The 144179-nt window shown below is 38.9% G+C and overlaps 1 long non-coding RNA gene across 1 annotated transcript; it reads right to left on the reverse strand.

Annotated features, from left to right (window-relative positions):
- Positions 1-22498: 22498 nt before the first annotated feature.
- LOC126960928 (uncharacterized) lies at positions 22499-109720 on the reverse strand. Its single transcript, XR_007728155.1, has 3 exons — positions 109640-109720; positions 87387-87483; positions 22499-23056 (listed from the first exon to the last, which is right to left on the reverse strand). It is a non-coding gene; the product is annotated as an uncharacterized LOC126960928 (long non-coding RNA).
- Positions 109721-144179: the final 34459 nt, after the last annotated feature.

A 144179-nucleotide genomic window follows, 5' to 3' on the forward strand; every position in this document is an offset into this window, starting at 1 on the left:
TTGTAGTAATTTAAAAAAATAATAATTTTTATGGGTATATAGTAGATGTGTATATTTATGAGGTATGTGAGATATTTTGATACAGGCATACAATGTATAATAATCATATGATGTATTCATCACCACAAGCATTTATCATTTCCTTGTGTAAACATTCCAATTATACTTTTAGTTATTTTAAAATGTATGATAAATTATTGCCAACTGTAGTCACCCTGTTGTGCTATGAAATACTAGATCTTATTCATTCTATCTAACTGTATCCTTGCACCTGTTAACCATGTCCACTCCCCCCACTTCTTCCTCACTACCCTTCCTAGTCTCTGGTAACCATCCTTCTGCTCTTTACCTCCATGGCTCCATGGGTTCAATTATTTACATTTTTAGCTCCCACAAATGAGTGAAAGGATGCAAAGTTTTTCTTTCAGTGCCTCACTTATTTCACTTAATTTACTGTCCTCCAGTCTCATCCAGGTTGTTGCAAAGGACAGGATCTCATTCTTTTTTATGGCTGAATAGTACGCCATTGTGAATATGTGCCACGTTTTCTTTATCCATTCATCTGTTAACGAATACTTAGGTTGCTTCCAAATCTTGGCTACTGTGAATAGTGCCACAATAAACATGGGAGTGCAGATTTATCTTTGATAAACAGATTTACTTTCTTTTGGGTATATGCCTAGCAGTGGGATTGCTGAATCCTGTGGTAGTTCTACTTCCAGTTTTTAAAGGACCCTCCACACTGCTCTCCATAATGGTTGTATTTAACACTAATTTACATTCCCACCAACAGAATACGAGTGTTGCCTTTTTTTCTCATATCCTTGCCAGCGTTCATTATTGCCTGTCTTCTGGACAAAAGCCATTTTAACCGATGGGGTGAAATGATACCTCATTGTAGTTTTGATTTGCATTTTTCTGATAATCAGTGATGTTGAGCATCTTTTCATAATCCTGTTTGCCATTTGTATGTGTTCTTTTGAGAAATTTCTATTTAGATATTTTGCCTATTTTGTAGTAAGATTATCATATATTTTTTCTGATTATTTTAGCTCCTTACATATTCTGGTTATTAATCTTTAGTTGGAATGGATAATTTGCAAATATTTTCCCCCATTCTGTAGGTTGTCTCTTGACTTTGTTGAGCATTTTGTTCGCTGTGCAGAAGCTTTTTAACTTGATATGATCTCATTTGTCCATCTTTGCTTTGGTTAATTGTACTTTTAGGGTATTTTTCAAGAAATCTTTGCTCATACCAATGTCCTAGAGAGTTTCCCCAATATTTTCTTTTAGTAGTTCCATAGTTTGAGGTTTTAGATTTAAGTCTTTAATCCATTTTGATTTGATTTTTGTGTATGGAGAGAGAGGGATAGGGGTCTAGTTTCATTATTCTACATATGGAGAGCCAGTTTTCACACACCATTTATTGAAGAGACTGTCTTTTTCCCAGTGGATATTCTTCGCACTTTTGTCAAAAATGAGTTCACTGTAGATGTATGAATTTATTTGTGGATTGTCTATTCTGTTCCATTGGTCTATGTGGCTGCTTTTATGCCAGTACCATGCTGTTTTGATTACTATAGTTCTAGTTTAATTTGAAATCAGGTAGTGTGTTTCTTCTGTTCTTTTTGCTCAGCATGACTTTAGCTATTCTGGTTCTTTTGTGGTTCCATATAAGTTTTAGGATTTTTTTTTCTATTCTGTAAAGAGTGTCATTATTACTTTGTTAGAGATTACATTGGATCTATAGATTGCTTTGAGTAGTATGGACATTTTAATAATATTGATTCTTAAAATACATGAACATGGAATATATTTCCCTTTTTTTGGTGTCCTCTCCAATTGCTTGCATCATTGTTTTGCAGCTTTCATTGTAGAGGTCTTTCACTTGTTTGGTTAAGTTTATTCTTAGGTTTAATTTTATTTGTAGCTATTGTAATGGGATTACTTTCCTCATTTTTCATTTTTTTTGCTGTTGACATATAAAAATGCTACTAATTTTTGCGTGTTGATTTTGTATCCTGCCACTTTGCTGAATTTGTTTATAAGTTCTAATAGTTTTTTAGATCTTTAGGTGTAGCCTTTATGTATTTTTCAAATACAAGATCATATCATCTGCAAACAAGGATAATTTGACTTCTTCCTTTCCAATTTTTTTTTTAATTTCTTTCTCTTGTCTGATGGCTCTAGCTAGAACTTCCAGTACTATGTTGAATAACAGTGGTGAAAGTGGGCATCGTTGTCTTGCTCCAGATCTTAGAGGAAAGGCTTTCAGTTTTTCCCTATTCAGTGTGACACTAGCTGGGGTCTGTTGTATAAGGCTTTTCTTGTGTCTAGGTATTTTCCTTCTCTACCCAGTTTCTTGAGCGATTTATCATGAAAGAATGTTGAATTTTATAAAATGCTCTTTAAGTATCAATTGAAATCATCATATGTTTTTTGTCCTTTTATTCTATTGATATGATATATCACATTGATTGATTTGCATATGTTGAATCGTCATTGCATCCCTGGGATGAGTCTCATGGGGAGGTGTTAATTTTAATCAAAGCTTCTTAAATGGTTCGAATTTACTCTTCAATGCCCAGTTCAGAATTTCGGTATATCATTTGTTCAAACTTGGGTCCCTAGAGCCAGAACATATCTGCAATATATACTTAGTAAAGAAATAAATGTTTTCCAAATCCTGAAGAAAAATGAAGACATAGAGAGGGGGTCTGGTTGGTAGAGGTAAGATTAATGAAAAGCCATAGATTGATCATTGACACAGAAAGGCTATTACATTAGTCAACTTCATGCTCCTCTTTGGTATTCCCCAAACATTCTGTATAGATTCATGACTCTGGATCCATTTCCTTTTTTTTTCTATTTTTTCTTTTGTCCATCTTTATTTCATTCCCTGGCTCTACATGGAAATGAAACATTAGTACCTTATGCAGCTTCTTATGTGTAAGAGCTAATCTTATGAATTTAGAGGTTATTTTCAATTAATTGCTTGTATTAGATTGTACTAGGTATTGCAGTGAAAAACACAAAAATGAGTAAGATGTGGGTCCTTCCTTCTGAATATTCATAGTGTTGCTGGGGAGTGCACAGATAGGTACCTCTGTGTCAGGCAAGCACAATGCTAGAGATCTGGGAAATAATGAAAAGAAAAATTAGATATGGTCCTTTCTTTAATGGAACATTAGGGAGAAGATGGCCAGTTGGAAAATTACAACTATGGTAGGCACCTGGAGGGGTAGACATGTGGTGATATGGAAATGAGTAATGGGATTTGATCCAGAATTCAGGAGTCAATGGAAACAGTCCCTGAATAAATCATGATTAAATTGAGATCAAGAGAATGAGTAGTTGGTGAGTAGGTATCCAAGTATTTGAGACAAAGGTAAAACTATTGGTAAATTCTTTTTTTTTTTTTTGAGACGGAGTCTTGCTCTGTCACCCAGGCTGGAGTGCAGTGGCCGGATCTCAGCTCACTGCAAGCTCCGCCTCCCGGGTTTACGCCATTCTTCTGCCTCAGCCTCCCAAGTAGCTGGGACGACGGACTGCCACCTCGCCCGGGTAGTTTTTTGTATTTTTTTAGTAGAGACGGGGTTTCACCGTGTGAGCCAAGATGGTCTCGATCTCCTGACCTCGTGATCCACCCGTCTCGGCCTCCCAAAGTGCTGGGATTACAGGCTTGAGCCACTGCGCCCGGCCGGTAAATTCTTTATGTTGGGGTAGGGAGCCTGGCACAGCCCAGGAAGTAGAGAAAAGAGACTGAGGACAATTTCTGGGTGGAATGAGGCTGGGAACTTAGATAAGGGGTGATTTATGTAGGGCCATGGTATTAAGGATTGTGGTCTTTATTTGAAGAAAAACGGGAAACATTTACAATGGAGGGAGTAGTGTATGCGTCATAATAACATTTGTGGTTTATTAAGTTCATGCTACCTGCCAGGTGCAAACTGGGTTGGAAGGTGGTACCAGCAAGGATGCAGTAGAACATTTGGGCTGCTTTACAAGTAGTCTTTGTAAAATTACTACTATTTATAGATAGTATAATTATATACCTAGAAAATATGAGAATCAATGGAAAAGGTAGTACAAACAGCAAATTCAATTAAGGATGAAATTAATACAGAGACATCATATTTTTTCACATATACAAAATGACAAGTTAGTTCATTGAATCGAGGAAACAATATCATTTACAATAGGAACATGAAAGATAAAATGCCTAGAAACAATCAAGTAATTTGAAAGAGATCTGTGAAGAAAACTAAAAATACTTCCATAGAAATATCTGATATGTTCTTGAATAGGAAGATTCAATATTATAAATATATCTCTTCTCTCTTGTAAAAATTATGCATTTAATATTATTTCATCAACCTAAGTGCCTATCAGCAGTGGACTGGATAAAGAAAATGTACATATACAGCATGGAATAATACACAGTTACAAAAAGAATGAAATCATGTCCTTTGCAGCAACATAGATTTAGTTGGAGGCCATCCTAAGTGAATTAACACAGAAAGAGAAAATCAAATATCATATATTCTCACTTATAAGTAGGAGCTACACGTGGGCATAAAGACAGAAACAACAGAAACTAGAGACTCTGAAAGAGAGGAGGGAGGGAAGGGGGAAGGTTTGAAAAAACTACCAATTGGATACTGTGTTCACTGTTTGGGTGGTGGGTTAATAGAAGCCCAAACCCTAGCACTATGCAATACGCCCACGTAATGTGCACATGTTCCCTCTGAATCTAAAATGTTATTCCAATGACATTACAAAGAGTCATTTTCCTATAGTTTTAGACAGGCTGATTGTGAGCATCATGCAGAAAAAATACACAGGTAAGAATACCCAGGAAAATTATGAAATAGAATACTAAGGATCAACTACCCTTATCAGATATTAAATACATTAATTAAAAGCCCCAATAATGAAAATCTTATGGTACTGTCACATAAATTAACATATAGTTCCAGAGAATAAAACAAAAAGTCTAGGAATAGACCTGAAGGCACACAGAAATTCGACAAATCAGTTAAACTTCATGTGGGCAGGAGTTGTTTCTGTTTTGTTCTGCTGTGTTTCTACACACTAGATCCATGCCTGGTGCATAGCAATGTCCAAACGTTTGCTGAATGCATGAGTAAGTGAAAAATTGGGTTATTCATTTAATTCTGTTAGGACAACTGGATAACAATCTCAATTAAAGTGGGATCCTTACCTTCTACTTTACAAAGGATGAATTTTAAAAAGATGAATGGTTTAAAATAAATCCATTAAAGTTGAATAAGAAACTACAGTATAATAATTTTATACGGAATTGAGGAGGCCTTTTTAACTATGACACAACTCTACAGATTTGTAGACAACTATACCTAGGCTACGCTGGCTTGGATATTCAGTTTTTGTCTTCCTTCCTTCCTGGCCTCCTTCCATTCCTCCTTCCCTTTCCCCCTCCCTTCTCCCTTCCACCTCTGTTCTTGTTCTTCCATCCCCTTCCCTTCCGCTTCCCCATTCCTTCCCCTTTCCTTCCCCTCCCCTTCCCCATCCCTTCCTCTCTTTCTTTTCTTTTCTTTTCCTTTCTTTTCTTTTTTCTTTTCTTTTCTCTTTTCTTTTCTCTTTTCTTTTCTCCTTCCTTCCTTCCTTCCTTCCTTCCTTCCTTCCTTCCTTCCTTCCTTCCTTCCTTCCTTCTTCCTTCTTTCTTTCTTTTTTTCTTTCTTTCTTTCTTTCTTTCTTTCTTTCTTTCTTTTCTTTCTTTCTTTCCTTCCTTCCTTCCTTCCTTCCTTCCTTCCTTCCTTCCTTCCTTCCTTCCTTCCTTCCTTCCTTCTTTCTCTCTCTCTTTCTCTTTCTCTTTCTCTCTTTCTTTCTTTCTTTCTTTCTTTCTTTCTTTCTTTCTTTCTTTCTTTCTTTCTTTCTTTCTTTCTTTCTTTCTTTCTTTCTTTCTTTCTTTCTTTTTTCTTCTCCTCCTCCTCCTCCTCTTGTTCTTCTTCCTCTTCTTCTTATTTTTAATATGGAGCAAGACCTTGAAAACAATGAGAATGTAAATTTCTTATAGTTTGCAAATCCTCTAAGCTTTTATGTTATTACATCCACATTAAATTGATTTTGTGTGTGTGTGTGACCTGCTATCACTTTTCCAAGCACTCTATTATTATTATTATTATTATTTCATTATAAATAATCCATGAAAGCAGAGACCTTGTCTCTTACTTCCTGGTATACCCTAGTGGCTAGAACTGAGGTTGATATATGGTTGGGACTTGGTAATTATGGTTTAATTAATACGTGATTGAAAAACAAAAAAACAAGGAGGGAGGGGACATAATTAAATCTAGTCAAATACTTATTGGAGAGAACTTGGGACCTTTTCATGAATGAGTTCAACTTTTCCAGTGGGATGCAAATGTCTGAGAATGAGGGAGAAGGCACAGATGGCAGAAAATGAGGCAGATAAAAAGTTTAGGCTATTACTGTCCTTATCTAAGCTGGGCTGCTAAAATGCTCTATGATCTGAGCTGGGTGATTTAACTTCTTTGCCACAATCTCTCCCACCGCCATGCCTCACATGCCCCACCATCCTTTTATGTGAAGGCCCTGTTTCTCTGAGAAGCAAAATGTATTTGATGAATTGACATTTCTATTTCCTTTATAGGGCCATAAATGCATAATGTATATTGACTTGCCTCTAATATGTCAATAGTAGAAAGAAATGTGTGCAACATAAGATTTATAATAAATTTGAGAAGAGAGGACAAGGAATAAATCTGACCGAGAAATTCCAACAGTACGACTGAAGGACATCTTAAAGCATTTTGTGATGGGTACCATAGAGACTAGAAAGATAGCTCTAAATTTCAGCATCTAAACAGAGGACTACGAATTCTTTGTATTCCATAACTTGAGGGGTGGCATCTAATTCCTCTCTGCTTGAGTTAAGGTTGGCCCTAGTGACTTGCTTGACCAATAGAAGCTTCTGGTATTCTGAGGCCAGATGACAGTAGGACATGGCAACTTACATCCAGGCTTTTTGTAATGCTTACTCTGGGAAAAGAGAGCCATAGTGTAAAACAGTTGACTATGCTGACACCACCATGCTGTGAGGAAGCCCAAGCTAGCCATATGGAGAGGCTATGTGGAAAGAGATAGATGCCTAGGTAGCTTCCAGATATTCCAGATAACCCAGTCATAACCCCAGACATAACGGTGAAGAAGGAGTCACTCCAGTCCCTCCAGACACAATGGGTAAAGAACCAGGGCACGCAGTTGGAAGCAAGAATTGAAGCTCCAGACGTAAGACCCGATTGAGCCATTGCAGCCATCTACAGTCATTTGCGTCACCCCAGATGAGGCCCACTCATTGTGGAATAGAGATAAACCACCTCTACTATGTCTGTCCAAATTCTGATCCACAAAACTGTGAGCACAATAAAATGGTAGTTGTTTTACTAAATGTTGAGATGGTTTGTTACACAGTAATTGGAGCACTCCATGAGGAAGCTGTTGCTTCATTTCTTCAGATACATTTGCTGAGCACCTACTAGTGCCAAACACTTTAAGTGATGTTTTATAAATACTATATTTTCTAATCTTCCACGTAATTCTAGACATTCTTATATCCAACTTATACATAAAGAAACAAATGATCAATGAATTTTGGAGACTCGTCCAAGATCATACTGATCGTCTGTGCTGGGACTCAAACTCACGTTCTGCCAAAACCAATGAAAAGGCATGGCAAAGTCAAGTCACTCCCTTGAAAAGTGTGAGTTTACAGTTGAGTTGGAAAAGAAAAGTGCTTGGTGATGCCAGCTATTGTGGATTCCCCCCAGGGACTTTGAGAGGAGCAGATGAATTTCAACTGGGCTAATGATTCTGAAAGGGATTAAGTGGCAGATTGCACCACAGATGCCACTCTTAAGAGGTTCTTTTGTAAGATTTGCTTTTGGACAAGCAGGAAAGAAAGGAAGTGGAAAGTGATTTCATAGAGAATGTTAGTAGTGATTACCTCTGAGGAAAAAATCTCTTTAATTCAAAATTTATTAGACCCACGTCTAGTTCTTGTTCTGTGAACAGGAAGTACAAGGTGACAGTGTGCCTAGCAAACACAGCCCTTAAGCAGATGGGGTTTCCCTTCCATGGTATCATCTCAGATGCCCATGATGTCATATTTTCTCCCAGTTGTTAAGCCCTCCTCAGGAGCCACTTGACTCCACTAGCTCCAACATGCTATATTTTCCTGACTGGGAAAGCTAACAGCTTGCACTGAATTCTCCATCCCCATGGTCTTCCCATCTTACAAGTATCCACCCTCCTGGTAACTTAGCTTTAGACCTTCATCGCAGACTGAATTTCCTGCTTTACATATAAGACCTCAGTAATTTCAAACAGCGTGAAGTTCCCTGTGCAAGCTGTGATGTCTTATAATGCCATGTGATTTTCCCTGAGGAGGATGTGTGGCTCACTTTTACTAATCTTTCAACACAGCTTAAGTGTCTTTAGGGCCCTCAGAAGTGCCAATCACATCTTTTCCCCTAATCGTTTGGAGAAAAAAAAAAAAAAGTAAAGCCAGAATTCAGAGAGGGAGTAACACATCAGCTGTTACTGTAGATCATCCTCTTCTTAGAGGTCTTAATTCTTGTCAGGTGTGAAGCAGTTGGAGCTTCTCCAGGTGTGTGGTCTTCTCTTGAGATCTGATTCTCTCCTGTTCATTCCAAGGTTCAGAGTGATTTTGACTACAGATTCAAGTGGAGTTACACAATATAGTGTTACCAAAACAAGCAACCACTTCTTTTGCTTCTATCCTAGTGTAATATCCATGTCTATTTCTCAATTAGTTAAAATTTGAGGGTAAATGTGTATGAATCTTGCCTTGGAGATCACATCAAGAAATAGCCTGAACTTTAAGATGATGTCAAGCATCGCTTTCCCAAAGTCCCATCTTTCCCCAAAGATTCCTCTAACTTGGCACTTGCAGTCACATTGGTTTATCTGGGCTAATCTGTTTCCCATGAGGCTGGGAGAGTCCTTGGAGAGCTGGGACTCTGCCTCATACATCTTTGTTTTCTCCAGGGTCTCATACAATGCCTTTGCATAAGGCAGGTAATCAATGAGCATTTGCTTAATGGAACAGAACAGTACTATTGATTTTTATGGCTTTGCCTCTGGAGTTAACTGTGCTCCTTCTACCTTATAAAGCATCTTTTGCTAAGGCTATTGCCATGGAATCTATCATGCCCTGGTTCCAAATCACTGCCTCTCCTGGTCATGCCTAAACTTCTATAAGAAACTGAGTTATGCCCAGGAAATGCCAGAGCAATAACCCACTTAAGAAACATCTGCACACTTTTTCCTGCTTCATCCTTCAGCAATCAAAACTTACCTGTTCTGTTTTCTACACCTATGGGTCAATGTTCCTCGAGCCAACTCACATACCCAAATAAGATTAAAGTATTCATAATTAATCAGTGACTTCCAGTCCTGCATTACATATTGAATGCACATGGATTTGGAAGCCAGACAGATCTGGGTATTATATTGAATGGTGACAAACTTTATGAGAACAGTATCTTACCTTTTAATTTAAAAATGAGGAATCTAAAATTTAAAGTAATTACCCAGGACCTCAAGTCTTATAAGAAATAAATTTGTGTAACCACAACCACAATAATGACAGAAAACTTCTATCACCACAAAGATCTTCCTCATGCAACTTCTTTATAATCACACTGACTCTCACTTCCTACAATCCCTGACCCCTGGTAACCACTAATCTGTTTTCCATCTTTACATTTTATTCTTTCAAAAATTGTTATATAAATGAAATCATACTGTATATGATCTTTTGGGATTTTTTTTTCCACTCAGCATAATGCTCTTAAGATCCACCCAAGTTGTTGTGTGTATTAATGGTTCATTGATGGGTAGAATTCCATATAATTCTATTATATGGATGTACCATAGTTTGTTTAGGCCTTTACTTATTGAGGGACGTTTTGAGTGTTTCCAGGTGGAGGTTTATTTATTTATTGTTTTGACTTTGGTTACCCAAGTCTTCCAGATCATTTTTTGAAAACACTGTCTTTCTTCCATAGAATTACTTTTGCAGCTTTGTCAAAAATCAATTGACCATGCTTATGTGTGCCTATCTCTGGGTTATCACTTCTGTTCCGTTGGCTATTAAAAGTAAAGCTGCTAAAAACAGCTAAAAATAGGAATTGTATTAAACACGCATATCATCTTGAAGGGAATTGATGCATTTACTACATGGAATCTTCCAATCCATGAATATGGTATGTATCTCCATAAATTTACTTCATTTTTAAATTTCTTTTATCAGTGTGCTGTAGTTTTCAACATAAATATTCTATACATGTTCTGTTAAATTGACACCAAAGAATTTTATTTTCTGAGCAACTGTAAATGGTATTGTATTTTTAATTATGGTGTCCACATTTCATTGCTAGTATATAGAAATACTGTTGACTTTTGTATATTGATCTTGCATTCTGTGAACTTAAAGAATTCATTATTTGTTCCAGCAGACTGTAGATTCCTCAGCATAATTATAATATAGAGGCAATTATGTCATTGGCAAATAGAAACAATTTATTTTCTGATCTGTATGCTTGCTTTTCATTTTGTTTTATGACTTTATTGCACCAGCTGAAACTTTCAGCACTATGTTGAATAGATTGGTGTGAGTAAATGTTCTTGCCTTATTCCCAGTCTTAAAGGAAAAACATTCATTCTTAAGCCATTAAGTATGGAGTTAGTTGTACATTTTTGTAGGTATCCTTTATTAAGCTGAGAAAGTTCATTCTTATTGATAATTTTTAAAATATGAATGGGTATTGGATTATGTGGAATCTTTTCTGCATCAATTGATATGATCATTTAATTCTTCTATAGCCTGTTAATATGATGACTTGCATCAATTTATTTATTTATGTATGTATTTATTTATTTATTTGAGATGGAGTCTTGCTCTGTCGCCCAGGCTCGAGTGCAGTGGCACGATCTCGGCTCACTGCAAGCTCCGCCTCCTGGGTTCACGCCATTCTCCTGCCTCAGCCTCCCGACTAGCTGGGACTACAGGCGCCTGCTACCACACCGGCTAATTTTTTGTATTTCTTTCAGTAGAGATGGGGCTTCACCGTGTTAGCCAGGATGGTCTTGATCTCCTGACCTCGTGATCCGCCCGCCTCGGCCTCCCAGCATGCTGGGATTACAGGCCTGAGCCACTGCGCCTGGCCACATCAATTTATTTTTATGTATTGGACTATCCTTCCATCCTTGAAATAAACTTCACTTGGTCATAGTATATAATTTCTTTTATATATTGCTAGATTCAATGACTAGCATTATATTAAGAATTTTTGTATCTGTATTCATACAGTGTATTGGTTTGTGGTTTTCTATTCCTATGATATTTTTGTTTGATTTTGGTATGAATGTAATAATATAATACTGACTTTACAGAACAAGTTGTGACATTCTCTTTTCCTCCATTCTTCTGGAAGAGACTGTGTATAATTCATGTTAATTCTTCTTGTAATATCTGGTAGAATTCTCTGGTTAAACCGTCTAAATCTGAAGATTTATTTTCAGTAGTTCTTGATTACAAATTAAATTCCTTTAAGAGGCATAGGACTCTTCAAATTATCTACTTCATACCAAATAAGCTTTGTTGGCTTGTTTCCATGGAATTGGTTCATTTCACCTAAGTTGTCAAATCTTTTGGATAGGCTTTTTCATAATATTCCCTTATTATCCTTTTGTTGTTTTCAGGGTATGCAGTGATATCCTTGTTTTGGTAAATTGTGTCCTCTCTCTCTTTTTTTTTTTCTTTGTTAATCTTGCTAAAATTTTGCCAATCGTATTGATCTTTTTTTAAAACCCATCTTGTTTTCTTGATTTTTTAATTTTTTGTTTTCAATTTTTTTCTGCTCTTTATTATTTCCTTCCTTCTGCTAACTTTGATTTTGTTCTTGTTTTTCTAATTTCTTGGGTTGGGAGATTATATTATAGATCTAAGACTTTTCCCCCTCTAATATGTAGTGCTATAAGTTCCTCTCTCAGTACTGCTCTGGGATCCATATAGTTTAACATGTTGTATTTTCACTCTTATTCAGGCCAATGTACTTTTTATTCCCTTGAGACTTTCTTTTTGATCCATGGATAATTTAGAAGTGTATTGTTTAGATACCAAGTATTCGAAACATTTTCTGTTATTTTTCTTTTCTTGATTTCTAATTTGATTCTATTTTGGTTACAGAGCATATTTTACATGATTTCAATTCTTTTAAGTTTGTTGAGGTTTGTTTTGTGGGCATGATATCATCTATCTTAGTATATGTTCTGTGAGCACATGAGAAGATAATGTATTCTGCTGTTGTTGGGTGGAATGTTTTACAAGTGTGTTTATATCCTGTTAGCATTGTTGACTTTTTCTATTTTCTTGGTAATTTCTCTAGTTGTTCTTTCGATTGTTGTGAGAGAAATGTTGAAGTGTTCAACTATGATTTTAGATTTGTGTATTTCTCTGTTCATTTCTATCAGTTTTTGCTTTACATTGTTTTTAAATTCTATGGTTTTGTGCATATACATTTAGGGTTGCTCTGTCTTCTTAGCTAATTGGTTCTTTTATCATTGCATAAGCATGCCTCTCTGTCTCTGGTAATTTACTTCTAAAGGCTACTTTATGCAATATTAATATAGCTACTTCTGCTTTTTTGATTAATATTTGATATTATTTGGTTCTGTGTCCCTACCCAAATCTCACTTTGAATTGGTATAATCCCCATGTGTCAAGGGCAGGACCAGGTGGAGATAATTTTATCATGGGGGTAGTTCCTCCATACTGTTCTTGTGAGAGTGAGTTATCATGAGATCTGATGGTTTTATAAGGAGCTTTCCACATTCACTCAGCACTCATTCTCTCCCCTGACACTGCATGAAGAAGTGCCTTCCGCCATGATTGTAAGTTTTCTGAGGCCTCCCCAGCCATGTGGAACTGTGAGTCAATTAAACCTCTTTTCTTATAAATTAACCAGTCTCAGGTATTTTTTAAATAGCAGCATGAGAATGGACTAACACTTAAATTGGTACCGGGAGTAAGCCGCTTCTATAAAGATACCCAAAAATATGGAAGTTACTTTGAAACTGGGTAACAGGCAGAGGTTGGAACAGCTTGGAAGGCTCAGAGGAAGACAGGAAAATGTGGGAAAGTTTTGAACTTCCTAGAGACTTATTGAATGGCTTTGACCAAAATGCTGATAGTCATATGGACAATGAAGTCCAGGCTGAGGTGGTCTCAGATGAAGAGGTGAAACTTTTTGGAAACTGGAGTAAAGGCCACTTTTGCTGTGCAAAGAGACTGGCAGCATTTTGCTCCTGCCCAAGAGATCTGTGGAACTCTGAACTTGAGAGAGATGATTTAGGGTATCTAGTGGAAGAAATTTTTAAGCAGCAAAGCATTCAAGAGGAAGCAGAGAATAAAAGTTCAGAAAATTCCCAAGCTGATGATGTGATAGAAAATAAAATCCCATTTTCTAGGGAAAAAAAAAAATCAAGCCTGCTGCAGAAATCTGAATAAGTAATGAGCTGAATGTTAATCACCAAGACAATCAGGAAAATGTCTCCAGGTATGTCAGAGACCTTCACAGCAGCCCCTTTCATCACATGCCTGGAGGCCTAGGAGGGAAAAATGATTTCATGGACTGGGCCCAGGGCCCCCCTGCTCTATGTAATCTCAGGACATGGTGCCCTGCATCCCAGCTGCTTCAGCTCCAGCCATGGCTAAAAGGGGTCAAAGTATGGCTCAGGTCATTGCTTCAGAGGGTACAAGCCCCAAGCCTTGACAGCTTCTATGTGGTGTTCGGCCTGGGGATGCACAGAAGACAAGAACTGAGTTTTGGGAGCCTCCACCTACATTTCAGAGGATGTATGGCAATGCCTGGATGTCCAGACAGAAGTCTGCTGCAGGGGTGGAGTCCTTATGGAGAACCTCTGCTAGAGCAGTGTGGAAAGGAAATGTGGGGTTGGAGCCCCCATACAGAGTCCCCAGGGGGGCACTGCTTAGTGGCACTATGAGAAGAGGGCCATCATTCTCCAGACCCCAGAATTGTAGATCTACTGACAGCTTGCACTATGCACCTGGAAAAGCCACAGATACTCAATGCCAGCCCATGAAAGCAGCCCAGAGGGAAGCTGCAACCTTCAGAGCCACAGGGACAGAGCTGCCCAAAGCCCTGGGGGCACACCTCTTGCATTAGTGTGCTCTGGATGTGAGACATGGAGTCAAAGAAAATTATTTTGGAACTTTACGGTTTAAATGACTGCCCTATTGAATTTCAGGCTTGCATGGGGCCTGTATCCCCTTTGTTTTGGCCAATTTCTCCCATTTGGAATGGGTGTATTTACTCAATGACTATACCCCCAATGTATCTAGAAAGTGACTAACTTGGTTTCAATTTTATAGGTTTATAGGCAGAAGCAACGTTGAACTGTTGACTTCTGGGTTAATGCTGAAATGAGTTAAGACTTTGTGGGGGCTGTTGGAAGGGGATGATTGTGTTTTGAAATGTGAGGACATGAGATATGGGAGAGGCCGGGGTGGAATTATATGGTTTGGCTCTGTGTCCCCACCCGAATCTCACCTTTGATTGTAATAATCCCCACATGTCAAGGGCAGGACTCAGTGGAGATAATTAAATCATGGGGGTGGTTTCCCTATGCTGTTCTCATGATAGTGCGTGAGTTCTCATGAGATCTGATGGTTTTATAAGGGACTTCTCTCTACACTCTGCACTCATTCTTTCTCCTGCCGCCTTGTGAAGAGGTGCTTTCCATCATGATTGTAAGTTTTCTGAGGCTTCCCCAGCCATGTGGAACTGTGAGTCACTTAAACCTCTTTTCTTATAAATCACCCTGTCTCAGGTATTTCTTCATAGAAGTGTGAGAACACACTAATATAGTTTCTGTATTACACCTTTTTCCATTTTTTACTTTCAACCTATCTATATCATTATATTTGAAATGATTTATTGTAGACAGCATAAGTTTGGTCATATTTTTTCTTATCTACTCTTTCAGTTTTTATGTATTAATTGGTGTAATTCAACATTTTACATTTTATGTAATCATTAATATGTTAAGGCTTAAGTCTGCTCCCCATGCCCCATTTGTTCTGTTTTTCGCTTCTCTGTTTTCTTTTTTATACCTATCTGTGAGTTACTTGAATGCTTTTTGTAAATCCATTTTTTTATCTATTTTTTAACTGAAATAGATTTACGTATTTATTTTTAACTTTTATTTTAAGCTCAGGGGTACAAGCTCAGGTTTGTTACATAGGTAAACTTGTTTCATGGGCTTTGTTGAACAGATTGCTTCCTCACCCAGGTATTACTAGTACCATTAGTAGTTTTTTTCTGATCCTCTCCTTTCTCCCACCCTCCCCCCTCCAAAAGGCCCCAGTGTATCCCCCCCATATATCCATATGTTCTCATCATTTAGCTCTCACTTTTAAGTGAGAACATGCAGTATTTGGTTTTCTGTTCTTGTTTTAGTTTCCTAAGCATAATAGCCACCAGCTCCATCCATGTCCCTGCTAAGGACAAGATCTCATTTTTATGGCTGCATAATATTCCATGGTATATATGTATCACATTTTCTTTATCCAGTCTACCATCAGTGGGCATGTAGGCTGATTCCATGTCTTCGCTATTGTAAATATCTATATATTTTATTAGCTGTTTTTAGTGGTTATTCTAGGTATAACACTGCATATTTACAATTTGTCACAACCTACTGGTATGAACACTTCACTAGTTTAAATGAAGTGCAGAAAGATATTACCTCCCTGTATGTCTCTTTACCTTCCTTCACTTATGCTATAATCCATATACACTGAGAACCACATCAGACAATGTTATAATTTTTGCTTAAATCATCAAACATAATTGAGACAACTCAAGAAGAGAAAGATAGTCTATTGTATTTGCTCGTATTTTTCCTGTTTGTTCTTTCTTCCTGATCTTCCAAGTTTCCTTCTTTTATTTCTGCTTAGAGAACTTCCTTTATCCATTTTTTTATTTATCAGTTTTAATATTTCTGTTTGGTTCCTCTTTATGTCTTCTGTTTGTGTGCTGAAGCTTTTTATTATATGCTAAAGCTTTCCATTTTAGCATTTGTTTCGAGTGTGTTCATAATTGCTCATTTTAATGGTTCTTGTCAGATAATCCTAACATCATTGTCATCTCAGTGTTCATCTCTATTTTTCTGCCCAGTTTGAGATCTTTTTCATTTTTGACATGAAGAGTCATTTTCAGTTGAAACCAGGACATTTTGGGTATTATGTTGTGACTCTTCTAAGGATGTTATTTATTCCTTCTATTTTAGCAGGCACATCCTGAAACTAGTCTGATGGGTTAAGTGTGGAACCACCTAATTACTTCCAGGTGGGGTTGAATTACAACTTCTCCGTTCGGCCTCCATTGACATTTGTGGGTGGAAAGTGCTCTTTGTAACTGCTGGGTGGGTGTGGGAGTTCTGTCTCCCATCAGGGAACTTTCTTACCACTCCCCACATGGCCTCCCCTGACTCTGTCAGTAGAGTGCCTGCCTCAGCACTCATGAGTAGTATTTAAAGTTCTCCCATCTCACGAGACCTTCTCTGACACCATGATGGTAGACAGGGAGAGAAGCTTCTTGTTACTATCTAGTGGGGGTGGAAGTCCAGCCTCCCCATGTGGACCCCACTGATACCTCAGAGGAGGTGAGGGAGAATGGAGAGAGGCCTCCTTATTGCTGAGTAGTGATGAAAGGCTTGATTCCTGACTCAACCATCTCTGAATGCACCCCAGCAAGGGAGCTGGGCATCTTGTTATAGCCCAGCAAGAGTGAGGTCTACGTTCTCCACTTTACCTTTCTTTATTGGTGGGGTTACCAGCAAAGTGGTGTTTGGCTAGAGTGGAGAAATCATTTTCTGAAAGCCTTCTACCTTGCCAGGCTGCCCATTTTTTGGATCATTTGGCTAGAAAGAGCAAGCTTTCCGTGTGGCATTTTTTTTTTTTTTTTTCCTGAGTCAGTGGTATTTCTGAGTTGCTGGCTTCTCCAGTATACAGTCTGAGATACATGAAGCAAAACCAACCAACCAAACAAATAAACAAAAAATAGAGAACTCATCATGGCATCATTCTCAGGTCCTGAGGCTCCTAGCTTATCTGTCTTCCTCTCTCCACCCTTTTGTCCTTTTTTTAAAAAATATATATATGCCATGTCCAAGATTTCTGTTTGTACTTAGGGAAGAATGGGATAGAATATATCTACTTCATCTTTCTGAAAGCAGAAGTTCTGTTCTTGATATGGTTTGGCTGTGTCACCACCCAAATCTCACCTTGAATTGTAATAATCCCCTCATGTCAAGGGTCGGGCCAGGTGGAGATAAATGAATCATGGGGACAGTTTCCCCCATACTGTTCTCATGGTAATGAATAAGTCCCATGAGATCTGATGGTTTTATAAAGAGCAGTTCCCCACACACGCTCTCTTTCCTGCCACCATGTAAATCGGTCTTTTCTTCTCCTTTGTCTTCTGCCATAATTATGAGGCCTCCCCAGCCATGTGGAACTGTGAGTCAATTAAACTTCTTTCCTTTATAAATTACCCAGTCTTGGGTATGTCTTTATTAGCAGTGCAAGAACAGACTAATACATCCCCCTTTTAATTTTTAAAAGTGTGCTCCAGGTTAAAGCTTTAATCCAAAGTATATTTTTAAACTTCGTATTGAGTGACCTGAAATGGGAAGAGATGTGTGATCATGAGATCTGCAGTTTCATTTCTCCTCCACTTTGGAGTTGAGAGAGAGAGGTGTGAGATGATCATAATCTGTTTTGTCCCCAAATGAGACACACACACATCTCCTTCCTTCTCCTCATCTTCATTCAGCTTCTCTGGAGCTAGAGAAGGCAGGGACTCTATTTTGCAATGACCATGTGATAACAGTGAAGAAACATTCCTTGTTACTCTCTGGTTTGGTGTGGTTTGACCTGTTCTTGGCAATTTTATCAAAGGTGGTGGCCTCTGAAGAGTGCGGGTGGTGTCCTCTGAGGGGTGCTCAGCGTTATTCTGGCCATCTCAGAGGGGACAGAGTTCACTCTTATCAGAAACACTGCTCTTCCTACTAAGGTTGCCAGATTTAGCAAATAAAAATACAGGACAACCAGGTAAATGGAAATTTCCAATAAACAAGTAATAAGTTTTTAGTATAATTATGTCCTATGCAATATTTGGAACATACTTATAGTAAGAAAAGTTATTCCTGTTGATCTGAAACTTAAATTTAACTGTGTGCCTTGTATTTTATCTAGTAACTGCATCTGCAAGGCCAATTATTCCTGCCCTTTCTTTCTTCCTCTCTTTTATACCATGATAAGAAGGGTGGGATGCTTGAAGGCTTTTACAGGGAAGATTCTTATACTTCTTAGTAATCCCTGGGAGAGAAGTACAGGCCTAATTGCTTACAGCCCTCCTTAGAATGTGGGGGTAATTAGGGCTTCCTTGTTCTCAGCTCTAAGCTTTAATTCTTAGGAAAACTCTTATTCATCATGCTATTTTAGAGAAAAGGATTAGACACTCTATAATCAAATGCTAAACCAAATGCAATCATTTTCCAGAATATATATTTTGGGTAATGAATGTTGTGGACACTGAGAAGGGGAAACACCATTCAGGGTTGGATTTATTTCCCAGTGCCTCTGGGTCTCTGTTTCCTCATTGGAAGATGAGCTGATTGAACTGGGGGACATCTGGGTGAAACATGGCATTTGATTGGTTATTTCCTGTGGCTTCAGAGTTTTGGCTGAGGATCCATAGCCGGGAACAATAAGAAAAATGATAGCTAACATTTATAATTATGGATGAGAAACTGCTGTTAGAGCTTTGCATATATTTCCTCACTTAATCCTTAAAACACCCTCTGTGATGGGTACTGTTATTATCGTGCCCATTTCATCAACAAAGAAACTAGGAGACTGAGAGGCAACTTGGCCAAGATCACCATGGATGACAGGTGCCCCATGCAGTCTGAGACTTGTCTCCACAGTTTCACCATGAATGCCCATGCAGATCCAGTGAACATCAACCCTGCTTTGCAGAAATGGCTGGAGAGCCATTGCGAAGGCATCTTTGAAGGCAATTATGAGAAACACAGGACATGGCAATTGGGATTTTTTGTGCCAAAGAGAGGAGGGAGGTGTGGTCCCACAGTCTAACTTGACGATGAGGAACCCTAAGTAGGAACTGACTCAGTGCCTGGTGAACTTACTCTGTGCTGTAGGCTGAGGATGTTCAGTGCCCCACAAAGACCCCCAGAGGAAAGAGCTAGCCTTGCATGCCTGCCATCACAGAGCATTTGATAGTCCAGAGAGGGCTTCAAATACTTAAGCTAAGTAAAAACACTTTTTGTGTATTTCCTCTTATCTTTCACTCTTTTCTTGTCTGGACACTGGAGGAACCCAAAGGAGCAGGTGTAGTGGAGGGAGATATGGAGCAAGGAAGGAGGTGGAACCAGGCATGTCCCTCACCCCTGCTCCCCGCTGGTTCCAGAGCTGAGAAATAGGAGAGGGGGAGCTTCCAAAGAACATTGAGATGAAAGGGTTGATATAGCAAGATTAGATTTTCTGATACCTGAACATGGAACTGTTCTTTTTGGTTGAAAATGACTAAACATCTTTAGTATCTGCTTGAGATGCTGTTAAGGGGAAAACCAGGGAGATGCAACAGAACAGATTGAGGTAGTGCCAAAACAGTAAAAACGACAACACACAAAGATACGAAACCTTGTTACTGTTCCTTATCAAATGTACCTGGTTCAATAAGCCAACGGTAATGAATTGGTTGCCAGGTTGCCCAGTGCCTCTGGGTCTTTCTCCATTTCTTCATTGCCAGATTGAGGTCGTTGCATCTGGTGATTTCTGTGCTTCCTCCCTATTTCATGTTTGAAAAGTAATGGAAATCAATTCAGTGTAGCTCAGGAATCCACCTCCCAGAGGCATACGTTATATTCTGGGAATATTTTTAAGATTTAAATACAATTATCTGAGTCCCCATGTAGTGTGTCCGTTCCCCAAGATTTCTGAGGTTCTGGAGTTGGGAGTGTTCGGGGGATTCCAGATCCACGCTCCCCTCTCACTTCGTTTTTGCACAGGAGTGATGAGAATCACTGTCTTCCAATCCAAGAGGTAGATTCCACCCCTCCCTGCCATGTTGTTTTGGTCTCTGATTCTATCACACTCTCCACTTTTCTTTGTCTCTTTCTCATTTTTTCCCCTTCTTCTCTCCCAAATGCCTTTCATTTCCCTCCATTTCTTAATTTATGAGGTTCCAAACTCTTTTTCTCTGCTTTTGCCCCTTTGTAACTCAAAATTTATTTTCTCTTAGGATTTTGAGCAATTCCTCTCTCTCTTTGCCTCCCCTTTCTCATCTGGGTTCAGCCCAGGGGTCTCACTTTTTCTCCTACAAAAGGACACATCAAGATGATTCATATACAATTGTGCCTTATATTCCCTTGAATTACGCCACTCCCTTGGAGGGAAGCAGCAGCTTCTGTCAGTTTATGTTTTAAAAATTGTCTACCTTCCCTCTGCTCTAGCATAATATATGAGTCTGGTGATGATGATAATGATAATAATAATAGCAAAAATATCCCAGGAGTCATGAAATCCATAAATGGAAGCACTTAAAACTTCTGATGTCTTGTAAATTGACTCCATCAGAAGACAGTTTGTTGTGTATTTCACAACAGGCACAGATGACATCCATTCCCTTGAGATTTGTGTTCTTTTTAACTAGTTTGCCCACAAACAGATGGTGCTTCTCGTTAACCTAGATTCACCCTTAACATAATATTCTTATATGCAGAGACCTTTTATAGTGCATTCTTGTTTTCGAAGCACTTTCATGTGTATTCTCTTGCTTGCTTCTCAGTGCAATGCTATGCGATGCATCTCATTATTAACACCCATTTTATATATAAACCAACTGAGACATTAAATGACATATTCTGTAAGTGACAAATCCAGTTTGGAAGGCTGGATCTTCTGTCTTCAAATCTCATGCCATTTCTGGGGTAAATACTCAAATAAATCTCTCTTATATATGGGGTAAGATGGGAGCAGACAGGTTCTACAGGTTCTATAGGACTTTGGGTAATCTACAAAAGTCTTTATGGAGGAGAGAACATTTGGTGAGGGCCTTGAGGGAGGGTTATATAGCACATCAATTATCTTGCATGGGAACACATGTTATATACAATTTGGGAAACCCATTCTGTAGTAGAGGATTTGTAAAACATTGTTTTATTGTTTGTTGCTGTGCCATGGAACAGTCAAAATGCTCTTCTAATACATTTCAACTGGAATTGGGGAGGGGCACTGTTTATTGAGTGCCAATCCACGTGCCAAGTAACCTATATGCATTTTCTTATTTAAGCCATACAATTATTAATGACATTTGTACAACAAGAAAACTTAGAGAATAGGAGTTTACATCATTTGTAGAAGTGAATTATCCATTAATAATTGTAATAACAAACATTTATTGAGCATGTAATATGTTTCAGACACTTTACACCTTTATTATCTCAGTCATCATCACCAAGATTTTATATGGGAAGCATCATTATTGCTGGAGTTTGAGGGGACTAATGAGTACAAAAAGCAGCGAGGCAGACAGAAGTAAATGGATCAGCTAAGATATTGATGAAAACTGAATTAGAGAACAAGGCTTAGACAAGTGGTAATGTTGCACTTTCTAATGCTCTTGTATGCAAATTAGACCTTGGAAAAGCCCATTCAATTGATATTGGGGTCTGCGGAGCAGACATATGCATGATGATGCCCTTTCACTTATCCAGGTGAGGTAGCGTCCAAAGAGAGATAGAAACTTCTGTGCTTCGGACTTTGATAAATAAGCTCCACCCACACACAAAAAATGTGTATCAACAGCTGCCATTCACCAACTAGGTAAATCAATCCATCTCTGATTGGGGGAGATGATGGGACCAAGCACCCAGGAGTGTTTAGGGACAATCTCTTTCTTGGAAACCAAAGGTGAAGAGAAAGGATCTCCTTTGTACCCCTAACCATTTTCACCATTTTGTTGAGTAAGAATTGGAGGGAAAGAACAGCTAAGTAAATTGCCCAGGTTACATAACTCTTCTGTGGCAGAGCCTGGGAGTCTGACTCTAGAGTTAGTCAACCATGCTGGGCTGCTGAGCTCAAACCCAGAGGTGCCTGGCTTGGGTTCTTCTACCATAGCATTGTTAAAACCTTAGACACACTCAATTTAACAGAGTTTAATTGAGCAAAGAATGATTTGTGAATCGGGCAGCCCCCAAACCAGAATAGGTTCAGAGAGGTTCCAGTGCTACTGTATGGTTGAAGATATATGGGTAGAAAAAGGAAAATGGCATACAGAAAATAGAAATAAGGTACAGAAACAGCCAGATTGGTTACAGCTGAATGTTTATTTTATTTGAACCTGGGTTGAACAGTTGGCTGCCTTTGTTTGGCTAAATCTCAATGACTGGTACAAAAGTAGGTTACAATCTGTTTACACATCCAGTTAGGCTACAATTCACTAAGTACTGAGAAATCTTTAGGCCAAACTTAAAATATGTAAGGAGGTAGCTTAAGGCTAAACTTAATTTAATAGCATATTATTTGGCATGGAGAGATATGACCATGAAGATGGAAATTCATTAGCTGTTCAGTTTTCAAAAAGATTCTGGTGCAACTCTGGGTCCAGGCAACTAGGTATATAACTCTCGCTGTAACTCTCGCTCGCCTGCTTAACTTGTATGCTTGTATGTTCTTCGATTTTCACTGGCTGTGACTGCAACTGTCGGCAATGACCCAAGACATACTTCACATTTCTTTGCTACTACCTTCACTCACTTCCTCCATCTCAGCTACTCAGGGCTTTCCAAACTTCCTGTCAGTCCAGTGTTTCACAATATCCTTCTAGGTGCCATTGTCAGCTCAGGGCCGTCCTACCTGTAGACAATACCCAGAAAACAAAAAGTAAAGATTTTTGGTTCAAGTTCAATTTGATAACACTCTCCATATCTAGATATAATAATAATGCCAATCTGTTAAGTGCTAACTACATCAATGTTTTGCAGGAATCAGCTCACTAATGCAACAGCCCTATGGTCTTATTACACCACTCTTTTTCTCTGCACTGGGATGAGATTTCAATCTGTTAACTGATGTGGTTCTTTTCTTTGGATTTTCTGCTACACTGAAATTCTTCCTCCTTGCTACAGGGACACCATGCCCATCTCTTACCTCAGGGAAGGGGTGATTCTGGAGGAACAGCAAAAATACACTGAGATGTCTGATGTGTCTAATCCTGAGACTCTGAAAGATTTCTCAAGAGTTAGGGAGGATATTAAAGGGAAGAAGAGAGTAAGTATTGGGGTTCCCTTGGAAAAAAGTAGTCTTTTGCTCTATACTGCTCTACTCTGCATAGACCAAGCAAGAAGGATGATGGTGGATAAACCCTCTTTGCTTTGTGAGATCCAAGGGAAGAGGTGACTTTTCCCAGTTGTACCTGGAGAGGTGACAGTATGTCAGAGAAGGTGTAGCTTTGTGGTGGGTCTAGGAAGAGACGGCCTTTGAGGGCCTCAGGGAATCCTCCACTCAGTGGTGTGGGGCAGAACTGTGGCCACAGGGCTGTAAATGGTCTTTTGTACTCAGAGGCATGGGTGTAACTGAGAAAAGGTCCAGGCTCAAGAGGCCTTGATGCTGGAGATAAGGAAATAGAGCAGCATCCTTTGTGGGCCAGTAGCTGAGAACCAGGCAGGGCAGGGATTGTTCTGCAGAGATCAGATGTATAGGCAGCAACGGAGAGCACCTCCCACCATCTCACAAAATGCGAGCCATGTATCCCAACCTAATCTAAGTGTTATAGAGAACCCCAGGTAAACAGAATGGGAAGAGCTCCGAAGATGGGTTGAGGTGACGTTTCTGATACTACATGGAATGGGAGTTTGAAGAAATTAGGTCAAGTTAAAAATAACAAATTAAATAATTAACCTATGAGACAGAAAACAAAATAATTTCCTGGAGGGGTGGGAACTGGCTGGGATGGGGTTCAAAGAACTTTCTGGGCATGACAAATACATACTATATCTTGAAGGGGTGTACATTACATGGGTGCCAGTATTGATCAAAAGTTATCAAACTGCACACTTAAGATCTGAGTATTTAACCGTCTATAAATTATGCTCCCATTAAAAAATTAAAGAGACAAAAAAATTAAGGTTACATTTCTTGCATGCCTGAGTTTGCGATATTCAAGACTTATAAAGGTTACACAGCACCCATTTTGTCTGACCCTAGAGTCTGTGTTCTCCTGATTGAGACACAGCGGGGCCTTATAAATGGAACCTCCTCCTGCCATTTGCAGCTGTGCAGCCTTGGGGGAGCCGTGAAAAAAGTCAAGGCCTCAGTTTCCCTGTCAGCCCTATGTGGATAGTTAACAGCTCTTACTTCAGAGGGTGGCTGTGTTTCATTGCATGTAAAGTCTTGAAAACAGTGCTGACATCGGTCTGAGCAGATAGCTGTTCCTTGACAGTAAGCAAAAAAACCTCAAATTGCAGCAGGTAGGGGGAAAGCAGAGGCCCCAAATTAATGTGCTCAGTCAGCCACAGGTCCCAGGCAAGCTAGGGTTAACACACGAACTTTTGGCCACTCAGCTCAATGGAAACTCCAACTACAAATGTTTTGAAGACTGTTTACCAGGCAGGAGAATTTGATGGGAGAATTTTCTCCCAACAAATCTGCAATGATATTATGAAACTTCTAGAAAGATATGTGACACTAGAAGAAGCATATAAGCTTTAAAAGCCTGAATAAAGCCCACACAAGAAGTTATAAAAGTTTCTCAGGGAAAATGGAAAAGAAATGCTACAGTGATTTCAGGGTTTTCTAAGTTAGCTCAGTAATTCTGAGAGGCTTTCAGGGGCCTTTTCTTTCAGCTTTCTCTCAAGAGATAAACTATGAAGATGGCAGATATGAATTCCCTTGTGGAGAATAAATGCAGATAGCATTTAAGTAATGTTAAATTAATATTCCTTCAACACAATTATTGAGGACTTATTGTTTCCCAGACATAGCTGTGGGAGCTGAGGAGGACGTATATAGAATAAAAATTTTATGGAGAATTTCAAGTATGAAAGTGGAGGCAGACATGCACAAATCAGTGGAACATTGGGGAATAAAATGTAGGCTGTACTGGAGGTGTGAGCAAAGTGCTGTGGGAGGCCAGCTGGGAGCAGGGAATTCTGAATAGGGGTTGAGTGAGGGTTCATGGGGTTGGCATTTGAGTGCAGCCTGGAAGGGTCGCACTGGAGGTAAAGGTTGAGGGTGATGGTGTTACAGACACAGGGACCAGGAGTGACTGAATCCCACCCTGTCAATCATCCCACTCTGTCAATCATCCCAGTAGTTTCCTTTGCATCTCTGAGAGAGGAACATACAAAGAACAAGAATAGAACCGTTTTATTAAGAGCTATGCAGCGTGCAATACCTTAACATGGAGCTTGCTTCTAAAGGTTGAGATAGAGCATGAAACTAAGGCTCAAAGCAATTGCGGCGCTTCTCATTCTGCCGTCCTCTCCATCCTCACTGCCCTTACCACCACATTTGATTCTTGGCACGCTTAGGTTATTTGTGGAGAATGAGAGACTGATCTTATTCAAGTGGACTCTTGGGTTTAATTACCCACCTAACCACATGAAAGCTGGAAGAGGGAGGAAAGAAGGCAGCTGTCTGCCCTGAGATACTAGGGCCTGCCAAGGTCTGCTTACCACATTTAGGTAGAAATTGTAAGAGAGAGAATGCATGAATAGGACTGTCTTTAATGATTATGCCTCCTAGTGAACACAGCCTAGTAAACATCTCCAGTTTTGACCAATTAGATTAAGTCCTGTAATAGCTGGAAAAGATTGAGTGGAGACTCTTTCTACTCATAAGGAGCAGGAAAGAAATATTCTCTTCTCTCCAGTGAACAGTAGGGAATAAAGGCATCCCAACGTAGAAGAGAAGCTGTGTTTCATCCTGAATTTGTGAAAGAGTAGATGATGTTTGAAGACAAATATGGGTCCTTTATCGAAGGATAGGAAATGCACAGAGTTGGTGATGGGAGATGAGACTGGGAATACATGTTGAGCTGGAAAAGCAAGATCTCTTCTGCTCCATCAAAGCTTCCCTGCAGGTGAAAGCCTCCTTTAAACACATTGTCTTTTTCACTCATATTTCACACAAATTATGAGTATTTTAAAAAATACGTTTCTTTATAAGAACACTGAAGCTCAGAAAGGTTTAGGAAGTTGTTCCAAGTCATACAGTTTGTAAATAGTTGGAACTAGCATCAGATCATCTTTCTCCTACTGCAGTACTCTTTCACTCATACATACTGCCTCAAAATTGGAACATGGCAGTCCATTAATTCTTAGAGGCTTAAATATAAAATGTAAAAATGTAAAAAACGTATACACACACACACTCGTTTTGACTAGGGGTAATGGAGCTTGATCTACTACCTTGGCCTCCCAAAGTGTTGGGATTACAGGTGTGAGCCACTGCACCCGGCTGGTCTGTAGTCCTCTTTTTCTGTTACCTTTTTTCCTGGCTTTGATATTAGGGTGATACTGGCTTAATAGAATGAATTAGAGAGGATTCCCCTTTTCTCAATTTTTTGGAATCATTTCGGTAGGATAGGTATCAATTCTTCTTTGAATGTATGTTAGAATTTGGTTGTGAGTCTGTCTGATTCACCTGGGTTTTTCTTGTTGGCAATTTGTTTTTTATTACTGATTCAATCTCATTCCTTGTTACTGGTCTGTTCAGGATTTCTATTTCTTCCTGATTCAAGCTAGGAGGACTGTATGTTTCTAGGAATTTATCCATTTCATCTAGGTTTCCATTTCCTCTAGATTTTCTAGTTTGTTTGCATAGAAGTGTTCACAGCCACCTCGATGTTCTTTTGTATTTCTGTAGTGGCAATTGAAATATCTCTATTTTCATTTTTAATTGAGTTTAATCTTCTCTTCTTCTCTTGGTTAATCTACTTAATGGTCTATCATTTTAAAAACATCTTTTCAAAGAGCTAACTTCTCATTTCATTGACCTTTTGTATTTTTTTGTTTCAATTTCATTTAGTTCTGCTCTGATCTTTGTTATTTATTATTTTTTTTTAGAGATAGACTCTTGCTCTGTCACCCAGGCTGGAGTACAGTGGCATGATCTCGGCTCACTGCAAGCTCCGCTTCCTGGGTTCACAACATTCTTCTGCCTCAGCCTCCCAAGTAGCTGGGACTACAGGCACCCACCACCACGCCCAGCTAATTTTTTGTATTTTTGGTAGAGACGGGGTTTCACCGTGTTAGCCAGGATGGTCTCAATCTCCTGACCTCATGATCTGCCTGCCTCGGCCTCTGGAAGTGCTAGGATTATAGGCATGAGCCACCACACCTGGCCCTGTTATTTTTTTTTTTCTTCTGCTAGCTTTGGGTTTGGTTTCTTCTTGTTTCTCTAGTTTCTTGAGGTGTGATGTTAGGTTGTCAATTTGTAATCTTTTATACCTTGTGATGTAGAAATTTAGCACTATAAACTTTCCTCTTGGCACTACTTTTGCTGTATCTCAGAGGTTTTGATAACTTGTGTCACCTCTTGGCACTACTTTTGCTGTATCTCAGAGGTTTTGATAACTTGTGTCACTATTATTCATTTTGAAAAAAATTGAAATTTCCATCTTGATTTCATTGTTAACCCAAAAAATTGTTCAGGAGCAGGTTGTTTAATTTCCATGTATTTGTATAGTTTTGAAGCTTCCTTTAGGAGTTGATTTCTAGTTTTATTCCACTGTGGTCTGAGAAGATACTTGAGATTATTTTAAATTTTGAAAATTTATTGAGATTTATTTTGTGGTCCATCTTGGAGAATATTCCATGTGCTGCTGAGAAAAATGTTTGTTTATACTGCAGTTCTGTGGTAGAATGTTTTATAAATATCTACTAGCACCATTTGTTCTAAAGTGGTTTAAAACCAGTGTTTCTTTGTTGACCTTCTGTCTTGATCATCTGTCTAGTGCTGTCAGTGGAGTGTTGAAGTCCCCCACTATTATTATATTGCTGTCTGTCTCTTTTCTTTGGTCTAAGTAGTTCTTTTTTATGAATCTGGGAGCTCCAGAGTTAGGTGCATATATATTTAGGATTGTAATATATTCTTGTTGGATCAATCCTTTTATCATTACATAATGGCTTTTTTTCATCTTTTTTTTTTTTTTTTTTACTGTTATTGCTTTGAAGTCTGTTTTTCTGACATTAAGAATAGCTACCCAAACTTCTCTGTATCATTTTAATGTTAGTATTATGTTGCCAAAGTGAGAACATGTGCTGCCAAATCGAGCACCCAAGTTCTCTCTTAACATGTTGTCAAATCTGAAAGACAACCAGCTATAATCTGTTCTTCCTGTCTTGACTCTTTGCTCATGCAACTTAATTAACACAAGCAATTAGGGTCTTGCTCCTGTGATTCCTTCTGGTCATGGGTGATAGGGGGAACAAATATTTGAACCTGTTGTACCTTCCAGCTATGTAATGTGCTAGCCAGTTGTACTGTGGGCAACGGCCTGTGAAATGCACAAAGCTGTCAGTTTGTCAGGGGGCAGATCAGTGGGGAGCATGGAGAAATAATAGTGAGGAATACAAAAGATATTTGTGTAGAGAAGAGGTTGCACAGTCCTTCCATAGAGAACATGAGGAATGAGCTGGATGCCTTGGATCCACTGGTTCTGTCATTTATTGTATGGTGTACAACTACCATAATTTTATTGTTTTATGTTTGATTAAGCTTTGTTATTTATTTTGTAAAAAACATTTAATTCCAGAAATTATTCCCCAAACTAAAGGGTACATTCAAGGAAATTTAAATTTAATCCTGCCTTCTATTTTTCCCCAAAAAGTCTTAATGAGAAACATGTTCCTTACAAAAAAATGTCAGTTTGCCGTCCACCACAAGGCTGATAATGAAATCACTGACAACCACTTAAGTCCAGAAAATACAGATCTGCCGAAGAAACTTCAGTATCTACTTCAAAGTTAGTGATTATACTTTAATACCATGCCTGAAAATTGGCAGCACATATAACAGACACACATGCAGCTTCAGAGAGCATCTTTACTCTGTAAAGCATGACTTTTCATTTAGATCAAATGATTTTTAGAAATTATTTTCACTCATATTTGATGTCATGTTTTCTTGTGAATGTTTGAAAAGGGACAAAATGATGGCTAATATGCTACCACCATCAAAAGAGCAACTTTGCAAACACTTAGATGATAAAATTATACAGAAAGTCAGTTAATTTCAATGATATTTAATATTTTTATACAAACATGGAATCAAAGGAGGGCTTTGCAAACTCATTTCTTCAAAGGTGAAACATATATTATTGTGAATACCATTATAAATTCGGTGAAAATTTAACATGGAAGATATAAATTTTCTGTTAATATTATGAATACAAGTTTTTGTAAAACAGTTCTGTGGTACAAATAATGTTAATAAATTTAAGAAAAACAACCATGAGGCAGAAATATACTTGATCTTGGTCACAGAGCTACATAATTAAAAATGCTATTTAAACAAGTGAGGGAGATCATCTATCATCTACCTACCTACCAACCATCTATCTGCTTTCCTTCACTGCTGCTTAAAATTGATCCAATTTAAAAACCTGTCAAAATTGGAACTACTTTGTAAATAAACCTAAGTGTCTTAGAGCACTTTAGAACTTGACTTAGAAATCTTTATTCAAGACACTTTAAAAAGTAAGCAATTTGAGACTTAAAAGCAAATTGCTATTACCAAAAACAAAACTTGCAAACAGGAAGATACTAAAATGTATCCTTACAAAGGCAGGGGAAGAAATAAAATATTTAAGTGATAAGAGCTCAAAGGGCTATATTTCACTTTGAAATGTGAAAATTGTTCAATTTAGGGAAAAATCCTTTTATTTAACTTTTAATTAATTTTTTTATTATACTTTAAGTTCTAGGGTGAATGTGCACAATGTGCAGGTTTGTTACATATGTATACATGTGCCATGTTGCTGTGCTGCACCCATTAACTCATCATTTACATTAAGTATATCTCCTAATGCTAGATAATTGATATATTGTACTAAACTGGAATTAGATTGAAAAAGCCTATAATTTTGCAGCTTCTACATTTAGCAAAATGTTCAAACAAAATCAAAATACATACAATTTACTTGACATATTTTGTCTTATAAAAATATATATTGTATAAAAGCACTCTGCACAGAGGCAAAATGGCTGTACTGGTAAAAACATATATGCCAATGTTTTTATGTATTTCAGTATAAAACAGAATGAAGAATAATCTTCATTTAGTAGAATCTACTCTGAGCTTACAAGAGGACTTTTTTCCCTAGAGCAAGAAAGTTTTCTCAATTAAAATTATTATGATCTCTACGTTAATTATTAGGTATTAACAATTGCAAATTTTTTATCTGTATAATGCATATTTGGAAAAGGTTTCAGTCACTTTTATGTAAAAAAACCAGATTTGTCAGAAAATATCAGTGATACTGTATTAAAATCAGATGTGGCTATGCATTGTATTAAAGTTGTGAAAATGTACTAAGATAAGTTTTTCTGCTAGTGTTAATGTTGAGATAAAAATATAAAAAGATGTGTAAATATAAAAAGATGTGTAATATTTCTCTTAAAATGTATGAATCTATGCTACTTAAAATTGTTAGAAAAAAATTTTGTTTTAGAAAATAGTTTTGGTCTAGAACTCTTTCATAGGTCTACCAATATGATACTGTTTCTTTTTTCATATGTATATTTAGATGTGTGCATACATATATGTGATATATACACACACATATATGTAAGCTTATCCAAACATGGATATATATATGTACAAACATACAGACTTTTAGAATGCACTTTTACTCTTAAAAGTGTTGTGGTTTGGATGATAAAGTATGTGAATCTTAAAATATCCTAAAAATATTTTTCTTTTGAGAATACTTCCAAGACTGAAACATATGAAGCATTATCTCTCCAGGTCACCTTGCGTTATTGTAAAAAAAAAAAAAAAAAAAAAAGAAAAGAAAAGGAACTCTGAAGTCAGGCAAACTTGGGTTTAAATGAAGGCTCCACCTGTAAGTAGTAGTGTCTTGATTTAAGAGACAACTGTTCTGTATTAATTACTCATCTTCATAATATTTCTCCTTTTGGAGTACTGACTATATAACAAAGTTTATTATAAGAGTATTAGTTGAAAGGTAACCAGCAGAACAAAATTCAATTTTTGCTAAATAACCAAAAATATGAGTATAAGAGCAAGAGAGAGACAGCAAATAAGATAGTCTACATGATGAATTACTATGGCTTGATATCCAGAAAATGAATCATAAATATTTGTGGTATGTTGTTATTACTCTAAGACTGTGGTCTGCATAGTACATGAAACAAATGAGTAATTATGTGATATTCCCAATACCATCTTTTCCAGTGCCATTGAATATCTAGATTTTTAGTATGTAAGAAAAGAGATAATTATTTATGTTAAGAAACTTAAGTAAAAACCCTGAAGCTTGGCATTTGAAATGAAACCATCAGTGTGTATTTACAATGTGTTTTATTTTGAGAACTATTTCCTAGCCTTGTTCTCTGAAAGGCATTGAAGCAGTCACCTCTCCATTGGCAGGGTGCATATCCTTAGTTCCCAGATTGTGGTTTGGAAATACCATTCCTTCCTGAAAGGAAAGAAATTTTTGGAAATGTTCAAGATGAGTCTTGAGCATATTTCAAATGAGAGAACAAGGAAGTAATCCAATTACTAGGGTGATGTCTAAAGGATGTAGGATCCACTTGCAGTGGCTCCCACTGGCCAAAGATGGCATGATTTGAGCAAAAATAAGAAACATCAGTGGAAGGAGAAATGCAATATGTTTAAATCCTTTAGTTTACAGTGACACAAAACAAAAACCTAAATTGACTACATGGTGATAGATTCCAGTGAATCAATGTATCACTTGAAAACGATAAAGAAAATGAATCAAGCAATTATTCTGGCTTTCCTCCATGACTGTATATTGAGTACCAAATAGTTGATGACAGCAAGTTTTTCTGTATAAAACTATTCCAGCTAATAGGTGAAGAACAAATGATAGAATAGGATTATCACAATTTTTCAAACCCTAGTGGATCTAAGCACTGAGCCTTGGTGGCTGCAAATATCATAAAAGAGGCCCCCAGGAATTATGTGCCTAGTCATATCAGGACACAATGCCACTTGTGAAGTAGCCTTGCCAAAACCATGAAATTTGAATCTGATCAAGCTTTCAGATTCAGCAGTTTACAGAAAATACAGAGGACAGAGGAAAAAGTTAATGGACATCAGGGAGTGTAGTCATCAAAATCCAAACTATGAGAACCTTGGCAGCATAAATGACCTGGTTCCTTCAATAGTAGATTGCCAAAGTGATGGTGGGGGTGGGAGTGGAGTTGGGGGACAAACTCAGAAGACTTGAGAGCTATTTCAACCAATTGAAATGTGTGGATATTATTTATATCCTGTTATAAATTAGAACATCTATCTATCTATATCTACATATATATGTGTGTGTGTGTGTGTGTGTGTATAAGGTTGGTGCCAAAGTAATTGCGCTTTTTTTTTTGGCCATTAAAAGTAATTGCAAAAAACACAATTAATTTTGCACCAAACTAATATCTAAAAAATTATCTTTGATGATATTAAGGAATGCTGCTAGTTTTTAGGCATAATAATGTTGTTAAAATTAAAAAAATAAATCTAGTCAGATACTTAAGCCATCATTTTTGAAAATAACAAAAATTAAACCAGAATAGTCATGGAATAATCAAGCTTCTGAATTTCTCAGATAGGTTAGGATTTCTAGACAAATTCGGGCACTTGATTGTTTTTTGATACTGGGTCAACCCTTATAGAAAAGATAAGGTATATGAAAGTTTCTATAATTCAGTGAAAGTCACTTGAACTGAATTTTTGAGCCTCAATTTGTCTGATTAACTCGAAATGGTTTCCTACATTGACTTTCCCTGGCTCCAGGTCAAAGAGTTGCCAACCAATAGATGTTAGTTGTAAAATATCATGTGTGCATAGTGTGTTCAGTTTTCTCAAGCAAAACAAAACATACTTGTCAATTTTCTTGATTCTCAAGAATTGCATATATAGTCTCTTTTCATGGATGTAGAAACTGAGCATATGGTTCAGACTTGCCCAAAAATACATAACTGGACTCCTCTCTCCTGTGCCTCTGTCTGGCAAATTACCTTGATGTTGAAATGGTCACGATGAGCCATCACAGACACTGCTAATCTCCCTTCTTACCCTTGATCTCGAACTGTACATCTAACAGAGGAGGCAACTCACTAAGACCTTTCATGACTGATTCCAATCTTGCTTTTGCCCTAAAAGGATCCCTGAAGAAGGATACTGATATGGTTTGGCTGCATCCCCACCCAGATACCATCTTGAATTATAACTCCCACAATTCCCATGTGCCCTGGGAGGAACCCAGTGGGAGGTGATTGAATTATGAGGGGAGGTCTTTCCTGCACTGTTCTCGTGGTAATGAATAAGTCTCACGAGAGCTGATGGTTTGATAAGGGGAAACCCATTTCGCTTGCCTCTCATTTTCTCTCTTGGCAGCGTCATGTGAGATGGGCCTTTCACTTTCCACCATGATTGTGAGGCCTCCCCAGCCACGTGGAAGTAAGTCCAATAAACCTCTTTCATTTTGTATATTGTCCAGTCTTGGGTATGTCTTTATCAGCAGCATGAAAACGAACTAATACAGATATAGTCGAAGAAGGAACAAGATTGGAAGAAAGGAATAACAAAGGAAGGGAGGAAACATGCTCTGGGCATTGAGAAAGACACACATGTAAATATTGTTCTTTTTCAAATATTGGCAAAGACCTGTGACTTGGGTATTATTTTCTCAATTTGATAGATGGGAGAATTGAAGCTCACGAATAAACAAGTTGTCTTTGCCAAGATTCCACTCAGGTAAGTCAGAATTTGAACCCAAATCTTCCTTCAAATTCAGATCTCTTCTTCTACCACTGGTTTTCTCTGGAACTCTCAAATCAGCCTGTCCTCAATCCCCGCAGCTGGCACACCAGGAGATCTTCTGAGTGCGATCTTCACACCCCTCTGGAATTGGCATTCTTCTTCTAGTGTCCCTTCCACTGCTCCTTGGAAACAGCAAGTTCTGTTTTTAGAAAAAGATCTGTCAAAGGCATCATGTTGCTGAGCTGACAGCAGAGAGAACTTCTGTTGGCTTCCATCTGGGAACCAACAGTTACAGATGGGAAGACTTACTGCAACCTTGAAGATTAAAATAAGAAGTCTCCTGCTTGCAAGGTTAATGATTAAAAAGACAGAAAAAGCGAGGGCTGCAAGGCAGTGCCATACATCATGGCTTTTTAAGATGTGGGCTGAGCCCAGTTAATGGGCTCCACACCTGCTCCCACCTCACTGCTCCACTCTTCCCTCTCCATGTCCACAAGACAGAGTGACTTCCCTTTATAAGGCACCTTATCAGGTTATTAAAGCTGGAGATTTGAGGAGAACACAGCTGACCTACCTTATAACAAGCCATTCCTTTCACAATGAGAGAGGTCTTGTGGGGATATAAAAACTATTTAGGCACAATATTATAAAGTTTGTTAAAAGTTTTAAATATTTCACAGATGCAAAAGCCAAGATCCAAAGAAATCAGATGACTTGCATAGTGTCACACAACAGGTAGATGCCAAGCAGCTAGTTTCAGTACAAAGAACCCTGAATTGGAAGCCAAAAACCTGATTTTCCATTCTATCTTGGATAACAATGATCGGTGTTACTATTGGCCAGCAAGTTAGTCTCTCTCAACTCTGTTTTCAAATTTATAAATAGGATATAATGTAAGCAGCTTTCGCTGACTTGCAGAGTTATTTAAATTATAAACAGGTAAGACTATACAAACTTTTGATTCCAAGTCTAGCATGTAAGGAGCTTGGAAGTCATCTCTTAGGTTCACATAAGAAGGCATAACCGAACAAACTGAAAATCAACAACTCTTCTTAGATCCATCACAGAACCAAGGTGATAGGGAAACCCACTGCCTTGAAAATTGCAGAGGCTGACAATTAGATACAAAGAATCCCAGGGGCAGAAAACTCGATGGGAACCAATAAGGAAACCTAATCTGTATTTGAGGAATTATTGTAGATTTAGTTTGAACACAAAAACCCAGAGGGGGGTCCAGAAAATGAGAAGATAAACCACAGACTGGGAGAAAATTTTTGCAAAAGGCATATATGATAAAGAACTGTTATCCAAAATATGCAAAGAACTCTTAAAACTCAACAAAAAATAGAACAACCTGATTAAAAAATGACCAATATGAACAGGCATTTCACCAAAGAAGATATACAGATGACAAATAAATGCATGCTCAACATTATATGTCATAACAGAAATGCAAATTAAAACAATGAGATAACACTACACACCTATTGGAATAGCCAAAATCTGCAACACTGACACCATATGCTGGTGAGAACCTGAAGCAATAGGAACTCTCATGCACTGCTGGTGAGGATGGAAATGACACAGGCACTTTGGAAGACAGCTGGGTAGTTTCTTGTAAAACTGAACATGCTCTTAACATATGATCCAACAGTCCATCCCCTCCCACCTCCCTTATCCCTGATAACCACGGATCCTTCTACTATCACCATAGTTTTCCCTTTATCAGGATGTCATGTAATGGGAATCATACACAGCGTTTTCAGATTCCTTCTTTCACCTGCACATGATGTTTATAGCAGCTTTATTCACCTTTACCAAAACTTGGGGAAACCACTAAGATGCCCTTCAGTAGGTGAATGGATAAACTATGGGACATCCAAGCAGTGGAACGTTATTCAGTGCTAAAAAGAGATGGTCTGTCTAGCAATGAAAATACATGGAGGAATCTTAAATTCATTTTGCTAGGTGAAAGAAGGAATCTGAAAAGGCTGTATAATTCGCATTATATGACATCCTGAAAAGGTAAAACGATGGTGACAGTAGAAGGATCCGTGGTTATCAGGGGTTAGGGAGGTGAGAGGGATGAACTGATAGAGCACAGAGTATTTTTCAGCCAGTGAAACTACTCCATATGATACTGTAATGCTGGATACATTTGTCAATACCCATACAATGCACAACATCAAGAGTGAACCATCATGTGAACTATGGAGACTTTGGGTAATAATGACATGTCAATCTAGGTTCATTGATTGTAACTGATGTTGCACTCAGGTGGGGGACTTTGGTAGTGGGGCAGGCTGCACCTGTGTGGGGCAGGAGTAGGTGAGAGTTCTCTGCTTTCTGCTCAGAAAAAACCTTCATGGGGCCCCAATCTTTGGGTGCCGCCACACTTTCATGAATTTTACCTCTTACGGTTCTAATAGGTTCTCACAGTGAAGAAAGGAGAAAAGTTCCCTTGTCCTTCTGGCAGGAAGAAGGAAAGAGCAGCCATGTTAAAATACATGCAGAGCCTCTGATCTTAACAAGGCCTGCCCACAAGAAAAACTAACTTTTCAGAGCCTAACCTGCCTGGGTTTTATCAGAGCCTAACTAGCCCGGAGGAAGAGAAATATCAAACTCTTAGGACAGGATGTTACATGAGTTAACCCTAAGTTCACAATGCACTCTGCACAAAGAAACCATTCCCGATTCTGTTTTCCATCTCAAAATATGCCAGGTACATTGAATGACAGAGATGGCCAGTAGGTATGGAATGGAAACAATGGTGGCAAAATATTCCAAATAATACAAGGTCAGCAAAATAAAATATACCCAATTTAAGCTATATGAACTTCTATTATTACATTTTTTAATGAAGAATTAAAACTCCCCAAATCAAATTTTCTTCCACTTAAAGTTTAATAAAACTGAAAGGCCAAAATTATCCCATCTTAATTTCATATTTTGTTTTGTCTCTAACTGAATACACAAGGTAAAGACAATTATTATACTTATCTCATGGGACTATTGTGAGAATTAAAATTTAGCTGAGCTTGTGAAATGTTCAGCTGTATCTCTTGAGAGCATGCTCAGTGAATGGTAGGAATCATGATAGCATTCAGGAAGAAAGTTGGACTCGCATCAAGGTGGTCTCCTGACAGGTAGGGGACTCTGTGAACTAAGGTCTAGTTCAGTGATGGGACTCTAGATCCCAAGAGTGGAATTCTATACACCAAGCATTGAGTGTTGCTCTGATGTTGTTACTTAAATAGGGACTGAGACCAAAACAGCAAGACTTAGGTCTGGATACCAGAGCCAGGCATGAAGTCTCAACAATGAGCTATGCTGAGTGCTGGCATTGAAAACCAGTATCTTAAATGCATCCTGTCTCTGGCTCTAGGACTGGCCTAGGGACCAGTGTGGAGCTGACCTGGCCATGTGCAAGTCACGTCTCCAGCCCTGAGAAAAGGAAACAACAGGAAGCAGGAACCAGGTGGGTCCTTACTCTTGTTTTCCCTCTGGAGAATGAGACGCTTGTTTCTCATTGCAAAGTGGCAAAGCTTTACTCTGAAACTCTCTTAGACTTCAGGGAGTCTGTGTGTCTTAATCTTCCATGAACAAATAGCATTCGTACAGTTCAGTTTATGGTCCCTAAGGATGAAGAATCTCCACATCACAGAAGGAGCGGCCAAAGAGACCTGCTGAGCTGTAAAATCAGGTCAGAGCTGCAGGAGAGGATGGCTGTCCAGGGACCATTTGAGTCTCTGAAGATAGAATTGGCTGAGCTGCTGTAGAAATGTTTCACATTTCCATGGGATCTGGCCTTTTCCAGGGAAAAAGTGGAAAGGCGGCAAAGTGTGACTTTGGTGCCCCCAAACCCTTTTTGCCTTTTTAGATAATGTCTGCTCTTTCTCATTTCATGTTTACAACATGCCCCAAACCTGGAGTGCTTTTCTCCTTATGCCAAAGTATTAACTGTTTATTTGCTCATGTGTTTACTTACTTACATACCTCAGACCAGATGTCAGGTTCTTCTTGTCAACTTTCCTCTCTGCCATCCATTAGAAAATAACTTCTTCCATTTTTGAACCCCAAATGGTAATATTTACCCCTCCTTTTAACATGCAATCATAGTCATAGACAGTGCAGTTTTAGGGATATAATCTCCATGCATATCAACCTGCCTCACTGACCTGCGCATCCAAACCCATTTATGTAAAATCTCTATTAAGACCACTCTTGGGGTCAGGTGCCATTACATTGGAGAAATGTGGGTGACTTTGTGTGTACAGCAGGTAGGACAGCCAGGCAGTGAGGAAAATCCACCTGGAGATGAGGATCTCAGTGGTTATAGGATGAAGGCATTTCTCAAGCCTTCCCTCCCCAGCTACATCACATCCTGTGTGCTGGGGAAAGGAAAAGGAGTCTAACATATGAGTTACCCTTGAGGGCAGAGGTATGCTCCATTCTGCACAATGCTATGTGCCTGACATAGTATGTGCTTCACTACATGTGCTTAGAAAGTTAATCAATGGATGGCTGTCCACACTTCAAATTCCCAGAGCATATATGCTGCTTAAGATAACCCAGCAGCCAATATTAAGCTGAAAAACTTGCATTTACCTTCAGGCAGATCCAAATAGATCTTTTCCTTCTTTCCTATGTCTCTTTAAAGACATGGCCATCATAGTTTTTCTTGGAAGAAATAAAGAAAGAGGGAAGCAAAGAACATAAGAAGCAAACAAGATGAGAGGGCTACTCAGAGAGGGAGGGGAGCGTGCCTTTCATGGGTCATTTATGTATTAAAATTCTATCTTGCCTCAGGCACCCTGCTGATTTTCCAACTAATAGCTTTGTACTTGGGAAGCTTCTTTTACTCGTCATGACTTTCTGGACTCAGTTTTCTCCCCTGAACAAATGTAAATAAAAATCACTACCTAATAGTTGTAATAGTGAACTAAGACAATCCTAGTAAAATACTTAGGAAATTGCATTGGTTCAGTCAATGGTAGCCATGATAATGCTTAAAATGATGTGATGGTGATGCCACCTTCAGAAGGTCCATGAGAAACCATCCTCCTCCTCCCCCAAATACAACATATCAGGTTGGTGCAAACGTAACTGCAGTTTTTGAATTCCTGAAATGTCCTGTTTGATATTGGAATATATTTTAAAATAAATGTGGTTATGTTATACATCATTTTAATGAACACTTCTTTGTTTTTTTGCCAATGATTTATTACTTGCGATGCATTTTGTATTTATTTTAGACTATGGAAATGATGTTAGAAAGCAAATTTGAACAAGTTTCTTATTCAAGTTCAAAGTGGGTCATAAAGCAGCAGAGACAACTTGCAGCATCGACAACACATTTGTCCCAGAAACTGCTAATGAGCAAACAGTGCAGTGGTGGTTCAAGAAGTTTTGTAAAGGAGACAAGAGCCTTGAAGATGAGGACCATAGTAACCAGTCATCAGAAGTTGACAATGACCAATTGAGAGCAATCACCAAAGCTGATCCTCTTACAGCTACACGAGAAGTTGCCAAATAACTCAATGTCGACCATTCTGTGGTCATTCGGCATTGGAAGCAAATTGGAAAGGTAAAAAAGCTGGATAAGTGGGTGTCTTGTGAGCTGAGCAAAATTTTTAAAAAATTGTTTTGAAGTGTTATCTTCTCTTATTCTACACAACAACAGTGAAACATTTCTTTACCGAATTGTGACATGCAATGACAAGTGGATTTTATACAACAACCGGCAATGACCAGTTCAGTGGTTGGACCCAGAAGAAGCTCCAAAACACTTCTCAAAGCCAAACTTGCACCCAAAAAAGGTCATGGTCACTGGTGGTCTGCTGCCTGTCTGATCCACTATAGCTTTCTGAATCTTGGCAAAACCATTACATCTGAGGAGTATGCTCAGCAAATTGATGAGCTGCACTGAAAACTGCAAATACCTGCAGCTGGCATTGGTCAACAGAAAGGGCCCAGTTCTCCACCACAATGCCCGACTGCATGTCACACAACCAACACTTTAAAGTTGAACAAATTGGATTACGAAGATTTGCCTCATCCACCATATTCACTTGACTTCTTGCCAATGGATTACCAATTCTTCAAGCATCTCAACAACTTTTTTGCAGGGCAAATGCTTCCACAACCAGCAGGATGCAGAAAATGGTTTCCAAGAATTCATTGAATCCAGAAGCACGGATTTTTATGCTGCAGGAATAAAAACACTTATTTCTCATTGGCAAAAATGTGTTGATTGTAATGGTTCCTATTTTGATTAATAAAGATATGTTTGAGCCTAGTTTAAATGATTTAAAATTCAGTCTAAAACCGCAGTTACTTTTACAACAACCTAATACATTTTTGACTTTCCTTTCTCTTCTTCCCTCTTTCCTTTCAAATGTCAGTTAAGTCCCTTGAAACATTTAAAAAATGTATTTTTTCTTTCTTTTATCCTTGGTCCAGACCCTACTGACTCATTCATGCCTTTCTGGAAATAATCCACACTCTCACCTTCATTTGCTCCCTGTCTTCAGTGGAAGTGGTCTTAAACTATGTCCAAGGAGCCCTCATGTTAAAAGGGACATTCAGGCACCACCTCTTACATTCTATTCAAACAGAACAATTCTGATTGAGTTTACTTTTCACAATAGACTTCACGTAAAACCTAATTTTTGGGGAAAAATTTAAAAAAGATATAAAAATCAGGTTTCTATGTACAGCCATAACTTACTGTTTTATCTTAAACAACTATGCAAGTAGATGAAATGTATGAAGTTACCAATAAACGGAACAGTATTCTTGGGACAAAAGATCCTTGAGAGAAGCCCAGTGTTCATTCTGGCTTCCTGCGTGGGGCATGTTTATTACCACACAGCATGAGGATGGAGCTCAAGTGGAAAGAGGCACGTGTGCTGACCCAATGAGGCAGAGATTGAAGATTCCAAGCTGGTGAAGCAGGTGGAGTTGTGGGGCCTAGTACCTATGCACAAGGCCACAGTCAGTTCAGAACCTTGCCATTTGTAGTGGATACAGAACAGTCTCTGACTGTGCTCTGTGGACTTTCCCATTCTATAAATGACCATCACAGTAATATGTCCCAAACTAAAAATGGTTATAGGAGAAGAGACCTAAGACTTGACCTTATTACCTAAGTGATGGATTGATGGGTACAGCAAACCACTATGGCACATGTTTACCTACGTAACAAACATGCACGTCCTGCACATGTACCCTAGAACTTAAAAAATAAAAATAAAAACAAGAGAAAAAACCAAAATAATAAAACAATACACATTTTCTTTGGCATAAGGCAGCCCAGGAAGTTGATTAGAATGTTTGTTAACAAAAAAGTTAATAATCATGTAGTAAAAAGAAAACCTACAGATCAATAAGAAAATGAGAAAGAGCTCAATAGGAAAATGAGCATAGGGAAAGAAGAACTATGCACTTAACACTAGATACAATTTCCTAATAAATTAGAAAAAAAACACATAACCTTGCTAATCTATTAATAACCAAACATGAGCAAAACCAAACATATTTATATAACCCAATTCTGGCATGGGTGAGGTGAGGTGAGCAAAATAGGCATTGTTGGTGAGAATATAAACCTTTTGAAGCAGCAACATGCCAATATCTGTTAACATTAATAACGACTGACCCAGTAATTCTACCCAGCTCATAAATTCATTCTTTTGTTTAGTCAAAAATTATTTTTGACTGCTATGTGCCAAGAGCATATTAGATGTTAGTGGCACAGATGTTAATAAAATAAAGTCTCTGCCTCTGTTTAGCCTTCTGTACTAGTCAGGGAGGCATTCAGTAAACAAAAATATATATAATGTAATGTTAGTAAGAAGTGCTCTGGTTAAAACACAGCAGGTGAAGGGGTAGATGGAGATGGAGACATATTACTGCAGACAATGAGGCCAGGAAAGACTTGTTTGAGGTCTCAGTGAGGGTGAGTCATATAATTTTCTGGGAGAACTTTCCAAGAATAGGGGAAAGAAACTGAAAAGGTTGAGATAGGAATGCAATTGATGTGTTTGTGAAATAGCACTGGGCCTTGCATAAATGTCAAAATATATGTTACGGAAATTTTCATTTGGTTGTAATTTTAAATTGTAAATGCCCATCAATAAAAAGTGGAAGGAGGCTGGGCATGGTGGCACACACCTTAATCCAGGTACTTTGGGAGGCTGAGATGGGTGGATCACCTAATGTCAGGAGTTTGAGACCAGTCTGACCAACTTAGATAAAATCTGTCTCTACTAAAAATACAAAATTAACTGGGTATGGTGGTACATGCCTGTATTCCCAGCTACTCAGGAGGCTGAGGCAGGAGAATCGCTTCAACCCGGGAGGTGGAGGTTGCACAGTGAGTCGAGATCATGCCATTGCACTCCAGCCTGTGCAACAGGAGTGAAACTCCATCTCAAAAAAAAGTGGAAGGAAATGGGTTAAATAAATTACTGTGTATGCATCAGTGAAAGACCATGTGGCTTTTAAAAAGAATGAAGTAGAGCAATGAGCATTAACATGCAAAGATGCTCATGGTACATTGCCAAATGGGGAAAAGGAGGAGGCTACAGGATCATATCTATAAAATCAGGCCATTTATATCAAAAGATAAATGTACATAATACATAATTAAATGTGTTTTTATACCATAGAAATAAAAATTATAAACTTAAACTAATAATAAACTTAGTCCTTGGTTATAATTATGAGGGGCTGAATATTCCAAACTATTTAATTGAAAAACTATAAAGAGGAGTGGACTGATTGACATTAATCTTTCAAGAATGCAAAGTGCAGGGGACGCCCAAGATGGCTGAATAGGAACAGCTCCAGCCTCCAGCTCCCAATGTGAGCAACACAGAAGACAGGTGATTTCTGCATTTTCAACTGAGGTATGCGGTTCATCTCACTGGGGCATGTTGGACAGTCAATACTGGTCCGTGGGTGCAGCCCGACCAGCAAGAGCTGAAGCACGGTGAGGCATTGCCTCATCTGGGAAGCACAAGGGGGAAGGGAATTCCTTTTCCTAGCCAAGGGAAATTGAGACACACAACACCTGGAAAATCAGGTAACTCCCACCCAATACTGCACTTTACCAAGGGTCTTAGCAAACAGCACACCAGGAGATTATATCCCACACCTGGCCCAGAGGGTCCCATGCCCACAGAGCCTCCCTCATTACTAGCACAGCAGTCTGAGATCTAACTTCAAGGCAGCAGTGAGGCTGGGGAAGGGGTGCCCGTCATTGCTGAGGCTTAAGTAGGTAAACAAAGCCACCAAGAAGCTTGAATTGGGTGGAGTCCACCACAACTCAAGGAGGCCTGCCTGCCTCTGTAGACTCCACCTTTAGGGACAGGGCATAGCTAAACAAAAAGCAGCAGAAACCTCTGCAGATGTAAAAGTCCCTGTCTGACAGCTTTGAAGAGAGCAATGGTTCTCCCAGCATGGAGGTTGAGATCTGAGAAAGGACAGACTGCCTGCTCAAGTGGGTCCCTGACCCCTGAGTAGCCTAACTGGGAGACATCCCCCACTAGGTGCAGACCAACACCTCACACGGCGGGGTACACCCCTGAGACAAAGCTTCCAGAGCAAGAATCAGACAGCAACACTCGCTGTTCAGCAATATTCTATCTTCTGCAGCCTCCGCTGCTGATACACAGGCAAACAGGGTCTGGAGTGGACTTCAAGCAAACTCAACAGACCTGCAGCTGAGGGTCCTGACTGTTAGAAGGAAAACTAACAACAGAAAGTACACCCACACCAAAACACCATCAGTACGTCACCATCATCAAAGACCAAAGGCAGATAAAACCACAAAGATGGGGAAAAAGCAGTGCAGAAAAGCTGGAAATTCAAAAAATCAGAGCACATCTCCCCCTCCATAGGAATGTAGCTCATTGCCAGCAATGCAACAAAGCTGGACAGAGAATGACTTTGACAAGTTGAGAGAAGAAGGCTTCAGTCCATCAAACTTCTGAGAGCTAAAGGAGGAACTACGTAACCAGTGCAAAGAAACTAAAAATCTTGAAAAAAGAATGGATGAATGGATAACTAGAATAATCAATGCAGAGAAGACCTTAAAAGAACTGATAGAGATGAAAACCATGACACAAGAACTATGTGACAAATGCACAAGCTTCAGTAACCAACTCAATCAACTGGAAGAAAGAGTATCAGTGATTGAAGACCAAATGAATGAAATGAAGCAAGAAGAGAAATGTAGAGAAAAACGAGTAAAAAGAAATGAACAAAGCTTCCCAGAAATATGGGATTATGTGAAAAGACCAAATCTATGTCTGATTGGTGTGCCTGAAAGTGACAGGGAAAAGGGAACCAAGTTGGAAAACACTCTGCAGGATGTCATCCAGGAGAACTTCCCCAACCTAGTAAGGCAGGCCAACATTCAAATTCAGGAAATACAGAGAATGCCACAAAGATACTCCTCGAGAAGAGCAACTCCAAGACACATAATTGTCAGATTCACCAAAGTTGAAATGAAGGAAAAAATGTTAAGGGCAGCCAGAGAGAAAGGTCAGGTTACACACAAAGGGAAGCCCATCAGACTAACAGCAGATCTCTCGGCAGAAACTCTCCAAGCCAGAAGAGAGTGGGGGCCAATATTCAACATTCTTAAAGAAAAGAATTTTCAACCCAGAATTTCATATCTAGCCAAATTAAGTTTCATAAGTGAAGGAGAAATAAAATCCTTTACAGAGAAGCAAATGCTGAGAGATTTTGTCATTCCAATGAGATCCTGCCCTACAAGAGATCCTGAAGGAAGCACTGAACACAGAAAAGAAAAACTGGTACCAGCCATTGCAAAAACATGCCAAAATATAAAGTCCATTGATGCTTGGAAGAAACTGCATCAACTAATGAGCAAAATAACGAGCTAATATCAAAATGACAGGATCAAGTTCACACATAACAATATTAACCTTAAATATAATGGACTAAATGGTCCAATTAAAAGACATAGACTGGCAAATTGGATAAAGAGTCAAGACTCATCAGTTTGCTGTATTCAGGAGACCCATCTCACATGCAGAGACACACATAGGCTCAAAATAAAGGGATGGAAGAAGATCTACCAAGCAAATGGAAAACAAAAAAAGCAGGGGTTGCAATCCTAGTCTCTGATAAAACAGACTTTAAACCATCAAAGATCAAAAGAGACAAAGAAGGCCATTACATAATGGTAAAAGGATCAATTCATCAGGAAGAGCTAACTATCCTAAATATATATGCACCCAATACAGGAGCACCCAGATTCATAAAGCAAGTCCTTAGAGACTTACAAAGAGACTTAGACTCCCATACAATAATATTGGGAGACTTTAACACCCCACTGTCCATATGAGACAGATCAACAAGACAGAAAGTTAGCAAGGATATCCAGGAATTGAACTCAACTCTGCACCAAGCGGACCTAATAGACATCTACAGAACTCTCCACACCAAGTCAATAGAATATACATTCTTCTCAGCACTTATTCCAAAATTGACCACATAGTTGGAAGTAAAGCACTCCTCAGCAAATGTACAAGAGCAGAAATTATAACAAATTGTCTCTCAGACCACAGTGCAATCAAACTGGACTCAGGACTAAGAAACTCAATCAAAACCGCTCAACTACATGGAAACTGAGCAACCTACTCCTGAATGACTACTGGGTACGTAAAGAAATGAAGGCAGAAATAAAGATGTTCTTTGAAACCAGTGAGAGCAAAGACACAACATACCAGAATCTCTGGGACAAATTTAAAGCAGTGTGTAGAGGGAAATTTATAGCACTAAATGCCCACAAGAGAAAGCACGAAAGATCTAAAATTGACACACTAACATCACAATTAAAAGAACTAGAGAAGCAAGAGCAAACACATTCAAAAGCTAGCAGAAGGCAAGAAATAACTAAGATGAGAGCAGAACTGAAGGAGATAGAGACACAAAAAACCCTCCAAAAAATCAGTGAATCCAGGAGCTGTTTTTTTGAAAAGATCAACAAAATTGATAGACTGCTAGCAAGACGAATAAAGAAGAAAAGAGAGAAGAATCAAATAGACGCAATAAAAAAATGATCAAGGGGACATCACCACCAACCCCACAGAAATACAAACTACCATCAGAGAATACTATAAACACCTCTCTGCAAATAAACTAGAAAACCTAGAAGAAATGGATAATTTCCTGTACACTTACACTCTCCCAAGACTAAACCAGGAAGAAGTTGAATCCCTAAATAGACCAATAGCAGGCTCTGAAATTGAGGCAATAATTAATAGCCTGCCAACCAAAAAAGTCCAGGACCAGATGGATTCACAGCCGAATTCTACCAGAGGTACAAGGAGGAGCTGGTACCACTCCTTCTGAAACTATTCCAATCAATAGAAAAAGAGGGAATCCTCCCTAACTCATTTTATGAGGCCAACATCATCCTGATACCAAAGCCTGGTAGAGACACAACAAAAAAGAATTTTAGACCAATATCCCTGATGAACATCGATGCAAAAATCCTCAATAAAGTACTGGCAAACCGAATCCAGCAGCACATCAAAAAGCTTATCCATCATGATCAACTGGGCTTCATCCCTGGGATGCAAGGCTGGTTCAACATATGCAAATCAATAAACGTAATCCAGCATATAAACAGAACCAAAGACAAAAACGACATGATTATCTCAATAGATGCAGAAAAGGCCTTTGACAAAATTCAACAGCCTTTCATGCTAAAAACGCTCAATAAATTCAGTATTGATGGAACGTATCTCAAAATAAAAAGAGCTATTTATGACAAACCCACAGCCAATATCATACTGAATGGGAAAAAACTGGAAAAATTCCCGTTGAAAACTGGCACAAGACAGGGATGCCCTCTCTCACCACTCCTATTCAACATAGTGTTGGAAGTTCTGGCTAGGGCAATCAGGCAAGAGAAAGAAATCAAAGGTATTCAGTTAGGAAAAGGAGAAGTCAAATTGTCCCTCTTTGCAGAAGACATGATTGTATATTTAGAAAACCCCATTGTTTCCACCCAAAATCTCCTTAAGCTGATAAGCAACTTCAGCAGTCTCAGAATACAAAATCAATGTGCAAAAATCACAAGCATTCTTATACACCAGTAACAGACAAACAGAGAGCCAAATCATGAATGAACTCCCATTCACAATAGCTTCAAAGAGAATAAAATACCCAGGAATCCAACTGACAAGGGATGTAAAGGACCCCTTTAAGGAGAACTACAAACCACTGCCCAGTGAAATCAAAGAGGACACAAACAAATGGAAGAACATACCATGCTCCTGGATAGGAAGAATCAATATTGTGAAATTGGCCATATTGCCCAAGGCAATTTATAGATTCAATGCCATCCCCATTAAGCTACCAATGACTTTCCTCACAGAATTGGAAAAAACTGCTTTAAAGTTCATATGGAACCAAAAAAGAGCCCGCATTGCCAAGACAATCCTACGCCAAAAGAACAAAGTTGGAGGCATCACACTACCTGACTTCAAACTATACTACAAGGCTGCAGTAACCAAAACAGCATGGTACTGGTACCAAAACAGAGATATAGACCAATGGAACAGAACAGATCCCTCAGAAATAATACCACACATCTACAGCCATCTGATGTTTGACAAACCTGACAAAAACAAGAAATGGGGAAAGGATTCCCTATTTAATAAATGGTGCTGGGAAAATTGGCTAGCCATAAACAGAAAGCTGAAACTGGATCCTTTCCTTACTCCTTATACGAAAATTAATTCAATATGGATTAGAGACTTAAATGTTAGACCTAAAACCATAAAAACCCTAGAAGAAAACCTAGGTAATACCATTCAGGACATAGGCATGGGCAAGGACTTCATGTCTAAAACACCAAAAGCAATGGCAACAAAAGCCAAAATTAACAAATGGGATCTAGTTAAACTAAAGAGCTTCTGCACAGCAAAAGAAACTACCATCAGAGTGAACAGGCAACCTACAGAATGGGAGAAAATTTTTGCAATCTACTCATCTGACAAATGGCTAATATCCAGAACCTACAAAGAACTCAAACAAATTTGCAAGAAAAAAACAACCCCATCAAAAAGTGGGCAAAGGATATGAACAGACATTTCTCAAAAGACATGCATACAGCCAACAGACACATGAAAAAATGCTCATCATCACTGGCCATCAGAGAAATGCAAATCAAAACCACAATGAGATACCATCTCACACCAGTTAGAATGGCGATCATTAAAAAGTCAGGAAACAACAGGTGCTGGAGAGGGTGTGGAGAAATAGGAACACTTTTACACTGTTGGTGGGATTGTAAACTAGTTCAACCATTATGGAAAACAGTATGGCGATTCCTCAAGGATCTAGAACTAGATGTACCATATGACCCAGCCATCCCATTACTGGGTATGTACCCAAAGGATTATAAATCGTGCTACCATAAAGACACGTGCACAAGTATGTTTATTGCAGCACTATTCACAATAGCAAAGACTTGGAATCAACCCAAATGTCCGTCAGTGACAGACTTGATTAAGAAAATGTGGCACATATACACCATGGAATACTATGCAGCCATAAAAAAGGATGAGTTTGTGTCCTTTGTAGGGACATGGATGCAGCTGGAAACCATCATTCTCAGCAAACTATCGCAAAAACAGAAAACCAAACACTGCATGTTCTCACTCATAGGTGGGAATTGAACAATGAGATCACTTGGACACAAGAAGGGGAACATCACACACTGGGTCCTATTGTGGGCAGTAGGGAGGGGAGAGGGATAGCATTAGGAGATATACCTAATGTAAATGACGAGTTAATGGGTGCAGCACACCAACATGGTACATGTATACATATGTAAAAAACCTGCACATTGTGTATATGTACCCTAGAACTTAAGTATAATAATAATTTTAAAAAAGAATGCAAAGTGCTGGGTTAGTCAAGATCATTTCAATGTCTTTGTTTCTACCTTCAAATGCATCCTCCCCTTTCCCTTCCTGGTGAACTTATCCTACATGATGCTTTTTAAATCCCTTCCCAACATTTAAGGCAGACTTCTCTTTTCTGAGCATCCCCTTTCTCTGTTTTTCACCATTCTCTCCTTGCATGGTTTTCATGGTATTTTATAAGCCTATTTTCCCTATTAGACCAAAAGCTCCTGTAGACTTTGCAGTCTTTGGGTCATGACATGTAGCACAGGTGCTGATTGCCTTGTCACAGGATTTCAAAATGGTGCAATGAATGCATAAATGAATAAGAACATGGGTACTGAAGTGGGTCTTGGAGTTGGCACTTAGGTAATGGTCATATCAACAGCTGTTTGAATGAGATGGCACATACTTATTCCTATTTCACAGGTAACAAAACTGAGGGTAGTAGCAATTCCATTACTTTAATCTGATCATCTTCTGAGATGTGCTTTGGAAAAGCTCTGCTTTCATAACATTTCTGTTCATGTTTGAATCCTTGAGAACAAGTTCAAGTTTCAGAATCACCCTCTAATGAACCTTTTTATTTATCATGTTTACCTTTCTTAAGTGTTATGACAATAAAATAAGCTAATAGATAAGAAATGTTCTATAATATAAAAAGCATAGTAAGTTGAAGGTTTTGCTAAAAATGTTTATTTCATCAACCTTGGAAGGCTGTCAATTGCAGCAGAAAGAACACTGGATTTGGAATCAAGTGACTTGGGTGGAATTCTTATTTTTTGGATTAATCAGCTATGGAATTTATCCTTTCATTTTATCAGTCCTTATCTTGATTGGTGGGAATTCAAGTAAGATTCTATCCAGAAAATTTATGCCAACATTCATTTCCACTCCCAGATCAGAGTTCGTGTTTACTTTCATCATTGTTGATTGTTGCTATTTCCAAGCTTTTTGAGTATTGACAAGACCTGGGTATAAAACAATATCTCACCCTATTTTCATTTCCATTTCCCTGATTGCTATTGCAGTACAATTATAACACTAACTACCTGGAGTTAGGCCAGACGTCACAGGTGAGGAGCACAGTCCTCCCCAAAATTGCCCTCATTCACACACCAGCTGCAAGCTCAAGGACCTCAGGCTAGCCATACTTCTGATCAACTCATTACATTTTTGGGGTTCCCCTTACTCCTTCAGATTCAATAATTTATTAGAATGACTTATAGCACTCAAGAAAGTACTATATGTATGGTTACAGTTTTATTATAGCAAAATAAAAGGGTACAAATTAAGACCAGTGAAAAGGTACATAGGAAAAGATCTGGAAGAGTCTTGAATTAGTAGCTTATACATCTCCTCACCATGAAGTCAGGATGTGGCACTTAATGTGTAAGAACATGCCCAGAGTTACTTTAACCAGGGAAGCTCATATGTGCTTCAGTGTTCAGAGTTTTTATTGGGGTTTCATTATGTAGGCATGATTGATTGAATCATTGGATGAAACAGTGAACTCAAATCTCTATCCATTTTTCATGTTGGGCTAGATGTCAGACTGATATCACATGGCTCAAAGCCTTAACTCTCTAATTACAAATATTATTGAAGAAAAGTTAATTTCTTCCTTTTATGTCCCTTGTCTGAAAAATGATTTCCTAATCCAAGATCACAAAGATCTTTTTCTGTACCTTCTAATATTTTTGAAGTCTTATATTTTAGTTGTTGATTCTGTTGAAATTAATTTTTCCCATTGCTTTGCTTGGCCTCAGCATTCTATTCTGTGAAATTAGTGGGCTGGATTAGTTTAAGATTCTATCCAGCTTTAAATTCAGTGATAAAAATATCTACCATCTACATCTTACTTTCTATATGCTAGGAGTTGTTCTAACAACTTTACACTTATTGCCTTATTTAAGCCCATTTATCACTTTTTTCACAGGCAAATCAAAGTAGAGCAACTTGGGTAATGTTAAACTATTAATATATGATGGAGGTGGATTTGAAGCCAGAAATCTAGTTCCAAGATTTGCTCTTAAGTGCCTCATTATATACCTCTCTAAACAATAGTATCATACACTACAGCCATTATCATGATTTTTATTCTCCAATTCTCAAGGGCTTAGCATATATTCAGGGTATAGAAGACTAATACAGTTTTGTTTAATTTAATTGAAATTAAATTTCTCAGCTATTTTTCATGTTTATAATAATCTTCAGCTGTTGAATCTAGTATTAGATCTCTTCAATTCAGAAATAAACATTAGGGTTTTGCAGCTGTAGAGTATACATCAAAGATCCCATAGCCTGCAGGTGATGTACCTTTTCTTATGTCTCAGTTCATTTCACAGAGGGACCAGGACTCTAAGTGTGTCTTCCTGGCACCTGCCTGGCTAACATGTAGATGATGAATGTTCTTATCATCACCTTCCCTTTAAACCATGTGTCCTATCTGGAAAACAGAGAGGCAATGCAGTTTTCAGAAGCCCCAGGTACTAGGAAGATGAGCAATGCCTGTCTAGGGAATGGATTTAGAGTTTTCTTCAATCATCTCTAATTTTCCACCCAAAACTGCAAAATGGCTAGAACACTCAGCACCAGAGATTTGTCTCCTTTTCTTGCATTATGTTTTCCCACCCTGGGCACATGTTTTGTATTATGATCTTTCCCTGTCTCTCCCTGATAAGGTCTGCACCAGGGTATAGCTTGGGAGGAAGTTGGGAGGGTGTGAGAAAGGCAATCAACAATCATTATGTCCTCACTCATCTACCAAGTGCTTTCAGGGTGCCCAACATTTTGCTCTGAGTTCACATTCACGATTTCATTTAATCCCACAACTCCCTGAGCGAGGGTGATCATTCCCATTTCAGTGATAACTCTGAGATTGAGATAATGTAACTGACCCAGAGCTAATCAGTTGCAGCTGCTCAGTAGTGAAGCTGGGATTTCTTCATAGCCATGTCTATCTGACTTTAGAATTTCTTTCTTTCTCAGTAATGCTGACTCATGGTCAACTCTTTATAGAAGGGGTACATGACTCAAGCTAGAAAACAAGACAAAACAAAACAAAATGCTGTACGTAGTTCAGAGTTAGTGGTAGACAACATTTGGTGGTAAGATGCAATTTCTTCATTGCCATTGCCCTTTCTGATCAGCACTTCACTAGTCTCTGCTAAGGAAAGAACTCAGGCTTTGAGAGAAACAAACACTCCAAACCTTCTGAGCCTCAGTTTCCTCATCTTAAAAAGAGAATAGTGGTACACAGCTCACAGTGTCTGTGGGGACTGAAAATGGAGACTTACATGCAGAAACAAATAGATTAGAAAGGAGGCAAGAGAGTACAGTGGCTAAGCATGGGTAATCCTGCACTAGATGACCTGGGACTGAGTTCCAGATCTGCTAACAGCCATGTAAGGACACTGGGCAATTACTTAAGCTCTTGATGCCTCAGTCTCCTGTTCTGTAAATTGGGGGAAATTTCAGCACTAACTTCACAGGGTCATTAGGGATAGAGAACAGTGTCAGGCAGAGAGTAACTACTATACAAGTGTGTGCCATTAGTACAGTCAACATTCAGAAATGGTAGCTTCCCTTCTTTCTTCTTTAGGGAGGTCCCAGAAGGAGGTAGAGCTGACCCCCGATTGGTCCTCATGATACTCTCGGCATAAGGGAAATCCTTCCTGGACTCAGCAGTTGCTCCCACTGTGCTAGAGTTTACTCCAACCCCATCTCCTTCTGGGGCTCCTCTCCTCCTACTGTCTGAAAGTCTGCACAATTAACTCTTCCCTGCCTGCTTTTAATGTGAGCTTTAACCAGCTCCTGAATGGTTGTTAGCCATTTAATGTGTTCGTAGGAATGTCTCTTCACCTTACATCTCATTGGAATGAATGATTTTAGAAGGCAATAAACCAACTTTGCCTCTAATGGAACCAGATTTTAGCAACTTTTTTTTTTTTTTTTTTTTTTTTTTTGGAGCCTTACAAAGAAAGCGATTACAGGTTTGGAAAGATTGATTTTATTTAAAACCGAATATGTATGAAAGCAGGCAGAGTGGCTCTGACATAAATTACTTTGATGTATTGAGTGCAAAGGCAAATGCAATTTCTTTCTCCCTTTTAGCTTTCTGTGTTCAGCAGTGGGGTGGTGATTTATCTTTTTATCCATTTCAATCTGACGTAGGTTGCTTTTAACTCTTGGGAAGAAGGGACAGATGGCCTGTGTTGGAGGGACTTGCAGGGGTAGGAAAGAAAAGAAATAAGAAAAGAAGGAAGAAAAAAAAAAGAAGACCCCCTCCTCTAATTTCTGGGTCCTCAATTGACACCCCCCAGTCTGCCCAGTACCACCTAATCCAGCCTGGCCTACTGTGGAAGAAAATAAGAAACAAATGGAAGAGGCATCTCAAATGGAAATCAATAAGCAGTTTACTAGGTAGTTATCTTAAACTCAGTTTTGTATAATAAACTATAATATATAATATAAAACCCTCCTCATTTAGAAATAAAGGATGTATTTTATTATAATCAAATTTTCATTTCTCTTTTTCAGGTTCTCTGGATCTTCTTTTGGATGCTTCCAGTTCCACAAAATAGGCACTAAAAAATTCATTTTCTTATATCAGAGTCCCAGTTATCATTTTTATGGTTCTGAGAAAGCTGTGAACCTTTGCTTATATAAATACCAAACATTTTTCTTAAGGTTCTGCCTCTAGTACCATGTTGCTGAAGAGACTCTGCCCTGGCTGGTATACTCTGCAAACTTCTGACTTCCTAATTTGACCCCCTAAAAATGAAAACTTGGAATCCTGAATTTTAAAAAAGCTGAAAAGGTTTTACATTGCAGGACTTCTCAGAGCTTATATTATGCTACTGTGCTTTGAAGATCTCTAAGAGCGTTAAAAGACACCCCACTTTCCAAGATTTTGACGAGGAACAATATATCTACAGAGCATCTTGCAGCAGTCACATTCAGTGCAGATGCTTGGGGGAAATGCTCCTCTCCTTTACATGGTTTTACAAGGCCTTTCTCAACCCAACCTCCTCTCACCCGTCGGACCACATCTCTGTGTTCCGCATTCTATTCTGGGTTACAATCACACAGAATTCCTTGTCATCCTTGAATATATTCTGCTTTTTTTTTTCTTTCTTATCATGCTCTCCCACACAGTCTTCTTTGAAAACTATTTCTCCTCTGACTTCTTCTGGCAAATTCTGTCATCTTTCAGAACCTAGTTTTGTAGCCACTTCTTCTGTGTAGCCTTCCTCAGACAGAGTTATCATGGCTTCCTGGGATGCCAATAGCACCCTCAGGGCCAGATTAATACAGGCACCATGTGTGACAGTCTAGGTGGGTATTAAATATTACTGCAGTAGTAAGGGCTACTATGGTATTAAAAGTTTGACAGAATAGTATACTTAAAAAAAAAAAAAAACAGCATACAAAAAACTATCAGTGAGAATGCCTTCTAAGTTTGGAAAATATTTTGGTCTATCACGGAAGAAACAGGCATTTTTTGAGAGAGTAATTCATGACCAGTAAGTTTTCTACAAAGAAGTTTTGAGTGTATTTATTTGCTATGGGACTTCCTTGGGCTGGAGGGACTATGCGGGTTTGGGATGAGAGCTGGATTGCTGAAGGCAGGTGAAGCTTCCAGATCAACCCTCCCTAGTTACCAGTCATTCCTCCAAATGAAAGTTAAACTCTACCAACATATGACAATATTGAATTGACTATTATGTATTATGTGCAACCTTCAAGGAGTCAGTCAGATACCTCAACCTTTCTAAAACCTCCCATCTGCTGAAGCCAACCAGAAACCAACAGGCAAAGAAGTCTACAGAGATTAGCTTCTTAGGACGCCAAACAGTACACAAAAGACAACAGAGAATGTGTAAAGGGAGGGTGGATAGAAAAATGGACAAGGATCAACCTGCCTTCCCTAGAGATTCTATCAATTTACATTCCTATAACAATGTAGAAATATGTTTATTAATCAATTTTCTCTTCGATACGGTATGTTATCAAACTATTGGATCTTTGTCTATCTGGTACCTAAAAAATGATATTCCACCATACTTTCAGTTGCTTTTTTTTATAGGCAGTTAATATTTTTCAGTGTTTTAAGAGCTATTTATATTTTTATTATTTGAACAGCAATTTTATATTCTTTGCCTATGTTTTACAGTAGAGGGCTTTTTTCCTTATTGATTTACCATGATTTTTATATATTAAGGAAATTGACCTTTGTTTCTCCTTTTGATATTACAGATTTTTCATTTATCTATTTTTGCATTCTTTATATTTTTTCCCCCTGCGCAGGCTTCTGTGTTGCTAAATTCATCAAACTTACAGAGAATCTGGATTTTATGCCATACTTAGGCCTTATACACATTGTGATTTTATGTGTATATATATTTTTCTCTAGTAGTTGTAGCTTTTTAGAAATTTATTTTGGTGTAAGGTTCAAGATATCCTACTCCAAATCACAACTTTTCTTAACATAGTTTACTAAATAATCACTTTTTCTCCACTGATTTATAATTTCATTTTTATCAAATGCAAAATTCTAATATATATTTTGGTTTAATTCTGGACTTTTTACTCCATCCTATGTCCTGCTTATCTGTTTATGAACCAGCACTACTCTGCCTTAATGATACACTCAATTATGAGGTCGGGTGGGTCCTACCTGACCCATAATTTATATTTATTTATTTTTCTGCTATTATATTGCATAAACTTGTATTCTGTAATTCAAATTAAATGTGAAATTGGTAGGGTATTTGCAGTTAAAAAAATAATAATAATAACAAAGAGGCTGGGCACGGTGGCTCATGCCTGTAATCTTAGCACTTTGGGAGGCCCAGACAGGCAGATTGCTTGAGCTCAGGAGTTTGAGACCAGCCTGGGCAACATGGCTAAACCCTGTCTCTACAAAAAATACAAAAATTAGCTGGGCATGGTGGCATGCACCTACAGTCCCAGCTACTCGAGAGGCTGAGGTAGGCGGATCGCTTAAGACCTGGAGGTGTAGGTTGTAGGTTGCAGTGAGTCAAGACTCTTACACTGCACTCCAGCCTGGGTGACAGAGTGAGACCATGTCTCAAAAAAAAAAAAAAAAAAAAGAAAAGAAAAGAAAAGAAATTCAAGGCCTTAGAACTCTGGTCCTAGAATAGGATCTTATTCTCCATCCTGAACATTACACAGGATTCCATAAGGTTTGAGTTATTACATGTTGTTCAGAAGCCATAGTGCACAATCATTCATTCTTTAGACTCAGACTGAGTTGGGATTCAGATATTAGTTTTGTACTTAGTAGTTGGATAATCTTGGGTAGGATTTTTCTTTTTTACTCCATGTCCTTTGTTATAAGATGGAGATAATATACATAATTAAGATGATTATTATGTGTTGTAAAATCAGGTTTAAGTTTCACTTTAGCCTTTAGTTGTTTGCAGTCTTGGCCAAGCCCCTTAAACTCTCTCAATCAATAAAATTGTAGGTAAAAATTTAGAATAATAATTTCCCTCTTATAAATTGGCACTAAAGGATTTATATGTGTAGGTGCTCTAATAAACCAGACAAAATATAATTTAGGAAAGTATTAATAGACCTGGTTACTGAAAAGGGGAGAAGAATGGAAGAAAGGAGGGAGGGAAAAGAGGTGGGGGGAAGTATTTGTTTTTGCATCCATCAAAGAAAGCAATGTGTTTGGATGCTGCGTTGAATACTTGCTCCCTTACTTCCAGCCACCTAATATTGCAGACCAATTTTGCCCTGATACACAAGTAATATCCTGCTTGATTTGACCCAGTCACATCTTTAATCTTGTTAAACTACATAGCACAACAAATCCAACTCCAAGAAAGGTTAACGCAGGCCTTTGGATTGATTGAAGGTCCTTGTCAATGATGTTGTCCCTCACCACGTACAATGGATTTTCATTAGAATTTTGTTGTTTGCCTTGGAGTGGTTGAAAACATTCACATGATGGATTAATCAATTTCCAAGCTAATGCATTCACATGTGGTAATGACTTGCTCAAATGCTGCTCTGGCTGTCTGAATAGGCTTTAAGGAATTAAGTAGGACCATGGAGAAACCAAACTTTCAATTAAGAAAGAAAGTTGCAAAATACCCTTTCCTAACCTAGAAAATGAACCAAAGCTGATAATTTCCTTTATTTTACCCCATGACATATACAAGGTTAGGGAAAAAAAAATCTAAACCCATTAAAATATCACATCATTTACATCTTCCAAATTGTAGTGCTACTGGATGCATCATTAAGTATAAATGGGTTGCAATAAAACACACAATTCGTATAAAATCAGCAGAAAAGCAAAATTTCAAGTTCATTGTGACTGTCCTCAGAAGGCTCAAAAGAAATATATTTATATATTTACATATAACTAGAAATAGCTAAATCATTTTTCTGTGAAGGATGCAAAAGGAGGGTATATAGAGAGAACCAAACTTTCATTTCCATAAACTGCATCTCAGTCACGGGCAATCCTTCTCCTTGTTATTATACTCATAAAATGCCTATAAAAACGATTTCATGCGGTTCCATATTTATTGACTGTCAATGTTCTACGGATCAAATTGTTTGAGATTACAAGGCAAGAGAGGATACTTCCCCCATTTTAACCACTAGCCTTGTCTATGTCCTCTGGACTATGAACACTGATTTGCTCTACAGGCATATTTTACAGACTGAGGTACAATGACAAGTCTGTAATTAAAGCTTGGATAGTGGTAGAGCTCACTGAAGCCCAAACCTCAACTTGTCCTGCTGTCACATCCATTTTATAGTTGTGAGTCCAATTACCAGCTGGGCTAGAGCTGGGGGCAAAGCAGTCTGCAATAGAAAGTGGTGTTTAAGGAATGTTGTTGTTTGCAGTTGTCAGTGGCCATCAAGGGCTTAGTAGAAAAGGGTCTGCCACTGGTGGAAACAAAAACCCATAGGCTCAGTGTGCTGTGTCTTTGGAATTCTACAGGTATTGAAAATGAAAACTTATTTCTAAGTCAAATTCTCCATTTCTGGGCTCTACCCCCACTTTGAGGAATAAGAAGGTTTCCTTCTTTTCTGTTTATGGAAGACGTATATTTGGCTGAGCAACAATATGGTTTTAAGACAAAGAACTTGAGGAGGAGAGAACTTTACAAGGAGAGTCCTTTCCTATGCTGAAACTGTCCATATCACACGTGTCAGTTCTTAAAAAATGGTGAAGTCTTCCTATCTACCATTTTCCTGCTACTGATGTGCTCATTTCCTCCCTCACTCATTTGATGCTGAGACCAAGACAGGAGGCCAAATCCACCAAGATTTGTGTCAAAGGCCTGCCATCACAGATTCAGATGTGCTGGTCCCTTGGAAACCATTGTCCCTGAGAACCATGCTGGTTTCTGGAAACGGGAGCAAGCATTTCAATTTGTGAGATGTCAAGATGCAGGAACGACATATGAGAGATAAAACAGCTTGGTGTGGGACATGAGGTGGGGAAGAGAAGGTTTGAAAGAACTTAGGTCAAAAGTGGCAGAGGTAAACCCAAGCCAAAGTAGTTGATTGGACGTTTTCTTCCTTGTGCCATCCATGTTGCATAGGTTTCCATCCTGGTGCTTTTTAGAATTGGTAACACTTATAAAATAGAAGCCACCTTGACTTTAAGACTTTGAGGAAGGAGAATGTTATTTTTTCCTCCCAAATGTTCTATACAGTGCTTGGCTTAATAGTAGATCATATAATTGTAGTCAACTAATTGTTAAGAGCATGTATTGTAGAATCAAATAGACCTGGGTTTGAGTCCTGGTCTCCTACCTACCTACCTACCTCCCTCCCTCCTGGGACCTTGCTTAAGCTACTTAATTGTCTGGCCACCATAATATTGATAATACAATAATAGAAAATAATTAATAATTATTGAGTGCCAACTATGTGCCAGGTATTAATAAGCTTTTTCCATGTATTATCTTATTAAATCTTCATTAAAACTTTATATTGCTGGTATAAGTTTATATAATTTGATAAATAAGTAGTTATGCATACATAATATAACTTATTTAAGTGACATCTGACACATAGTTATACAAAATTCATTGACAAATAGACAAAGTGCCTATGTTATTATTTGTTTGCTTTCCATTTTTAGTTTGAATAAGAAAGCTAAGGTTGAAGCTAAATAATCTAAAATGTTTCCATGCATTTGCTATTTGCTTTTGTGTAACTATCTTAAAACTTAGTGGCTAAAACCAACTATAAACATTTCTTATTTTACTTAGCTCTATGGGTCAGGAATCCATGAGCAGCTTGCCTGGGTATTTCTGGCTCAGGATCACTTATAAAACTGTGGTCAAAATTTTGGCTGGAACTGTAGTCATTTGAAGGCTTGCCTGGGACTAGCGAGTCCACTTCCAAGATGGCTCACTCACATGCTTGACAAGCTATTGCTGGTTGTTGGCAGGAGGCTTCAGTTCCTTGCCATATGGATCTCACCATAGGGCTGCTTGAGTGTCCTCACAACATGGCAGCTGGCATCTCCCGGACTGAGTGATCCTAGAGGGCAACTCAAAAGCCACATTGACTTTTATGACCTGATATGGTTTAACTCTTTCTCCACCCAAAATTTCATCTTGAATTGTAATCCCCGTGATCCTCATGTGTCAGGGGCAGAACCAGGTAGAGGTAATTGGATCATGGGGTGGTTTCCCTCATGCTACTCTTGTGATTGTGAGTGAGTCTCAGGAGAGCTGATGGTTTTATAAGCATCAGGCATTTGCCCTGCTTGTACTTACTCTGTCCTGCCGCCCTGTGAAGAAGGTGCCTGCATCTTTTTTGCCTTCTGTCATGACTGTAAGTTTCCTGAGCCCTCCTCTGCCATGCGGAACTGTGAGTCAATTAAACCTCTTTCCCTTATAAATTTCCCAGTCTCGGTTATTCATAGCAGTGTGAGAATGAACGAATACATGACCTATCCTGGAAAGCCACACTGTCATTCTTGCAATATCTCTTTTCTTATAGCCCTACTCAAGAGCATGAAAATCAGGAGGTGAGAATCACTGGAGGACATCTTGGAGATTGGCTACCATAGTCTGAATTAAGATAATGAAAAAAACAGAAAGATCATAGGGACAAACCTACACAAAAATTAATTGGCATGGCTCAGGATGGGTGGGAGTGAGTGGTTCAGGACCAAGGATATGAACAACATAATGGAGATAGATCATACTCTATGTGGCTATGACTGTGTGGTTAAAGGTAGGGATATATGACATGAGGTATCTCTCTGTATGGACAAAGTTTCTTTGGAAACTTGAATTCTCAGCATGAAAGACTAGATGAATGTAGAGAGCATGGATAACATTCAGCTTAGATATACAGATGGGGGAAATGTATAAATGAAGCAAATTCTTCAGAATAAAGTTTAAAAGTTAACAATCTGGTCAGCCAAAGATACAAAAGACAATGTATTTCAGATAATGCCAACAACTGGACTAAGAGATGATGTCACTAAATGGAATCTGCAATTCAAGTAGAAATAAAAGATAATGTGGTACAGACCTACATGATTCCTGAGCAGAAAAATAATGAATAAGGGAGAAAAAATGAGAAAGGTTTTGAGCAAGAAATGTAGCTCCTGCGAAGGTTAGGAGGTTTATTTTCCAACTCTAGTGGTTGACCTATACTTATAGCCAAATGAGTCTGTTTAGAGATGAGTTTTGCAGTGACTCATCAAATTATATCTTGTAGTCCAAAGTCATGTGTGGGTTTTTCCTCTTCCTGACACCTTTTTTCCCCATCAGGCTGAAGGACAAATCTTGTTCGTATTTCAGCATAATTTATTCTTCATTAGTCTAAGCTATGACTTGTTCATGATTAGGTTCAATTTCAATGTTTACAGATTCATTTTCATAATATTTCCTGAGGGTTTATTATTTCCATTTGAAAAATGCATTAAGTCCTCTAAGAGTAAGCTGATGCAGTTTTCCAGGGAGGCTTGCTCTGCCTCACTCTAGGCCAGGAGCTTTGCAACAGCAGGTAGATGATGCTTTTATAGGACTTGTGAGGAGCCCTCCACCTTCTTAAGGGACTTCATTGCTTGTCTGAGTCTTGTGTGGTATTGGATGTAGGACAGGGTTGGGAAGCAAAAGTGGGCTTTGGAAAAACAGTGCATCCTAGGTGTGGTTTTGGTGGATCATAGATACCTATGTTTTGGTCTTCTCAATGACCTCTTTGCCAGGGCACTGCCCCTCCTTAAGACCATCCATGTGGTTACCATGGGAACTGTCATGTACATACCACATGAAACTCTCATGATAGTCATGGATGAGATATTTTATTCATGTTTCTGTCCTTGAATATGTATTAGTTCCAAAGACCTAGGTTTGGAAAAATGGAAAAACTAGGATAAATTATCCATTTGTTCATTTAACACAAATTTTCTATAAGCATATTATGTGTTGGGTTCCCAGGTATGCTCTAAGGGTACAGCAGTTTCATTGTCCAGGTCTTGAGGGTCAGCCCACTGTTGCCTCCATGTGTATCTTCAAAATCAACAAAGGAGTAGCAGGATTAATTTCTGTAATTCATATATCTGTATTAATGTTTTAGAAGTGTCCTTGAAGGCATCTTTGGAGAAGCCACGTGGATTTCCTCTGATAATGGACATGAAGGTATTCATTTTATTGATGGCTGAACAGGCCCAGAAAATTGCCTATAAACTTGCATCAGAACCAATACAAAGAATCTTTAAGATTTTTCTCAAGTTCTTGACTGTACTATAATCTTTTATTAATTAGTATTCTTTCAGTGTAAATTGTTTTTAAAAAACAGATTGAAATTGACTTGACTACAAAAGGGAATGTACTGCTGTATGCGACTCATGCACCATACCCGGGAATCCATCTGACTTCAAATATGCTTGCTCCACTGCTTTAGCAATACCACCAGGTTGTGGTTTATCTTCTCTCTGTATCTTGACTCTGCTTCCTCTATGCTGACTCCGTTTTCCAGTAGGTCTCAGAGTCACCGATTGGCTCAATATGGCATTTAGGCTGCATCTTTTCTAAGCTTAAATCCAGCATAAAAATGGCCACCTGAAATACACCCAATGAAAATTATGCAGTTCACTCTGATCTCACTGACTTAAGTCAAGAGTCCACTGTCGAGCCAAACACTGTGACCTGCTGACTGGTGCAGGCATGTCCCTGCTCCTTCTGTAGGACTGGAGCAGACCTGACTCAACCAACATGGAATGAGAGTTGGGGAGCAGGCATTTCCAAACAACAATTGGGCCCATTGCCTCACAATGGGAATGATTGTTGGAAAAGGAAAGAATATATGTTTACTGCAGATACACTGATTGACTTTTACCCAGGTTCGATATTGAAAACATTACCTGAGGCCAGGCGTGGTGGCTCATGCCTGTAATGCCCGCACTTTGGGAGGCCGAGAGCGGGCGAATCACAAGGTCAAGAGATCGAGACCATCCTGGCTAACACGGTGAAACCCCGTCTCTACTAAAAATATAAAAAAATAGCTGGGCGTGGTGGCGGGTGCCTATAGTCCCAGGTACTTGGGAGGCTGAGGCAGGAGAATGGCATGAACCCGGGAGGCAGAGCTTACAGTGAGCCCAGATTGCACCACTGCACTCAAGCCTGGGCAACAGAGCAAGACTCCATCAGAAAAAAATAAAACAAAATTAGGAAGGTAAAAATGATAAAGGACTAGCAGCTGTATTTTGTTAATGTGATGTCAGAACCCACTTGGCTTATGAACTTTTTAACTGAGATCCATTTTGGATAAAGTGACCCATATAGTGTGAGGTGGAGAACAACCTAAAACATGTCATATAAGAACAGTTGGAAGTGGGAATGTTCAGTCTGAGGGAGATTTTAAATACTTTATTCCATAGTTGGAGAGAGATAGCATTACATCATTTCTTTGAAAGATCTTCAAGCCAAAGTAAAGACAGACTTGCTCTATGGGATTCAGGAGGCTGAGATTTATAGTGATAAATAGCTGCCCAGTGAGGGAACATGAAGACTTAGTTAGAAATGTGTTTCCTATCACTGTAGCTGTCCAAGTACAGTTTTATCAGACAATCTGTTAAGGATGGTGCAGTCAAATGCCAATCACTGGGTGAGTGATTGTGCAAGGTAAACTTTTAATGCCCCTTTGATGCCTGAGATCCAATAGTTAACTGAGTTTAACATGAAGAACTCACATTGGTAAGAAGCAATTGTTTAGACTATAGATTACTTAGCAAAAGAAAATAAGCAGGTTGCTTTAAGAAAGAATATGGGAGATGGAGCAGGTTAAGAAAGCTTGGAGTTAGTTAGAATTTTGACTTTGACATAACAAAGGAAAATAAATGAGACAAAATGATAAACATGAGAAAGGAAAACTGAGTTAACTCTATTTTTGCAATGACCTTTGAACATGCTGTTTATTGGCTTTCTTGTCCCACCCTGGATAATCATGAGAGTCTAAAAACCTAGAGATTTCAGTGGTCCTTCTGCTTTTGTCTTGGAGCAATGCTGGAAAATGGCTATCTAAAAATTGTCTTAAGAGGGCATTCTTCCATTTTCCCCCTTAATGCTGTTTAGGGCATCACAACTGAGGTTGAGGACTACCTTGCTGATATTTTAGTTCATTTTCCCTTAGGATTTGTCTTTTATATGAAGTAAACCTAAAACCTGGGCTTTTGTTTTGATCTAAAGCCCAGGACTCACTGTTCTTTTTTTTTTTTTTTTTTTTTGAGACGGAGTCTCGCTCTGTCGCCCAGGCTGGAGTGCAGTGGCCGGATCTCAGCTCACTGCAAGCTCCGCCTCCCGGGTTTACTCCATTCTCCTGCCTCAGCCTCCCGAGTAGCTGGGACTACAGGCGCCCGCCACCTCGCCCGGCTAGTTTTTTATGTATTTTTAGTAGAGACGGGGTTTCACCGTGTTCGCCAGGATGGTCTCGATCTCCTGACCTTGTGATCCGCCTGTCTCGGCCTCCCAAAGTGCTGGGATTACAGGCTTGAGCCACCGCGCCCGGCCGACTCACTGTTCTTTAAAGGTAGCTTCATTTGAATTTTGACAGCTGCTCCTCTCCAGCATACCATGCACTATCTTTTAAATTGCTAAGTTCAACCATATCCAAAAATTCAGGGTGCGCCACCATTTCACTAGCTGTCCCGGACCCTTCTGCTGACTTCTGGATTGTGTTTTCACATGGCCCTCGTGGATGTAGGGTTGCTGGGCTATGCAGTCCTCATCTGTGAAGCAGGTATAACACTACATATCCCCCAGGGAGAGGGAGGGGATAATACTTTTAAATTCTTTGTAAATTGTGACATGGGTCGCAGTTTTAAAAAGAACTTCTAGTATTAGGAAGCCATTATCAAATGGAATGACTAAGGTCTGGCTTATTTCACCTAAAACCAAGCAGTTTCTGGGTTAACGTGGCACGGCCTATCCTGTGGATGAGCCCCTCCCAGCACCGGAGTGTGTCCATCTGTGACTGATGTCAGGAACTAGAAACAGCTGGGCATTGTGCACTTCACGGGTGGCTCCTGAATAAGATCATCATGTTTTGGAGAATGTTTCATTTGCCATTCTCCGTATAAATCTCTGCTTTCAAAAGTCTAGGACTTAACTTACCTCCTGAGGCTGGGATGCTCTTCCTTTCCACAAGTTTCTTCCAAAATCTTATTCCCATGCCTTTCAGAAACCTCTATAGATCCTTCCTCCCCCCACCTACTTGTACAGAAACCTGCAGGTCTTCTGACATCAAAGGCAAGTTTTTTGGTCGTTTTACAGCACTCAGCATTATTTGTCTCTATGTTAAGATCACTTGCCCCTGATTTAAGATCTTGGAAGCCTTCCTTGCTAGATATTGTACATGTGAAGGGCGAGGACAGCTTTTCTTTGCCTCTGTATTTTCAGCACCTGACATGAGTTATGACTCTGAAAACATAGGGAGAAAGAGAGAGAAAGAGAAAAAGAAAGAGAGAAAAGAGAGAGAGGGAGAGAAAGGAAGAAAAGAAAGAAAAGAAAGGAAGAAAAAAAAGGAAAAAAAGAAAAGAAAAGAAAGAAGTTAGTTTTAAGAAAGGACATGGGTGGAAAGCCTGGAGATGGAATTTTGATCTTGACAAAGTGGAATAGATGAGACAAAATGGAGAACATAAGATAGGAAAATTGAGAAAGAAAAGCAAGCAAGCAAGCAGATTCATATGAGCACCTCTTTCTTGGCCATCCTAGACAATCCTGCAACTAAGAGAATTATTTATGCCAGGTCATGAAGCAGCCTTGCATTAAACATGTCCAGCCATACATATGACAGCTTACACCCGGAACACATTTTGGAAACAACAGTGATAGAACCCACAATCATCTCCTTCTACCTGGAGCTTCACCCGAATCCCACCCATTGTTAAAATGCTGTTTCACTCTGAGTTGAGGATCCTCTATCTGGTGGGCTGCATCATGTCCTTACATCTAGTAAAGCAATTATATTGCACTATGACTTTTTTTCCCCATTCTGTGTTCCCAACTGAATCATGAGCTCTGCTCAAGGAGGGGGTCACACTGCATACATTTATTTTCAGTGACATCAGCTGGTAACCTTGGTAAGATGTTAAGTGAACAGACTGAGACAGCAAGAGGGAGTACTGATGGATGTTCCAAGAGATATACAATAGCAGAGCAGAGAGAAAGAGGCAGAAAGATCTCCCTGGGGTAGGATCTGACTATGTCTTGTCCTTACTGACTGCCACCTTCATATGATTGTATGGGTATGTGCAGGTACATGTGCATGTATGTGTATGTGTATGCATAGATGTGATATTTATTGAATGCCTACCAGGTACAATGTTAAGCTTTTTGTATCAAAATTTCTAATCTTCACAATCTTATAAGACATGATTTATCTTCCACATTTCATGGGGGACATAAAAGTCCATCAGAAGAGAGAACCTTTTTATTTGCCCAAGTTCACAAGCAAAGTTAAGCAAGAATTTAAACCCAAGCTTGTTGGACTCAAAATCCATGTTCTTTTTACTAAGTAACCTTGACTTTGTATCCTGCATGCAACTTCGTCTTGAAATATCTTTTATTTCTCCTGGTTTCATTTGCAACAGGGTACTCTTTTACTTCCTTTCCTCCACAATCCTATTTCATCAAACTTAGAGTTATCCTGAAAATATCACCGTCTTGGCCCAGACAGCTTCATTACATGTGCTGCTACCGAAGACATCATGTTAGAAAATTATACATTCTGGCAAGAAAATGCCCAATATATCATTTTCAGATCAAATTCACTGAAAGCTTTGCACATTAACAGATCAAAGGAAAACCCACAGAATGTAAGTGAGCTGTCAGTCCTATATTATGAAACCTTCTCTCACCTCTGCTGATGCCCAAATATATTTGTAAGCAAACAATTACTTCATCAAATACACTCTTCAGATTCTACACTGCCCAATTTGTCTAAGAAAACTGAAATCTGTGTCAGAAGAGAAACCAAAGCATGATTGTTCTGGTTTATCTCAATTAAGAGTTTGCTAGCCTGTGGTTATGGAAACATCTCCTGTTTCATAGGAACCCCATTCCCAGGAGGAGAGTGCAAAAGTCAATAAGGAGTTTCTATGCACTTTTATTTCCACAAAGGTCTCCCTTCACGTCATCAAAATTCATGGTGCAGCCTCTTAAAATTAAACTAGTTACTAAAGTCTTACTATCAGGTAAATAGCAAAATTAATAAATATTTAAAAAAACACACACACTTGGAGTTCCTCAATGGTAGGAGCCATGACTTATCTATGTCAAATTTCTGGTTCAAATTTACGTTCATCTGTAGCACCTAATACAGAGTAAGTACTCATTAATTTTGCTTTCAATTGAATTTAAAATCAATTGTCAAAGTGAAGTCAAAACATAAGAAGGTAATTAAAATCATATTAACAATGAAAAACCCTTCATCAGTATTCCCTGTATTCCATAAAATTCACATATTTTATTTATAATTTTTAAAATAATCATGTTACCATTCTTCTGATAAGGAAACTGAATTGCAGGTGAAGGAGGCCAGAAAAAAAGTAGTAACTGCAACAACAACATCAACCATGGCAAGGATAAATATTTGTATAGTACCTAAGTTTACAGATTTTTACAATGTATAACTTGACATTTTAACCAAATATAGACAATGTAATAAATGCTTTACGGTATGAGAATTAAGATTAGACTGACTTAGATTAAATTTCAAACTTTGGAATTTATTACCTGAGTTATCCTAGGCAAGTGAATATACCTAGAAATTCAGTCTTATCATCTCTGATATGTTATCTGTCACATAAAGTTGAGAAAATATAGTGTATGTAAAATACCACACACGTGAAAGCAACTCAATGAACAGAAGCCATTATGATGAAATGTGTTATATTAGTATTCTTGCTAGTATCCTTATTTATTATTAAAATATATAATGCATTGTCTAACGCATTATTAATGTTCAGCATAAGTTTGTTCTTCACTGTCTTCACTTACTGGACTTTCTACCCTTGAGAGAATGAATGGTGATGGAGTGAGGCATGCTTATGCAGACCTCCTGGCAACTTTTGCTTTGTATCATTTCATTGTATGTTATTTCATTTCACTTCACATCATTTTTATTTCATTTCACTTTACTTGACAAATTTTCTATCATTAAAAATATTTCCTGCACACACAGAAATTAGCTAATATATATAAACATTTATGTTTATATTAGCTATAAGCATACACTGCATAATTTTCTATATTTGCAGAAGAGTAAGCCTTTACTTGAAGCTTAGTGGGCCAATAACCTTCTTGGGGTTAATGTGACAGAGGCAACTGAACCGAGTCTTACAGAAAGAATATAATTTGGACACAAAGATAGGACTTCACAAGGGGCATTTCGGGTTGCAGTGAAGCATTGGGGAAAGTCAAGGGGGTGGGCAAGCATTAAAACATCATTGCCCAAATCATCCACCTTGTCACAAAATCCAATAAGAAAGCCCAGAACTATTTCTGCCATTTACAAAGAGAAATGTTTTTCAGAGCATATGGTTTGGACTCTGTTCAGCTAGTACTCAATTATCCCTGCAGCAAAAGGATTAGTTCCAAATGCTGGACAAAATATGGTGAAAATATGGACACTGCATTTTCCTTTTAGTGGTGGAACAATGGGTTTTGGCAGCACATAATTCAGTTATTACTTTATTGAATGATTAATCAAGCAAAGGCATATTAAGCTCCTATTGTGTGCCAAGTAGTATACTCAGCAATGGAGATACACTGGTAAATAAGCCTAACCCAGCGCCTGACCTCCAGAAATTCAAAATGGTGAAGACAGATCATCACAATACAGTGTAGCAAATGATCAATTATCTATTAAGAACAATAATACCTCTCACAATGACAAAACTATTGAAAACTGAAGAATAAACTTAAAGTGGAGCTAGAGGGAAGGGGACAGAATAGGAAGCACCAGGAATCTTTCCCTAAAACTAGACAACAAGTGCACTAGCAGAATCTGTATAATGTAACTATTTTGGAACTCTGGAGTCTATTGAAAGTTTCCAATGTCCATGAAAAGGCTTGAACAATAAATTATAGTTTACTTTGGTCAATTTCACCTCTTAGCATGGTAGCAGCCACCAATCCTCCACCCCCAGACTGCCTCGTGACAGGCAGCTGTGCCTGTGTTCTAGGAGTAGCTTGCATGCAACTTGCAATAGCCAGGATGGGGAAAAAAAAGGATTCTGTTTTCTAAATATCATGGATTAGTGCTCTGATCAATGATTACTGCTTCTGATCTCAGAGATGCAGTTGCAGAGGTGGGCAGTCATTTTTTCAAGCTCCTCTGCCTCTGGTGGAAGGAACTTCCAGGGGAGTTAAAGGGTCAGTGACAGTATCTTTTTTGTTCCCCTTTATCTTTTGTTTTCAGCTTTGGGAGTTGAAAACACTTAAGCCAAAACCACTAAACCACAAAAACACAAAAGCCACTTATTTACATTTTGAATGTAAATAATGCAAACACTTATTTACGTTCAAAAATAACCACAAATACAATGGAATTTACTGTGCATGCCAAGAAAAAGGCACAGGCTCTGAAAATAAGAAGACTTTATACATTAGGCTGTCTCTGGCACAGACCCATCTTACAACAATCAAAACAACAATGACAACAAAAACAGACAACTCTAGAGAAGGAAAAGAATCGAATCTCCACAGTTACTACATTTATCATATATATATATATATATATATATATGTATACACACACCATATATATGTATATACCATACATACACCATATATATACACCACATATGTATAGTTTTCAACAAAAAAATCACAGATCATACAGAGAAATGGGAAAGCATGGTCCATTCAGAGGGAAATTAATAAATTAACAGAAATAGTTCCTGAGAACAAGATGGTAGAATTACCAGGCAAAGACTTTAAAACAACTGTCATAAAAGTGCTTGAAAAATTAAAAGAAGGCCAGGCGCGGTGGCTCAAGCCTGTAATCCCAGCACTTTGGGAGGCCGAGACGGGTGGATCACAAGGTCAGGAGATCGAGACCATCCTGGCTAACCCGGTGAAACCCCGTCTCTACTAAAAAATACAAAAAACTAGCCGGGCGAGGTGGCGGGCGCCTGTAGTCCCAGCTACTCGGGAGGCTGAGGCAGGAGAATGGCGTGAACCCGGGAGGCGGAGCTTGCAGTGAGCTGAGATCCGGCCACTGCACTCCAGCCTGGGTGACAGAGCGAGACCCCATCTCAAAAAAAAAAAAAAAAAAAAAAAGAAAAATTAAAAGAAGACATAGACAAAATCAAGTAAACAATGTATTGGCAAAGCGGCAATATCAATAAAGATATAGATAAGACAAAAAAATCAAAAAATTCTGAAGCGAAGACATGCAATAACTAAAATAAGAGGGACTTAAAAGCATATTTGAGCAGTCAGAAGAAGGAATTGGTGAACTCAAAGACAGGACAACAGAAATTATTGAGTCTGAGAAACAGAAAGAAAAAAATGTTTTAAATGAACAGAGACTAAGTGGGGCATCATCAAGCAAAATGACATATGCTTTGTGGGATTTTAAGGAGAAGAGAGAAAGGGCCAGAGAGATTATTTGAAGAAATAATGACTGAAAACATTTCAAATTTGATAAAAGATATGAACGTAAACATCCAAGAAACGAATTACAAGAAAAACTCAAAGAGGCCTACCTTAACACACATTAAAATCAGAATGTTGAAAGCCAAAGACAAAGAGATTCTTCAAAGCAGCAAGAAAGAAGTGACTCATCACATACAATGGATCCCAATAAGATTATCAGCAGATTTCTCATCAGAAACTGTGGAGGCCAGAAAGAAATGGGTTGATATATTCAAAATACTGAAGGAAAAAACAAAAAAGGCTATCAACCAAGAATTCAATATCTGGCAAAACTCTCCTTCAAAAGTGAGCATGATTACTGTGTAATCTCTTTTTTCTCCCCCATTATGAGGTCCAGCATATCCCCTAGTTGAATTATGCTGAGAACCATTATTAATAACCTGGAAGCCAGCAGGAAGGAGAAGACAACTCCTGATAAGGGTTTCTACTGCCTAGAGAGAAATCTAATCTCTGTAACAGTCTCCTTTAATGGTGATGTGCTAGCTCTTAATAGGGTGGGTGGATCGTTTTTGCAACCTCTACTCGTTTGAGGTCAGGGATGTCTATAAAGCCAGAATTCTCAGGGATACCGACCCAGATGTTCCCATCCCAATTTTAGGGTTCCAGATTTTTCTTACCAGAGCGCTGACTTCAGTTTAACAGAGCTTTCTCTTTCTAGCTCCTGAGAGCCTCTGGACCTCTGTGACTCTAACAGGTTTTGAGTCTGCTTCTCAGTTGTGAGTCCTCTTCAATTTCAGCATATGTAAGTGTCTCTTTGTGAGCTACCAAAGGACAGTTTGGCTCTGATAATTAACCTTTAACTCTTCGTTAGCTGTTGTTAATATCACATTAATTCTCTACAGGACTTCAGTATAACTTAATAATTACTTACAAATCCACTATTTTTGAAGGCCTTGTCTCTCTCATATCTTCCAAATGTTTGAATTATCACACAAGCAAAAGTACTATCCTCCATCATGACTTTTTTTTTTCAGGTAACCACTGATGAAATCCTCAACAATTTGGACTCCACTTTATGTCAAGAACAATCTGTACCCTGCATTTCATGTAGGATATTATCTTCCTTGCTAGTCAAGTGGTGAATGATCCAGTTCTCAAGTCTCATCCTACCCCTGTTTTCTGAGACTACTTCCAGTGATATTTCTGTCAGTTCTAATACTCCAAGAAGCATAAACCAATATGGAATTAGATATTCAAGAAATATATTGAGGGAAAACCCTATAATGAATAAAGGATAAGGGAAAACAATAATAGGGAGATTATTATGAGGCAGATCTGGTATCTGTGAATGAGATAGAGAAGAAGAAAGTTTGAATCTCAAAGCACAGTGGATTTGTGACTCTAAGACTAATGGGGATTTATGAAGCAGAGGCTGCTTCATATTGAGTAGGAATCCTGGTTCTAGTCCTCCACCATGTTCAGTCATTGGCTGGGGGCATCCTGGGGGATACATGGCCCCAGAGTTCAGGGGGCAGCAGTTAGGGCTGTCAGAAACTCTGACTTTACATCAAATTCTTTTGCAGGAGTTCTGAGTAGAACATGTCCATGTTCATTACACTGATTTAAAAATGAATCTGGAAAATAAAAACAGGAGCAACTGAGAAGTGTTTGAAAAAGAAGAATAGTGAAACTGACTAGCTGTACTAGTTGAAAAACTTACTCTAGCACTGTATTTGAACAATGGGCTAGCATGTAGGTTAGTCTCTTAATATCTAGATTCACCACCTTCTCATTTGTTCTCCTTGACTATGGAGGCTGGAGAGCTAAATGTGTCAGTTTCCCAATGTGTCCTGCAAGTGGAAGGAACAGGCTACCTAATTCATTGTGGACCAATGAGGTGTAAGCAGATATCTGTTGGGGATATTGTGAGTGTTCTGGGAGCCACTATTGCCAAGGACGGCAACCCCAGCTTGTTTGTGGCTTAGGCTGACCACCCTTGAATTTTGTGTTATGTGATATTAATAAATCCTTACTTGATCAAGATATTTCAATTGATTATGTCACCTAAATTAAATTCTATTTGGATGAAAAATGTATTTTTTGTTAAAATAATAGGTCATTTTAACAGCACAGAGCTAAAAGCAGACCTATGATTCTATGGAATCTCAATATTTCAAAGTTGGCATATAAAATTAGTGGAGAACAGATGGATAATTATTGGTGTTGGGACAACTATATATTGGACAAAAAAATTCTTTACGTTATACACAATAATACAGTTCATATTGAATTGCAGTTGATATTAAAAGTAACATAGGAGAAATTTGGAGTACATCAGACTTTCTAAATAACTCATAATGTATAAAGTCATAAAGGAAAATAATGATCTATTACATTATTATTGAAGATTTCTGGATCACAAAAAGCCCCATAAATGAGTTAAAACTCAAATGACAGGCAAATGCATGTGACGTATCTTGACAGCCATAGACAGAGAGATAGAGATTATTAAAATCCATAATATGTAAGGTACACTTCTGTATCAATAAGGCAAAACAATATCTCAAAGCTATATGGACAAGTAATTTCTGGAAGAGAAACTATAAATGATCAGATAAATGGAAAGACAATCTCACTAGTAATTAGAGACATGCAAATTTTTAAAATGGCTATCATTTTTGACCCATCATATTGATGAAATTTTTAAAAGGATGGATAAAATTAAAAGTGTGAGTGACAATGTAGAGATATAGGCACTTTGTTGGAAATGTAAATTTGTAAGCCTCTTTGGAAGACAATCTTCCATGTTAATCACAAGTGAAAGTGCACATGACCTCTGCTTGGTAAGACTGATGCTACTGCCACTGTCCATCGTAGAGGAGCATGGGATGCAAAAGATCTGAGGTACAAGGGATCTTTGCCAAATCAAGAACAGGTGAACTGTGGCTTCAAAGTTATTTACCATAAGGAAGAAATTACAGGAAAGAGGAATAAGATGAACCTTTTTCAGGTGTGTAATTCTGAAACCATGTGATTAGCTTTGGGAGATACTGAGGCTTTGGGTGGCCAGAACAGAGAGTGAGTGTGGACAAAAATGAGAGATAGAACTAGAGAGTTAGGAAGAAACTAAGTCACAAACGGCTTGAATGTCTTGGAGATAAAGGGCTTGGATTCACAATGCCATGAGGAACCAGTGAAGAAAGTGACCTTACTTGATCATTAAGAGGCTCCCTTTAGTTGCAGTTTGATTGGTACAGTGGAGAGAGGAAAGTCTAGGATGAAAGCAATGAGAACCAGAACACAGAGAATAGTCAGAAGATGGGAAGGTGGGTCCAGAAATGAGAAATTCTGTGGAAATCAGATTAACTGACTCACCCAGTGCCACGAAAAAACATTCATACCAGAGTTGTGGGGAGCACTTACATCTAAAATAAAATAAAAAAGAATGGTAGGTAAGAAAAAGCAAGTGGCTGTTTGGGAAACTGTCTAGGAAATGTCAAATGTTTTATTTTATGTGACTTCAAAATGAGAAGCTCTCTTTCCCCATGCATGGTATAATTGGACCTGATCAAAATTATTCAATGGTTTGAATTTGCTGCAACTATGAAATGGGGAGAAGGAAATGGGCTTAAAGTCAGTTAAACTTGCAATCTAAGTATAGTTCTGTTGCTTTCTAGATATGAGATGTTGGGCAAGTCTCTTGACTTTTAAATTTCAGTTTCCTCAAATATAAAATGAAAGAGACAGTATTTTGTTTCATCATGGGTGTTCTGAGGTTTGAACACAATAATATATATGAAGGAGGCTTATAAAATATAAATGCAATTTTAAATGTGGCTAAAAGTAGTTAAGAGATAGTGTATCTGGATTCTTAAGGTTTGCAGGTGCATTCTTGTAAGCTGTTATGAATGAAAATGTCTAAAATCTACACAAATAAGTGCTGCTTGTCCAAGACCCATCTTAGATTTTACCTAATTATGTAGTATTTCTGTCTCCAACTATGACTGCAATTTTTTTTTGTGGGTCAGGCCTCTCCTTTGTTCCTTCTTTTGCTTCACTGCACAGAGCCTAGCTTAGCATGGGAGTGGTACAAATGCATATTGATCAAATGCAATTAGATATTGTACTAGATAATTTGGAATATGTTAATATGTAGACTAGGGATTGTTAGTTTAGTTTTAACCTGAGAAAACTGATGCTCAGAAGGATACAGTGATTTGCTCAAGACACACTGTTATTAAATGGTGAAAATGGGATATAACCCCTGGTATTTCTGACTGCAAAACTCATCTTCTGTGAAGAACTAAATTAAGTTGTATTTAATTCCTGAGCTGCGGTTGCTTCATAAACGAGCTTAGGTTTACAATCTGAATTTGGTCTTACAACTCTGTGCAGTGCTCTGGTCTGCCATGTTATCCACTGGGCACACTCTGTGAAAGTGTAAGAGGTCTTCCAGGTGACCTATCCAATTAGAAGAAGAACCAATGTCCTATATATTAACCTCAGAGGAAGCAAAGACCTCTTCTTAGTGTTTTCACAGTAGGATGTTGTACTTAATAACCCTGAATCTGAAAAATCAAGAAATAAAAAAAGTCCTAATTACAACTTTTCAGGCATTGTCAGGGGGTTCAAGAATTTGCTATTTTATCTTCAGTAAAATGAGAGAACATTAGACCTGGTAGGTAATTAGAGATTGTCTAGTACATCTGACTCTAATATCAGATGAGAAAACTGAGTCCCAATCAAGTCAGATAACATCCCCCAGATTATACGGGAAGTTAGTGGCAGAGTTGGAAATAGATTCCATTTAACTGTCTTTCAGGAAAATACAATTCTTTCCACAATGGTTTTTGGCAGTCTGAGATAAAATATTAAGGCCACACAACTCTTAAAGAAGCAAATTGAAACACTAATGTTTCTATCATATTTTCAACTTATTCTATCGCCTTTCCCTTATACCATTGTACTGCATATAAAATGGTGTTTCAGTAAATTGTTAATTAATTATTTGATAAAAATACCAGATTGGAATTTGCTTTAGTCATTTACAGGAGGAAAAAAAAAACAAACAGAGGAGTTTTGCATGAAGTATGTCTAAGTAGTTCCTCCCAGACATGATCCTCCAACAGGTAATGTAATAAATGGTGAGGGAAAAACAAAACATGGCCTAAAGTTACTAGAAATAAACAAAACCAGGCAGACTCTGGATGGAAGACTGTATGACATGGAATAAGTGACTTTTTAAATTTTAATTAATTTTTCCACTTTTAGCTTAAAAGCAGGTTAAAGTCAGTGCCATGTTGGATGGCTACAACAAATCAACAAAACACAACAAAAAACAAACAAACAAAAATTACCAACCAAAACTACCAACCAAAAAAAAAAAAAACCACCACCACCGCCAACAAAAGAAATTTACCATCTTTCTGGCTCACAGAAGCAAAGGACAGAGAGTGGGGCAACCACAGTGATTGGAAAATAAGGGGCCTTGACTGGAAGGAGGGAACAAAAATTTAAAGTATAAGCTCTGTCCAAATCTCAAGTGATTCATGAACTACACAAGTGTGAGACAGATTCTAGCTAAGGAGGAAATTTAAGCTTTTACTTAAAAGCTAGAGTTTGCAATTTGAGTCTAATCAAATTAAATGCCTGATAAAAACAAAAAAAACCGACAGATAAAATTATATTTCAGAAGAATGTAACATCTAGAACCTCCAAATCTAACATTAACATGTCCAAGACATGACAACGAAAATTACTTAACAGATGAAGATCCAGGAATGTCATTAATTCTCAAAAGACAATCAACATCAATCTTGAAATGATTAATGGGAGTTATCAAATATTTTAAAGCAGTTATTGTAATTATATTCAAAGAAACAAGGAAAATAAACTTGTAGTCAATAAAAAGATGAAAAGTCTCATCAGAGAAATGGAAACTTAAAAAAGAGAATGAAATAGAAGTTTTAGAAATGAACAACACTATTTGAAAAAATAAGTCTATTCCAGTTTTAAGATTTTCATATATTATAGATCTGTCTTATAGGAAAAAGAAAAAAAAAAAAAAGAACAAACATGGCTGAGACTCACTGGAAGTTAGAAGGAGGGCAGAGCATACAGTGTACACCTACCTGGATGAGGAGCTGCAAGACTTGCAGAGGGTGCTGAGAAGCAATGGGTTTTCCTTTGCCTAGAGTACTATTTCCCAAATTAAATTCCCTAAGATGTCAACAGAAGTTACCAAAAAATAGTATATGAAATTAATAAATGAGAGGTTTTTAAAATCTGAAACTGAAGTACTTCTTGAAGCTCTCTAAAAAAAACATGCAAATGTGTGATTTGCATCTCTAAGAAGAGGGATGCAAAGCAGGTTCCAAACATATTCAACTACAGAAACCTTTCTATTCCAGTGCATGTAGAGGAACTCGTGTTCTGCAGAACACACTTTTGGAAACAGTAGGATAGAATCCAATCTTCTTGTCATAGAATTCAAAGCTCTTTGCCATTTAGTCCCAGCTGTTCAAACTCATTACCTTTCAGGATTCCTCATAAGATGTATTAACACATAAGACTTTATGTTTTAGCAATCGTGATGTATTCTTTGTTTTGTATACCAAAGCACCTTTACCTCATAATTTATGCAACCTCCCTATACACACAGAATGCTTTTCTGCAATGTTGTATCTTCTAGTCCTATCTCAATGATTGTAGTACCCCCTGAGAAGTATGAGAAGAAAACAATCTGAGTTTTCATTGTGAGATGGCACAGCATGTGGGGAATTAGTCATCACTGGAGTGATTAAGCTCTGGACGAAGTGAAAAACGTTGGCAGAGTTCTAGCCCAAGAATGGACATTGGCTATTTAGGGGTCCAGCAAACTCCAGCTTTCCATCACTAATGGGCAGAGTATGTAACCAGAGGCACAGGTTGAAGGGAAGCCAAGAGGTACAGTTCTCACTGAGATTATTATTGTAACATTTTTAAAGAAGAAAGCTAGATTTAAGAGAGCTGAATGGTAGCCCTAGCTTTGCTTCTAAAAGGCTGTGTGGAAGTCAGCAAGTCATTTGCCTTCTTGGGAACACTGTTCATTATATACCTGAGTGAACAGGTCTCACTGGTGGTATCCTAGTGATGCAAATGAAGACCACCAGGTGAGGTGGTTGGATGGTTGGAGTAAAGAGAGAAGGAGTCGCCCCTGGCTTCCACCAGAGCAGCTCTGCTTATTTTCTCCATTTTATATTGGGTTTCTACATACGAGTCTTTTAATGTTACTCAGAGACAGCTTGCAAACTTTTGAAGTAGATGATTTCCAAGATGATTTCTATCTCTAGCATTTTGAGAGATTATTCAATCTGTATACTTGAAAGGAATTTTCAGAAAAGCCCCTGTGGTCATTCCTGCTCCATAATTTGTAATTGAGGTTTGCAATAGTGTGAAACAGTGCTTCTCAAATTTTAATATATACTCAAATCGCCTAGGCTTTTTGTTAAATTCTGCTTCAGGAAGTCTGGGATGGGTCCTGGGAGTCTGTACTTCTTGCAAGGGTCAGGTAAAGCTGATGCTGTTGGTTGAAAAGTCACACTTTCGAACAATGGAACACAGTTTTCTAGTGAAACACTGTGGAGAAAAGGGTCAATGGGTAAACAAGTGTGAAGGCTGCCAACTAAACCTAGCTCCTCTTATAGTCTTATGAAGCATGCTGTAAGAGACTATCAAAGTCTCGCAGAAATTTGACTGGGTTTTAACTGGTGTTTCCTGAATGAATTTTACTACAGAATCCTTTCATGAAGAAATGCCTGTTTACATAACAACAACAACAAACAGGTGTTATGTAAAACACAATTTTGGAATAATTTTATACAGCGATCTCAAAAGAAATTGTCTGCTTATTCAATCCCTATTTCTGTTACCAAATAAATCACATTCTCAGATTTTACCTGAGAATAATCAAATATACAGCTTCCTTGAATTTTTCTTGAAATTTTAAATGCGAAGTCTTTTGAAACCAGTTAATATATGTGTTAGGAATGGCCTTAATCAGATAAGGCTTCAATGGTATGAATAGTACTGTTCTATTTGGAAGATGTTGGGAAATGCCTCCACCTAGAAATATTTATTCTGCCAATGATTATGTACCGCATTGCTGATGAATTTTCTTTTAGGTAGCGCTTCACTGTCTCCTGTTCTCGGATGAACAGGCTCCCGGGAATGCTGAACATTGGGTCTCTAACACACACTGTGGCGAAGAGTTGCTGTGATCTCTTGCTTCCCATGATGGCCATGGAAAACAATGAAACAGTCCCCTCCCATGTCCATGGCCAACCCCTTTCAAAGTGTGCCCATATACCCCTTGACCTTCCCAACAATCCGAGGGTAAAGCTAAGGCCTGGATTATCACGCTCATTGAACAGATGAGAAAATTGCAGCTGAGAGGAGAAGTTATTTGTTGGAAGACCTCTATTGGCAGAGCAAAGATAAAAGGTCAATAAAGAGGTCTAAGAATTAGCAAACTTTTCTGAGGTGTTTCATATATATGATATTTTGGTCCCGTTTTGCACATAGGAAAACTGAGGTGTAAGATCATGTATCGCTTGTCTCAGTCTCCCGGTTAGTGAATGGTGGTGCCGGTATGCAAGTCCCTCTGTTAGATTTCAGTGCATCAGTGTGGGTACCTTCAATATTTCTTCATCTGTTTCAGATATTAGCAGCTACTAGGCCTTGTAAATGATGGGAAAAGGCTTCACGAGGATTATGAGGTATAAGATCAGACACCTGCCACAGAGTTTTCTCTACTGCACAAGTTTGCCCAAGGCCAATCATCATTTCATCACATGGTTTCCTTTTTCCCCCTTTTAAATATATTGTATAGTATTTTGTACGAGATGCTGTTATTGCTAGCTCATGATTCCTTGATGTCTTAATGAAACACTCTATTTCCTAGGTACATTTTTACATCATTCATCTCAGAGAAACTCTAAAGATTTTTTTAAAATCATATGACATGAAATCTCTGTTTTGAGATGGACCCAGCCTGTACAGTTTTGATTGTCTGGAGTCTTAAAAAATGTTCTTCCTAAGCAAAACACTAGTCAGCAGAGAAAAAAAAAAAACCAAAAATACAAAAATCATCTTATAAAGTTTTATAAAGACATCCAGACAGACTAGCCTCTTTGATAAATCAGGTCTGTAGAGGAATATGAAATCAGGTCTACAGAAGAATATGAAAGGGTCAGACCCAGAACATGCACAGACAAAATTGACCAGAAATTCTTCTGTTGCCAACACAATACAAGGCTCAGAGCAGATATTCCATTTCTCAACTCAAAATATTCTTCTAGGAAGGAAAGCTTTTGACCGTCTGCCTAGGAAGCCATTTACACCATGCCTCATAATGTGATCTTGGTATTTTTCACAGGATTTCACACTCCACATGTTGACTGTGACTTATAGATTCCATTTCAAATGTTATTTATTTCTTCTTTTTTGATAATCAGCCAAAGTGAAAATCTGTATGTTGCCAACGAATCAATCTCAACGTCATTCTTACTGGTGCCACCTTGGGCTAGACGCAGTGGGGGTAAATGTGCCAGGGACTAGCCTAGGACATTTCCAGGATGTCTGGTTTAATACACACCCTGAGAGTGGCAGGAGGCAGACAAATGCCTACGCAGACAGGGCTGGGTCCCTGGGGAAACTCCACCTTCAAGACAAAGAGAATTTAAAGTCTAGCTGTAAGTCTCAGAGAACCTGTCTTCCCTTTCGGTGTGCTTTCCTCTGAATGATCCCTACCCTTCACCTGTTTTACATATACCTACCCTTCCCTAATTGGCATTTTATACTGTCATGCCCACCTTGGAATGCTGCCTTTAACTTTTTTGCACACTCACAAACCAATCAGCATGCACACACCTACTCTGGGCCCATAAAAGGCTGGGAGTCAGCCACACTGGGAGAGAAACCACTGGACTTTGGGTGGGGTACCACCTCCATGTCCCCTCTCTGCTGAGAGCCATTCCGTCCTTCAATAAAATCTTCTCCACCCTCCTTATCCTTCAATTGTCAGTGTATCCTTATTTTTCTTGGATGCAGGACAAGGACTTGGGAACTGCTGAGTGAGTATGAGCTATAACACAGGTGGGCTGAGCCCATGCACAAGCCAGGCACGGCCTGGGTGGGCCGAGTGGGCAGGCCACCTCCTGTGACAGGTAGTGTGCCCAAGCAAGAGCCAGGCGAGGGCGTTGCCAGCAGGAGGTCCCCAGCTGGCAAAGTGACTGAGAAAACTCCTGCATCAACCCTAATCCTATGAGGTAGATAAGACTCCCCAAACCTATATGCCCATGAGATCAACTGAAGAGCTTTATGAAAATGAATCCCAATCCAGGCCTATTGGGTCAGAATCTCTGGGATAGAAACATGGAATTTCTATTTCAGTAGTTATCCAGGGAATTATGAGGCACTTTGAGATTTATCAGCATCTGAGAGAAAACAGACGTTGTTGTCTTAACTTTATTCATGAGGAAGCTGAAGCTCAGAGAGAGAACGTGCATCCCAGATGACTGTGGGCTGATTGTCCCTGATTCTCACCCATAGATCCTCTTCAGAGTCTGTTGAGGACCCCCCTACAACTGGAAGTATGGTCTGCAGACTATCAGCATTAGCATCACCTGGGAGTTTCCTCCCAGGCCCCCTCACCACAATGGCAGATTCAAAATCTACATGTTAGCCAGTTCCCAAGGGGACAGGACTGCTCTGTACTTCTGGGGCTGGGAACTGAAAAAATGGCATTTAACAGACTCCACTGCCAGCAAACCTCCTTTAAAGGTTTTGCCAGTGGGAGGTACTAAAGGAGATAGAAAGGTAAGAGGAAGAAAGGAGCTATTTTTGTCCACTTTTGCATTTCCTACAGAGGCGGGAGCAGGGGCAGGGAATTTGAGGCAGGCTACTGTGGGCTCCAGCATGTGATCATGATCTTTGAGTTTCTGGGTGAGAAGGGGCTTTGGGGTTCCTGCCTGTGGTGGTGATGCAATGTAGTAACAACAGCAGCAGGGACCTGGCACTGGTGGTGATCATGAGCTCCAGCCAAGGGGCAGCAGAAGGTTCTTCACTGAAGAGTGAGTCTCTTCTCTTCTTCACCTTCAGCTCTTCCAACACCATTGTAAACAATTGCTGGCATTAAGCCCCAGTCTTCTTGAAATAACAAGAGTGTTTCTCTTTAACTGGACATTAACCAATATAATAATATAACTATCATATAACTATAGTCCTTATCAAAGACGTGGGGTGGAGATGCAGCTCCAGAGTCTGTGACTTCAAAGCTCACGTTCTTAATTGATACCAAATATGCCAAAATCGCTGTCCAACAAAACATTAACTTATGTGGGGCAAATGGGATGTCTCTTTCCTATTCATTCTTTTATTCACTTAAAATATATATGCTGAGGGCCAGACACAGTGGCTCACGCCTGTAATCTCAGCACTTTGGGAGGCCAAAGTGGGCAGATCACTTGAGGTCACAAGTTTGAGACCAGCCTGGCCAACACAGTGAAAACCTATCTCCACAAAAACTACAAAACTTAGCCAGGCGAGGTGATGGGCGCCTGTAGTCCTAGCTACTCGAGAAGTTGAGGCAGGAGAGTTGCTTGAACTCAGGAGGTGGAGGTTACAATGAGTCGAGATCATACCACTGTACTCCAGCCTGGGTGAGAGTGAGACTCTGTCTCTAAAAATAACACACACACATACATACACACACACACACACACACACACACACAGAGCACTTATTCTGTGCCAATTGCTGTGATAAGTTTTGGGGATCCAAAGTTGAATACAACCTATCTCCTGCTATCATGGAAAGAAGATTCATAGGCGATTTATTATAAGATGGTGTGGTAAGTTTAACTTTGGAAAGTTAAATGAGTGACTATATGCTAAGTGCTTAGACAATGATTGGTACATGGGAATTGCTAAAAATAAACATGGTAGTTATTATTATTACTTTTAAAGCTCACTTATAGATGACTATTCCAAACAGGTTTTCCCAGTAATTTAGTTCATTCATGGTGGCAATCAAATCTGTACTTCTCATCCCATCAACCTAAAATAAAGTCAGGGTGGGGAACATGCTGGTCTGTCTTCCTCTTTTTATAAGGACACAGATCTCATCATGAGGTCCTCACCCTCATGAACTCATCTAAATGTAATTACCTCTCAAAGACCCTGTCTCCAAATACCATCATGTAGGGGGCTAGGGCATCAATAGGAATTTTGGGGGGAACACAAATATTTAGTCCATAACAGATAATACCAAGTTTTGATGAGGACACGCCTCACTGTAACATGAGTGTGTTTCTGGTGGGCATGTAAAATGGTACAACCACTTTGGAAGGCAGTTTGGCAATTAAAAACAATTAAATCTGAACCTGTGAGATATATATATCCCCAAAATTCTACTGTTAGGAATCTATTCAAGAGAAATAAAGATGCCTGTCTACAAAAGACACACATTTGAATGTTTACAGAAGCAGTATTCATAATAACCAAAACTGCGAACAAAGCAAAGTTTTATTACCTATCAGATAAATGAAATGTGATATGCCGCACACAGTGGAGTACTATTCACCAACAAAACATTACAAATTACTGATACATGCCTCAACATAGACGAACATTAAATATGCTATTCTAAGTTAAAGAAGCCAGACACAGAACACCCCACATCACATTTCCATTTAACGAAGTGGCTGTAAATGGTAAAGTTATACAGAGAGCAGATCAGTGGTTGCCTAGGGCTGGGAATAGGAGGTATTTAACTATAAAGGAGCATAAGGGAAATTTTGGAAATGTAGAAAGTGTTCTAAAGCTGGATTGCGTTGATTGTTGAACAATTGTAAAATTTACTGAAAATTATAGAACTATATACCTACAATGGATGAATTGTACATACATTTTATTTCAAGAAAGCTATTAAAGAACACACCAATTACTTTTTGTCTTAAGGGAAGTGATTGGCAAATTTATTTTATATTTTTTCAAAGCAAAATTCTTGTAACTAAAAACATGCATTCAGGCTTCCTAATTTGAGATACAGCCATAGTCACATTTTGTCTCTGACTTAAGTCATTTCACTTCGTCTCTATGATTTTCAGTTTTTTCATGTGGTTAGAGAAGGCTGAACTACATCATTTCTAAAGTCTCTTCTGGGATGGGTGCAGTGGCTCATGCCTATGATCCCAGCTACTTGGGAGGCTGAGGCACAAGAATCACTTGAACCTGGGAAGCGGAGGTTTCAGTGAGCTAAGATCGTGCCACGGCACACCAGCCTGGGCAACAGAGTGAGACTGTCTCGAAATAACCAAATAAATAAATGGTCTCTTCCATCTCTGATTTTGTAGAATTCTTCAAATTGGTTTAGTTTATTTCTTGACCTGTCAGACTCAGGCTGCCAGAACATTTCCTATAGCTTGCCTTTGTTGTCAGGTCAGAGTTTGGAAGAGATCACCTTATACTTTCCTGCTTGATCAAGAACATCAGAGAATGTCTTCATTTGATTATCACTGTCCTGAGGAGTTGGGCGCAGCTGGCTAAAAATTGAGCAATATTCGGCCAATTTATTTTAAGTGGCTCTGCTCATTTTTTAACTGAATTTTACATGAGAGATAATTTTACTGGGTAAATTTAGCTTATCACACATAAATGGCAGCATTAAACTAAAACAGAATGGATTTTTGCCTACCAAGATGTGTTGGTCTAATTTATGGACTACAGTGTAATATCAGAAGTCCAGCAATTATTTTGTTGTCATGGATTAAAAAGTATAGATCTGTTTTTCTTTTGCTGATCCCGATGCGTTTTGACATAGACATGGTGCCCTTTTTAAGTATTGAAGGGGTAACGTGAAGACACATTCGACTTTTACTTTGGGGTAATGGATTGCCATGTGTGCTGAATGTACGTGTGCCCTCAAAATTCATGTTGAGATCTTAACCCCCGAGGTGATGATATTAGGAGATGATGCCTTTGGGGGTGATTAGGTTGTAAGGGTTCACTCCTATAAGTGACCCTTGAGAGGTTTTTTTTACCCTTTCTGCCACATGAGGACACAAGAAGGAGACGGCCATCCATGAACCCAGAAGATGACCATGGCTGGACACTGGACCTACTGGCACCTTAATCTTAGCTTTCCATGCTCCAAAACTGTGAAAAATAGATGTTTGTTGTTGAAGGCACTCAGTCTACGGTAGTTGGGTACAGCAGCCTGAGCAGATTAAGGCATAGATTAATGTTCAAGCTTTAGTATGGGCGCAGATATGCTGGGGACCTTGTTATAACAGAAACGCTCTTACTATTGTTTTGGGTGTTCCCTGAGGGTCTGCATTTCTAACAAGCAGAATTTGCCATTGCTGGTTGTTGGGCCACACACTGAGTAGAAAGATGTTAGGATGAAAACAGGCACTGTAAAAGGGGCCAGGTGTGGTGACTCATGCCTGTAATCCCAGCACTTTCGGAGGCCAAGGCAGGTGGATCACCTGAGGTCAGGAGTTCGAAACCAGCCTGGCCAACATGGTGAAACCTCATCTCTACTAAAAATACAAAAATTAGCCAGGTGTGGTGGCACGCCCCTCTAATCCCAGCTACTTGGGAGGCTGAGGTGGGAGAATTGCTTGAACCCAGGAGGTGGAGGCTGCAGTGAGCCGAGATCATGCCACTGCACTCCAGCCTGGGTGACAGAGTGAGACCCCATCTAATGAAATGAAACGAAATAATGAAATGAAATGAGATGAAATGAAATGAAATAAAATAAAATAAACTGTGAAAGGGAAGAAGTTACAGGGAACAGCCTCAAGATAATGACAGTGAAAACCATCTACAAAAGGAATAATAGACCTCCAGGGGCTGTAATCCCTAATGGTGGTCACAAGAGGCCGTAGGAACTGCAGCAGAAGGAACTAGTGGTTGAGGGTCTTGCTAGACCAGAAGACCTCAAACGTCTTCTCTCACTTTTCACATTTTTTGGAGCATCTCTTCTGACTTTGATGTGTATATATAACTACACATTCCTGGTAACTTTAATTTGCCCACTGATTACAAGCATTTTTGGATTTTTGGGGTCATGCTTTACTTGTGCTGGGGCCGCTGCATTATAAGCACAAGCGTATCAATTGCATGTCCTGCTCCTTCTCTTTCTTTTCCTGGAGGAGTAAACACTGGTCCTTCCTGTCCTCTGGCTCCTGGTAAGCAAGCACACAATGGAAGAGCCTAGTTCTCTCTGTGACTCGTAGACCTGGGTTAGGAAGGGCGGCCCCCATCATCTTTCTCAGCAGATTCTTGTTAATGAGAGTGATAACTTAGGTCTATTTGTCCAGTGTTTATCCACAAGCTCAATCTCATGTTTTCCCTGAATATGAAATTTTTGATGGTTAAATAGATGAATAAAGATGACATTTTGCTCTTACTTTTGCTTTACACATTACTTCATTGACTACACTTTGATCTTTACACACCTGCAAAAAGTGTACTTCATTGATCAGCTTCTCCCAGAGCCACGGTGGGGAGTCTGCAGTTGCTGAGTATGTTTATTTTAATGACTTTTTAATGATGAGGCACCTGAGCTAAAACTCCATTGATCACCTCACTCTAGGAACCCAAGGGGAGTGACATTTTTGGTCTCCTGGAAACGTATTCAGAGACATTTCCTTTTTACATCCTGCAACAGAAAAGTGGTGAGAAATTTTCTCTCACTATTTTGGATTGAAATAATTTTCCCTGGACTATCTAGTTAGGCTGGTCCTCCCAGCCCCCTGAGTCGTAACACAACTACTAAGAGTGGCCCTCTTCCCTGCCTGGAACAGCTCCCTGGGAATTTTCAGTTCCAGAAAATTCTGAAAAGGCCTAAGAGAGGCCTTTCTGAGCCCTAAAGTGGGACCTGCTTCCATACCAACAGCTGCTAATTCTATGTTTTCAGATACAGTACGAAGAATGACCTGTTTTTAGTTTAGCATGAACAAGACAGACATGGTCCCTGACTTTAAGGAATGTGTAGTTTTGTGAACTAGATCACTTCAACCACATGTGAGAAGTGCTTGGGAGAGGCTTCTGGCTGAGACTTGAAGGCATCAGAGAAAAAATTTAGTAAGGTGCATTTGGAGGAACATCTGAACTAAGAGATCCACTGTCATGAGCCAAGGTTCTGAAGAGGAAGGAGTTCAGAGGAGGAATGACTCCTTGGCTTACCAAACTTTACTTAGTCCCCCCGCTCAGCTAGGTGCTTTCTGGTTGCCCAGCTGCAGCAAGAATCTGAAGTTTGTGGGCCACCCATTTGATCACATTTCTCCCGACTGAAGTCATCACCCTAGGCTTTTTCAGCCCTTTAAGAATCCTCCTATGATATTTCTTAGTAATTTTTAACCAATACAAACCCTAAATCGACTGAAGTCTCTTTTCCCCTATTAAGATGGTTTCTTAATAAAATTTATCTTTACCCCCTTAATGAGTATCTGGCTCTGATTGTCTTCAACAAAGGGAAGAGATTGAGGCTGGAGAGGGAAATATTAGCCTGGCTAGGAAGTGATTTTAATTTTTAGAGGGCCATTATATGGCTTAAGAATTCTAGTATTATGGTATATTTACAGGTTATAAAAATCAGTCTCATTAAATAATAGAATGAGGGGTAGGTGAATTCAGGAGAATAGTCAGATATCCAAATTAAATCCATACCAATAAAATTATTTTATTGTTACATAGAAAGAGGATGGTCAGGCCCCTTTAAGAGTCATTGCTTTTTTATACAACTCTAAGCCCAAACAAAAATGAAATGAGACTAAACAGCAAGGTTCAATGACATGGAGGCCTCTTTAGAGGAAGTGATGACTAAGTAACAATCTGAAATCAGGAAGATAAAGTTGTAGTGAGGTACATGACAGGTTGGGTAAGCGCTGAGCACAGGAAACTGCATGAAGTGAGATAAAGTGTGGTGTGTTCTAGGTACACCACAGAGAAAAACGCCCCCCCAAATTCAGTGTGATAAAAATATTCATAATTCCTTCTCACCATTTATGATTCTACACATATGGAACCAACACGATTTCTTCATTGCCCTCCTAAATGCCAGTTCACACTACATAACATTATGACATACCTGTAGGTACTTTAGTCATGCCCTGTGATCCATGATGTGAGGTCCCCAATCTTCCCATCACCTCTTCTGGAACACTCCCCCTCTTTCTTCTGCAATGCTGTTGAAGAGAAACAATATCATCAACTGCAATACAAAGCAGTCCCTTCCACACACATCTGAATGCCATAGTGGACTCCTCGTCCCATGCTTGGAATATGTAGTTTAGGGCAGAACTAAAATCTTAAACTCGATTCCTGAACATCTATGACGCTCCCATTGGGCTGAAAGCAAGAAATAACAATGTACACCTTCAAAAAAATTTTTTTTTTTTTTTTTTTTTTAACTAGAATGAGAGCTTAGCTACAAAGAGCTTAGTTTCTGATCCCTCTAGTATTCAACCCTATGTATTATTTGGACTTAGGACTTGATAGTAGAGAATAAAAATTGATTCCCCTCCCTGACTTTCAGAGAAACATATTTCCCCAAACAGCCAGCATGCTCTGCAAGCTAGCAGGCTTTTTAAGGTCTGTAATTTTTTTTCCCTATTTTTAGTCACATCTCAATCTCTCCCATTTTAGAGGAAAACCAGATATATCAAGGTAAGAATAAAGCAATTTGGAACCATCAGGGCTGGGTATATGTTTAAAGATCCTTGTTCCAAATAATTTAACAACTTCCTGGATACAAAAATAAATTAGATTTGCAAAGTCTAATGGTGGGATTGCTCAGAGGATTAATAAGAAGCTAGAAGTTCTCCTATTGAGGAAATAGAATTAGCTTTTTATATTTCCTTTTATACTGCAGTTCTTATTTTAACGTATATTGCGTTGTATAATGCATCATTTTTATTGTTTTAAATGTCCTCTTATTTGTATCATTTCTCAGTTTTCAAAGCATTTTCAGCCTCTTACTGCATTTTTATCTTTATGATAATTATGTGAGTTTGATTAGGCAGGTTTTTAAAATTCAAATTTAAAAATAAAAAAATCAAGGACAACTTTAAACTATTTATGAATATCACTTCAATACTCTGATTTTATAAACCACATTCCAGAGCTTTTCTTTGGTGGACAAGTAGGAAATGAATTTGAAATGATATTAAGCCCAAGAAAGATGCTTGAAGAAATGAAAACATTTAAAAAGTCACATCATTATTACTTATGAAATAAATCTACTTTTAGTCTAATAGAATGCCTCTCTCAACCAAGTTTTCTTAGAATGTTTGAAAATATTATTATATTAAAATGTCCTCTAGGGAATCCTGGGGAACTACAGGGATTCAGGAATCCTACTCTACACTATGTTTATTATCTCTATGAAGTTTGTAAGAAGATGTGCACACAGAAAACAAAAACATATAGGGGGACAAATGTTCTACTTTATTAAAATTCTGGCAGTTTGGTCCAAAGTCTATGACCTGGGTTCAAGGCCTCCTGGGGTCTTCACCTCACTTACTGGGGCTTGAGTCTCATGATTTTACCATTTTCCAGTCAATATCATGGAGGGATAGAAAATAGAACAGTGACAGAATAGGTACAGAGGAGAGACAGAGACTGTGGCACAAGTATCTCTCTCCTCCTTTAGATGCAGAGAAGGAAGAAGCAGAAAAAAGATAGAGGTTGACCACTCGCAGGTCCTCTACTTGCCACTTCTAAACTATAGACAAGAGAGAAGAGAGAGATTGCTGGCCTTCGGAATCAGGAAGGAAACCACAGGGGATCTCACTGCTCCCTTCTCATGGACGGCAGGGGAAGTCGAGTAACCCACACCAAGGGAGGAGATCTTTAGACCCTGCTCACTACTGAAGACTTGGCTCAATCAACATCCTGGAAGCTGACCAATCTGTTTCTCCCTGGAGGGAGAAACAAGAAAGGGTGAGCTGAGCTCCCTGGCAGAGTTAGAGTCCTAGAGTTCTGATGAGGAATGTTGGATAGAAAGAAATCAAGTTGCAGGAATTTTTTCTTGCCTGTTTCATATGCTTGGCACCAAAAAGTCAGTTAATAATATCAGCAATTCTATTTCAAACACAGCCATATTGCAATCTCCGAAAACTAGTAACAGCTGGAAAGAAATATTTGTTTGGCTGCCTCTCTGTTATTAAAGATCTTGTGGTCAGTATTTTGACACTGGGAAGCAATAATGATCTAGTTCTAAAATATATGTGGCAAAGCTTACTTTAGAATGCATGGTGAATTGAACATGAAAAGAAATGGCCCTCTTATTGTGAGTACAGAATTACTGGCATTACAAAGGATGGAGAGGTCTCTATTCCATCTCCTTCTGTGAGAGAAAAGAGAGTTTAAGAAAACTAAAGCTGACACTTTTTTTCTTAAATTAATTTTCCTTTAAAGCCAAGACGACCACTTCTAATTGCATTGTGTTTCCTTTTGCTACAAAGGTAATCTTCTTTTAATCCGATGTTTTTCACTTATAACTTCAATACAAATAGTATTATTCAACCCTGCATTCCAAGATGTGAACTAGCAAGCATTTGATACAGGAAATTTATTTTTCTTAAAAAAACCCAGAATGCATTTTTTTAGTGACTTTGGGCTTTAAGCTATAATTCACTGCTATTTTTATACTAAGTTGTGAGTCTTAGATTATAATGGGCCTCTTCCCTGAAAATACACCAAGTTCTCACAAAGTTGTGCCTCTCACTTTATTTTGTTCCTCTTTTTTAGCATCCCATGTGAGGCCATGTGGTACCCTGGATAGGAACAGGAGCTTTTGTTTCACCCAGGTCTAGAGTTAGAATCCTGGTTAAAAACATTTTTGTGACTGCAGACAAATCACTAACATGTCCAACACCTTCTTTTTTCATTTGTATGAAGAGATCAGGAATAAGCACACGAGATATTGTGGAGATCAAATAATTTTTAAAATATAAACTATAGAATGGTTGTTGCCTCCACAATTCCCATTTGCCTTGGTACACTTGGATTTCTTACTTGGTTTCTTGCTCCTAGTTTTCCCAACCAGGATCACTTAATGGTGTGTTAGAGGGCTGCCCTGTTGTATTCATTAATTACCGTTACTTTTAGTTTTTCTATAATTAGGTGGACCAACGGTCGGTGAACAATGTCCCATGAGCCAAATCTGGTCCACTATTTGTTTTTATACAACCTGCAAGCTAATAGTAGTTTTTACATTTCTAAATGGTTGATAGAAATAATAGTTTGTGACACATGAAAAATACATGATATTCAAATTTGTGTTCATAAGAAAAGTTTATTGTGACCTGGGTTCAAGTCATGCTCATTTATTTACATATTATCTACAGATGCTTTTGCACAGTAACTACAGAGTTCAGCAGCTGTGTCAGGGACCGTAAGACAAGCAAATGCTAAAATATTTACCGTTTGGTCATATATAAAGAAAGTGTGCCAATTTCTGATACAGAAGAAAGAAGCACACTTATTAAATAAACCCCACTGCCAGTTTGATCTTTGCTACTTGATTGTCATGTGATCTTGTAAGAGTCACCTTTCTGAAATGATGTTCCTTATAGTAAAATTATAGTCTCCAAAGCGTCTAGAGAAAAACAAACGGCATATTGTCTATGAAAGCTCTTTGTAAACTGTAAAAACAGTACAATTGTCATTTTCTTTCCTTTGGAGAAAGGGTCTTGATCTGTTGCCCAGGCTGGAGTGCAGTGGGGTGATCATGGTTCACTGCAACCTCCACCTCCTGGACTCAAGCGATCCTCCCACCTCACCACCCTGAGTAGCTGGGACTACAGGCACACACCACTATGCCCAGCTAATTTTTGTATTTTTATAGAGATGGGGTTTCACCATGTTGCCCAGGCTTGTCTCGAACTCCTGAACTCAAGCAATCTGCTTGCCTCAGCTTCCCAAAGTGATGAGATTACAAGTGTGAGCCACCCCACCCAGCCTGATTGTGATTTTCAAACCTTGTTTTTATCTTTGAAATCTTTTATTCATCTAAATCTGAAGTGAAACCTCCATATGTAGATCAGCTATAAATAGGACAGGTGTTTAAAATAGGCAGCTTAAACACTAAACACTCATCCACTTCAGCTGGGTCCTTTGCTGAACTCCTACAGCTTGAAGAAAATGAGTTTGAAACCACTAGGGGATAAGTAAAGCAAGGGCTCCTAACCTTTTCCATTATTAAAGTTTCTCTTCTCATCTAAAAATTACTTAGTTCAACCTATGTGTCCTGGAATTCACCATCTAGTGACTACAAAAGAGGACACAAAAAATGCCCAAATAGGAGAATTTCTGGTTGTTGTCAAGGTAACCAACAAATATGGGTTTCTGGCTATTTCCTTGACATTCAACCTTGTGATAACACAGAAAATGGCTATGAGGCCTATGGATTTAAGAAATGAGCAAGAAACGATGGGGGTATCCCGGGGAAGACAGAGCACAGATGGGTACTGCGTCAGGAGAGAGAGTACCATGGGGAGACACAGTGGGATGATTCAGATGGGGGATAGACCCCGTTTCCATTCTAGATATGCTCCCTTTCTTCCTCAAGATTGCCCATGGCTGAAAATGTGCCACACCTGGTGCCGCACCTGGAAAGGCTGGTGAAGGATGACAGGGAAATAGCAGGGATCCTAAGGCCTAAGTGGGTAAGGTGTGCCTAAGATCATGTGCAGGTAAACCAGCTGGCCTTCTCTACTCACTCCTCTGCACCTCATAAATCATCTTGAATGAAGAGCATGACCCTGCTAAAAAGTGCAGGATACAGTCCTGAGAGGAACAGTTATCTGGGGAGAATTTAGTTAAAAGAAAGTTTCTGCTTTTCCCCCTGTTCAAACATTCATCAGAGGACTATGAGTTTACAAGGGAAGTATCTTGTGATGTGAGGAATACAACTTCAACAAAATAAAGACAAGAGAGTAGAGAATCTAGAGTAAGTGGGCCAAAGGTTATGAACCCAACAAAGCAGGTATTGAAAACATTTTCCAAGGAATTTTTTATAAAAGTATTTGTAACATGAAGCAGAGACAAGCAATTATAAAGAACAATGGACATCCTTGCTAGGACAAATACAAATGTCTGCAAAGAACAAGTTATTGATCTGAAAGACCAGGCTAAGGATCTGTAAGACCAGGCTAAGGATCTGTACTACAGAGCATACCCCTAATCCCCAAAATAAAGAAATTAAGAGACAGAAAACATAACAATGTAGCTACTAAATACAAGTGTAGAAATAAAATATCAACATATTTAAAACAGAAATTCCAGGAGAGAAACATTAAGAGGAGAATAAATAGTGGAGGAAATGGGCTGCCAATATTTCCATTTTAAAGGGCACACAGGGTCACATAGGTTAATGAAAACATATTTTGCTATAAAAAAAGTGAAATTTTGGAAGGTCACAGAGAAAATTCTAAAAGACTTCAAAGAGAAAAGGCATATCACACACAAAAGAAGGAGAAATAAATTGTTGTCAACAGCAACACTGCATAAGTGTTTGGAGGCATGAAGCCAACATAATAATGCCTTTACCATTTTAAAGGAAATATAGAATATTATGTCCAGCTTCAAAGTAAGGACAAAATAAAAATATCCTTGATACAAGGCCACTGTTTCTCATTATGCCTCCTGTGATCATCTTGGGGGGTTGGTTTTAAGCCGACTCCTTTGTTATATGTTTTAAGAAACTTTATTTGGAATTAAAAGCCAAAAATGTGTCTTTTTGTTCTCCAGGATAAATAACTGTTTCCCATGAATGCAGTGAGTTTAGAAAGCTGTTCTTCTGCCTGAATAGCAGAAAAAAGAGACACAAAAAATATGGAAAAATCAACCTGCAGTAGTATCTCAAAATTATCTGTCTATAAAAGTGCTGTGATGAAGATATAAACGAAATACTCTAAGAACAAAAACAATAATGAACAGGCATGGACTCCAGATTGGTGTGGTTTTAAGAAAGCTATAGCTTGTGTAAAGTAAGTATCTTTTTGCTGTTGTTTTGAGGTAGGGTCTTGCTCTGTTGCCCAGGCTGGAGTGTGGTGGTGTGATCATGGCTCATTGCAGCCTCAAACTCCCAGGCTCCAATGATCCTTCTACCTCAGCCTCCATAGTTGCTGGGACTACAGGCACATACCACCATGCTTGGCTACTTTTTTCTTTTCCTATTTTTGTAGAGATGGGGTCATCCTATGTTGCCCAGGCTAGTCTCAAATTCTTGGCCTCAAGTGATCCACCCACCTCAGCCTCCTGAAGTGTTGAGATTACAGGCATGAGCCACCGTGCCTACTCTAGGGTAGGTTTCTGATACACTTGTGACCGTTTCAGCAACACCGAGGGTCAGAAAGTGCAGTCTCTCACATTCACACTCCATAGGCATGTGTTTCATTTGAAATGTTGAAACCTTCCTTGAGACAATAACATTATCTGTATTGCAACTGGGACATGCATCAGAATTTGAGTAATTAAAAGAAATCCACCTTTTATGTTTTAATAGCATGCAAAACATTGAGCTTCTCCATACTTCTTCCTAATCAATGATGCCTTCAAAAGCGAAAGATCCTTTAGACATTGCGACATGAGGTCATTTTTAATTTTTATTGCAGGATGAATAAAGCCACGCTCTTTTTGACTCTGTAGTCAGTGGACTAGATGTAGAAATGCTGCCTGGTACGGAGAGTGAGACTCAGTACTTTTTGTACTATCTTTCTGTTATATCTCTATGCAACAGTTCTACCCTGAAAATAGTTAAATCCTTTATTCCGTTTCTACACTATATTTCCAAAGAGTATATTTCTATGTTCATTATAGTTGAACCATTATTATTTTATTTCTATGATCTACTTACATGTAATGCATTTTTTGGTTGGATGAAGTATACTCATTTGTGTGATCTTTTTTGTTTTTTCAAACTGTTTTTCTAACTCACGAGAAGTGTAAACATTTCTATGTTTATTTCTATACCAGTAGATTCCTACAGCAATAATAATAAGGTGCATAGCTACCAATTACAAGCCATGTGTGCCAGTTGGGGCGATAAACAAGGCATATCCAGTTATATAATTTAATCTTTACAAAAAACCCTGTGACATAACTCTGATTATCATCTCCATTTTACTTATGAAGAAACTGGGGCTTAGAGAAATGAATTCATTTATCCAAGCCTGATAGCCAGAAAATGCTTTCTACACCATCCTAGTGCCTAGTACAATGCCTCTGACAGAAAAAGTGGGTTCTGAAACTCATTTTTTTAAAAGCAAGAATATTGCACGAAATTAAACATTGTCATTAATAGTATGACCACTTGGTTTTAACTTGGACTCGCTAAAGCCAAACCGTCCTCTCTCCAATACCAGCTTTAATCTCAGATTCCATCTGGGTGGCCACAAACCCTCTCCTGAGCAGGGGTTAAGTGGGTAACGGCAGATAAATTAAACTGTAATCCCCCTTTCTACCCTCTTCATAACTCACGAGAAGTGTCATCTTATGCTTTTAAATTTCTGTCCTTTCAGGTGGATTTCTTGGAAGAATGTCAGAGGGTAGAACTGGCCATGCGCTGCCCAATGTGTTAATGAAAGTTGACTCAGCTAACTTCATTAGATCTCAGCACTGAAAACAAAGTTCTAGTCCTATCAGAATAATCATCATCACATATTTCATCCTTAATAAGCTTTATGAATATTTTAAAAATTGAGTCCCAACCACCCCTCTGTAAGGCTGAAAAACACACACACACCTCTATGGTGAATGGGCTCCGTGGGGTGGAATTTGAAAATAAATCCTTTCTCTCTCACTCTCTTCTCTTACTAAACAAATAGAAAAGGGAATTTCATTTCAAGCAGAAGTGAAATGGATCCCAAATGCTGACATTTCAGCTCCATTCCATTAATGCTGACCAAGTCATCTTTTTCTTCCTTTTTTCATTTCAGCTAGGAGCCTCCGCTGGTGGTTGTGTTTCAGAAGAGGTCTGTGGACTGAGCCCCATGTCTCTGGCTTCACAGTGGAGGCTGAAGTGCACTCATCACTGTTGTTAATAACAAGAGCCTCCAAAATGCCAATATGTGAGCAGCAAAGTTGTAACACATTTAGCAAACTTGTAACGCAAAGTAAAAGTTCCATTATACAAAATTTCAAACATACACAAAAGTGGACAGAACAGTATTGTGAACCCCCACATACTCCTCGGCCATCTTCAACAGTTTTCAGTGTTCATGGCCCATCTGGTTCGTGTATACCTCCCATACCTGTGCATCCTTTTCAACCCTACACTGAGTTATTTTGAGGCAAATAAAGATTGCCAGCAAAATGTGGAACTATCAGCAGAATATAGTGTATAGGTTCTCTAATATATTCAACTATTTAAATCATAATTAAAAGTTTTAAAATCAAGTGAGTAAATTTTGGCTAAAGTTGATCTTATGCTATAGTTGATCCATATGTTGATGATTTTACAGAAGAGCAATAAGTAGAGAAAAAGGAGAGAAAAGTAAAAGACGACCCTCCATTCCAGCCTTGAGTGCCCCAAGCCTGGTGGCCTGACCTTCCCCCCATTTGGGCGTTGCCCTCGACTCTTCTTGGTCTTCAATTCCCACACATTCTGTTTACTTCTGTCTCCTAAATATTAACTGAATCCATCTTTCTCTGTGAAAACCACTGACTTTTAATTAGAGCTGCTGTCCTTTCTTGTCCTTGGGATTGGAAGTGTCTCCTAATTGGCCTTTCTGACCTGTTACACCCCTCCTGCGTATAGTGCACATTCCTGACACAGTGATCTTTCACAGTCAGTCTCTAATAACTCTCCAATGGCTCCCAGTGATCTATGGGATAATGTAGAGGATGTGCATTCATACATTGTAGCAGATTAAATATATCTGAAAATGTCTTGGCATTCATCCCATTCAAACATGGATCTATTTCTTCTCCCATCAAATCTAGGCTGGTATATGACTACTTTGGTAAATAGAGGATGGTGGAAGTGATGTGTTCTCAATTGTGGGTCTCATTTTAAAAAGTCTGTTCGCTGCAGCCTTGTTCTCTTGGAGCCACGAACATGTGAAATATCCAAATGCCCTACTGAAGAGATTACCTGGGGAAGTCCTGAGATTGCATCAAGAAAGAGAGGGGCCCAGCTGAACCCAGCCTTCCAGCCACCCTGTCCCCCAAGGTGCCAGGCATGAGTGAGGCAGTCTTGGACCCTGCAGATTGCTCGGTCACCACCTGGATACCAGAGGAATGCCAGTCAACATCACTTGAAGTGATCAGGTTAATAGGAAGGGGGAAGGTAGGGTGGAGAGGTGGGCGATAGTCCTACAGAGAGAGGTATCCAGTGCTATTGGAGCGCAAAGCAGCAGTGTTATGTATGTGTGGGGGCAGGAGGAAGGGGCAGTTTTTCAGCGGAAGCTCTCCATAGGCAATGGAAATGTATAAGCCAGGACCTAAAATATTAATAGTCCTTGGGCATGTTTTGCCAACCTGGTTTATTGGGAGGCTCTGCATAATTAAGGTCTGAAAGCTGGAATCTCTTTTAATATTCTAGGGCCTTCTTTTAATACTGCTTTTGGTGTTATGTGTGGGTTCCCACTGGAGCAAATCTCACCCAGGGATTAGAAACAATGCTCCCCAATTTGATACATTCATCAGTTCCAATCATTCTATATGCCACTTAGATTCCTGGCTTCAGTTCCAAATAGATTCTGTGGAGAAGCAGGACTTCCTGGTCGTTTACAAATTTAGGTGCTCTTTAAATTCTCCAATGAGTGCCTACTGAGTACACATCAGAAACCCAACCCTCGATTAGACACAGATGAACAGAAAGATGTATAAAATACATGACTTTCATATTCTGAGTACTTGCAGGAAAATGCTGCAGCGGAAAAAGCTCTGACCTTGAAATCAGAGAAAGTGGACTCAGATCCTGGTTCTGTCATCAACACCCAGGAAGGCAGTCTAATGGAAGAGATATGGGGGAGGTAGGGTAGAGAACCTTATCTATATGACCAAAGGATTTGGGCTCAAAATCAGAGGCCACGAAGGCAAATGTGTTTGTTTTGCCCTCCAGTGATTTTGGGGGGAAAAAAGTACAAACATTTAAACATCCAAACATCCCACATAAAAATAAAGATTAATTTGTTATCTTGAAAAAATCAGTGTATATAGCAATGTAAGACCCAAGCTTTCATACTATGTATACCTAATGTATCAGTCTGACCCCTGTTGGCATTTGATCCAGTTGTCTCTTGCTGCATAACAACTACCCCTAACATTAGTGTCTCAATACAACAACCATTTTATTTTATATCATGATTTCATGAATAAAAACTTGAGGCAGGGCTCAGCTGGGCAAATCTTATGCTGCACATGGCATTGGCTGGTATGGTATGGAAGGCAGAACAGCAGTTACTTTCCAACTGGGTTTCCTGCCTCTATTCTCAACTTTTTGTATGCAAGTCCATCTACCCTTCCTTCACAGAGTGATTGTTCTCATTGCTTTGATCATGTCATATCATTATCATATCAGGTCATTAATTACCATTTCTGACTCTCTGCTGCCCACCAAATTCAGTCCAACTCCTTATGATAGCATCAAAGTAGTTGAACCTGTGTTCTGATACCGTGTGTGGACACCTCTCACTCCAGTAAAAATGATTTGCTCACAGGGTACTCAATTCACCTTCGACCTTTTCTATATACTTTTGCCTACACAATTCCAGTCTCCTGTAATGTTCCGCACCCATCTATATCCACATGCAAGTCCATCTTCCCTTCAGATCCTCCACATGGAAATATACTTGACTGTCATCACTTCTTTTTCAGTAAAGGAGGATTTGAGACCACTCATGGCTTGCCAGTTAGTAGCACAATGATTGAACAGGCCAATTAATGTATTTGGGCCTCACTTTCCTCATTTCTAAACTCGAATGATATTGAATGCTGGGATTTTCAGTTCCCCAGTCAACATAACACTCATTTTTTTTGAGATGGAGTCTTGCTCTGTCACCCAGGCTGGAGCGCAATGGTGCGATTTCGATTCACTGCAAGTTCTGCCTCCCGATACCCAATGTCTTTACCATGACCTACAGACCCCACATAACCTAGTCCTTGTCTATCATTTCTGTATCATCTTCTTACTCTTTTGTGGTGTGCAAGTCCCCAAGATTCCTCACCCCCTGGTATGCTTAATCACTCAAAACGTCAATGTTCCCCTTTCAATAGGTGGAATAGGGATATAGAAAAAATGATTTTATATCAAGACTCTGGAGTCAGACAGACTGAGTTTGTATCCTGAATAGGTGATATTAGCAATTTGTTCAACCCATATGTGCCTCAGTTTTCTCATCTGTAAAATGGAGAAAATGATTATAATATTTCCCACATGGATTTCCTGTAAGAAATAAATTAGCTAGTATATGTAAAATGGGAAGAGTGTCTAGCATACAGTGTTAGATGGTTTATTTTAGCCCAGATAAGGCTAGAATGATTATATAATTATACTTACCAATATATTATGTTGAAAAACTTGAGAATTTAGCTATGAGATACAAATATGCACATTTTTGTAAATTCTTTGACATTATTACTATATGAAGAAATTTTACTTTAAAAAGTTGAACTTGACAATTTAATGACATTTTGTCCTGGTTAATAACCCTTTCCATTCTGTGGACACTGATTGAGTTTGTGATTAATTATGGCCATCTTCCCCATGACTGTCATGGTGGTGGATTTGTTTCAAAATTGATTAAAAGGTTTCCTGTATGTGATTATATTTAATCCTATTAACAACCCCATGAGGTAATCTGAATAGGACTTGGATCACTATGTCCACTATTTATAGATTAGAAAATAGTTTGTGTGATTTGCTTAATGCTACAAACTAGAGTTGACTTGGAACTAGAAAAAAAGCAAAAACATGAAAAATAGAAACAAAACTCAGAATCTTTATCTTGCTCTCTTATACCATGTTAGAAATATATTATTTTGCTATAAAGCAAAGTTGCCAAACAACAAATTCCAAATATTAGCAATAGGGTTTATTGACTGTCATCCTTAATATTTCTTAAATACCCATAACTATTTTGAGCTATATATTGAAAACCAAACCCTTTGTGTAACATGTGTGCTATGCCTTGAGTTTTGCCCTTACAGATCGATTTCTGTCTGAGATAAGATTATAGCATATACCTTTCCTCAAACAACAGATCCTTTGGAAATCTTTCTAGGTACTCAGTTGAGTTATTCAAGCTGTTACTTGAATTATTCAACTCTTGCTTGAGTTATTCAAGCTTTTATTCAAGTTGATGATCTTGGCATCATTACATCTAAGGCATGGGTGTAGTTAGGACTGCCCACTAACATTCTGGGACTCCATTCCTGGGCACGAAGATTGAGTAGACATGGCTATGTAACTTTTTTTGGCCAATGAGATGTTAATGACAGTGACATGTAGCATTTCTTGGAAAGAAGCCTTAAGACCCATAGGGTCTTACATCTCCTCACGTCTCCTCATCTCCACTGTGGAGACTGTCAAAGCTCATCTTGATATAACTTCTCCATAAGTGACAAGAATGTGTGGAGCCTCCCAGCCAACATGCCTCGCAAGAGTAGCATCAACAATCAATAGATGTTGGTTGGTCTTAATGCAGAAATTTCTTGGCTGTTATCATAGTACAATTTAACTTATTTTGATTCACAGAAATTGACATCTAAAAGTGAGGGTGTTGCCATTATAAAATATTAAAAATAACAGTGTTACTGGTTTATAATCTGGCTGGTGGGCAGTGAGGAAGCTATCATTAAAGACTGGAAAACAGATCTATTTTATGCAGTTGCAACTATTTGACAAATATTTACACTGTGAAAACTTGGGATTCAAATTACACAACTAACACACTTGTAATTCTGAAGGAAATGGTCAAAAAACAGAATGTTATTATCTTCTCGGGACATCATAGAGAATGGAAATGAAGGGAGGTGACTTGGGGCAAGCTTTTTCACTTCCCCTCCTAAATTACTGTCAAAGGCAAAAGACTTCAGAAGAGGTCTTTTCTTGAGGAGGTGACCTATCACATATTTACAAATCAGCAGTGAGATGGGCATGACCCAAGTGAGCAAAAACAGATGTGTGCATTTCACAAGCCTTCAGCAAGTATGTATTGATTACCATCATTTCTCCTGGTTTGGGGAATATAAAGATGAAGACAGAGCCTGCTGCTCTCTGGGACTTCATGTTTCCAGGAAGGAAAGACAGGGATGTTCTCACCTTGACATTGGACCTGAGTTGTCATTAGGCCTTCACTGTTCACCAGCTGTGTGACTTTGACCAAATTCTTTTACCTCCCTAAGCTCAGTTTCCTCTACCGTAAAATGGAAATAGTATTGACCATAGTAGATTGATGTGAGAATTAAGAGACATTCAGTGGTTGCTATTACTATTATTACTCTATTTAAATTATGATCTAGAGAATAAGTGTTGTAATGAAGGAGCAACCACTCATACTGAGTGACTAGAGTAAGTGCTTTCCATTTGCTGTAGGGCCCAGGTAAGGCTGCCCCAAGGGACATTTGTCCTGAGGTTACCAGATGGACAAGCAGGGAAAGGACATTTTAGGTAGAAGGTAACGCATGTTCCAAAAGATGGTGCTCTGGAGCAGCATAACTTATTCTTGGGTTTAGGAGGAATTTTCCTGACTGGCAAAGGGTGTCAATTGCCTGGGTAGCAGCTGAGGTGGGAGAGCAAAGAAGGGACTGCAGGAGACTCCAGCCCTGATTTTAGAAAGGATTTTTTTCCTTTTATCTTCAATGGAAGCTTCTTAGGATAAGCCAAAAGGAAAAAAATGCATATACAATTAAATTTCTTTTCCATCACTGTGGTTTTCTATTAAATTCAGATCTTTTTTTCCTACCCAAATTTATGCCTTTTTGCACAGGAAGAAGCAAGCTCTGTGACTTTGGATGACAGTAGGTTCTCTGTACTAAGTGGGAAGATCTTTTCAAATGAAAATTCTAAGGAAAACCCTGCACCCTACGCTTAGAGGGCCTCAATATTCCACTCCTTATCTCACCCATGAAAAATGCTTCCAATTATCTGCCTACCTCTATTATTTGAAATAGTTCCATATCAACCATTCAACTCAGATAATTGAGCTAAACCTTTAAAATGGGTTTTTAATGGGGGAGACAGGCGGTGGGGAATACGTCGATCTAAGTAAAGTTTCTCACAATCAAAGGCAGACTAATTAAAACTTGACAGCTATGTGAATATGTACATTTTAAAAACTCAGCTCTCTAGAGATAAAACACAACACGGAGGCATATTAGCCAAGTGTCTATATTCTTTCCCTAAGGCATTGGAACATGGTGTTCTAAAAAGATGTGTAGGTTTTTTTATTTTTTGTTGGTTTTAAAGCGGTAAAACTTTTTTTCAAATGAAAACATTGAGACAACACCAATATATTGAAAGCATAAATTTAGAGCTTCTTTGGGGTAATGGGGTAGAGTTATGCCCCTTGAAATTTCCCTGAACCCATCCCAGTGTCACAAGTCTTCTAAGCCAAGTCCTAAGGCTTTGGAGTTCACAGGGATAGCAATGTGATCACTAGGCCAGGAGTCCTGCCTCTGATTTACCGTGTAATGTTAGGCAAAGAATGTGAGGCTGAGTTTCATTATCTCCTAACTGAAGGGTGCTTGACTGGATGATCTTGGAACTTCTTCATTGCTGCACCACCCTATGAATTCAAATAGATTCTTTAATGCAAATAGGGCTTGTGCTTAGAGCTAATATTAACAGCTGCTTTTCAAGGTCTCACATCATGAGCTTTATTTAAGTAATCCCAAATTCTCATTGCAGACTGATTTTTAGATTCTACTGTTTCTATTTGATAGATAAGGAATATGAGACTTGGGGATGCTCAGACACTTGCACAGCTTGTAAGTGAAGAAGCAATGATTGAAATCCACTTCTCTTGGATTCCAAAGCCAACACTCTTTACATTTTGCCAGCCTGTCTCTGGATGGGTAATGGTAAAATTGTCTGTGTTTGGGTTTTAGGACTTTCATTTTATATGTAGGAAAAATTGGTGCTTATAATGGTAGTAGATTTTATATTCCAGTTATATCAACCAAAAATAAACGTAAATTCATGGGGTAAAATATTTTTTTCTTTTGATTTAGCCAAGAGAATAACTAGGAATTTATGTGATGTAGTGACTGACACAGAGGAGGTGGCCAAAATAATCTGTTAGATTACATATTCTTTGAGGCCCTAAGAAATTTGTTAGATTACATATTCTTTGAGGCCCTAAGAAATTTGAACTAAGACCAGTGGGGAAAAGCTGATTCAGAATAATTTTTAAAATATCTTTCTAAAAAGATTGTCCGGAGACTCAATGGACTGTTTTGGGAGATGCCTCGTTTCTCATGCCTGGAGGGCAGTAAGCAGAGGTGAGCTGTCCTCTTGGCAGAATTATTGTTGAGAAAATGCAAACACAGAATGGAGCATCACAGAACTGGAAAAGGAAGCCTTTGGGATCCTGACAATGGGAGATTCTTGGAGTGTAGCTTCATTGGATCCTGAATTCCAAGCTTGCTGCTTCTAGTAAGAGGGGGTGGCTGAGTCCCCACTCCCTGTAACAGTTGAATATGAGAGAAGCAGATGTAAGTGAGAGAAGAAGAAATCTCTCCAGTCTCGGCAATGTAAATTGAATAGATGAGGCACCAGGATGCTGAGAGTATTTTTCCCAGTGATCTCTGACTGTATCACTCTGTGTATATCCTCGCTAGCTCTCATCACAAACATGATCATTTACTTATTTTACAAGTACACTTGTTCATTTTTTGACTTCTCCACCATGTCAATCAGTTGGCACAGGGGCTGTCTCCATCTGGCTTACCATTATACCACCAGGGCTAACAGAAGGACTGATGAATAGTAAGTATTTAATAAACACTTAAGTGAATGGAGGGAGGACATAAACCTAGGCAAAAAAACCGAGTGGGTGTGACAGTAGTGCTGAAAGAATTGAATGGTCCTGAATTTCCACAACTGAGGCCATTGCTCTGTTGCTGTCAGCACCAGCCTGCTTCATCAGTCAGTCCCCCCGAAAGTGTCTGCAGGCCAATCCCCATTTGCCCATTCCTCAAAGCACCAGAAACCTGCTTTGTTGAGTAGAAAGTCACTCTTCCCCACTCATAGGTGGGCTGGGGGTCCATCTCTTTTTCTTACATTAGGTGGTCCCGTGGTTCCACCAGGTGCTCCTGCATAAACTCCACACTACACACTTTTGTCCTTCATCCTCCCATGTACTGCTCTGCCTGCCTAACAGAATTTTTTTGGGATCCTGGATCCCACATAAGTTCACTGTGAGACTGATTCCAGATCCTAATTTTTGTATTGTGGTAGTCTTTGAAAGTAGGACCTCTGTCAAATTTATTTCAGTTTTCTGGTTCCTAGCATAATGTATAGCTAAGGACATTTACTTGTAGAGCAAAATGGTAGAAAGAAAAGAAGGAAGGGAAGAAGGAAGAAAGAAAGAGGAAGGGAGGAAAGGAAGGAAGAAGAAAGGAAAAGGAGGAAGGAAGAGTGAAAGCAACGGAGAAAGGGAGGGAGAGGGGAAGGAAGGAAGAAAGGGAGGGAAGAAGATGGCAAGAGACAATAGGAAGGAGAAGAGGGAGAAAAGTGACAGAGGAAGATAAAGGGGAAAGAAAGAAAGGAGACAAGAAGAAAAAAAGGAGGGGAGAGGCAGGCTCTTCTCCGAGCCTAATATTTACTTGTCTCTTGTTTTCAGAATCTGGCTTTAGTTTGTTCTCTCCACATTGCTAAACTGCAAGAAGGGATGTCCTCCCATCCCACTGTGGTCTCCTGGAGTTTGAACACCAGGTCCTTTCTGACTACGGGACATTGGGACATCATCTCCATCCTAGCCTCTGTGTCCTTCCTGTCCTGACAATGTCCTCTGAAAAGGCAGGGTGGGATAAAATCCTCGATCTGTCATTGGCTAGCTCTGTGCCCTTGAGCAAGAGACTCCAACTCACTCAGCTTTGGTTTCTGCATCTGTAAATTGGGGGGTTAAAATTTGCCTCCAGAGGGCCATTGAGAAGAATAAATGAAATAACTTGTGCTCATTGTGTGGTAAGTTGTAAATTCTCAGTTGTTTCCCTTTCCCTTAAGGTACCCTTTTACTTATCCTTAAAGCAAATCGACATTGAGACATGTTTACTTTGGAAGGAGGGCAAGGAAGCATATAGAATGGTGGGGAGAGGCAGGGAGCAGGTCCATGAACAGATGCAATCGTCAGTGGCAAAGCCGTTCTCTGCTTGGAGCCTTCTGCTAGTTTTCCTTGCTGAGCAAAGATTTGGGTCCCAGAAGTGATTTGATTTGCATGCTTGGGGAAATAATAAAATAACCCTATTATGAAATGAAATGGCCTGTGATCTCATTGAGGAGCGTGGGCTTGCTGCAGAGAAAGCTACTGTCCAATGCAGCAAATGACCCCTTGCAAAGAAAAGGCAGGAATTTCTAAGAGCGAGCACATGTGAAGTTGCTAGGGCAAGGTATCCTGCAATGTGTTAGCAGGGACAAGACATAAGGCAAAACTTGTTTTGTGATCATCTGAACAAAGAGTAAAGGTCGCAGAGTGTCCCCAGGCTCAGTAAGTTTTGAGAAAAAGTCATCTTAGATAAATTGCATTTTTGTAGTAGACTCTTATGGAAGACTTTTGGGGAAATTATTTCTGATTTTGTCCCTTGACATTGCCATTTGATTTAATTGTTTGAATGAACATTGAGAGCTGTTTTCCTAGAGAATATCTCCCCCATGGAGAGAGGTGGGAAGGAGACTTGGCCCGAGGAAAACAGTTGATGTGCTTACATCCTTGGTGTCAGTTCTTCCTAGAGCCCAGCTGCATCCCTGTCATTTCTCATAATTCAGAAAAACAGCTCTTTCCTCTGGGAGCCTGCCTGGCCCACAGAGCTAGACCTTGGTGCACTCCTGTTGAACATCATTTCACAGAATAGCAACCTCAGACAAGACCACGCCGTGACCATGATGGATCAAGACAAAAACAAGACAGCTCCATCAGGAGCATAAACTTTCTCCAGACCACCAAATAACAAATGTTCCACCACCCTGACTGATATGTGTGACTGTTCTATTTTATCAATTATGGTTTACCCTTTCTCTAGTCTCCATCCTTATGAGATTTACTAAAATATTCAATCACAGAATTGCCCTGGCCACCTGACAGCATTCAATCCATGGTACACCTTCACTTCTTTAAAACTCCACAGAATCACCCAACCAAAGCCCAAACCCTATTCTTTCTACCACCCCTTTATTGAGATGCCCTACAGTTTCCCAAGGTACTCATCTTCCCTTGACTTAACTTGTTTAACTATAGGTGTGTCCCTGGTAGTCTGGCTGGATGGCATTGGCCTGCTGGTCAATCTAATCCCTGCTCTTTTAGTACAACCCCGGTATTCATCTAAATGATTTTCTTGTTCCCCTAAGCTAGTTCAAGTTGGGTTTCTGGCATTTGCCACCAAAAGTCTCTTGACAATGCGATGCAGTAAAATCTCAGTGTGTAAACCACATAGCATTTGGTTCTTCTCTGAATTAATCAAACAATTTTGCCTCTCTATACGTTTGTGTATTGAAATTTCATTTATTCCATAGATTGAGTTTCCACTATGCGCCAGGCACCGTCCTAGCTGCTAAAGGCATGACAGTGAATAAAACACATAGGCACCCTGACCTTATAGACACTACATTTTAACACCGTGTGGTTGGCTCTGCCTGGGGTAGGATTCCTCACCTTGCTGAAGTGCTTCTCGTCCTTCAACGCATCAACTAAGTGTCACCAGATAAAAGAAAGCTTCTAAGATCGTCAGCACAAGTTTTGTGTTTATGAACAATGTGGTAAAACGTCTATGGTATAAAGCTAAGCAAAACAGGCAGGAAAAATAAGTATGTATGCAGCAGTGAATTCCTGCCCCTGCTCCAAGTCTCTGCTCTGTTGGAGTTTGTGCTCCCATAGGGGGAACTTGATAATAAATATAGATGAGCTATCTCAGGCTATGCAGGAAAATGTTGTCCACTAGGGCATGGAGATAGCCAGTGGCAGGGATATTATTTCAAGTAGGGTGATGGGGGTGAGGAGGTTGCCCTGCTTAGAGGGTGGCTGAGAAGCAACAGTGAGTTGTGCACTACTTGGGGAGAGATTTCCTAGGCAGAATGCACTGCAAGTCTGAAGGCCCCGAGATAGCAGTGAACTTTGCTGCTTGAGAAACAGCAAGGAAGCCAGGGTGGTTGCAAAAAAGGGGGTGGTGATCCAAGTGGTGGGAAACAAGGCCAGAGAAGTTGTGGAGAGGCCAGTTCATACAGGGCCTTAAAACGTATGGTTAGGACTTTCAGTCCCATTAGTAATGAGATTGGAAACTCGTCAGAAAGCAGAAAAGGGCATGCGGTGACTTCGTTTTCAAATAGTCTCTTGGCTGTGTGGACAGTAAATAGTGGTGGAGTTAAGGGGTTTAAGAATGAAAGCAAGGAAATTGATTGTGTTTAGAAGCTGTCTAGGGGAAGATTTTGGCTTCAATTAGAGTGTTACTAGCCGAGGAAGTGACAAGAAGTGGTAGGATCTGGCTATCATTTGAAGGTGGAGTTAATAAAATTTGTTGCTAGATTATATGTGGAGTGAGATAAAAGGAAAAGGGTTGAGCTTGGCTCAGAGAATTTCAATATATGAAACTGGAAAAGTGGAATTGCCATTTACTGGAAGAGATGAGAAGGGGAAGGTCTTTCGCGGGGTAGGGGAATGGGTGATTTAAGAAACAAGAGTTTAGTGTGGAATATGATGTGTCTGAGATATCTATTACACATCCAAGTGTGAAATCAGGCCACTTTGTAGATTCTTTAAAAATGTAAGTTTCCTACGACTTAAAACTTTTTCTCCAATACAGACACTTTTTTCCATATTTTCTATCTACAGAAACTCTACTAATTCTTCAAAGAATAGTTTAAAGCCTTCCTTGCCTACAGCTACATTTAATATTTACTCTCTACCAGAAACTGGGGCAGTGAGGTCCATACAGGAGTTCTGCTCCATGAAGTCATTCAGGGACTCAGGTTCCTTCCATGGCGAGGCTCTGTCGACCCCAAGACTGTAAATCATTCTGCTGGATTCCCTACATCTGCCTACCAGGATGGGATGAGAGGAAGGAAGAACTGTGATAGAGGTGGACATGGCTGTCAATTTGCCTCTATGTAGAACATAGACATATGTTCCTAGCTAATGAAAAGTGAGCCTGGGAAATTTAGGTTAGTTATATGGACAGGAGAGGAAAATGGGATTTGGTGAATACCTAACATTATTTAGGTTACATCAGCTACACCCCAATATTATGAAAAGATACAGTATTTTGTTGAGTAGTCTGATGGGCTCTCTCAAGATTGAGCCACAAGCATTTTAGGGCCCTTTGTTAATAGGGGTTGGATGTGATGCTGTGGCTGGTGGTCCCAGTGGTCCCAGCAGATGGGGGCTTTGGACTCTCTAGCTCTAACCGACCATATGACCAGTTCACAGTACCTTGGCATCCTTCCCTGTCCTTCCCCTTGCATGTGCATATCTGTGTTATGCAAAAAGGAAGAAAGTAAAGTCCCAAGGAGAGAAACAAAGTCCATTTGGGAGCCCTCATTAAGTGATGCCCAATAAGTACGTCACTCCAGTTGGGCCTTTTGGATTTACAAGATTTAATTCTTCTGCTTCTCTGGAATCCCTCGTGGGTAATTGTGGTTGACAGGTTTACACCTCATGACGGGCATTTTGTCACTCAGCTCCAGCCCCTGCAAACAGCTTTACAGTCCGTCAAGCCTAAACCTCTTTAAGCGGTGGCAATTGATGTCAGATAACATCCCTTGTTGTGATTCAAGGCTGAAGCTTACTCTGGCATGAAATAAATGGAATATTTACTATGGAAGGAAATGGGAAACTGAAGGAAGGAGGACGTTTCTGCAGGGAGATGAACAGAGGCTGGCAGAGGTGGGTCCACATGGCACCTGACACATCTGTGCGCTGCCAGGGCAGGGCAGGCTGCGAGGTGTCGTGGAGATTGCCTATACCTGCCATGAGACAGGCCTGGGTTTCAATGCAGCCACCTCGGTTAGCTGTTAAGAGAATGCGTGCAGGCTCCTACCTTGTCTCTAGTGCTGAGCTGAGAAGCTGGGGCACTTTGGGGAGGTCTGGGGACAGTCTTGCAACTTCCCAGAGCCCTGTTGCTGTCTTCCATAAAACAAGAATAATAATGCATGCCTCACGGGGTTCTTGGGAGGATATAATGATAGAAATCATTTACTCACGTAAATATTTTTTGAGCAGCAGCTATAGACCACTCACTGTTCTAGGAACTTAGATAGCATCCTAATTAAACAGTCCCTGCTCTTGTCAGCTTAGATGCTAGGGAAGGGGTAAGTGCTAATTGCTATTAAGAAAATGAACAAACTGTCAGCTGAGGGTAAGTGTTATAGAGAAAAGACAAGGTGAGGAGGAGAGACAGGGTTCTGCAGTTTGTTAGCCAGGGACCAGCCTGTGCTCGTACAGGGCACCCCCATCCCTTCCTGTGCTCTCCATGGGCTCCTAGGGGCCTCTGGTTCTTGTATGTGGCCCCCTAGGTCTCAGAGCCAGCAATAGTGCAGTGAATTATTTCCATGCTTCAAATCCCGGAGCTCTCCTTCTGCCGCATCTATCCTGTCTCAAGTCAGAGAAAGTTCTCTGGGGATTCAACTGGGTCCACCTCGGTAATCCAGGCTCATATTTATTTTAAGGTCTGTAACCTTCATTACATCTATGGAGCCCCTTTTACCATGTACATATTCACAGGTTCTAGGGGTTAGGCTATTGATGTCATTAGGGGGAGCCATTATTCTATCCACTACAGCTGAAGAGGCAAACATCAAGAATGGCTCCAGGGCAATTTGACAGCATCTGAAAATACTTGGCATTGTACCCAGAACCTTCTTATCAGACAACGGTTTTTCCCTAGGACATCTACAAGATGACGCTCGTACGGATCCCCTAATACAGCCTTTCCAGTCTGTCCCATCTCCATTTCTATAGCCTCAGCTCCTGATGATTCTTTGTTGTCATTCTTCTGCCCCAGCAAAGATACCCAGGAGCTACTTTTGACCACTCTGCCGACAAATCATCTCTCTCTGTCCCTCACACTTTACGCTTTCATACATAAAAAATGTACTGAGCACTAACCATGTCCCAAGCCCTGCTCCGGGTTCTGGGGACACAGCGAGCAAATCAAACAGTGCCTCTCAGTCACAGAGCTTACCTTGTTGATGCTCGTCTCCACCTGGGGAACTCCTACTCCACTGCCAGATTCCGGGCCAAATGCTCGCTCCTGTATGGAATCTTGTCCAACCTTCCTCACAAAAGAATGGCAATACCCCTCTGTGTAAGTAACTCAGAAATAGTTCTCTCTGGAACCCTTAAAAAAGCATCACCAGGAGACAGTACCCTGCTGGTGTAAGCACTGGCTACGAAGAGAGGCCACGATGTTCTGTTCTACCACGAATGCCTGTCCCCCCACCAGGACTCCGGAAGTCAAATGACTGTGCTCATTCCCATATTCTAGATGCTAACTGGTCTTATCTCTTATGCCAGCCAAAGCAGAAGGCCTATTTCAAGTGTCCACGAAAGGACACTTCACTTCTATCCCTTAATTCTATGCCATATTGAGTAATATTTAGTTAATCCACCTGGTTTATATGTCCCCCACAGGTCCCCATGACCTCCACACCCCAAGGTGACCATTATCCTCTTCCACTCTCTCCCATGACTGTCCTTCCTCCACCTTACTGGACTGCAGGCCATACTGACTACTCTCCCCTCAATTAGCACCACTCAAGCCTCCGCAGGGCCGCACCCTCACTCACTCTTCCCTGGCCTGAACTGCCCTCCCATGCACGTGAAAACTCATGAGAGGAGGGAAAAGCTGAAGGGCATGTTCCCATTCAGGTGAAAGTCTTCTCCCCTAATCCCCCTCATCTTCTTTTTATAAAGGACATTTTCTTTTAATGGGCAAGACCTCCGATGAGAATGAATATTGAAGGTTTTGAGTTACGTTTAGAACATTTATTTCAGAATCATAATGTTTCAGGTTTGTAACAAATGCAAAAAAAAAAAAAAAAAAAAAAAAAAAAGATGGGAGGTAGGAATGTTCAGGATAAACCTGACACCAGGCACAAGGACATGGTCTAGCCCCAAGATAGAGACAATGCTATTGCCACAACACCCCCACCTCCAAATCTACATGACTCCTAACTCATGCCAAGTGAGTGAGACAGACAACCAGCCTAGACCTGTTCCAATCTGCCTCCCAGCCTGGGGTGAATCATGTCTTCATGCCGTTGTTGACCTAGCCCTGGTGTATCTCTCAATCTAATGGAAACGATGGTTTTATAAAGATTGTCCTGTGGTTGTCAGGAATATTGCAGTCTGAAGATAATTTTAGGAAAAGAACAATTTTAAACTTTCCCGGGTATCCCATGGCTTTTGTATCCTATTGGCTTTACTGAAGAGAAATCTCAGTCTGAGGCAGCAGCTTTTGGAAAACTTGATTGCATCCATAGCTCCTCCCCCAGGAAAGGAAGTTTCTGTCCCAAAGCTGAATTTTAGTTGCTACACTAGAAGCAGAGCCTACTTACAATTTTTAAAATCGAAATTCATCTTCTAAGAAATATCTGGAACTCCATACACATTTTTATACATATTAGGATATATGTATAGGATATATATGTAGTATACACATGTGTACCATACATCTATATCTGTAATATGCACATTATGGCATATGGGTTATATATGGGCTTTCAAAATCATGCCATGTAATCGTTATTCCTATAGCATCACCCATGGTCACTTATGGATTATGAAATTTTATTTTCTTCAGTCCTTCAGTCCAAAGTTTCTATCTCAATCTTTGCTCTGTCTTTGCACTCCTGCGTGACCTTGGGAGAGTCACTTAGGATCCCTGAGTCCCTGTTTTCTCTTAGGCAATTTTAACCATAAATATGCATAACTAATATATGCATGGGCTTTACAAGTCTTCAAATGCTTTCACATGCTGTATCTCTTTTGCTATACAGAACAACCAGCAAATGTGGGAAACTCTGCTGTACTTAAAGATGAGGAAACTGAGGCTCAGAGAGTTTAAGTTACCCGCTGCATCCCCCAGCTGGACACTGGGGCCTGAACAGGTCAGGGTTTCCCACTCCCATCTTTTTTTGTGTATCTTGCAGTTATCCAGGGGCTAGTGAGTGGGCTTGGAGGAAGAAAGGCAGGAGGGAAATTCATAGGGCAACAGGTCAAATTATTGTAATAGTCTCTCTCTCTCTCTCTTTTTTTTTTTTTTAACATGGTTCATGGAGAATAGAACCTTATTTTATTGGCTGAATATATACACTCCCATTTGTTTTTCATTACATCACTGTCTGATAGGCATTAGGAGACCTATTTAGAGAGATTCAACAAGGTAATTGGAAACTCCTTTGCCTAAAGTTGCACAGTTAGTAGTGACACAGAGCCTGATGTCAAGCCCACACTCCTTCAACTATTCCATGCTGCCCTTTAAAGACAGAGCCACATAAGGAGACATACTGCTAACTGCCATGCTATGGTGTGTGTTTACAGCTGAGGGAATTTGACCATCAGCAATGCAGAGTTCTATTTTGTGAGTCACCAGCCAAATAGCCCTGCCTGCAGAAGTTGAGTTAAGACCATCTTATTCCCAGTTTCTTACTTTAATCACCAGCAACGCTGCCCACTACCACTTTCTGAAAAACTTCCAACCTTATTACCTTCTCTTAGAGAGTTTGCTGCTGAAATCTCTTGAGGCAAACTTTATCCGTTTTTTTCCCCCTTCTGCTTTTTTGTGATTAGGGTCTTTCTGTCACTTGGCTGCTATTAAGTTTCTATTACTCTGTAGCACACATCACACAGAAGCAAGGGACCCTTCATTTAGACAGAATGCTGCAGCTTTTGTAACCCAAAATACACATTTTAAATACAGCTGCCTCTGCAGATCCTAAGCCAGCATTGGGGTTAGCCCCGGAATAGTCTTGCAAACCTTTATTCTACCTTAGCTAGTGATGTAGAACTACAATTAAGTTATCATGCTGATAGATCAGTGTAGAACAACGTATCTACAATTGCTTCAATAAGCTGCTCAGAGCGAAACATTTGGAAGGAATTGTTCTTTTGTGTGCCAAGAAAGAACTTACTTAAAGGGAATTATGAGCAACAAGGTCTCAGCCAATATGAAAGGTAAAGTATTTACACTTCTACATACTGCTAGTTGACAACTTTGAGACATGTAGTATAGGCATTTATTAGCTACTCAGCCACCTTAGACATTCACATAGTATATTACATCAAAGTAAAAAAGATGAACTCACCCTACAAACACATATGAGCTTATTTGTTTTATTCTTTTTTTTTTCCTTCTCTCAGGCAAGTGGGGATAGAGATGGAGGATTCATAAAACTCCTATTATGTGATGGGTATTTTACATGTAAAATATTATTTCTTGTTCCCAGCATGGTGCAGATTATCATTTTCATTTAGCAGGTGAAAAAACGGAGGCCTAGCTAGGTGAAAGGACTTGGTGATAACAACAATGCTGGGATTCAAACCCAGGTCTCTGATAAAATATATTTTACATTATACCTCATTGCTATATGGAAAGGCCATTCTTGTGAGTGCTGAAGATATGTTTTATTTCCTCGGTGTCACGGAACTCTTCACCCTAGTGTCCACAGTGACAGCCCTGATTCATGCAAGCTGGTATATAGTGAATGATGGTGCCAAGATCCAAAGGTAGAGAAAATATAGTCATTGGCCAGCATGATTTCTTTCTTCATATGCTAAAGATGGCTGTTTGATGCTGCTTCCCAATTAGGTGCAGTTATTCTCTCTGCTCTACATTATAATTTCACTTTGCAAATAATTTCACTTTTTCTAGGGTTTATGATTACATTTTACATGATTCAACTTTATGCAACTATATCATATTTAATAGACATATTACTAAAATAGGAGTCAATATTTTTAGGGCTACTTCTGCCATGTACTAATGAAGTGATGTGGCATATTACTTCACCTGCCTGAGACTCAATTCCCTCAGTTACAAAATTCAAATACATAAAAACAGTCTGAGTTATCTCTTAAGATTTTTATCAAATATTGCCTGAGAGCAAAGGTCACCTGGGTGCATGGTAAAGACTAACTGTTAGCACAAACATCACAGACACCCATTAATCCTGAAACTATCATGTTCAAAATTCTTGATCATCTTCTTTTGCCAGTCTATAAAATCTGATTGGTAGAGCATGCTTTTCTCTATACTTACACCTGTTATAATTGTATAGATGTCAACTACCTTCTCACAACTTGACATTCTTGCTTCCACTCTATTTTTCTTATTTCCTTATTTCCTCTATTTTATTTCTTTCTCTCTCTACCTCTCCCTTAAGGTGTAAAGAGGGAGGTGAGAGAATAGAAATGTATTCAATGAGATTACAATAAAAGAAGGATCTTGACAAGTGTTGCAGGAGGTGTACAAACAAAAAGAAAGGGAACTCTAAGGAGGCAATAATTATATCTGGTTCTGTTGGAGGTGAAAGAGAATATTCTAACAAAGGAAGGACAAGAAAAAGCCTCAAAAGGAAATGATATTCTACGTATTTAATAGAAATAGAAACGTATTACTAGGGACAAAATGGGGCTGGGGAAACTGTTTTCAAGGTAGATGAAACAGCATGATCAAAGACTCACATCTACAAAGCACGAGTCCCAGAGAAAGTTTAACACACAGTTTCTACCCCACTTTCCTACCTTCTTGGGTAGTGAGATGAACTCAGACCTTCCTCAAGCACTCTCCCTTTCCAGCTCCGTCCACCCTATGCACATTGTCCAAAACCAAACAACTTCCATCAGGAAAAATGATCTGATTAATATATTTGGATAGGGTTCTAAGCTTTGAAGATGGTACACAGGAGCCATCCTCAGCCACACTCATGAACTTTTGTAATTAATGTAGACTCAGCTGGAGGAAGGGCCAGCAGCCACCGCATGCCAACGCAGGGACCAAGCAGGACATGATAAGGTCCCTGAGCATGGACTTCAGAGAATAACCATGGCTGCCACTTCACTCCAACCTCCTAAGTCTTGCACAAAATGTTTCTTGAGGGCAATGTTAGCCATGCAGGGAAGGGGATTCTAGAAGATGCAGTTCCAGCTGAGTGCAGCTGACAGAGTGAAAAACCACCACAGTAAATATGAACTTAAGTCTCAAAAGTAGTGAGGACAGGAAGTTCTGGATCCAACCCACATGAGACTTAGAATCTAGACCTTTGCATAAAGCTCTGAACCCTTTGTAGAATGGCTTATAGGGCCAATTTGAGATATATTGTATTCTCAAGTGAGTCTATTGGTCACCTTCTTTCATTTGTACATATATTGAAAAAAGTGAACTATGATGTTAGCTGCCTGCCTCATTTTAAGACTGTCTTTACATCTTTTTTACAAAGATTAAGCTAATTGGGGTAATATCAGTGATGTCATAGTGGGGAAATTATAGTGAATCACTTTATCACCATGGTAGGTAGGTAAGATCAACCTTATATGATAGACGTAGTTTGTAAGTTATGCAAAAATATACAGTGTAAAATGTACCTTCTAAGAACATTTGTTTTACATCAAGTATAGCCTGGTGCCAGTCTCAAGGTTGCAATTCAAGAGTTCTTGTAACTGCAGTATTTTTGTAAACCTGCTTTCAATATGATAAGAGAGGCCTTTGCCTATTTTAGCAAGTCATTTAGAAAGAAACTCAGCTCTATGATGACAAGATCCAGAATAAATACAGATTTGACTTAATTTTTATGCTAACAGGTTATGCCGATATTTACTCATATTTCCCTTTTTATCTAGAAGGTATATTGGTTAGCTCACAGTTAATCATCTCAAAGTATCCGAATCAACAGACTCTCAATTATTAAAAGTTCTTTATTAACTGTTAACTGGGTTTCATTTAGACTCTGCTTCAACTATATTTTCTAGCCAAGGATGAAATAAGAAATAATGTTTATAATTAAAAGTTTCCATAGGACAGAATTTAAAAAACCTAGAAGAGAGAGATAATTTCTGCCTGGGGTCTGGGGAAGGAAAATTAGAGACTTTCCTGAGAATAGAAAACCTAGCACTGGGCTTCATGTGGACCTGGGGCTTGATTTAACACTACCTGTGTGTGGCAAGAAATCCCACTCAAAGAAAGTAGCATAAAAGTCAGCCCCAGCAGTTACTCGGGAGACTGAGGCAGGAGAATGGCGTGAACCTGGGAGGCGGAGCTTGCAGTGAGCCAAGATCACGCCACTGCACTCCAGCCTGGGCAACAAAGTGAGACTCTGTCTCAAAAAAAATATATATAAAAAGTCAGCCCCAGGCTGAAGATAACCACTGGAGCTCAGACATCTTGAGGGAAATACAGATGTCCCTTGGTATTCATGTGGAATTGGTTCTAGGACCTCCCATCTGAGGATGCTCAAGTCCCTGATATAAAAAGGTGCAGTGTTTGAATATAACCTACACACATCCTCCCATGTAATCATGTCTATATTAATGATACCTATATGATACAACTACTTTGTAAATAGTTGTATTAAGTACGAAATAATGACAAGGAATGAAAGTCTGTATGTGTTTAATAAGGACAAAGCTTGTTTTGAATACTTTTTATCTGAGGTTGGTTGAATCCATGAATATGGAACCCACTAATTCGGAGGGCCAACTGTACTCAAAACACACAACAGGAAGGATTTTCAAGGGAAATTTTTTTTTTGTTTCATATAATAAAGTACTTTTATAAAAAAGTAAACAAATAATAACAAAATGAAAAATATTCACTTATGGAATAGTGCAGACAAAACAAAACTGATTAGACTACCTAGAGAATGAGATAAAAGACAGTCTGAAAATGAATACAAAATGTGTATATGTAATATAATTAAATACATAAAAATTAAAAATTAGAACAAAAAATCCAGAAATACTATTAATAAAGAATTGCCAAATTTGAAAAAGAATATATTCAATGTTCTACAATAAAAATATTTCTATTGAGAAAGAAACTCAAAGGGAATAGGTAGATTAAACATCAAATTAGTTACACCTGAAGGAAGAACTAGTGCACTGGAAGCTCAGTCCTGGGGTAATTACCAAGCCTGTAGCACACAGTAACAAGACAGGAAATTTGAAAGAGAGATTAGAAGACGCAGATAGTAGTAGATAAAATGATCCAACTTATCTCTAGAAGTTCCAGGAAGAAATGATGGAGAAAATAGAGGGAAAGACATATTCAAAGGGGAAATGTTTGACCATTTTATGGAACGTGTGAAAAATATGAATCCTCAGATTCAAGAACAATGATAAATACAGAGTCAAAATAGAAAAATGGATTCACTCCTAGACATATCATATTGAAACAGAAGACCAAAGGGAAGGGGAGGAGAACTTTTAAAACAACCAAAGAGAAGATACAGGTTTACTGCAAAGAGGCATCAATTCCACTGATGCAATTTCAGTGATTCCTCAAGAAAAACTACAGCTAGCTATGATGTAATCACATCTTCAATGTGTCAGGGGACCATATCAATCTAGAATTTTATACTGAGCTAAATTATCACTCAAGAATAAGAAGAAATAGGCATTTCTACAACTTCTCCTCTCCCCAAAAGAGAGAAAATTCCAAGAGGATTGCCCCTCACTTATCTCAGTGAAGAATACACCAAAGCCTGGAATACAGCTGCCCTACCCTACATGTGGAAAGTGGGGGCCCTGCCAAGGCCAACTGCACGGGTAATTGATATGGGGGCACAAAATGTATCCATATGGAAGAAGCGTCAGACCATGAGCCCCTGGATAGGTAGTTCACTTTCCTATTGGAAACTGAACTCTGAAAGAAGCAAGGACAAGCAAAGAAATTGATCAACATGTAAGAAAACCCGAGTAAGAATTGATCAAATAAAACGACCCTTGCCATAATGATAATGAGTAATTTCAGAGTTTACATACAATGGGAAATTAAAATGTTAAATAGCATCCTTAGTAAAGCAGGAGAGGTATAACTGGAATTAAAGAGTTTTAAGATCCATGCACAATTCAAGAGAAGGGTAGGGATATTAATTAAATTTAGATTTTGCTAACGAATATGTGCTTATAAAAATTTAAGGTCATACACTGAAAAAATATAATTAAACTGTCTATAGATTATAGGACCCTTCTTAATGGTGAAAGGCAGGAAATAAGATTAGAAATAGACTCCAGAGTCATTTATAGGTTATTTATTTATAGGCAGTCACACCTTCAGTGTCTTCACTGGCCCCATGCCCAGCCACATAGCCACAGCATGGATGATCTATAAGATGAAAACTGTAAACTTTATTGCAAGACATCAACCAATGCCAGAATCAGTTAAGATTTTGAGAACTCTTAGAGGGAGAGAAACACAGACCAGAAGAAAACGGCCAAACGTAAAAAGGAGTGAGGCTGTTTTCACTGCTCTGCTTCCCCCAGCACAGAAAAGGGCCAGACAGATGCCGTATCCCACACTTGGAAAGAGGGGGCCCTGCCAAGGCTGACTGCAGTGGCAATTGACATGGGGGCCCAAAATGTATGCATATGGAAGAAACATCAGAGGAGCTCTTGTAGAGCTAGTTTACTTTCCTATCAGAGATGTGAATCCCTTCTGGAATATCTTAAGGAGGTCAGCCCTTATGCAAGGCAGTGTCCACTGAAATGAGTGAGAGTAAGAACCCAGATGTCCAGAAATGCAAAGGGTCCAACTTAGAGAAAAGGGGGTGCTTCTGAATGGACATCCTTTCATACCTCTTCCATGCTCCCCTTTCCATATCTCATCAGTGAGAGTCAGAGAGGTTATTAACTTTTCCAAAGTCACACAGCATCTAGGGGGCCAATGTGGAACTTAAACTCAGGTCATTTACATTCCAAACTCTTGCCCTTTCTTCTAGACTACACCATATTTCTAAATTTCCTAAACATTTTTTTTATTTCTCTGCATTCTTTTCTTTTTGGTCTGTTTTTAGAGAGCAACCACACACACAAATACATGAATGCACATACACACATTTAAATCTGCACATTTACAAGCTCAGGTCCACTCAGCTAGCATAGTCCTGCTCATCTACAAAGAGGGTTTCTGTTTTGCCAGTCTGAACATTTTTACCTTAACATTCTGCTCCTGTGGCAGACACATGGTGCTTAGAATTAGCAAGATAACCAGAAATAAATCTGGCTCTTATCCATCATGTCTTCTCTTTGAAACCAGATGAAAGGGGACCAGGAGGCAACCCAGGGGCTGGCACTTCATCCGTAGCTCTGTGGGGTTTTTAAGCACAGTTTCTCAGCACAGAAAAGCCCCAATTAAGGAGAGAGAAGGAGGAGGTTTTGAAGTCCAGTCTATTGTAGGTGATCCACTTACGGGGAATGAAAGGATAAATCGTGAAAACGTAGCATCAGTGCTGAAGGAACATTAGATGTCAGTGTGAAACAGGGTCTCAGAGCACAGGCTTTGGGGTCAGAGGAGCCTGGATTTGGATTATAGACTGGTCTACTACTGGCCATGTGAGTTTGGGTAGGGGACTTATGCTCTCAACTTCGTGTCTCAGTAAACAGCCTCTGCTTGTTCACCTCTTTGTATGTGGGCTCACTGCCTCACAGAGCCTCCTTTAAGTACATTATCTCGTTTATTCTTCGCAGTAACCTAATGACATAGGTCTGTTAGAAAGTTCTTATTCATCCTGCGCTAACTTTTTTCCTTGTGGTTAAGAACATGCAACTGAGAGTCATTCAACCTGGGCTTGAGCTCTAGTTTCATCGCTTACTTACTACACATCTTACCTTGGACAATTCATCCTTCTGGTTCTCAGCATCCTCATATGCACAAGGGAGAGAGATTGTGGATCCTGATAGGCTTGTAGGAAGTTCTATGTGTAAAGTGCTTGGCATGCTGCTTTGTGGCCGCTGCTCAGTATTTGCTAGCTGATGCCTCTCACCAGGACCGTTTTCCCAGTCTGTGGGTTCTGGCCTTGTTCTTTTTAGACTGCTCACCACACTGTTGTCACTATCATCTTTCTAGTACATTATGAATCATATCACCTCTCTGGCTAACTTTTAAAACTGAGCTCCTCAATAGGATCTGGACTGTACGAAACCAGGCATTTGAGGCTCTTCCTGGCCTGTCCCTGACATCGTCCTCTCTTCTTTGCACTAGAAGACTCTGTTTCATGAACACACTCACCTTTTGGGGTGCTCATGCCTGCTGCCTTGAAAGTTCTCTCCTCATTTTCTGACAATCCACCACTCATTTTTAAGGCCACATCAAAAGTGAACCCCTGAGAAATCTCTTCCCTGCCCCATCAGGCACAGATCTGGATTCCAAGAGCACTTTGTCCATTTCTCCAGCACAATGCCTGCTATATGTTGAATTTTTCTGTTCCCTCGCTGGACTGCAGGGGAGGAATGAAACCCTATTCACACAAAGGGATTGGAATACAGCAGGTGCTCAGGTCTGAATAATTTCTTCCCCTTCAAATCACACAGCCTTTGTGCCAATGACAGTTTCTCGCTCCAATAATTCAACTGCTGCTAATTGCATTTAACATTTTTTTTTTCCTGCGGGAATTTGGGCAGTGTACCCATGAGTCTCTCCTTATCTCTTGCACTCTTTATGCTAACAGAACATGCTGAAGAACCTATCCTGGCTTCCACACTCACCCTTCAAAAGGCTTTTCTGAAGGTTTTACCTTAGACTCTAACTCCAACAGAGACACTATGTTAGAAGTCTGGAGTTGAGGGAATCAGAGAGCCTCTGAACCATATACCAGTAGTTCCCAAAGTTGCAGATTCAGAATCGGCATTGGTGTTGCTTCGCCATGTATAATTAGATGCTGGGAAATTGATTTTAATTAAATAACCTCAACTCAAGCCGATTGATAAATTATAATGTTCTGTTACTAATTCTGACTGAAAATAGTCCAGAGTCAGCACATCTTGGTGCGAGGGTCCCTGTGGAAGATGAGCACGGTCCCTGTGTCAGCAGTAATTGAGAATAAAGTGGTTCTCAACCACAGCACGATCCTCCCCACTCTCAGGTGTGGGAGAAGGAGTTGAAGATGGGGAGGTGCAATCGAAGAAACACCTGTGATTTTCCTTTACGTACATTCACCTATCATCAGCCAAGGAGAAAGAGAGCTGCAAGTAGCGTTAGAAAAAAGTGTTTGTTTTAGCAATGTTCAAGGTTTATATAATTGATTTCCAAAGGCGTTATACATATATTATCACACTTAAGGCCCTTCAAAACCATCAGCAGGCAGGTTTATTTGTATCCATTTTTAAATGAGAAAACTCAGAGCTCAGTGACTTGCCCCTGACTCATAAAAGCTTTAACTTGTGCTAAGTCATACAAGTAAATTTCTAAACCAACTTTGATAGCAATAAGAAACTGTAATTATGTGTTTTAATTTATTTGTTACTTGTTTAATGTCTCTCATCCCCATTAAAAATAAGGGCTTTGTCGTCCTGTAAAACAAAACAAAAACAACAACAACAAAACCACTCTCACTGGTTTAAAAAGAAAAAAGGGCCTAAAGGTCAGATGTGGCTCATCCTATTCACCACTCTATCCCCCAAATCTGGACTGAGTTGGCATATAAAGCCTTCACCAATATTCATAACACAATGTTTGATTACATAATAATAAATGAGTGTATGAAACCTAAGAAATACACTACCCTAAAAAACAGAAACAAAAGCTTTGGCTAAATCACATTGCAGACAACAAAGCTGATTTGGAGCAGAGGATTTTGTTGCTCCCTTTTTGTGCCCATCCTCGGTAACTTAGCCCCTTCTACAGATAAGTGATAGCCAGAAGGAAGTCAGTGAGGGCCTTTGGCACAAAAACTGAAAATATAAGCGAAAGTAAGATGAAACAGACATGTATCCTAAGAATTAATTGTCCAAAGAAATTCTAGAAGGGTCTTGTACAACTACTTCATTATAAACTCAAAGTAGCTTTAGATAAAAGTGTTTCTCCAAAAATGGTCAGAGAGAGATGCAAAATTAGAAGGAGGATAATATAAGGCAAACGAATAAGGTTAAAATCAAGTAAGTTAGCTACAAGGCTGAGAGAAAAGGCATAAAATAGATTAAATTATAAAAATAATTAAAGCCACCTTAGAAGCAACTAAATATCTGCAAATGAAAACAGTTGGGCTTGTGTTGCCCTGTCTTAAAGAGAGTGCCTAACACAAAGTGGAGAGTAGTGGTAAAAATGATTATAGGGAAGCTAATGAGCAGCTAAGGGAGGCAAAGGAATCACATTCTGAACTTGGTTTAGTGCTTCAGCAGATGATAATAGAATAGGAAAAGTCCAAGAATATATTCAAAGATCCAATAGAAGGAAACTTCTGAAAAATTAGGAAAACCTTTCAAGATGGGTTCATGTATTTCAGAAATATGAAGCACCACAAGTGAGCAGAGCAATCAGGTTCCAAGAGAAATTTTTACCCAAGCATTTTACACCAAGTTGTTCCTCCAGCATAGAGGCTGGAGATGAACATCCTCCAGTATACAGTACTCATGAACACTTCTTTTTTTTTTTTTTTTTTTTTTTTTTTTGAGACGGAGTCTCGCTCTGTCCCCAGGCTGGAGTGCAGTGGCCGGATCTCAGCTCACTGCAAGCTCCGCCTCCCAGGTTTAGGCCATTCTCCTGCCTCAGCCTCCTGAGTAGCTGGGACTACAGGCGCCCGCCACCTCGCCCGGCTAATTTTTTGTATTTTTTAGTAGAGACGGGGTTTTACCATGTTAGCCAGGATGGTCTCGATCTCCTGACCTAGTGATCCGCCCGTCTCGGCCTCCCAAAGTGCTGGGATTACAGGATTGAGCCACCGCGCCTGGCCTCATGAACACTTCTTAAAAGAATTTCTGAGTAACAAAATTCAACTGACCAAGATGTCCTTCAAAACAATATGCTAAGGATTGCAGAAAACAAGAAATAGAGGTTGGATAGAAGTAGGAGAAAACACAAGTATGTAGATTTTGTTCTGTTTTTCCACTGCTTTTAAAAGTAATGAGCATTTATCATTTTTATTTAAAAAGTAGTCTTTATTTTATAAGTAATAAAATTTAGCCCCATCTTGAATAATTCCAGTTAGTCCCTGTTGAGGTATGCTAGGACCTTGTTAACAGGCTAGTAGGAAAAAGACAAAATGAAATCACTAAATCAAATATTTCTTACATTAAGCACAGGTTTCTTGTAGACTACGTGCTTGGCTCTGCCCAGTAGGCCATGATACTGGCCTGAGAGTGCTGTTCTTGCAGGCAGAGCATGAACACACTCAATTCTTAGTATCCTGCTTCCAGGCAGGATGGTATGATGATCACAGGAGGGCCCTACTGAGACACAGGATTCAAGGAACAAGGGTTACTCCTGGGGAAAAGGCTAAGTGCTAAAGCTCTAAGACTGAGAGATAAAATATGAGGTTGAAAGGAAAAAAAATAAGTCAAATTGAAGGTTAGCCTGAGCGTGCAGAAGTGGTTTAGCATGAAGGCAGCAACTTGGTGGGCTAACAGTTTCTTAGTTCTTTTGAGGTTACTGTAATTCTGGCATTCAGACCTCATCCTTAAGTGAGTTGAATCCACTCTTGCCCTGAGTCAGACTGAGGCTGTAAGTTATGCCCACCTGTAACTAAGGTAATGATTGGCTGAATAAGGTAGCACTGAGTGCACAGGTGGTCCAAATTCACCGAGTTGGTGGAGGGTGATATGGTTAAGCTTTGTGTCCCCACCTACATTGCATCTTGGATTGCAATCTTCAGGTGTGAGACCTGGTGGGAAGTGATTCGATTATGGGGGTGGTTTTCCCCATGCTGTTCTTGCGTTAGTGAGTGAATTCTCACAAGATCTGATGGTAGATTTTCAGGTGCTGACACAGGCTCTCTCTCACCTATTGCCATGGAAGAGATGCTGCTTTCCCTTTCACCTCGACTGTAAGTTTCCTGAGGCCTCCCCAGCCATACAGAACTGTGAGTCAATTAAACCTCTTTTCTTTATTAATTACCCAGTGTTGGGAAGTTCTTTATAGTAGTGAGAAAACAGACTAATACAGAGGGCAGATTGTGATTGAAGAAACTACAAGTCTGTGTGCTATAGGTCACTAGCCCGGATGTGATAAACCTCTGCCTCATATTAGGTAAAAGCAGGGTAGACAATAACAGAATTTTAATAACCTAATTATTAACTAACTTCTTTCACTCCTTTCTAAGGATGAACTATTGGAGAGGAGTTTTGCCATAAGCATTCAATAAATACTGGTTGTTTAACTGTATTCATTTTATTTGTCTTCATTCTCTTCTCCAGAATCCTCTCTTCCCTGCCCCAAATTACACTCTTTTCAGTCTTTTCAATGATACTTTGGCAACATTTCATGCATTTATGCCTTTCTCTCTATTCCATTATAACCACCCTAATTCAAGCCATCTTCATCTCTCACCTTTAGTACTGTAAAACCTGCATGAAGCAGAGACAGTTCTTGTTGAACAGCATCCATGTGCTCCTCTATTCTCGTTAGCTTCCCTTGCATTTGGGTTGGCTTCATGGCTAGTTCTGGGCAATGAAGAAAGGAATGTGTGTTACTTCCAGGTGTAGATGGTTTAATGAATGATTTGCCAGGTAGTTTTCCTAGGTAATTACCCTCTGACCAATGTTGAGTTCCACTTGCATTTTACCCATGTCAACAGTTTTTTGCCATTTTAGTGTGTCTATGCCATGGAAACACATTGTGGTCTCAGTTTTTATGTCCCTGATGATGAATAATGGTGAACACTTTACAATGTGCTTAAGGGTCATTGGTATATCATCTTTCACAAGTGTCTCTTCAAGTCTCTTGCCCATTTGTTTTTAAGTTGTGTTGTCTTCCATTTTATTAAGTTGTAAGATTCCTTTGTATATTCTGGACAAAAATATTTTATCAGACATATATGTTGCAAATATTTTCTCTCATTCACAAGGTCTTTTGGTAAGCAACTTTTTAAAAAAGTTTCACAAAGTTCAGTTTCTCAATGTTGAGTGTTTTCCCTTACCTCTCGAAACCTATTTTCCTATTCCAGTGTTATAAAATTTTTATCTTAGGTTTTCTCTATAAAACTTTTAGTGTCTATGTTTAGATTTGTGACTCATTTTAATTTAGTTTTGCCTATAGTATAAGAGTTGATATTCATTTCTTTGCCACTTATTGAAAAGTCTTTTCTTTCTCCCATTGAATTGCTTTGGAGCACTATTAAAAATTATTTGACTGTATAGATGTGGATTTATTTCTGGACTCTCTTCCAATTCCATTGATGTATTTGTCTATTCTTTCAACAATACCACATGGTATCTACTGTAGGCTCAGACCAAGTCCACTTTTTTGCCCTTATTATAATTGCTAAGGCCTCCTGTAAGCAGAATGTTAAGTACAAATGCTGAGAGCAGACATCCTTGCATTTTTGCTAATCTTAGAGGGAAAATGTTGATATTTCATAATTAAGCATGAAACAGGCTAGAGGGAATTCTCCGATGTCCTTATCAGATTAAGAAAACTTGCTTTTATTTCTAGTTTTTGGATAGTTTACAATATGAGGGAGTTATATGATCTTTTCTGCGCTTATTAAAGTGATCATAAAATTTCACCTTTATTGTAATCATTTTGTGGACTATGTAGATAGTTTTTATAGGTTATACCATCTTTGCACTCCTATAATAATCCCTACTTAGGATATATTATTTTTTATATAAGCTAAATCTGGTTAGCTAATATTCTGTTCAGAAATTTTGTGCCAATGTTCTTGAGCGATATTAATCTGTAGTTTTCTTTTAAATATCTTGCTCTGATTTTAGTAACAGGGTTTTGCTGGTGTTATATTCGAAATGGACAGATGAAAGAGTTAAGATAAGCTTAGTATTCCTTTTTTTCAATGTTGTATAGAATTAACAAGTGCTATAGATCTTGTATATTCTTTGGGGGAATATTTTTAATTAAAAGTTAAAATTCCTTTAAATAGATATAGGTTTATTATTTTCTATTTCTTGTATTTGGTGAGTTATAGTTTTTCTAAGTAATTTGTTTTTTATGTGAGATATCAAACTTACTGGCATAAAGTTGTTGATATTTTCTAATTACCCCTTTAATGTCTGTAGAATTTATAGTAATGTCACCTTTGTTATTTGTTATTTTTTTTTTTTTTTTTTTTTTTTGAGACGGAGTCTCGTTCTGTCGCCCAGGCTGGAGTGCAGTGGCCAGATCTCAGCTCACTGCAAGCTCCGCCTCCCGGGTTCCCGCCATTCTCCTGCCTCAGCCTCCCGAGTAGCTGGGACTACAGGCGCCAGCTAGTTTTTTGTATTTTTTAGTAGAGACGGGGTTTCACCATGTTAGCCAGGATGGTCTCGATCTCCTGACCTCGTGATCCGCCCGTCTCGGCCTCCCAAAGTGCTGGGATTACAGGCTTGAGCCACCGCGCCCGGCCCACCTTTGTTATTTCTAATAATGATAGTTTGTGTTCTCTCCTTTGTTATTCTTTCCAGTGATTTTGCAACGTTATTAGTCTTTTTAAATAACCAACCTTTACTCTGATTTCTCTGTTGCTTGTCCATTTTCTGTTTTGTTGATTTCATGTCTTATCTTTATTTAGATTAATTTCTTTAATTTGTTCTTTTTCTAACCTTTTAAAGTGGATTTGAATTCTAACTCTGACAATGCTATAGGTAGGACTTAGGCAAGTAACTAACTCTGCCTCAATTTCTTTTGCTAAAATGAAGAAAATGCATTAAATGGTTTCTGTGAAAGATAAATAACACAGTACATGAAGAGTATTTTCACCCAACTCTGGTATATGGTAAGTACTTAATAAGTGCTAACAGTTATTAGCCACTTAATAATAGCAGCAATAATATGCACTTACTGACTGCTTTAACGATAGGTTCAAAATAATCTCATGAAATAGGTACTATCATTTTCACCATTTTGCATATGAGAGAACAGCAACTTAGCAAGAATTCCTGTTCAAAGAAACAGAGAAAATAAATGGCAGAACTAGCACTAAAATATAGGTTATTCTAGCTCCAAAGTTTTATTCTTAATCACCATGTATATTGACCTTTAACAAAATAAGTAACTGCCACTTATTGGGTAAGTAGCCTATACCACCCCCTGTGCTGAATATTTCACGTTCATTTTTTCAGTTCCTCTCTATGCGTTGATGTGACTTTGGTAGTATTGCCCCTGAATTACAGATGAGGACAATGAAATGCAGAGAGGTTAACTAACTCATCAGATGTCTTGTGGCAAGGAAGTGGAAGAGTAGACATTCCAACAACTCACGTTATTTGACATGACCTTTTATGCTCTTAGCTGGAAAACTACACTACCTCTTTAGCTCTTTCTCCACTTATTTTTATTGTCCAAGTGATAACTCAAGGATAGGCTACTATTTCCCATGAACGGTTACCACATCTATGGTCTAGATGTTCAGCCGATTTTGACATGGCCTCTTTCTTCAGTCGTATAAAACAAATATAGGACAGATCATAAGTTCTCCAATATGTGACTTGTCTTCCCCTGTTTTTCAAATATGTTCTTTTAATGCCAATCTCATAAACTGCTGTAGCATTTTATATGTTCCATTTATCTGGGATAACTGTCATGTCTGAGCTACTACACTGTTACAAGTTAAAGATATATATATAAGTTGTGTTTTACAATAAAATGAAATAGCAAATGACCTGATAATGTCCTCTTTATGGAATTAATGGAACTTCAAGTGTGATGTTTATGTACATTTTTAGAAGTCACCCTCCAGATGATTTTAGATCTAGATCATGTTATACAAGCCTATATCTCTATGCTACTCTCCCTCCATTTCTCACCCATGGTTTAAATTTTACATCTCTGGTAGCTGTGATTCTGGTATCCATCTTACAATTACTAAAGTATTATAATTACCCATTCAGAGAAATGCTTGGTTGGCTGGTTTGGTTGGTGGTTGTTAGTTTTTGTTGGGAGGTACATAGGGACAGAGATGGAGAGATTGCAACTCTTATTTGTTATTAAATGAAAGAACCCCTACTATACTTTGCATAGGTTATTATTTAGTTCTCACAAGAGCCTTATAAGGTAGCTATTTTCTTTATCTGGTAAATAAGGAAATTCATGCATACAGAAGTTAAGTGAATTTCTCAAGCCCATAGAGTTGTCAAATAGCACATAGGAGATTGGAGTCTGCATCTGTAAAACTGCAAAGCCTGTGTTCTTCTTTTAACATATATTCTGTAAATGAAAAGTCCTCAGATTTTCCTCTGTTCTATGAAGGGCACACATTACTCTTTTCTAGCCCTTTCTAGATTTAAGGCAATAATTTCATATTTCTCTGTACTACAGTGTGTTACCCCAGAGAGCAACAGAATCTTCATTTGGGGTTTTGTAGTGCAGGGTCTTGTAAGGCTTCTCTACTCCATGAAGCCCACATAGATCCAAGTGCCTTTTAACTCACCCCTTCATCATCCCTGGCATGTGACATTCAAGTTTGTATCTGATTTCCAGGCAGCAGAATAGAGAAAGAAGCAAAGAATAATGGCACATGCAGGTTTATGGTTTTGTGATTCTACCAGGGTCTGGTGATAAGTTCAGACATCTTTATCAACAAGAGAATTGTTGGTTGCCTGAAGGGCTTGACTTTTAACAAAAGTCTGGGCACGTACTATTAATTATCCTATTGTAGTTTGCAATAGACTTCATATATTTATTAACCTGTCACTGACACTTTGAGCACCATTGGATCTAGTGGATCAAAATGCAGCTGCTTGAACTGCAGAGCATCCTAGCTGGAGAGTCTTCATGGCAGTCCCGTCATGAACCTGACAGCCTTATAGTTACTCAGTAAATAGGTCAGATCATCATTAGCATGGTTATTTTTAAGGGGTGTATTTCCATCTAGCATTTATGTCTTACTTTACAATATATTTAGGACATTTTTTACTCTGTTATTTTTTAATTGACAAATTGTATACGTTTATGGCATACAACATAATGTTTTGATATGTGTATACATTGTGTAATTACTAAATCAAGTTCATTAACATACCCATTACCTTAAAAACTTATTTTTTTGTGATGAGAACACTTAAAGTCTACTCCTTCCACAATTTTCAAGTATACATTACACTATTATTATTATTAACCATAGGCCCTGTAATGTATAATATAGTTATCCTGAATCTTTTCTTCTTGTCAATCTGAAATTTTGTATTCTTGGACTAACATCTCCCCAGTCTTCCCCTCCACCCCAGCCCAGCTTCTGGTAACCACCATTCAACTTGCTTATATGAGTTTGACACTTATAAGCAGGTTTTCTCTTTCAGAGGCACTTTCTATTTTCTGATCACCAGATCCTATCAGTAAGAAACCAAATGTGTATGTGGATCAGTAATATGTTCTGTGGCATATTAAAATGATCAAAGTTCTGTAGACTGAGTTGTGAAGAGCACGTAAGAGTTATCGTGGCCTGGGATAGTTTCAGAAGAGGTATACTGATGTTTATGCTAGGTGAAAGCAGCCTGTTTATCATCTTCATTATGATAGGGCAGGTGTCAACAAACTTTTTCTAAAAAGAGCTAGATACTAAATAGTTTAAGCTTTGTGAGCCACAATCTTTCTTGCAGTTCTTCAACTCTGTCACTGTGGCATGAAAGTAGCCATAGGCAATATGTTAGGGAATGGGCATGATTGTGTTCCAATAAAACTTTATTTATAAAAACTGAGGATCAGATTTTACCCATGGGTATGGCTGTGGATCCCTGGGATAGAAGTAAATAATTTTTTTTTTGAATAATTCCATGCTAGGTTCCAAAAGCTATGTTTATTTGATCTAGTAAAATGACTACAGCTGGAATAGCAATAGCAATTTTGGAGTCAACTCTGTTATGTTTACAATAATCCATTCGCTGTGTCTGAAACCCATCTAACTTCTATAAGAATCAGACAGGCAAGTTAAGTGGAGATGTGATAAGACTCACCTCCACCTCGCTTTTTTCAAATTTTCAATGGCAACACAAAATTCTGTGATTTCCCTTGATACGATTTGGCTCTGTGTCCCCATCCAAATTTCATGTGGAATTTTAATCCACATGTGTCAGGGGAGGGACCTTATGGGAGATGATTGGATCACTGGGGTCGGATTTCCCTCATGCTGTTCTTGGAATTGTGAGTTCTCACTAGATCTGATGATTTCACCCTTGCTCTCTCTCTCCCGGGCTGCCATGTAAGACATGCCTTGCTTCCCTTGGCCTATCTCCATGATTGTAAGTTTTCTGAGGCCTCCCTAGCCATGTGGAAATGTGAGTCAATTAAACCTCTTTTCTTTATAATGTACCCAGTCTCAGGTAGTTCTTTATAGCAGTGTGAAAACAAACTAATATATCATACATCCCTGCAAGGTTTTAGCATTGCTTTTGCTTCTATCATGTTACTCCTTCCATCCATAATAACCTTCACTCTATTAGTGAGGAAGTCAGCACAGGGAGTTTAAATTGTATGTGTTTTTGCAAATTGAAGGGCATGCTATCTTTAGAGACCCTGTAACACGGCCCTCTTGAAACTGTCAAATGGATCTCCATGACATACAGCTCCAATTCCTTAGCAGGGCAGCAAAGACTTCCACAAGGTGAGCCCACAAGTTTACCTCCCCCTAGCCTCATGTCTTCCCCTTACCCCTTCACATCAGAGTCAACAATCAAACTGGGCTTCTTAGAATTCCCCATTAACCAGGGTGTGTTTGTTTCTTCCTTGTTTGTGAAGGTCTTTTTCTCTTACCTGCTTGGTGAACAGTTCCTAGATTGTGCTACTTCTTCATTGAAGACCTCCTTCACTTAAACTGCTGGTCTACCAGCCATAACCATGATTTTATGAGACTCTTTGTAGAGTCACTTTTCATAGAAATGTATTGGACATATTCATTTGTATACATATATTTTTGAACACGTAGAGGTGTTTTATTTGTATGTATGTTTAACACATATGTTTAATGTTTGAATCCCAGGAAGCTAGTACAATGCCTGTCAGCAGTATGTGATGCTGGTGGTGGTGGCTGCTGTGTTATTCAGCACTTAAAATGTGCTAGAGACTCTTTATAAGTATTTTACACGTTAATAGATTATGTCAGCTGAAAGAATAAGCACACCCTCATCTCCATGTAACATAAAATAGCCACCCTAGCCCTTCTCTTCTCTTTGGGGGAATTAACATGATTTCTTAATTTTTCATTTACTCTGCCTGCCAATCTAAGGCAAAGACAATGGCCTTTCCCTCCTTGGGGGCTAGGTTCTTGAGATCCGATGAACTATTTACCAAGAAAACAGTCAAAGTGGAGTGTCTCAGAAGTCAACACATAGAGAACAACATTTATTAGCTACTTTGTCTCTCCTGGGCACAGAACTGACTCTAGCCAGACGCCTGTCTGCAGTGCCCTTTCCAGGTGCCACTTTGTATGTTAATTGCACACCCTTAACATTTGTTATCAAATCTGCTGGTTTAAATTTCTCAGATGAAGGGTAGAAGGCCGTCTTCACTCAGGGGACCCATCTTCTGTCACTTCATGGAAATGAAACCTGGAGTTTGTTTACTGCTGATCTGTGAAATCCCAGGTGGGGAAATGTAATTGTAGAGAGGGAGGCTAAGGCTGAGTCAAATATGTCCCATAAAATTGGTTACCCTGGATGCCTGAATTTGGATTCTTCTCTGCTCACAGTAACACGATTAGATGATGGCATCTTTTTGCTTCATGTGCTTTATATCATCCTAAAAAGCATACATGGCAAATAGATTATAAGCATGCAGGACATCTTATCAGAAGTGTTTAAGTCATGTCAATTATTCAAAGCAGAAATGGTAAGCAAAAGCCAAAATATACATCAAAAACTGCTTGCCCTACTCTCACATGTTTTTTATAAATGCATTTTCCAGGCTTCATTTAGATCTTATTTATTCTTGCTTTAACATAGTAATAACATGTTCAGAATTGATTAAAGCAGATAGACTTTGAGAAGTAACTGATAGCTGGTATAATATTTAAGAAGATAGGCTGTAGGAGAAAGTCAGAAAACTCACAATAATCAGTTTAGGAAAAAGCTGCATTCAGTTTAGGAAAAAATAGCTGCATTCATCCACATAAACTGTTTATAATACTACTTTTATATTTTCATTTGCATTCAATTCTGAACACACTACTATAGTTTGGCATTGAAAGTGGCATCACAGTAAGTACCTTGCACCATAATGTGGAGAACAACACATGTTCCATAACCATATAGAAGAAGAAAGCAAAATGATGGTTGTTGATGGGTATGCTGCTTCTTGCTATTTATTTATGTTATCTCTGTATTTAGATAATCATGCAATTAGGTTAAAATCTGGTCACCTGTTGAGAGCCTCCTCAAATAGGATAGGGTTCATTTCTCATCACCTATTTTCTTTGATAAAATTAAAAATAGACACCTGGTCATTATAACTGCGGTTATTTTGGAGTGATATGTTGGTAGGCAGGAGAGGACTGCCAACTTTTGTATCTGAATCAAAAACAGGGAAGTGTTATACTGAGTAATTTAGGAGAATTTACTTAATGCCAGAAATTTTGATAACTCCCTTATATTGCATATTTTTCTTATTTTTTTTCTCTCTCAAATTGTAGATTGCATACTCTATAATATATCCATTTTGTAGTGAGGGAAACAACAATGGTATTTCAACTTGTGACTCTATGCAGCTTCTAACACAGTCTACCTTATGGTATAAAAGTGTGTTCAAAAATGTTATTGGACCAGAAAGAGGAAGTGATTAATTCTTCCAGGGTTACTTGGAAAGACTACATAAATTAAATGACCCTTGGTCTGTGGCTTCAGAAATTATGTTTAATTGTTATCATCTCACTTATTCTTGTCAAACCTAGGATGTGATAGGCTTGAAACTTCATCTGCATTTCATGTGCTATGTGTATAATATTGGACTCGAGTACCATTGAAGAGAGATAATTCTTTCTTCAATAAATGTGAAAATAAGACCTCTTATCAGCTCGATGTTAATGAGACACAAATGTGTGCCAAGAGAAGTCTGAAATGTCTTTTTTTTTTAATTAGTTCTCTCAGCTACCTCTTGCTTCTTTTCTTACTGTTATTGCATTATATAGCAAAAATTCTGAAATAGATACAAAGTCCTTCTATAGTGTTATACTTCTAATGCACAGTTCCCAACACCCTTTGACACTGTCTTCAAAAATCTGGTGAAAAGGATGCTATTTTGTTACATCTTTTAAACACCTAATTTGGTTTAGTTTATCTCTGTATCTGTGTATCATCTCTCCTATTTGAAATCTTGCCTCTACTTATAACTATTTAAAGAAGTTTAGCATTTAAAAAGAGAATAAATGGGGACATAGACATGATGGGCTTCATGTTGATGATTCTTAGGGGAAACTGCCCTTGGTATTATAGTCTCCCTTTTGAAATAAATCTCTGGGCAGCATGTAGTGATGAGGCATGCGTTGTTTAGCCAGAGAGTCGTCCCTGGACTCTCCTTAAAGTCTGCTTTCTGTTGGTGCTATTGCAATGAGAGAGAAGCTATGTAATCACAATTACCTGATTGTAGGTTATAGAGGCCCAGATTCAACTGGCCTACCCAGGAAAAAGGGCTGTAGCCTGACAACAGGCACCAAGTACTTCTCTCTTTGTTCTTCTTTGCATGTTGCATTGAGTTTCTTTAACTTTAGACCCATTTTTTTTGTCTATGATGGGGGACCTGGCCAATGACAGCATATACCCTTATAGGAAAGGACACTTCTTTTCCTGGTGCAGGTTAGAAAATTATCCCAGAGAAGTCCCTTGATTGACCTGAGTTTGGTTATGTGCACATTGTAGAGGCAAATGAAATTCTAACTTCGCTTTCTGAAGGCTTTCATCTTTACATCTGCTAAAACTAGCAACAGACAGGTTAACAGGAGAAAAATGTTCAAATTTATTAATGTGAAAGCACATGGGAGTCACATTCAGCATGAAATTCAAAGAAGGCCAGATGCTTGAAGCTTAAATACCTCTTCATAGGGGAGAGAAAAGTGGGAGGTGTAAGCACTTTTAGAGGAAGAGTAAATAATATTTAGGGGAGATGAATGAGCCTCAAGAACAGGCAATAGCTTGGGACAAATTTCCTCTGAACTCTGGAGGAGGTGGCAAGAAGTTATGGGAAGGTGAGGGGCAGAACTGCACAGCCAAGAAAGGTTTTCTTATGCAGATAAAGTCTTTCAGATAGCTGCCCTCAGAAGAATAGATGAAAAGTCTGTTCAAGGGAGTGTAGCATGACCTTTAGTTTCTTCTTCAGTGATTAATCTTTCCTAGTTAATGAGATTTCAGACAGGAGATTGAAGGCAATTATGTTTCTTTTGGAAGTAGTTCTGAGTCAGATAAAGGAACTCAGAGAGCCCCTCCCCATACTTGGGGACAGAAACAAGGAAAGGTCAGAAAGATTTTGATTTTTGAGGCAGCTTCTAAGGCCTTCCAATTTCCCTTAGTTCAAAATTCAAAGTGCTCAGCATGCCAAAGCACCATTTGGGGTATTCTTTTCTGAGCCTAACAACATCCTTGGATAAACAAGAAGGCAGCATTCTCTGGTTAGTTCAGTGTCCACCCTTTGACCAATTGCTGTAGCAAGGAGATAAGATCATGTGCAAAGGTTGCGAGTTCTCTTTTGAATCCTATAGCAAGCAAATACAGAGGTAGGTCTTCTCTTAAAAAGAAAAAGGAGGGTGGGGGATGAATGCAGTATAACCACAGGAATATTCTAATGATTGATGATTGCCTTTTGTTTCCAAGATATATTTTCTAATTCTCAACCTGACATCCCCAGGATATAGCATGAATTTCCCTTTAGGACCTTGCCTCCTAGTATTTTTTTTTTCACATACCTTAAACTTTCTGCTTGAAGGCCTTTGCTCCTATAGATCCATCCACTTGAAATGTCCTTCATTTCCATTCAGTCACTTAACTATCCAGACATTAATCACCATGTGATGAGATAGGTACTGCTACAGGAGCAACAATGAGATACTGTCTGTATTTTAAAATATTTACAACTGGGGGATAAGACACACATATTACAAAGCAATGTGAAAATATACAGATATAGGGCTGTATGCAGTGGCTTATGCTTGTAATCCCAGTGCTTTGGGAGTCCAAGGCAGGAAGATTGTTGAGGCCAGGAGCTTGAGACCATTATGGGCAACATAGCGTGACTCTATCTTTACAAAAATAAAAATAAAAGATTAACCAGGTATGATGGCATGTGCCTATGGTCCCAGCCACTCAGGCTGCTAAGACAGGAAGATTTCTTGAGCCTAGAAGTTCAAAGCAACAGTGAGCCATGATCATGCCACTGCACTCCAGCCAGGGCAAAAGAGTAAGATGTTGTCCCTAAAAAAAAAAAAAAATATATATATATATATATATGTGTGTGTGTGTGTGTGTGTGTGTGTATGAGATATATAAAAATATATGTATATAAATAAATATATATTTAATATTTAAATAATAAAAATAGAAAATACATAGATTATCCCTGTTGTAGAAACACAATAGAGGTAAGTGACCAAGCCTGGAGCTACCAGGGGAGGATTCCTGGAGAGGATGATGCCTAAACTGACTCTTAAATTTAAATGCTGGAGAAACAAAAGAAACGAGGATCACAATGAAAGTAGCAGTGTAGATACTAGTCAGAAGTTGAAAATCTATAGTCATCAGATGGAGAGGCTAAATCCTACACATCAGTCAAGACATAAGATACATGTGGTCCCCTTCAGTAAGATTTCCCTGTCCTAGAGAGTTAAAAAATAATTTCTTATGCCACTTTCTCTACACTTTTTAAAAGCCCTGTTACTTTTTACATGTGTTTAATTGCTTGTATGTGCTTTTCCTTCTCTCTAAAATGTGAGCTTTTTAAAGAAAGGTATTGCATTAAGAAAGGTATTGCTTAAAATGACACATCATTTTTTAAGTATCAGCCAAAAGAATGTCTCATATATATATATTAATATATATAGACATTAATAAACATAGCTCATTGAACCTACGCAAAAAATTAGAAATGTACCCATTTAAAATATGCACAGTTTCCCCTGGATTTAACATAGAAGTTGCCAAGGGATTCTTGTAAGACAGAATGCATATAAAGTAGTTTCCACTGAAAGGTCTATTGATCTTATAAGGAAATGGAAATGCATTTGGGGAGGGAGTGGTAGATATATTTTGATCTATGCTGTAGGTCATTGTAATAGGAAGAATGGAGAAAGAATTTCACAGGGAAAGACTCTCCAGCTGCCTATAACTTTGGCTCAGCAAATGTCACCCCACAACTCTTTACTACAATATTTATTGTTCTGTCATTAGCTTATAAATAACATCAGCCTAAAGACCTAGAGGCGATGCCATGCAACAGCAACCATGATAGGATTGTGCAGAAAGGCAAAGAAGCTCACATTGATGTCTGAGGAGGAGGTGCTAAAAGTAAACTCTAGCAATTACCAAGAATCATAACTTTCCCCATAAAAACAGTCTGAGCAAAGCGTAAATGGTGCTTAAAATAGCATTTCTCGCCAAAACTCCCTCATAAAAGCACAGAACCCAGTTGAGATAGCTATATCTGTCATAGGCCTTTGGCAAATAAATCTCAAATTGATGGGTATGATGTCAAATGGAATTCCTCTGAGCTTTCATATTCATGTTGAAATTCTGATTCCAGGCACCAAATGAGAGCTGAGAGCCAACTGGCTTATAAGTTGTGTTTTTCTAAGAGAGAGCTGGGGGTTGTAAAGGAACTGGGTGGGTGGTGGTATGGCAGAACGTAAACCTAATCTTGATCTCCTGTAATATCATTTATAAACCCCGAATGCTTTATTATGGCCTCTTGGAATTGTAAGCTAAATTTACATTTTCCCAAATCAGTTTTGTTTCTCTGTTTTATCATTAGGAAAATAATATTCTAGAATGAGCTGAAGCCATGATTCTAGTCAACCTCCAACCTCTCTGATCACTCACTCTCTTTCAAGCCCCTTAGGTTTCTTTTTCTCATCCACTCTTCGAACATCAGAGATCCCCATGCCATTCATAAGTGGAGCTGTATCTCTTTTATCTTTGAGTCTCCAGGGCCTAGTACAGGTCCTTCCCAGAGAAGAAGTCAGAAAATATGGAATTAATGTGAACAGATGGATGAAGAATGCACTTCTTGGTGCATGGTGTGCAAGGCATGAGTTGCTGCTGACACAGGAGGTTTGGTCTGGCCTTCCAAGTAGTAGGCTGTAGACATAAGTCAATCATTGCCTCTCTGGCACTTCCAAGCTGAATGACAGATGAAGAACTGTTTAACCTCTCTGCATCTTGGTTTCTTCATTATCAATACAGGGATTGTAATATACTTTTTTAAGGTTTGCTGTGAGGATTAAGAAGCAAGAGAGGGCCTGCACAGTGCTAGTCATGGTGCCTCGTATCCAGGAAGTACACAACAAATGATTGCTTCCATAGGTAGTTACTTAACTCATGTTTAAGTGGGTCTGTTAAAGAATCCTGAAGTGATGAGAATCTTCTCTAGCAATTACCCAGAAAGAGTATGGGTGGACAAAGCCCACACTGTTGGGTTGTGGATCAGCACTGCCATCATAGCTAGGGTCCCCATGAGCTGCAGGAAGGGAGGAGGCAGTGATCAGAGCCAGCACACCCACAGAAAAAGCAGCAACCTAAGTTTTCCCACTGGGAAGAATTAACACAACCGGCTACCACCAGAGAGTGGCAGTGGATGTCTGGTCAGGGGTGGGTGGAATCACCTCCCAGTCATCAGATTCCTTAAATTATTTCTCCCTAAAGACACAGGATCCCTTCTCTCCAAATCTTCTCTCCTCATTGCTCTGCCACTACTTTGAGTTCAACCACTCTTCCTTTTCTTCACCTACAGCAAAGTACTGAGTTGTCTCTTTTATCAACTCCTCTTATCCTCCCATGTAGCCTGCCTTCCTTTCTTTTCTGAGTTGAAACCATCCACTCAAGATGCTCTGTTCTCATGCAAAGGTGCCCATGACACCACACACCCTCCTCCTTCCCTTTCCATTCATCCCTTTTCACTGCCTGCATGGAGGAAGCATATGGTAAAATTCAGTACTAATGGCCTGCATTCCCCTCCTTGTTTGCCCACTCACTCATTAGGAAAGATTTACGATCTTAATTGCATCCAATTTATCTCAATTGTAAAATGGGGATGATAATACCAGAATCACAGCATAGTGAGGATTACATGTATTAACGCAAGCAAAGCATTGAGACTGGTCCCTACACCTAGGCAGTGCTCAAGAAAGGTTAGTTATGGGCCTGGTGCAGTGGCTCATGCCTGTAATCCCAGCACTTTGGGAGGCTGAGGAAAGTGGATCACTTGAGGCCAGGAGTTTGAGACCAGCCCAAGCAACATGACGAAATCCTGTCTCTACAAAAATATATATATATATATATAAATTAACCAGGTGCAGTGGTGCATGCATGTACTCCCAGTTACTCAGGATGCTAAAGTGGGAGGATTGCTTGAGTCTAGAAGGTCAAGGCTGCAGTGAGCTGAGACCACACTACTGCATTCCAACCTGGGTGACAGTGAGCGCCTTCCCTATCTTAAAAAAAAAAAAAAAAAGGTTACAAATGAAACAAAGCTCAACATTGAAAAATAAGTGAAAAATAGGATCAGAGGATTAAGGGCTATGGCCACCATCTTTACTAACTGACCCCAGTTTTGCTGTATCCTAGACATGTTCTTGATTTCCCGTCTTCTGGATGAACAGCTTTTTCAGTGAGATCTCAGACTGTAGTTCTGAAATTGTTCACCCCCGTTAACTTGCTCCCAGGAAGAACCTCCATCTTCCCACATCTGCTTACCCTATTGCTGCTGCTGCTGAAGCCAGCTCAAACGTTTGAATCTCCTAAGGGCTTCAGGACTTTGAGATTCTCCATTAGTGTTCCTCCAAGGGACACCCACATTCTCAGAAGAACAACTTATCCTCCACAGTTGCATCCTTGGAGTTGTTCTGATAAAGTTTTTATTCTGTCAGTCTAATAGCTACAGTGATTATGTCTTTTGCGATAGCTTTATCTGAGGCATCTGACCCATTTTGATTTATAAATATTTCCTGTGTGATGTCTGAGATAATGTCTACGGCCAGCCATTGCCACTGTGCTATATGATGACCCCGTGAGCAGGTGGGGGAGACTTGCATACTCTTTTGCAGAGTGGGAATTATAACAAAGATATTTGGCCCTTGACCCAGCCTTGCTAGATTTTTGTGAAATGGAATGAAATATTTGAAAACTTATTCCTGAGGAAGCAGAGGTGGGGAGGGACAAGGTTCACGTGAACATTTACAAGAAGAGCTCAAATTTTCTGACCACATGAGCCTCTAGCCTTAACCCTACCTCTAGTGAAATGCTTTTTTTTTTTTTAACTATAGGTACAAGAAAGATAAATTAAAAGGCAAAAAGGAACAGTGTAAGCTTGAGCAAAATTTGGAAAAGGTCTGTTATTTTACAGTACACACAGAGCAAAATTGTCAGCTTGTAAAATAGAAGCAAAGTAAAAATGGCATTGGGCATGAGCCATCTGGCTGGTCCTGCAGTCTCTTCTCATGGGCCCTATGGGATTTGATAGTAAAGGGCATCTGTGTTCTCCCAAGAGGGACAGCCCAGCCAGAAATATGGTGCCTGACACAGATGAACTTTTCTATAAGCATTCTTATTAATAATTTGAAGGCCTTTTCATATACTTTGTTAATAAACTGCACTAGATAAGATCTAGTGCTGGAAGTCCCTTTGAAAGAATGACTGGATCTGAGCTGTGGACGGTCCTTCACCACTTCCGTGTTCTCTGGCCCAACTTCCAGTTGGCAGCACCGATATCTCCTTGCCTGAGGGATTTCCTTAGCTACCAGGGCCCACTTTGCTTCCTGTCCAGCAGGACAGAAATGCCAGGGAATTCACACCTCTTTCAGGGAGTTGCTGTATGATACTCACTCTTCCATGCTATTTGGGTGAGGTAGTCCTGAGGATTTTTTCACCTGAGAACCGCTTTGATCAATTCCTTCCCTCTCAGTCTCATTTGTCACTTCTCTATCAGCGATTTCTGACATCACCTCCAAGATAATCTGCTTACCCTTGAATCCTGGTCTCAGTGTCTTCTTTTGGAGGACTCTGAACTAAGGGAGGAGGGCACACAATCCTCACAAGAATTGATGGCAGGAGTGGGATTTGGTTGAAACAATGTTTTCTTTGGAAAGCAAGTTGTATTTGTCCATTTTCATGTTGCTGATAAAGACATACCCAAGACTGGGCAATTTACAAAGGAAAGAGGTTTAATGAACTTACAGTTCCACATGGCTGGGGAGGCCTCACAATGATGGCAGACAGCAAGGAGGAGCAAGTCACATCTTACATGGCAGGCAAAGAGAGAGAGCTTATGCAGTGAACCTCCTGTGTTTTTTAAACCACAGGAAAAGACTCACCACCATAATTCAGTCACTTCCCACTGGGTTCTTCCCATGACATGTGGGGATTGTGGGGGTTACAATTCAATATGAGATTTGTGTGGGGACACAGCAAAACAACATCACAAGGCAAGATTAAAAACAGAGTGATCCCAAAAACTTGGATGAGAAATGGACAACCAGTGGTTGATGACAGTGGCCACTTGCAGAATCACTACAAAATAGTCAATGCTAGTGACAATAGCATTGTCCCAAGTCCCAGGCTGGATGGGGATGGAGTACCTGAAGGTAGCAGTCTGGATATAATTAATCATATAATAATTATATATCTTTTATATAGATATTATGCATATATAGTGTGTGTTATAGACACACACACACACACACAAAAAGAACAATTAAAAGGTGCCATGGAATTGTCCATATGATGTAAAAACAAAGAAAATTATAAAACAATTCTAAACATGAGATGGGACTACAAGGGAATATATGGATATTCTATTCCTTTGGAACCTGTTTCTGTTAGTTTAGACAATGAAACAGCAAATTTTCATAAATTAGTTTCCTTTTGCTGCTGTAGCAAATTGCCACCCATTTATTGACTTTAAACTGTAGAATAAATGTGTACTATATCAAGATCTGATGTCAGAAATCAGATTCACAGATCTAAGGTCAGGTTGTCAAGATGGCTGATTCTTCCTGGAGGCCCTGAGGGGAGGATCTGTTTCTTTGCCTTTCTGTGCTTCTAGTGGATGCCTGTGTTCCTCGGCTAGCGGCCCCTTCCTCCATTTCTAAGTGTATCTCTCCAATCTCTGTGTCCATTGTTACATCTCCTCCTCCTCTGATTGACTCTTCCTTCCTCCCTCTCTTAAGGACCCTTGTAAGGTCTTGGGCTCATCTGGCTAATCCGGGATAATCTGCCCTCCTCAAGATCCTTAATTTAATCCCATCTTCAAAGTACATTTCACCATATAACATAAAATTTATGAGTTCCAGAGATTAGGATATGGATATCTTTTCGGGGGGGGGGGCATCGTTCAGCCACAGTACTTCAGGGTCCTATCACGTGGGTTACTTAGACATAGGAGTTTGTTTTGCAAATTATGATAGAAATATAGCCATTTAAACAGAATTGAGTCAGTTTAGGGATAGGGATAGACATTTGAGGATAGAGACTATAAATTGAAATGATACCCTAGGGTCTTCTTGATACTGTGATGGTCAATAGAATGTTGATGAATAGAGCATTCACCCATGTAGGAAAAAATGGCGGTCCTTCTACAACCACTGTTTAGTGCTTCTGTGAAAAGCCATACAGCGTCAGCCAGGAGTGGGAAGTGCTGGAGAATGAGAAGGTATTTTTGTTTCAGAATGGCTACATGGGGCTGTGAACTTAGGGAATGTCCTCAGAGAGATCTCTAGGCTTAAATGAAGAAGGCACTACTCAGAATGCATCATTATTAAAACAATTGGCTAGAGGTAAATGAATGCAAAATTAGCTGCAAAGTAGTCAAACATCTTGTGGTATGCTATTAATTGGAAAGGAAAACAGTACTGAGGGCCCCTGGAGTTGTATAAGTTACAGATTTCTTTTCCTTAAAACGAAAGAAATGCACATGGTGTAAGCTGAATTAACCTTGTTTTATAGTGTTCAAAGAGAACAGAGGCTTATTTGGGGATCTTATGCAAATAGTTAGCAAAAAGACGATAAATGCAGAAAACAAAGGGAGGTTTGTGGATATTTTTAATTTTTTAAAAATGTGTTTTTATTTTTAATGGACAAATAATTATTGTATATATTAAGTACAATGTGATGCCTTGGTATATGTATACATTGCAGAAAGATTAAATCAAGCTAATTCACATATCTAGTACCTCACCTACTTACCTTTTGTGTATGTTAAAAACGTTGAAAACCTACTCTTCTAGCAATTTTGAAATAGTTGATAGTGTATTGTGTACGATCACCATGCCTTGCAATAGATCACTAAAACTTATTTCTCCTGTCTACTGAAACTCTGTACCCTTTGACCAACATCTCTCCTTTCTCCGTCTCCCTGCAACCCTAGCCTCTACTATCCACCATCTTACTCCCTGCTTCTGTGAGTTTGACATTTTAAACTGTGTGTATTTTTACTTTAAAAAGGATTGTCAATGGTATATATTGGTGGAAAGCCCACCAATGTTAAAATGAGTAAATATAGAGAGTGAAAGCAGAAGATCTCTCTTCCAAGTTATGTAAGCTAGTACCCAAGCAACCTCAAAGCCTCTGTATCACATGAAATTAAACCAACCTAATGATTAGACAGCAGGCTGAGACTAACCTGGAACCTCATTGGTGGAGGATCAGAAGTCTTATGCATCAATTAATTTACCTGGCCAGGAGGAGGAGTGTGCCAGTGTTTAATTAGAAGCTGAGGTCCAATTTGCTGGTCCAAAATCCTGGAAATGATTTTCCAGGATTTGAGAAACTTCTCAATGAAAGGATGTTATTTTCAGAGGTTATGAAGTCATTGAAATGTAAAAAAAAAAAAAAAGTTTTCTTCTACAAATTTATAGTTTTAGCTTTGCTATTTAAGAGTCTTATGATCCATTTTGAATTAACTTTTGTTTGAAATGTGAGGTCAGAGTCAAATTTCATTTTTTTTCCATTTGAATATCCAACTATTCCAGTGACTATTGTCCTTTTTATATTCAATTACCTTAATGTCATGTCAAAATGTCAGTTATTCTCTTCTCCTAAGCTATATGACTATCCTTATGTCTATGGACTGTAATCTTAGAGTAAGTGAGTGTAAGTCCTCTCATGTATTTCCTTTTTTCCCCAAAATTGTTTTGACTATTCTAGGTCAATTTCTACTGATAAAAATTTTTTAAAAATCAAGTATTTTGATTTGAATTGTTTTGAATCTACACACAAATTAGGAAAGAATTGACATCTTAACAATATTCAGTCTTCTGACCCATGAACACAATATATTTCATTTTAATTAAATGTTCTTTATCTTCACTAAGCAATGTTTTCTAACATTCAGTGTAAAGTTATAATATGTTAAATTTTCTGTATTTAATGTTTTTGACACCATGTTAATAATATTGTTTATTTTACCTTTTTTGTAACTGTTGTTCAGAGATACAATTTTTTTATGTTGACTTTGTATTTTTCAGCCTTGTTAAACTCATTAGTTTTAGGAGTTTTGTTTTATAGATTCTTTAGGACTCATTAATGTACCAAAGATTGTCTATGAGTAAAGATACTTTTACTCCTTCCTTTCCAATTTGTATGCATTTTTTTTCTTATCTTATTGCACTAGCACGAAGAATTTTCAAGACATTTTATATAAAAGTCATGACAGTAGTATCTTTTCCCCCTTCTAAGTCTTATGAGGAAGGCAGTCAATCTTTCACCATTAAAAATAACACCTCTAGAATTTTGAAGATGTACTTATCAATTTGAGGAATTCTTTTATTTCTAGTTTGTTGAGAAGTCTTCTCATGAGTGTTGAATTTTGTCATAAATAGGTGTTGAATTTCATAAAATGCTTTATATATTAAAATATTTTTTTCTTCTGTTAACATGGTGAATTATACTGATTTTTGGATATTAAACTAACTTCATAATCTTGGCATGTACACGTCTTAATTATGGAATATTCTTTTCTATATATTGCTAAATATCTATTTTGAGAATTTTTGTGTTTAGGTTTGGGTAATGAATATTACTGTAATGTCTTTTTGCTGTAATATTTTTGTCTGGTTTTGATAACAGGTTAATCCTGCACTAATAAAAATACTGTATCTGTTTTCTTAAAAAGCTTGTGTAAGAAAGTTATAATTTCTTCCTTAAATCATTAGAACTCACCAGTAAAGCTAGCTGGGTGCTGTGGTTTGGATATGCTTTGTTTGTGTCCACTAAAATTAAATTTGATCCTCAGTGTATGGGTGTTTAGAAGTGGGGCCAAATGGGAGGTGTCTGGGTCCTGAGAGTGGATCCCTCATAAATGAGTTGGTGCTATCCTTGGAGCAGTGAGTTATTGCTCTCCCAAGACTGATTTAGTCCTCTGGGAATAGATGAGTTCCCAAGACAGCAAGTTATTATACAGCAAGTTTATTCCTCTTGTTTGACCCTTCTCACACAAGTCTGCTTTCCCTTTGACCTTCTTTGCC

This window comes from Macaca thibetana, chromosome 8 (genome assembly GCF_024542745.1).
Source record: "Macaca thibetana thibetana isolate TM-01 chromosome 8, ASM2454274v1, whole genome shotgun sequence".
Taxonomy (NCBI): domain Eukaryota; kingdom Metazoa; phylum Chordata; class Mammalia; order Primates; family Cercopithecidae; genus Macaca; species Macaca thibetana.